Source organism: Oryza glaberrima, chromosome 8 (assembly GCF_000147395.1).
Source record: "Oryza glaberrima chromosome 8, OglaRS2, whole genome shotgun sequence".
NCBI classification, from domain to species: Eukaryota; Viridiplantae; Streptophyta; class Magnoliopsida; order Poales; family Poaceae; genus Oryza; species Oryza glaberrima.
In genome coordinates, this window is record NC_068333.1 from 13,215,185 (window position 1) to 13,338,200 (window position 123,016).

The following is a 123,016-nucleotide window of genomic DNA, read 5'->3' on the forward strand; positions in this document are numbered from 1 at the left end:
AAATCAACAAAAAGTTATTATCAACTTTTCGTTTGGATCACTCGAATAAATATAATATATACACCTAACATAATTAGAAATCCCTAAAATTTAGGAATTAAAAAACATTTTTAGGAGAGGGGAGATGTTAATTAATTGTATGCATGCTTGCCTGCCTTGTACTATGAAGCATTTACTATATATATTTTAAAATGGAGGGAATAATACATTTTAAGAAATTTAAACTAAAATGTTAGCCGCGTGTAAACAATACAATATAACTATTAGATATTACTCAGCTGTGTTCCAAAAGAAAAAAATTGACTGTTATGCCTACGTAAAGACATTTGGTGCTTTTGATTAGGGATTGATTAGGTAGTATAGCGTATCATTCTTGCTAAACATATGTATGTACGTACGTGGCTAGATAATATCTGTGTCACCTAAAACTAACCTCTACTCGCCGATTTTAAGAGGGGGAGGCCAGGCCTCCTCCCGCCTCTTGGCTTCTACCCCGTCCGAGTTGGAACATGTTGAATGTGGATAGAATTGATTGAGCGAGAGAGAATTGAACACAAATAGAGCGAATCGATCGATTTCTCATTGATCAACAGTACATTTATATAATGTAAAGCTATGTCAACCGCAGGGGACGCGATGTTTGGGAACATCGTGACGGTTGTCGAGAGGGACGCCAAAGGGAGAGAGAGGAGAGCGATCTCCTCTTCTCAACCGGTTAGATTAGGAACCGTTGTTCCTATTTCCTTGGGTGGATGAGATCACCCGTAGTTTCTTAACACTCCCCCTCGATCGAATCAACCTGTGATCATTGCTCATTTATTGTTCCAAATATATGTAAAGATAATCTTAGAAAATAATTATAGTTAAATACATCACGTAAAACTCTTCGAAAATCCAGTGGGAAAAATAAGGAGAGAACCGTGATATATTATTGACTATTTTTAGATCTCTATGAGTAAAGCTCATAGTATGATCCAAAATAGTATAATGTCTACAGTTATCATTTAGTAAAAACCCCAGTGGGGAAAAGCCAAATGATAAGACATATAATCTTATGTTGATATTACCTCGTTAAAAACTTTGGATGAGAAAACCTAAAGGGTAAAACTCATACAAAGGAAAAAGAGTATAATATGATGAAAAGAGGTTATTTTCCAGAGGAAGATACTCCCCCTAAATCCTGCAAATTTTTAATTCGTCTCATACCAATTCCTTCGACACATTTAAAGAATGTGGAGTATGGCAGAGATTTTGTGAATAAATCAGCAAGATTATCACATGACTTAGTTTGCAAGATATTTATCTCTCCATGTTGCTGAAGCTCATGAGGATAAAATAATTTGGGAGCAATATGCTTAGTGATGCTGCTCTTAATATAACCAGTTTCCATCTGAACAACACAAGCAGCATTATCTTCATAGATAATGGTAGGTGATTCTAATGAACCAATACCTCAAGATGTTAATATGTGGTTAACCATTCTGCGAAGCCATATACATTCATGTGATGCCTCATATAATGCAATTATTTCAGAATGATTTGTGGAAGTGGCTACCAGAGTCTGCTTAGAAGACTTCCATGAAATAGCAGTTCCACCTTGTAAAAATACGAATCCTGTTTGTGATTTGGCGTTGTGGGGATCAGATAGATAGCCAACATCAGTATACCCAATTAAAGTCGAATCTTGGTTCTTTTTAAAGAAAAGTCCAAGATCTCTTGTGCCATTAAGATATCGAAAGACATTCTTAACTCCAGTCCAATGGCATTTGGTAGGAGCAGCGCTGTATCTTGCTAATAGATTTACCAAGAAAGCAATATCCGGCCTCGTACTATTTGCAAGATACATGAGTGCGCCAATAGCACTAAGATATGGAAAATCAGGTCCAAACACATCCTCACCATCTTCCTTTGGTCTAAATGGATCTTTCTCCACCATAGGGGTTTTGGAAGGATATGACTTGTCCATATTAAATTTCTCCAAAATTTTCTAGGTATATGAATTTTGGTGCACAAGGATTCTAGAAGGTAAATGCTCAAGTTGTAGACCTAAGCAAAATTTGGTTTGACCCAAATCCTTCATCTCAAATTCCGTCTTTAAATGATGACGTGCTTAATTAATATCTTGTGTATTGCCAATGATGTTGAGATCATCGACATATACCGAGATAATACAAAATCCTAAGGGGGACTTTTTGATAAAGACGCACGGGGAATCATCATTTTTAGTGTATCCTTTTAGCGAAAGGAATTCACTTAATCGGTTGTACCACATCCTACCCTATTGTTTTAAGCCATAAAGTGACTTCTGCAACTTAACACAACACATGTTACGATTTACCTTTCGATTCGAGATGTCGATTCCGTCAGGAACCTTCATGTAAATATCAGAATCAAGTGACCCATAAAGGTATGCTGTCACTACGTCCATCAACTGCATAAATAGACGATTTTGTACTGCCAATGATATTAAATATCGGAAAGTTATACCACTCATAACTGGAGAGTAAGTTTCGTTGAAATCAATGCCAGGTTTTTGTGTAAAACCTTGTGCTACAAGCCTTGCTTTATATCTCACCACCTCGTTGTTTTCATTCCATTTCCGGACGAAAACCCATTTGTATCCCACAGGAAAGATACCACGAGGAGTAGGCATTACAGTCGAGAATACATCTCTTTTGTAAAGTGAGGCTAATTATGCGTCAATTGCGTCCTGCCATTTGTTCCAGTCAGAGCGCTTTTGGCACTCTTTTATAGACCTAGGTTCTGGATCAACTTGTAGGCAATCAACAATTTGTTCAGAAAAATTAATGTCGGCAATTGTAGCTCTTCTATCAAAAGATTCTCCAGTTTCAGAGTAGTTGATGGCAATTTCATCAACCCCTATAGACTCATCGTGATCTCCCGAAACAATGTGTCTATGGTCTTCCGAATTCCTAGTCTCAGCATTGTGCACCACCGAGCTAGGTTGCAGACCATCACGATCTGCTTGATATATAGTATCAATTTGGTGTGTACCAACTAAAGGTTGGTTTGCATTTACCGTCTTTCTTTGCTTATTAGCAATTGTTTCTCGCTGAGTGGCCATACTTCTTCCTCTCTTTTTAGTGAGTGGAAGTTGAGTGGTTTTATTTGGTACCTCCACTCTTTCTGGTGCATTCTGAGCGGGAATGAAAGATTTAGTCACACCTTTATAATTGGTAAATGCATCTGGCAGGTTATTTGCAAGTCTTTGCAAATGTATAATTTTCTGAACTTGAAGTTCAGTTTCAGTAGTACGTGGATCTAAGGCTGGAATACCCTGGGCATCCCAATCAATTTCCTGGCATTCTTTCTGGTACTTGAAGTCTCCCCCTAATGCCGGGAAATGTTCCTCATCAAAGATAGAGTCAATGAACTGGGTAGTAAATAGATCACCTGTTAAGGGTTCTAAATACTTTATGATCGACGGAGATTTGAATCCCACATAGATCCCCACTTCCCTGTGTGGGCCCATAGCGGTATGCTGTGGTGGTGAGATCGGTATGTATACAGCACAACCGAACGTACGCAAATGGGAAATACTTGGAGGATTTCCACGTACTAACTGCATTGGGGAAGTTTCATGATATGCAGTTGGTCGTATTTGGACAAGGTCAGCAGCGTGCAGAACTGCATGACCCCAACACGACGAAGGTAATTTGCAATTCATCAATAATGGTCAAGCAATAAGCTTAATTCTTTTGATCAACGATTCAGCCAAACCATTTTGTATGTGGACATATGGAACAGAGTGCTGAACCTGAATTCCCAATGCCATACAATAGTCATCGAAAGCATGAGATGTAAATTCGGCAGCATTGTCCATACAGATTGATTGAATCCTATGTTCAGGGTAATTTGCCTTTAGCCTTATAGTTTGAGACATTAATTTGGCAAAGGCGTGGTTTCGTGTCGATAGAAGACACACATGAGACCATCTAGTAGATGCGTCAATTAAAACCATAAAGTACCTGAACGGTCCAGATCTTGGCACAATAGGCCCATAGATATCTCTTTGAATGCGTTCAAGGAATTTAAGTGGTTCGGCTCTGATTTTGAGATAAGATGGTCTTAAAATCAGTTTCCCAGTAGCACATGCAGTGCATACGAAATCAAAGGATTTGGGAAATTTGTCAGTGATCAAATGATGACCAATAGAGTTGCCAATAATTTTTCTCATCATCTCGATACCGGGGTGCCCAAGTCGATCATGCCAAGTGTGGAATGCATCAACATTTTGAAAAATTACTTTGTACGCAACATGTGCAATGGGCTTAATGTATGTATAGTACAATCCCGATGTGAGAGATGGAATTTTCTCGCAAATGCGTTTGCCATATCCGTTTTGTTTGGTTAAGAGAAGAAATTCTTCTCGATTATGCATATGGGTTTCTATGTGAAACCCATTTTGACGGATATCTCTATAACTTAATAGGGTACGGGTTGAATCAGGATACAATAAAGCATCCTCGATTGTAATTTGTGTACCCATTAGGAATGTAATAGTTGCTCGTCATGAGCCAACTATCACAGTATCGCGCCGAGCGATAGTCAAAACTTTGCCTTCTCTCTTTTTGAGAGTTTGAAAGTATTTGATCTCCCTAAGTATAGAGTTTGTAGTACCACTGTCCACAAGACATAATTCCTCTCCAATCGGAGCGATATCCTTAGACATCTATAATGAAAGAAGAATTGCTTGATTAAGAATTCTTTATCCAATATATATACATACATAGAATAATTAAAACATCAAATACATAGTATGACGTTTACATATGTTAAAAGTACATACTCTAATGACTAGCAAGCCATACAACCTTACAATATAAGGGAGTTCGTACTTATCTACTTATTATAACCATATTGTTTGGCAAACTTATAGGATATCAATATACTATTTCAAGCACACTAAGATAAGAGCAGCTTCATCTCCAAGTGGGACACACCGAGATTATTGCAAATCTTCAAGTGGGTCCGTTGAGCAGTATTCGATGAACATATCGTCCATCACAGAGAGTGGAGCGACATCTTCTGGGAGAACATTGAGGTTGCTCTCTGGTTCAACAGGAGCCTGGTGAGAACTTGCAACCTCAGGGCGCTCTTCATTTGTAAGATTGAAGTGGGCTTCAAATCTTGGGTTCTCAGAAGATTTTTTGTCCTTGAGGGATTTTTGGTACAAGAGAACAAGATGTTTCGAGATGTGGCAGTCTTTAGCGACATGAGTGTTAGATCCACACCTGTTGCAATGCTTTTTGCCATTGCTACGAGGTTGTGGTGCCTTACCCTTCCCTTTTCCTTTCTTTCGACCCTTGAATTTGCGCCTGTTGTTGCATTTGCGCTTTCCAGTCAAATTCTTAGGATTATTCAAAGAATTTCCCTTGAATCCTTTCTTATTCTCAGCATTATTCTGTACATTGAAGTGCACCTCAGGCAGTGGAGCAGAGCCCGGGGGGCGCTGTTTTGCATTCTTTAAAGAAAGCTCATGGTGTCTTTCTGCCTGAGTCAATGTATGTATAAGCAGAGAATGTTTCTGGAAATTGTTAGCGTGATACTGTTGAGTCAGTATCCTGTCCTCCGGAAGCATAGTTGATAGAGTTTTCTCTATCTTCTCTGCCTCTGTTGGCTCTTATTCGCAAAACTTCAACCTGGAGCAAATGTTATGAACAGCATGGTTGTATTCTGCCACAGTTTTAAAGTCCTGTAGGCATAAATGTACCCACTCATAATTAGCCTCAGGCCAAATGAGTTCCTTTTGCTGATCATAACGCTCTTTAAGAGCTTTCCAAAGATTGAGAGGGCTCGTCTCTAACATGTATTCATGTTTGAGATCCTTGTGAATGTAGAGCCTCAGAAGGAAAAGGGCTGTATTTAACTTCCTGTTCTCAATTGGCGGGTCCCCATCATTGGGTTCCTCAATTGTATTTAAAATCCCCGAGAGGCAAAATTGATTTTGATATCAGAAGCCCAGATGGGATAGTTAGTCCCATCGAGGGCGAGTTCGTCGAACTCTTTTGTTGCCATGTCCCTACAATCATGGTTAACATTATCAATTTACAGAGGTAAATTAATAAAAACATGATATTAAGGTTGTAATCTCATTGCGAAATGTAAGACTTCATATTTTGTAATGTTTCGAAAAGATGCAGGTAATAGACCTGGCAATTTGAGTTAGAACTTGAAATTAGGTGGCACAATGTGGATAATCTCCAAGTGATTAAACAGTGGAGTAGATCTCTTAATAGTGGACAAGTAATACTTGCTGCCTAAAACATGGTCTCCAGGCAAATATATTCTGGTGAATATACCACAGCCAATGTTTTGGACTCCACTACCTTGTGCTCAACCAAATTTCAAATAATCTCATTTTTCAAAACATATTCTCGGAAAGTAAACACATGTGGGTAATCATCGTGAGATGTAGACCTCTGTGAGATGGGCGAGATGCTCGCTGCCTAGGTTATGACCAGTGCGGCCAATTTGTATGACTCCATCGGGTAATCATCTCAAAATGTAGACCACTTGATGATGGACGAGATACTCGCTGCCTAAGTTATGGTCACGATGACCAAAGTATAGGACTCCATCAACATGTGATTAATTTCCAAGTCAAATTGTGAAGTGGAACATGCATTAAATCCTCCTTTAATTATGTTGTACATAATTAAGTAATTAAGAGAATTTGCTAATTCAAAGTACAAAATTTATAATATTTTGTAAATTAATAAAGCGAGAAAGTAGAGCGTGTCTTGAAATAATATGCAAAAGACATGTTATTAAGACAACAAATAAATTTAGTGAAACAGGGTATTTAAATAAACACCTATGTTAATTAACACATAACATCAGTGGTCTATAGGACCATTACATAATAATGTGAAGAACTGATGAACTGTTTCCACTAAATTACATAAAACATAGGGACTAAAATGTTAATTGCTGCTGAAAATAAAATTAAAACTAAATTTAAATGGTAAATTGGGTGGTGGGCCGAAATCTAAAGAATTCGGCCCACCACCGTGTGGCACAGGCCGATAGGCTAGGGGGGCGGTGGGCCGGCCCATCCGGCCTGGCAATAAAGGGGCACGGGGTGGGGACCCTAACCGCCCCCACGATTTCGTCGCCGCCGCCCTGTTCGCCGCCGCCCCCCCCCCCCCCCCCCCCCCGCCGCTGACGTCGCCGTGTGGAATGCCGCCGACACCGTCCTGGGGCGCCACCGACATCGCCGAGGTGCGCTGCCGACGCCGAGTTCGCCGCCACTGCCTCCATTTCCACCGCCGCCACACGCCGCCACCATTCGCCGCCCACCGCCATCGCCATCCACCATTCGCCGCCCGCCGCCGTCGCCATCCACCACCACTGCCGCCACGGCCGCCCCTCCGTCTGCCGGCGGTTGTCTGGCCGGATTAGGCCGACGGCTCCCGATCCTCGTCGGAGTCGGCAGCCGGCTGAGCCCGGACGCCATTCCCCGGCACCCTGGTAGGGAGTGTACAGCTAGGAGAGCCATGGGGAACGGCGATGAAGGTGTGGCAGAGGCCGGGACTGCGAGCGGCGGCTTCACCGGCGTGACGACAAGACGAGGATGGATTGAAGAAGGGCGGCTCCCCCGTGCGCGTAGCCAGGGTACCGGTCCGGCCCGACCCCGGTGGCGCCGGAGTGGGGGAACGGCGTCGGTGTCGACTTGGTGTCGGTGGAGGTGGTGGAGGAGCGGTTGATGGTGGCGGCAGCGACTCCATCTCCGGGGGAAGATCGCATGGCTCGTCGAGCAGTGTCACCACTGCCGTCCATCCGTGGTAGGCGCAGTACTGCACCCCCTGAACAAGGATCCGGCGAGGTGCTTTAGCAACCGGAGGCGGAGGAGGAGGTGCGATAGGGACGGACGGGGGAACCACGACCGGAGTTGCAGTCACACGGTGGCAAGGGTAGTGGCGGCGGCCACCAACCCTAGCCCTGCCTCCGCAGGATCCCCGGCGTGTGCTCCTCATCGGTCGGCGAAGAAGATGGCGGAGCCCGCGTGCGCGCTGATGGCGAGGGAGGCCGAGAACGGCATCCATGATCCAATGAAAGGTAGGCATCATACCTTCTCTGATGATTCTTCTGTTCGCTTTTCTGTTAGATCAAAAGCGATGGTTTCCTTCTTTCACTTCGCGATCTCCTTCACGAGAGCGAAAGTGGTGATAACGTGTTGAATGTGGATAGAATTGATTGAGTGAGAGATTGAGCGAGAAAGAGAATTGAACACAAATAGAGCGAATCGATCGATTTCTCATTGATCAACAGTACATTTACACAATGTGAAGCGATGTCAACCGCAAGGGACACGATGTTTGGGAACATCGCGTCGGTTGTCGAGAGGGACGCCAAAGGGAGAGAGAGGAGCGATCTCCTCTTCTCTACCGGTTAGATTAGGAACCGTTGTTCCTATTTCCTTGGGTGGATGAGATCACCCGTAGTTTCTTAACAGAACACATATAGGTGTTCACTGGTTATGGATGCATTTAAATTCTGATGTTCACAAATATTATTCACATAATCAATATGACAATATATGTATTGTTTCTACGTCCACAAATAGTCACATAATCAATATGACAATATATGTATTGTTTCTACGTCCACAAATAGTATAGACATGCTTTTTCTTCGCTCAGAAGTGTTTCTCCCTATTTTTCTTACACGACTCTCCATTCGTTTGAGGAATGCACGCTTACGCAATGCACAAAGGCCCCGTGTCTAATATAGTACATCCTAAGGCTGTGTTTGCTACACAGGGTTCCCAACCCTTCTCCCTCATTTTCCACGCGCGCATGCTTTTCAAACTGCTAAACGGTGTGTTTTTTACAAAAAGTTTCTATACGGCTTAAAAAATCAAAATAATCTATCTTTGAAAAAAATTAACTAATACTTAATTAATCACACGTTAATAGACCGCTCCGTTTTCCGTGCGGAGGGTCCCATCCAGGATCTCCGAATGCAGCCTAAGGCTGTGTTTGGAACCTTGGGATGGGAACTCATTCCCTCCGCACGGAAAACTGAGCAATCCATTAGAGCGCGATTAATTAAGTATTAGTTATTTTTAAAAAAATGGATTAATATAATTTTTTAAAGCAACTTTTGTATAAAAAATTTTATAAAAAACACACCGTTTAGCAATTTGAAAAGCATGCACATGGAAAACGAGAGGAGAAAGTTGGGAATAGGCAGTGCCGAATACAGCCTAACCCATTAAGTCAGAACACATATATCCTCTCATTTCCTCCTAAAGAGCTCACATTAGGAAGATTCATTTCATCATGTGCAACGCAAAAAATTTAATTTCGTGAGGTTAGTATACACTATTCCACGCTATATGTTAGGGTCAAATTGCAACGTGATTTGGCTTTTATTTTGGTTCGACTTTTGTTACAGATTAGCATGGCCGGCTTTTTCTTTTGGTTTGACTTTTCTTTCATTAATGAGTTTTTGTTAGTTATCCTTGACTTTTGCATGATACACCAACAATATTAATTGATACATTGTTTATACTCTGTCCTCCGATACAATAGCCACAGAATTAATTCGTGGTGATATTCTAGTGATAGCCTAAGGATACTCGTGATAAATCAATTACATCGGTGATAGCTATGACACCCTGCCACCAAATGCTCCACTCCTACCATTGACACATCAACGAGATACTCCTATACATGATACTTTTTTTTATGCGACATAGGGTGTGTTTGGATGGAAGGATTTGGGTAGATAGGACATAGCGGCCCGGTTTTTGTGGGTGTTTGGTTGCTGGGCGAACACTGGATAGGACGGCCCGGAGGGGAATATTCCCCTCAGATGCCGGTTGGGGGATCCGGCCGAATCGGCCAGATGTGGCCGCATGACCGATGGGCGCGCGGGTCGAGCGGTCACGTCACCTCCATCCATGGAGAGAGAAGGGACCATATCCTATCCAACCTTAACCGTGAACCAAACGCACCCTTGTTGTCAGGCTTTACCCAACTGTATAGCTTTTATACCTAGATGATACCTTCAACATCAACAATATTCACTGCAATGATTATTTTTTTACATGAAGCTACAAGGATTTATGTTTATTGCAACGGAAAAAGATGCCGCATGTATCATCGAGAAATAATCATTGTGCTCAACTAGTTGATGCGTACAGCCCAATTAATTAAGTTAGTTGGCCAGACACGGCCTAGGTGTGGGTGGTGTATGGGCGAGACACACAATACATGCAGCATGCAGGAGGCTTGAACAGGTCCCTTGCACGAGCCCTTATATGGTAAGGAGCCGACAAGTCCAAGCATGTAGAAAAGTGGATACATGCGAATGGTATATCATTCTTTCGTTCGACTCTCGGCCAAAACCATGGTAGGAGTAGATCAAAACTGGAAAATTGATACAGCGCACCATCTTATTTATGCACTCTACCTAGCGACCATATTTACTCAAGTTTTATTCAATATAATGCCATACATTCAAATAATACGAGGTTGATAAAAGTATTATGGAGTTGCTTTGCTGCCACTTTAAACACAACCAATAAACTTATCAATCTGTTTGCCTTCTTGTCCAAAAATTGGCATTAATTATCAAAATTCTACTATTGAACAATTCCTTTTAAAGCCCATGACGTTTCCAAAATTATGACAACGAACCAAATGGGCATTGTAAACGGTAAAAGTTTCTCACTGGCATAATGTTTATAAAATTTACTACATTGGTAACCAACTATTCAAGCAAGCACATAGGCGACTCCTTTAGTCCACCAGCATCAGTGGCAAGTGTCAACCTTACTTTGTTTGTGTATCATGCTGTCAGCAATATAAAGGTTTTGTAGCTAATTAGCTAATAAATCAACTGGGTTGGGCCGTAGTAGTAGTAGGCTACCCTCTCAAATCATGTCTGTGTTTGGTCGTTCACTTTAGGTCCCTCAATTTGTCGCGCAGTTTGATTTTCGTCCTTGAACTGAAAAACCAAATACAACCTATCCCCCAACTTACAAACTAGTGCAAACGAGGTCTCTCGGCGGTATTGTCCCCGGTTTTGGTTGACGTGACGCCTACGTGGCTCATTTGACTAGGTCTTTGTCCCATGTAACATTGACGTGGCACCCATGAGGCAATTTGATTGGTTATAATAAAAACCATGGCCCCTCATGACAGTTACACCAAAAAATAATTAAAAATGGTGAGGCCCATGTGGACCCCACATGTCATCCTCACTCCTCCCTTCTTCTCTCTCCTAGGCGGTCTTCTTCCTCATCCTCACTCCTTTCATCTTCCCTCTCCCCTCTACCCTTCTCTTCATCATCTCTTCCCGACATGGACGAGAAAGGCGGGTGGGTGAGCGGCGAGGAGAACGGTGGAGCAGGCGAGCGATGCGAAGCATGACGGGTAGAACATGCAGGTGGAGTGGAGCGGCAGCTGGTGGGGCGAACCAACAGCGAGCGAGCTCGATCTCTACCCAGGCAACCTCCTGTCCTCTCCACGATTTTGGCTAGAGAGGCGACGGGCGAAGCAAGGATGAGGGCGGGAGGCGTCGAACACGGCAGTGGGGAGGCCATTCTGTGAGGAGGAGGACCATGTGGCCGGGTGGGTGGCACGGGGAGATCGAGTAAGGCACGGAGGGAGTCATCGGGGAGCGTGCAGCGGGCGTAGGAGGTGAGGAGGTGGTGGGTGATGAGCGCGTAGGAGGTGGCGATGGCCGGGAGTGCCCTGCCTTGAGGAGATACTCGTGGAGCTGCTACCCCTTGTGGAGCGTGTGTGTAGTAGAGCGCGCGACGAGGAGGTCAGCCAATGAGCACGCACAGGCCAGCAATGGCGACCTTGGCGGGGTGGGGAGACTGTGGCTGTCATGAGGGCGAAGTCTTTGTACTATGGGCCCAGCCAGACCCCTTCCCTGACACCATCTCTATCGCAGCGCCGTCTCACTGCCACGCTCATCATCAAGTGGTACTCAACTCTTACCCCTCTCTCTCTTCCTGCCCATCCTCCCGCACCACGGCTAGCCATAATCGATCGATGGTTTCCCTTGGCGTAGGCTGATGCATTGGCATCCAAACCTCGCAGTGACGCTGAACAGCTAGATCCTCGTAGTGGCGTGCGCGTGCATGGTATCCATGGGAGGATCCAAGGACGGGAGGCGAAAGGGAAGAAGGGAGGAGTGAGGATAAGGAAGAAAACTGCCCGGGGAGAGAGAGAAGGGACATGTGGGCTTACGTTTTATTTTTTTCCAGATCAAATTGTCAAGTAAACACCACGTCAATGCTACATAAGACGAAGACCTAGTCAAATGAGCTACGTATGTGCCACGTCAACCAAAACCGGGGACAATACTACCGAGGGAACTTGTTTGTACAGGTTTTGTAAGTTGAGGGATGGTTTGTATCTAGTGTTTCGGTTAAAGGACGAAAGCAGAATGGTTGACAAATTAGTTGGAGGATGATCTTCAGTGTTTGGTTGGCTGATAGGCAGGCTTTACACAGACAACTGTAGAAAAAGTCCAATTTACATCCCTTAATATAGGCCGAGTTTCATTTGCATCTCTCGACTGTAAAACCGGATAGATCGTCCTCCAACTATTAAAATTTAAAACCAATGTAAATATAGTCCTTCAGCAGTGCGGAGCACGGTTTTGTCGTATGTGGTGCTAATGTAGCGTTATAAAAAAAGAATTCGTGGGTCCCAGCAGTAAGTAAAACGTTGACATTTTTCTTACTCTCATGCCTCCTCCCTAATAAACTATCAGCGGCACATCACGTCATACCTGACTCCTAAACTGTTAGTGGCACATCACGTCGTATCTGACTCCAGGTCCGCATGTGCTTCCAGGACTTCGACGGCAAGAAGATCGGCACGCCATTGTCTACAGGATGGATTACTTCAACGAGTCGCCGGCTTGGTGCACGGTGTGCGACATCCCACCCGAGGCAGGGTGCGCTAAGGCATAAAAAGATGGTACTATAGGAAAAAAAATATTAGAACCGGCACCTATACCAAACCTATTTTTTTTTAAGTAGCGGTAGTCTTCGTCTGCTCGGTGGGATCGCTGTGAGCTCATGCCGCGCCAGCGCGTGCAACCTGAAAAGAAATCACACATACTTCATGATGAAGAATTTCAGGGAAAACGACGGGGACCTCTGCAGACCTTGATGAACAGAGATGCTGGAGCCTGGACATTTTTAGAGTTCTTATTCGCTGCTTCGATCTTAGGCGCACTAAACCATTCTGGATTTGTGAGTGCCTACTGCATGCTGATGCGTCGCAAGCGCCGACCGCGGTGGTGTGTGTGGCGGGCGGCCACGATCGTGGCGGCTCGACTGACGTTGGGGCTCGTAGATCCGGCGGAAGTACGCGGCGGCTCGCAGCGTCACCATGCACCCGCCGCCGTGGGCTGGCGCCCCTGCCGTCGCCGAGGCAGTCCACGGTGAGGTTCACGACCGAACGGTATTTTCGCATACCGCTGCTTAAATTAAGACGCCCGTATGAAAAAATCCGCATGCAAAAATAGCGGCTCACTTAAGCGTCCGCATAGAAAAATCAATTTTTACATACGGACGTATTAAGGAGCCGTATACGAAAATAAAATTTTAAAAATTTGAAACTAGTGTAGCTCACTCATATGAACTTCAAATTGGATGATTCTTTTTCCTAAATATTTCTAAAATCATGCCCTATCATGTTATTGTGTTCTCATTGCTATTATTTTGGGCACTTTTTGTTGACTTTGTGTTTATCAATTAAAAATTTGAATTTCAAAACTTTTTAATATTTTGAAGTAGTAAATGATTTCAGCTGAAAAAGTCATCAACAACAAAATTGTATAACTCATCAAGATCTATAACTTTTATTTTGGTCATTTTTTCATCTAACTAAGTGATAATAACATTTTCACAAAATTTAAATATATCTCTTATAGTTTATAAACTATATAAGAGATATATGTTCATTTTGTAAACAATCTTACAAATAACTTTGTCAGATGAAGAAATGACCAAAATAAAAGTTATAGATCTTGATGAGTTATACCACTTTGTTATTGATGATTTTTCAGTTGAAATCATTTAATATTTGAAAATATTGTTTGAAGTTGTCATAATTTGAAATTTAAATTCAAACGGTTCAAACAATGTCATATAGAAAAATGACCAATACAAAAGTTGTAGATCTTGATAAGTTATATAACTTTGTTGTTCACAACTTTTCCATTTTAAATCATTTACTATCCGAAAAATTATTTGAATTTCTTATATTATAAAATTTAAATTTTATATAGTTCAATTAAACTCGGATAGAGAAATGACCAAAAGAAAATTGGTAGATCTCAACGAGTTCTACAACTTTGTTTTTGACAACTTTTTCATATGAGTTCATTTAATATCATAAAATTTGATTCGAAATTCTCATATTTTTAAATTAATTTTTTAATGACTATTTTCGCATGCGGTCCACTTAAGGAGGCGCATGCAAAAATCTATTTTCACATGCGGCTCCTTAAATGGTCTGCATGCAAAAATACCACCCTAACTTTTTCATCTCCTTCCACTCTCTTTTCCCTCCCACCACTTCAATTTTTTTCTAACTCATCTCCCCCCTCTCTCTCCGCTCTCTTTTTTTACCCTTCCCCCTCTCTCTCTTTCTCTTTCTCTCCTCTCCTCTCCTCTCTTTCTTTTCTCCTCTACCACTCCCCTCTCCCTCTCCGAGAGTGCCGCCGGGCGGCGATGGCGTCGGCAGGCGGCGGATTTGGCGGCGCCGCCTTCGGGAGGGCCAGATCCGCTGCCCTAGGGAGCGGCTGCGGCTACGGCGATGACCGGCGCGCAGCGGGGGCGGCGGATCTGGTGAGTGGGCGCACGGCGTCGGCGACCTCTGGCCTTCCACGACGGCGGCAGGAGCGGTCGGCGGCGACGCAGGCGGTGGGCATCCTCCCACCTGGATCTGGCGGCGAGAGCGGTCGGTGACGTGGTCGGCGGCGGCGGGCCTCCCCCCGCCCGAATCCGGTGGCGGTGGGCCTCGGGCCACCCGGATCTGGAGGCGGGGGCGGGCGGCGGCGGAACCGGGGTTGGCGGCAGCGGGAGCGGCCGACGACGATGCGGGTGGCAATGGAACCGGGGCGGGCGACGACATGGTCGGCAGCGGCGGGCCTCGGGCCGTCCGGATCTGGAGGCAGGGGTGGGTGGTGGCGGAACCGGCGCGGCCGACCGGCCGGCTAGGGTTTCCCTTTTTTTTTGAATTTTATTTTTTTTTCGCGATTTTTTCTATTTGCATGCGGACGGTTTAAGCGTCCGCATGTTCCGATGTTCGCATGCGGTTGCCCTGGCCGCATGCAAAGATCGTCATCCTTACAGATGATTTCGCGCATATGGTCGGACAAACCGCATGCGAAAATTGTTTTCGCCCACATGCAAAGACCACTTCTGTAGTAGTGCGACGCACCCGAGCGCTGCCGTCCCTGCTCGAACCCGTGCGGCGTGACCAACTGACCACCACCAGTTGAACCTGTCGAGACGATGTTCACGCTGTACATTGCACGCACTCACCTGCGTCACCGCCAACAGCGGCGCGCCACCGGTACCGCGCCGCGCGTCGCCGGGGTGCCCCTCCACTTCTGTCACGGCGCTATCGCATGGTTGTTTGGAGTTTCTTGCTTGGAGCATGATGAAATTAAGAGGACTAGCATCTGCCAAGTATTTTTGTTGGAGCTTCTTGGCTCCAGACTCTAGTCCATCGTGTGAGATTAATTCTTGACCTCGGCCTCGTCAACCTCTCCAACAACAGCATTACAGCACGGCATCTCCATATGAAAAATGCTTCTTCAGCATGGGAGCTCGACGAGGCTGGCGAGAGCGGAGGCCGAGGAGGTGCACACCGTGCCGTCCCCAAGCCGCCGCCGTTGCTTCGCTGGGAAAAGAGGAGACAGAAGAGCGGGAGAGAAGAAGGCATGTCTCTTTTTTTTTTTTTTTTTTTTTTAGCGAGGGTATTTTTTACCGAGCCTTTACCTCCAACCGAATATATACAGCTTTTTAAATTAGTAACTTGCCATTTAAATAGCCCAATCTAAAATTGGCTCCTATAAAGAAGATGGCATGTTGGCTCCACTTTTTTTCCTCGGACTTACAAGCAGGTCCTCGAGTTTATGTGTACGAGTTGCCATGGGATGGTGCGATTCTTTTTACTTTTTATTTTCTGATCATAGTTTTACAGGTCAATAATCTTAACATCTTAAACTACTTCCTCCGTTTTATATTATAAGTTGTTTAACATTTTTCTTATTCAAACCTTTTTAAAGTGTAAAACAAACTTTGTGTCAAAATATATTTAATACTAAATTTAATAAAACTAATTTAGTGTTATAGATTTGGCTAATTTTTCTATAAACTAGGAAGGTAGCCCGCGCGAATGCGCGGGCTTGTATTGTACACTGCGTTTGAAAAATATATATAAACAGCAAAATAACCAACTGATACCTGCCATGTTTAAAAGTACTATTTTTTGAATAAGACACATCAGGCGAGTCCTCTGCTGTTCATCGGCATTTTGCTTTGATAATTTTTCCAAGATATTAGTTAGGTTCTAAAATATATAATATTTAATACATCCGTATAAATAATTATCTATGATCTTTTTATTATATAGAAAGAAGTTCGATTTAGTTTATTTGGAAAACATGTCTAGCAAATCAAATCAAGTGTAAATTAGAAGAAAGGCGTTTTGTCCCCTTTTTTTAATAGAATGTTTAGTTGCTTTTTTTTAACAAATTCTAAAGAACTATTATTGTTAACAAATATGTTTTATTTTTACCATCAAGTAGTTCTCCTTCTAGTTGGATTAAGTTGATGCAAATTGTTACATGCTTATATATAAACTAATAAAGACATGCCATATACCTCGCTTCCTTGTGATTTGTGTGATCTATACTATCTTTTTTCAAAAGAAAATACCTAGTTAACATGAATCTAAAATTTTAAATTTAATAGTAACAAATATAACTTTTCAATGAACTATATACTGCGAACCTTAGTGCGGTTTATATGTGTAATAATATGTGGAGAAACTCATAATGCTAAGATATAGGATAGATGTAAGGCCATTAATGTCTAAGCATTTTAAAATTATTACGAAAATGGAACATGCAATGGTTGGTCCAATTTTAGTGAAATGTAAGAACCAATTTTTTTAGAACTAATTAAGTTTTCTCTAAATAGTTCAATTTAGTCCCTATTGACATTTTCTTTTACTTGCTTTATTTTATATTTTATACCAGTTGGGTTTATGGATCTTTAAATAATGTGTTTAATTATAAATACAACAATATTTAGATTAGAAATCAGATGTGTAGATTGAATTTTATGCATGTTTTAATATTTTTATTATTATTTCTCGCTATATAAACAGGAAAGGGTAGAGTGGAGAGCTCAAGCCGAGAAGGGATGGGACGAGCAGTGTCGTGTTGTGCGTATGTGTGGGGGGAGGGTGAAGTGGAGGTGTGGTTTTTTCTATTTTATCTAAATGATTTAAGTGAAACCGATGATCTATTTTTTCTCACATTTTCTGTTATTTTTCCTAATTTTAAGAACGTAACACATGGCGGCTTAAGATTTTCATAAAAGTATATCTATTGGTTGAAAATAATAGACCTACCTATTTAAGTGAAAACTGATCGTCAGATGATTTTTCTTCCAATTTGTAAAGTTTTATTTTTATTTAAGGCGTAACACATGACGTCTTAAGTGCACTCAGAGCCTTAGAGGATGTACAATAATTTACAGTAATATAATACTTATTTTTATTTTATATTATGTTATGTTTTATAATACTTATTTTGATTTACGGTGTCTATGTTTAAATGACATATTTTCATTTTCATAGAGTGAAATACGTGTAACATAGATCTTAATTATTTATTTAATTATAAATAAGACAAAAGTTGAAATAAATTAACATTATGATTTAACTTAAGAATTATAATCATTTAGCTTTCTAATTATTGATCTTTTTTTACTTAGTTAAATATTAGGAGATAAAGGAATTAAATGAGAGAGGAGAGGAAGAGAGAGTTAAAGGGAAGAGATTATACGTGCATAAAATTGTAATAATTCTTTTTACTGGGTTGTAGTGTTTCAGTTGCTATAATTTTTTTAACTAAAAATTGAAAATGATTTATTGATTGATTAAAATCTATCCTTTTACTTGCCTATTTCAATATATTCGCAGTAGATTTTAAAAATACGAACACTACAATCTAATAATATTATTTTGACTTATTCTAATGTTAGAATGGGGGAGTAATTTTTTAAAACATTAAAATCTATATCATCATCTTTCTATAATTTTATATTATAGTTATACGATTGGCACACAAAAATCAGAAAATATAGCCCCAAAGTGACATATTTCTTCTCAAAGTTTAGATTACAGTGGATATAGGTCTTTAAATGTAAAATAATCTAAAAACATAAGTTGATCTAATATTTGCTTTCTAACTAACATATTTTGGAAACATTACTCATAGTATATTCATTTTATTTTTATGATTGTAGACCTAATTTAATTATTACGAAGTTATGTATGATGATAAAATCTATATTATTATTATTTTATATTTTTTATAATTGCTAGAATGGCACGCAAAAGTCAGAAAATATAAACCAAAATAATATTTTTTTTCAAAGCTAAATTATAGTGAAATATGGTCTTCAACTGTAAATTTAGTTATAGATAATCTAAAGATTTGCACGGATGAGAAATTAGTTGTATGATTTAAAGCTTAATTGTTTAACACAAAATTATTGCTTATCTAACTAAAAATCATGAACATGGGAGAAGGAATGGGTGAAAAAGTGGAGAAAATGAATTGAAAGAAGAGGGGGCATACATACGTACGTTCGTTTTTTCTAAAAAAAAAAGGTAACATATACATACTGGCTTGGCTTAGGTGGGCCTGGGTTTAGGAGATGATTTTTTTTCTTGAAAATTAATCTAATGGTTGTAAATAATGGGTCCACCAAATTTAATAAAATATGTTTTGTCTTTTAGAATTATTAAGAATTTCACTAATTTGTTAGAGCGTCACATGGTAACTTAGAATCCTTTATAGCATGTCATCTGGCGGATTAGGATCACTTTTAGGAAGTTTAATGGACTTTTAGTATATAATGGATACATATAATCTGATGTTCTAAAACATCGATCAGGTTCGTCAAATTAAATGAAAATCGACGGTGGTATTTACGTAAATTATAGAGTAATATGTTTTATTTTTAAATAAGGAAAACCCTTTTTTAAATATCACCAATTTTTTCTAATGGTACTAAGTAGGTATGTGTCTTTTTTCTTATTGATTTTATATTTATAGTAGTTCTGTACGTAGTTTTTCTGTGTTTTTTTTTCTTATTGATTATAGATTTACAGTAGTTCTGTGTGTAGTTTTTTTTTCTTCTAACTCGAATGGGAGGTAAGCTGCATTGTTTTCTTCAGTTATACGTAAGTTTCTCCCATAAACGCATAGCGAGTAAGGAATTAGTTTCTTTAAAATAAAATACATCTAATCTAATAGCCTAAAATATCGGGTCACCTATTTAAGTGAAAATCTAATCAAACGGTTTAAAATATCGGGTCCACCAATTTAAGTGAAAATCGACGGTGGTGGTTTGAGAGCGTTTATAGAAAGTTTAATGGATTTTTAGTATATAATAGATTTGACTAAGAAAAAGGTCAAAGGACTTCTAATATGAAAACGGTGGGAGTAACTTTTTACTGCTATATTACGAAACTTTGCGTTGTACCTGTACAGGTTGTTTCGAAAGCAAAAATTTCATCCTATAGGAAAAAAAAACAAAAAGGATCCCTTGAACGGGCCATGATACCAACATGGGCTTTTACCAGGCCAGGCTGAACCTGCTGCTGGTCCCCGTCTCTCAACGACGAACTGCAAACCAGAAAAGTCTTCTGCTTGAGCATTGATGGCGAGCACACGGCTGACGGCACAGGCAATGATGAAGCCCCCCTGTCGCGACGCGCCCGTCCGCGAGCGCGTGCCACCGAATCTCTCTAATCCGCCAAAAAACCCACCAAAAAAAAAAAAAACGTTCTCGACTCTCCTCTCCTCTCGTGTCGAGAGCAGCAACAGCAGCAGAAGAAGAGAAGAGCAAGAGGAGGAGGAGGAGGAGGAGATGTTCCCCGGCCTGATCCACCACCACCGCCTCCTCGACGCCGATGGCGGCGGCGGGGGGAGCAGCGCCGGCCTGGTGCTGACGGCCGACCCCAAGCCCCGCCTGCGGTGGACGGCCGACCTCCACGACCGCTTCGTCGACGCCGTCGCCCAGCTCGGCGGGCCCGACAGTGAGCTCCTCCCTCCTCCGCTTTCACACACCCTGTTTTGTGCTTGTGTTTCCTTTGGCTTGGCTTGGCTGTGCGCCGGATTGGCACACGATTCATGGCGATTTTGGTTGGGGTGGGGGGGGGCGGGGGGCGGGGATGGGTTTGACACTTAGTCGACCAGGCGAGGATGGATTTGGTTAGAGGTTGATCTGTTGTAGCTAGCAGCTCGATTCGAGCGGAAGAATGAATGCGGCGGGAATTCAACTTAGAGAATCCGAGCTTTTTTTTTTTCTCATGCTGCTTCTTTCACATGAATCGTTGAGTTGACCCCAAGTTTGCCGCCAAATTAATCGCTGAGAATGTGCGGCTCGCTTTTATGACCTTCTCTATGGCGCCATTTCTTCACGCTTCTGGTGCTACCATCTGGTATCATATATACTCTCATCTCATTGGTGTGGAAATGGGAATTTCTGTGCAACGAATTTGTTGGTTTGATTCTTGAAACGCGTAACTGTCAGTTCAGTCATTGGATAGATAGGGCGTGTGTTGATGTAAAGGTAACTGAATCTTTTGATGCAAGTAAGTTCAGTTCGGAGCAATTTGGCGATTTTATTCCCTGAAAAGGCACTTTACCTGTTGTGCTTTACGTTGTTAGGTAGCTTTATGTTGAGATTGCTCTCTTATGGATTGCTCACTTGTCTGATTATTTTTACAGTTTCACATCGAGTTTTTGTTTAAGGCTTGAGTTTGCTGTTCCCGATGCAGGATTCTTCTTGTAGTGGATCAACAGGAGTTGGTGCATTTTCTTGTTGCCTTTTTGTTATGCAAGTCTGCCTTGTTTCGTTTGAAAGTGGATTCCGGTTTGTTTCTGGTAGTGAACTTATTATTGAAGCTTTTGATAAGACAAATGTATTGATTCTGATCTTCATGCGGTTGATGAAGAAGTTTTAAGTTGTAGTTCCTGTTACTGTGTTAGTCCAAGTTTTCATATGCTAATTAAGCGAAGAAACTTAATGTGACATGGTAGTAATTGAATTTTTGGTGTAATCTTTGGTAGGTTTCAGAGAAAAAAGAATATAGGTCAGTTTCTTTTTGCAGTTTTCATGAGTTCAGATACATTATAGGAAGCTCAAACTTTCTTCAATATTCATGAATTTGAGCTGGGAATGTCCTATACTGTGTCTATGATTGTTAGCCTTGATAACCGATTCTTGCCTGTTAGCCTTGACTGTTGATTTCAGTGAATCTTTCTATGAGTATTGCAGTTGTTTGACTGATTGATTTTGTTGTAAGCATATGAATGCTTCTGTGGCCCTGCCTTTTAGTTAGCTTATGCATTCCCTTTTTCCCTTATGAGTTACTCCCTCTGTCCCAAATTACAAGGCCTATATTTTTTTTCACGGTCTTCAATAACATACTTTGACCATTATTTTATTCCATTCTATGTTCTCGACAAATATGAAATTAGCATCACATGAAAGTACTTCAAAATATGAATCTAGTGATATAACATGCATAATACTTAGTATATACTAGAAAAAATGCCCGTGCGTTGCAACGGGGTAAAAACGTTTTCTTTATCCTGTACATTTTACTCCCTTGGTTTTGGACCGAACGCTCATTCTTCTTTTTCAGCTCTAGTCCTAGCCCTGTCCAATCTGCTCGGTCTATCTCTCTTCGGCTTAGCCCACAAGTGTAATTGTAGACCCAGCTCAAAAAATCCTGTGTCCGTACCATAACGGAGCCGATCCTCCCATCAAATCCGGTCCGATCTTTCTCGATCTCCAAAATTTAATTAATCCGGTCGAGTTCGCATAGTCCAGTGTTTGTACAATGACGGAGCCGATTCTCTCCATCAAATTCGGTCGAATCTTTCTAGATCTCTAAAATTGTTGAGGGATTTTGATCCACTCGATCTCTTTTTCCCTTTTTAATCAAAATCCCCAAAATTGTTGAGGGAAAATGATGAGAGAGTAGTCGGGAATCTTCTTGATCTCCAAAATTTAATCCGGTTGAGCTCACATAGTCCCCGTGTGTGTATGATGACGGAGCCTATACTCTCCATCAAATCTGGTTAAATATTTCTTGATCTCCAAAAATTGCTGAGGGATTTTGATCCCCTTGATCTCCTTTTTCCCTTTTTTTTTATCGAAATCCCCAATATTGTTGAGAGAAAAATGATGAGAGATTAGCACGAAATCGGTTTCTGCAATCAATTAAACAAGAAAACACATGGGAAAGCAAATCAACGTGACGGCGGCGCGGGGTTCGGCGCACGAGAAAAACTGCAAAAAAAAAAGCGACAAAACAAAGAAAAACGGCAAAAAGAAAATAAAACAGAAAATACTAAAAAAAAGGGAAACGGATAGAAAAAGAAAGATGAAACGGAAAGAAGAAAAAAATGAACGGATGGTGAAAAGAAAATAAAACGGAAAAAACAAAAAAGAAAGGAAATGGAAACGGAAAAAAAAAAGAGGAAACGGAAACGGAAAAAAAAGAACGGACGACGAAAAGAAAATAAAACAGAAAAAAGTAAAAAAAAAAAAGAAACGGATGAAACTTTTACCGGAATCCTTATGTATTTTTTAATTAGGTATAGATATAGTTAGTATGATTATTAGTCAAAAGCTACCGAGTTTGATTTTCCTTAAAAAGGGGGCACCCTATAATTTGGGACGGAGGGAGTAGGTTGTAACATCTGAAATGTGCCTTCAAGCTGTGTGGTCTCCAAAATCAAATATTAATTATTTTTTACTTATTCATTATACATCTGTATTTTCACGTATCCTCTTTCCTGGACCTAAGCCCAATCCATGCAAGTCTAATTTGTTGGTTACTTAGTTTCTAACCTTCTATAATCATATTTTGATGTGCTACTTAATTTGTTCTATAGAGGCCAGTGGTTATTTCCTGTTTGCTGTTCAGTTATCTTTTATCCATCACAGCCTATTATCTTTTTCTTGATTGTCTCGGGTCTTCTTTTTGTTACGTTTTCAGTATCCTAATTTCCTTGTTCCCTTCTTTCTAACAACATTGGTAAGAGTTTTGAATGTATGTTCTAGTTTGGGGCCAATTGCAAATGAGGTTATGAGGATGCCTTGTGGTGTGCTGCAGGGGCAAATGTTCTTCTGTTCTTGGTAGAATACTTGTTGGTATCCTAGGTGCTTGAGGTCTTCTGTTTGTGGTCTGTTTGATGCTGTTCTTTCTGTTTGCAACCTCTCTTGCACACTAAACTGCTGGCATGCTGGCATGCGAGTAGTGAAATGCTCCTTTATGTGATGCTTACTGTTATAAATAGTGTAGCCTTGTAGCTTGACATTTGGCTAATGACATGTTACTTACTCATTCCTATACTGATTATAATATTAACCCTGCAGAAGCAACACCCAAAACTATCATGAGGACAATGGGTGTGAAGGGTCTCACCCTTTTTCACTTGAAAAGCCACCTTCAGGTACTTGTCATCCATTTGTCTCACATTATCAGAAATGCAGCATTGCTCTTAAGTTTGCTACTCATACCAGAAATACAGATTAGGAAAGCAATCTGGCAAAGAGATGGCAGAGCAATCAAAAGACGGTAAGTTACAGAAACATGTTGATATGAGAAGCTGAGGCAAGCGAGCACAACCTCACTGTTAATTTCATGCATGATCATCTGACCCAAAAAAAAAAAAAAGCGGCTAGGGTAAGCTACCAATTTACCAATATAACATTCCCATGGCATGTGTATATGGTCTGACTTAAAATATGAATTTTAAAGCAAGCAAATGAGGGATTAATATGGCTCACATACCTATAAGCTTCCGCAAATATTTGAGTCCAACTTTAACCATTTGTAGTTGTGGACTTGAACTTTCTACAAGCAGGCTTTTGGAGCTTTACTTCTGAGAGCCACCCATCTGTAAAGCTTTTAAGAAAATATAGTTAACTCCATCTTGGCCTACCTTCATTCAGGGCCGGTTCTGCTGATTTAAGGGCCCTAGGGCGTTTTATACTTGACGCTATGCTACTATTTTTTCTTTACTTGTAAACATACTTTATAAACCATTCATCCTCTAAAGTGACACAAATAAACATTACTAACATGACAAATCAAGTACTAACTAGTAAGACCTCACTTGCAATATGTTTTTATTCTCGATAAATAATGTTGATATTACAATCAGAAAACTGAAATAAAGAACAACAAAGAAAAAAACGAACACGCAAACTAGTTTTTGATGGAAAAAATGGAACTATTCATCATCCATGAGTATTTATAAGTTGAAAAACAATCGTCCTAAAAAATTGTTGAAAACAAAAGTAATTTTTAACTAAGACGTAAAAATCAACACTCATGAGAAAAAGCTCGTAAAGATAATAAGAAATCTGATATATAGACCATATTGGACTGGCCCCCTCGTAGCCTGGGCCCTAGGCGCTCGCACCTTCCGCCTATTTGAAGGTTACAATTTAAATGAACCGATTCTTTCGAGAGATTCGACCAAAATTTTTTGGCCAGTTGCAAAATACACCATGACCCACTGGTAAGATATTAAACAATAAAAAATATCTGAGAAGTTGACACACCTCTGATGTACTTAGGCATTTTCGAAGTATTTTTCTTTGAAAACTGCTGACATTAGTGGATAGACCAAGTATTTTTATTAAATACCTGTCTTGCATTACTTGCCCTCAAGTCATAAATTTTCTTGGTCACATCCAAATATAGCTAATACTGCATTTTCGTATGGGCTCATCAGTTCTATACTTCTATATACAACTTCATTTTCAATTGCAGAGTACATCATAATATGATCTAGTTACATCTATTGCTTTTTCCCACAATTTCAGCTTCTTATCTTTTGGGAGCTCAAAGTGGAACAAATCTATCTCCTACAGTTCCAACTCCAGATTTGAAAGAGTAAGCTTTGTCAGCTACATATGTAGCATGACTGTCCAAAATTCTGTCTCATTATGTCCACTTTTAGTCAGGATATTTATGTTGCATCATTGCATGTGACATGTGTGATTTGGACTGTACTGATATTACATAGTACAAATGTACAATAACTTCTTCGTAGGAGTCAAGAACTAAAAGAAGCACTCAGAGCACAGATGGAAGTGCAACGAAAATTGCATGAACAAGTGGAGGTAAGTAAAGTTTTCTCTAAAATGGCATCAGCATGTTGAAATAAGACAGTTCACCAAATGCTTCTTTTTGTTGCAAATAGTTCTGAGTTCTGACATTCCTAGGAGACTTGGTACTCATACGGAATGTAACATAGGCTACGACCTTGGGCACTCACTACTTCCCTCGTAAATATGAAATATTGGTCACTTAAAAATCGATTAATATGAAAACTATGATGCTTTACTTTTACAATAAATGGAGCTGTGTTTCCCTGCTGGTCTAAACAAATAGAATGATCCATCTTAGTGACTCTTCTGTGTGCAGTTTTCTATATGTTGGACATTACTCTAATAGTTCAGACTATGTATGTGTGGTAATTTCAAATTCAATCCAAGACTAGCAGTTTACACTTTTTTTAGTTAATGCCAATATGAAATTGGATAGTAATTCCTGTTCTTGGTAGGAGTTCAGACTCAGGCCCTTCGGGCTTTTGTAGTTGACAAAATGCAGACAAGAAGTACTTTATCCAAAGTCTGCCCTGCTTTATGTTCATTTCAAACTGCGGAGAATAGGTTTCAGTAGTTGACCATCGTGTTTTTGTTTGTCAGGTCCAGAGGCATGTACAGATCCGAATGGAAGCGTACCAGAACTACATCGACACGCTACTGGAGAAGGCATGCAACATAGTATCTGAGCAACTGAATGGCTTCAGCATATCTGACCATGATCTAACCTCTGCTGGTGTCATGTTGAGCTCTTCAGACACCTTGAGCCCCTCCATCTTCCACCAGCTCTCTGTCAGCTCGATCAGCTTGCACAGTCCCGGAGGCAAATCCTCCCCTTTTGCAGCTGATGCTGACCTGTTCTTTCAGAAGGCGCCTGAAAAACGCAAGTCATATTGAGATACAGATAGGTGAAGATCCATGACCTGCTTCCTTCTGGAAAAGCCAGGGGGAATTCTGATGATATCTTGCAGGACGCCCAGCAATTGTCCTGTTTCTAGTAGCTAGACTAGCACTGAACAAGGCTCTCTTACCTTGATCTATTTCAGTTAATCTAGACTGACCTTTGTTAATATCCTGTGGCTAGTAGTCGTAGACTGATCAAGAACCTTTATCGATGCGTAAGTATCTTGTAATTCAGAGTCCTAGCTCCCAAATTAACACACTTCGGTTATTTGTATGCTTTTAACCCCATATAATTGGGAATACTGAAAGTGCAACTCATATTACATGGATGTCTCACATGATTATCTTATCTATGCACATATTATTGGCTTAGTGGCAGCAAATCGACGTGGTAAGGTACCATATTCTCTTTTTACTGTAGCAAACTTGGGTTGATATATTGTGAATTTTATGCGAAATATTCGTATTAATGTTTTTTTCGTGAGAGTTGATTTTGGAGGTAAGAACTTAACTAGGACAATGCGTCTATTATTACAAGTTTACAACTAAGCATAAACTGTGTAAATTGGCACCTGGAAACTGGACCTCGGGAGAGGAAACTTTTTGGATTGGAATTTCTCTCAAGAACTAACGCTTTATACGCTGGTGGAGAAACTATCTTTGGTCGGTCCACCTAAATCCACAATAGTCTTGGTTTCATTAAAAACCAAGACTAAAAAGCATTTTTAGTCTCGATTTATAATTGTAAGACTATATCATCTTTAATCCCGGTTTGTGATATCAACCGGGACTAAAGATCATAAAGATGATCTTTAGTCTCGGTTCATGTCGTGTCAGAGGCTGTCAGTCCCTAGAGATCTTTAGTCCCGGTTGATGTTACCAACCGGACTAAAATCCTAACTTTAGCCCCGGTTGTTGTTCCCAGCCGGGGTAAAAATCAAATATACCGTCAATAATCCATTGTTGCTATCCTCAAAAATTTCTGTATCCTATTCCTCCTCTCTCTCTCACTTATCCTTATCCTCTTCTCAGACTTCTCTCTCAACACTTAGCCGGCGAGGAGCTCGGCCTCGGAGCACGGCGGCGGGGACCTGGGCGCGGGCGGCGGCCCGTGCCGGGAGGCGGTAGGGGCCGTCCGCAGCAGGCGGCGGCGGCGGCTGCCCGCGCAGGAGGAGGCGGCGGTGCCGCCCGCGGTAGGAGGCAGCGGTGGCGGCGGCCGGATTTTTCTTTTTTTTTTCTTTTTTTAATAACGTGTGATTCATTGGATCTGGATCTGGATGTGTTATTTGATCTGTGATGTATTTGTGATCTGTGATGTATATGTGATTGTGATTGTGATGTAATTTTTTTTAGAATTTGTGATGTTTTTTTCTGACAATTTGTGATGTGAATATTATGATTTGTGATGTTGCTATGTGATCTAGGGATGTAGGGAGCATCTCAATTTCGATTTGGAATTTCTGATTGATTTTGTGATTTTGGAGAGATTGGTGTGAAATCAATATTCAAAAGAATAATGAAAAAAAACTAGGACTAACCCTTTAGTCCCGGTTCCCGGTTAAAATACCTGGGACTAAAGATTCTTCTCCTTACTCCCGGTTGGTGTTACCAACCGAGACTAAAGATTCTTCTCTTTACTCCAAAGATTGATCTTTAGTCCCGGGTATTTTAACCGGGACTAAAGATAGTGATCTTTAGTCCCGGATTGTTACTCCCGGTTGGAAAACCGGGACTATAGGGGGTTCCCAACCGGGAGTAAAGAGCATTTCTCTACCAGTGATATTTGTGCTATTCCCTCCGTCCTGAAATATAACAACTTCTAGCCTCTAAACTTTGTTTAAAAATAACAACTTCTACATCAACATTCTCTTCTCAACTAATCACAATCTTCCACCATTCAATTTTCCCACCTACTTCCACTTCTCATCCAATCACAATCCTCTATTATTTAATTCTATCTGTTTTTTTAATAACTGTGTCTAACTCTAATAATGCTTATATTTTGAGATAGAGAGAGTACTATTTATCAACAACTGGGGGAGGTGGACATATCGAAGAGTGGAGACGAGGGTGTAATATGCCTATAACTTTAAGTCAAATTTTGAATTTTATAAACTTAATTTTAAAGTTTATTTTACAGTATTTGCTTTTAGGCCTGGTTTAGTTCCTAACTTTTTCTTCAAACTTCGAACTTTACCATCACATCAAAACTATCCTACACACATAAACTTCCAACTTTTTTCTTCAAACTTTCAATTTTAGTCAAACTTCCAATTTTGATACCGAACTAAACACACCCTTAATAAAATACTTTTAATGATTTAAGAACATGTACCTATAAATTATATTTTAATTTGTAATAGGCGGTTCGGATAAACATACGTATAAATGAAAAGATTGGGCATCTAAGCAAAAGTGGAATTTTCTTTTCCTAAAACTGGAAAAGGCTGGAGATCTCCCATGAATAAAGCTCGCCCGTGAAACTGGCAGAGAGAGTTCTTCGAAAGTCGCATTTTCAAGTGTGAAGTATCGAACATCTCCGATCTTCCTCACCTATGTTGTCACCATATTTTATGCCCTAACAGGCTAACACCCAATAAACGCATTCCACTGCTACCATGTGGCTGTAGAAAAGGAGAAAATACTTTGGTCACTCGCACCTTAGAGAGGATCAATTGGGAATATTCCTAAAATGCTCTTGCCAAAAAACCATTCAAATAAAAAAAAATACAATATTTTTTATTAGGTTATATGTTGACAACAATGACCAGCTCATCATGCATGAACTACAAAAATCGTGCTTCTTGTGGGATGATAAGAAGTCAAATATTATATTTTGGATAAAATCAAAGTCCCTTATAGCGAAGATTGACAAACCAACTGGCAAATTGATGGCAGAATATACATGACTTACTTCACTTAGGCTGTGTTCGGCACACCCTTTTCCTAATATTTTTCCCTCGTTTTCCGTGCGCACGTTTTTCAAACTGTTAAACAGTGTGTTTTTTTGCAAAAAGTTTCTATACGAAAATTGCTTTAAAAAAATCAAATTAATCCATTTTTGAAAAAAAAGCTAATACTTAATTAATCATGCGCTAATGGATCGCTCCGTTTTCCGTGTGGAGGGAATGAGTTCCCATCCTGTAGATGCGAACACAGCCTATGTGTTTTTCTCCGTCCTCTGTCCTTATTATGCATATTGGTTGTATCACGGTTTCATATGATGGATCCTTACAGATGTATATAGTCTTTACAATGTTTAATACTTTTGATACACATTATAATGTATAATGTCTACTATGGTAAATAAGGTGGACTCGCTATGAACAAAAATCATCCATACCAAGCATCAGTATTGTAAAAAAAATATATTTTACTTGCTTATTATCAGTTGTAAGGATACTACCTGGTAGTAGCCATTATCAGGTAACAAAATATATACAACCAGGTAAGAACAATTGATACACTTGCCGGTATATTATATATTATAGAAAAGGACAATGTCAAATTGTCAATGCTAAATCGAGTTGCCTTAATGTGCATGGGAGTCGTGGGCCACTCGTGTGTGCGAATACACCACTCCAAAACGCTCTGAGCTCACCAATTGGGAAGAAGCTTTAATATACCCAATGCTATAAATCTTTGGGACAATTCTTTATTTTCTTTTGAACTTTTGAAAATATCATATGGACATATGGTTCCTTGTTGCCATTGATGCCTCACTGAGATGTGATTCCTAGACCCACATGTCACTAAAAGGACGAAGGGGCACCCACATGTCACTAAAAGGACGACGAAGGGGTAAAATGGATAAATTTTCAGTGGCATATAATATATTTATCATAGAATCTTAAAGCAAAAGATTGCCATATTTGTCTTCCATCAACGCTTGTGCTTGCAAAAATTAAAGTCAGGGATTATTAGGTCCATGGTTTGGTGCTGATATGATTACTCCTATCTAGGTTGGGGTCATCATATAAACTAAATGAATACTCCGCCGCGTTGCTGCGAAAATTAAGTTATATAATATGTAAAAAAAATAAAAACAATTTGATACAATTATGAGTCTAAAAGTAATTGCGATTGCATGTTTTAAGAGAGAAGAAAGAAGAAACAATTTGGACCATAGATCTATCATCCAAAGGCTAAAAATAATTGGGGTGATGTGGTTTAATGAGAGAAGAGAGAAATAACATTAACTACACTTAGTAGGGATGAACTATACTTATATAGGATAAGCTAACTACAATCTTATCAACTCCAAATTTACTCAATTACTTGAAATGAGACAAAAAAAAAGTGTGGTTCTATACGCATGTGGACGTATTTCATGGAAAGGGCTAGGATAATGCAATTTAATTTGGGAGCTAGTATTATAGTAATTGCTTTTAATTGAATTAAGTTAGGTGTTTGGATGTTTTTATTGCCAACCATATCTAGTTTTTTTTTTTCAAAAGAGAAGATCTGAATTAGAGGGCTCTGTTTTTTTTTAAAAAAAAAAAGAGCCCAAAAGGACAGCAGACTAATTCAAGAGCCCTAAGAGGTGCTTTAAACCACTTTTAAGATGTTCAGTACGTGAAATTTCATTCCCAGACAGTGATTAAGATAATCCATGTTCATACTTGCCGAACCATATATAACAGAGTTATTATTGCCAAAAGCATATATCTAGCTAGAATAACAGTCAAACACTCAAAACAGTTAGAAGCGATATGCTTTTCTCTCTCGATCACGTCTTCCATCCTCACCTATTCAAAGGGAATTATCCCAACTAATTCAACCTTGCTTTTACCTTTTCAAGTGACCAGGACTCGGGGATTGATCTTCAAAGAAATCCTTCTTTTTTGTTGAAAAGATATCTGCGAAGAAATCTGATACAAGATCGCCTTTTTCTCTGTCAATACAATCAGCTAGCCAAGTTCACACGCCCATGATATCCCCAATGTACATTTTCACTGAATGAAAACCAAGGGCAAAATGACTATTAAAAAAGCAACGGCGAAACGGCAAAGGTTCATAAAAAAAATACAATGGCAAAGGTTCAACGGCAAATGTCTTAAGCATGTTTTTGGTTGGGGGATGTGGTGGGATGGGTTATGTCCATTCCTATTTTTTTTAATGGGTTGGACCCAGTTTCTGTTTGATTGGAGGGATGGAACGAACCTTGTTTTTTTGTTTGGTTTGAGGGATATGGTGGGTCGTAATGGTTCTATCATTTGTTTGGATAGAGGGATAAAGGTGAGTTGTTTAGGTGGAGATACCTCTTGGTGAGGTTTCCTCACATATGAAATTATTTGGACAAAATCTCCATAAAATCTAGGATAACATGCATAGGTACATTCCTGATGTTGCTCTGCTTAGCAAAAGAGGGTGAAAACAGCACACACGCCTTCCTCCATTCAAACCAACACAAAAGGAAGTTCAAGCCTTGACCATTACGTGCAATCATTACAGCAAACCAAGTTGAAAACAAGAAAATTGACCATTGGAGACATTCATCCATTCAAACCAACACAAAAGGAAGTTCAGGCCTTACCTATAATTAGGATACATCAATCCTTACATCAATGCATAGATAGGAAGTTCAAGCCACACATAATAAGGAGTTCAAGTCTTGCACATAATAGCAAATTTAAGTCTTATACATTGTAGCAAATTTTAGTCTTGCACATTGTCTTGACGGAAGAGACGGGAGTTCCGGGCGTGGGACTGGAAGGAGGAGGTGCAGCAGCTCAGCCACGAGTAGGCGCGACGGCGGATGGGAGAAAGGAGGATGGAGATGGGAAAAGGGGTCGGCGAGAGGAGGTATGGGAGGAAGCAGGCCCGTGGCACGACGCCGGCGCCGGCGCCCTCTTGCGCGCAAGTGGCTGCCGCTGCCCTCTCTCGATCTGGATATGTTTCGCTGTCACTGTGAAGGGGAAAAACACGATATAGTGAGAAAAGAGATAGGGTTACTCTCGCGTGCGTCTCATGTGATGCGCGAGGAGGTGAGATGGATCGGTCCACCACATTTCCCCTGAGCGAAACCAACCCGCATATAGGCAGAATATTCCTTTTTGGACCCAACCCAGCCTACACAGCCCTTCAACCAAACACCTGTAAAAATGGGACGGCTCCAGCCCAACCCACAAAAATCTTGCAACCAAACACATGCTAAGTGAATGGTTATATTACGGTATGCAATCTTAAGATGGATACTAAGTGTTGCATTATTAATTTTAGCACGAATGGATTATGGACTCATGAAAAACTCGTGGTTTCGATCCTATCTAGGTTGCACACGTAGTGGCGAAGGGAGGCTGTTGACAAATTTGATTTTCAATACAGTCTCAAGCATATAGATCACAAAAACTGACAATGATTTATGGAGTTGTTTGGGATGTTTCAAAAAATGTCTTGACATGCGGACAAAAATGTCAAAAGCATTAAATAATGAAGCAATGGAGCAAGTTCTTTTCTTTTCTTTTTTTGAGGGGGGGAGGGGGGGGGGGGTGGGGGGGGGATGCAAGGACATTAATGGTGCCTTTCCCAGTAACTAAAAACAAATGGTAAAATCGTAGTGTTCATTGTGCTATGATGAACAATTTGGCCAAGACAAATGGTAAAAGATGTTGCCAAATTTTATTTCAGCCCTGAACCCAAATCTTGCAACCTTGTAGTAATTGTTTCCGGGAGCAATTACAGTAATTGTTTTTAATTGATGAAGTCCAGAACACATAAGGCATAGTTCGATTGAGCATTTCGGCTGAGCTGATCAGTCGAGATTAATTAACATATATATTTTAATATGATTTTTAAGAAAGTTTTATATAAATAGTATTTGTAAAAAAATATAACAATAGCTTAGGAAGCATGCCCATGAGAAGCGGTTTCAACTAAGCTGATCAGTCGAGATTAATTAAGTATTAGATATTGTAAACTTTTAAAATATGTATTTTTATTTGATATTTAAAGAACATTTTATATAGAAAGTATTTATAAAAGTATAACATTTAACAATTATCAAGCATATGCCCATGGAAAATAACGGAGCAGTTAAGCCAATTAGCCAAATCGAACAGTATCTTACATGAAAAAAATGACATTGAAACTTATAAGTAAGATATGAAGTATGGACAGTAAGACATGACGCCCTGAACCCATATTGTCACTTTGTGTTCGGACAAATGATTTGGGCTGAGCTTATTTAGAGCAGGTACAATAGATGAATTTTGCTGGCGATACTGCATGCATGCATCCTAATATGCTGAGTTGGCAGAGAAATTTGGGGAGAGGGAGAGAGTGAGCAGGTGACTAATTAGTCGCCGACTCCACGCGTGTGCCGAGGCCAGAAAAGCAACAGCATGCGTTTTTCTACTGGACCATGCAGTTGTGGGGTCCACGTGATTAGTAATCTGTGGATGAGAAGATGACATGTGTAGACATGACACTATAAAAAAAGAAAAGAAAGGTTTTGGTATTGAGTAGAGGCTGCTTGTAGACTATTGTTGTACATGTTAGCTATTTGGTGAAAGAGTATTTTATTATACTTGTCAGGTTTTGGAGCTGATAACTTACTCCTCTATTAAACTTGCTCTTAGGTCATGCAAAATAAGACTAGTAGTTAGCGAGTCATTAATTAAGTGTTCGGTAGCTCTAATTCACGGGATTTAATAATAACAGGGTCAAAATCCATTAGACTATATTATGGGTGAATATAGTAGTACTACTCTACTCCCTCCGCCCAAAAAAAGGCAAACTACGGGTTTGCGTGCCAACGTTTGACCGTCCGTCTTATATGAAATTTTTTTATAATTAGTATTTTCATTGTTGTTAGATGATAAAACATGATGAATACTTTATGTGTGACTTATCTTTTTAATTTTTTTTATAATTTTTTTAAATAAGACGGACGGTCAAATATTGGACACGGAAACTAAGGTTTGTCTTTTTTTTGGACGGTGGGAGTACGTAGCACATTATTTCCATATTTTGTTCTTCTTGATATGCCATTTCCACGTACACCTATAATTTGTGTGTCAAGATTTTTGTACTTTCTCTCTCTAGGATGTTCGTACTGCTAAAAAGACTTCCGTTTTCTCTCTCTAGGCCACGGTCCCTCTAGTGGGCCCCACCTAACCTCCCCCCGTCGACCGTTCGGGCCCGGACCAATCGAGCGCAGCAGCAAAAGCGCAAGAAAAAAGAGAGAGGGAAGGATTACTCGAGAAGGAAAAAAAAAAAAAAAATCGCTTGGCTTCCCCCCCGTCTCCTTGCGCCTCCGCCCCCTCCTCCGGCGAGCCGAGCCGCCGTCCGCCGCCGCCGCATCGCGAGTCCTTCCCTCGTCGGGCAGTCGCCTGCCCCAGGTTAGCAGCCTCCGCCTCCTCCTCCTCCTGCTCCCCCCTCGCGTCGCCACTCCCGGTGGGGGCGATCCGCTCGTATCCGTGGGTTGATGTTTCCTGCGTTTCTTGGCACCCGATTTATTGGCTGCTTGGGTGCTACACCCCGTACCAATCCGAGCGCTATGAGCTCACGCGCACTGGGGGACTCCGGCCTCCGGCACCTGGTCGGTGCGTACTGGCAGCTGAGATTGTTGTTGCTATGTATGTGAGATGCTTGTGTACATGTGGGTACTACTTTGGTAGCCACCTACTTGTGCCCCAGTTTCAGTAAATGTGCTCGATTTTAGGGGTTTTAGTCATTTTGTTGCTTGTGTAGTATCGTCATCTTGTGGTCGGAGGATGAGTATCGGCGCTCTTTCTTTGCAAATTGGAGTAGATTTAGCCCTTGAATGATGTATGGTGGCATGAGTTATTTTTAATGGTTTTAGTTTCGCTAGACCTGCCTGAAATGTAGTCTTACTGTCCTTCGGGAGATATGAGCACATAACTTGGGTGTATGTACTATGTAGGACAGTTTTTTTGGTACCATGGCCTTTATCTACTTGTTGAAAGTATAGTTGGAAAATTTATCTGTTAAAATTTCATGTACTGTGTAGGTGAGATGGTCCTACTGCAGCAATCTGCCGTTAATATGATCTTTTTTTTTGTCCTCAGGATATCAATTCAGCCACACATTCCCTACATCGTTGCTAGTTACACATGTAGCACCTCTGGTTGAAAGCCAATACTACTACTGCTACCTAATCCAAAGCAAGGGTAATGTATACCATGTTGCGCTTGTATTCCCAAGGATATGGTTGTTTAATCTTTGCATATGTCTTCCACCATTATATCGTTGATTTTGTAATAATTCGTCTATCAACATCTCACTTGTGTTGCTGACACCTTCCACAACAATTTATCACTAGTTTTTGAACAAAAGGTCTTATGAATCCAAATTCCAAGTGATAGCCTCTCCTAGAACTCTTCCATTGTTACAGTGATTTTTAATTTAGACTGATGCAATGAATTACTTATCTAGTTTTCATTGGATGGAAAAGCTAAAATCTCAATTGTGCAGTCATGATAATTAAGTTGGTATCTGTCCTACTGGTAACTCTAAACTGTCGGTTTCAGTTTCAACTAATGAACTATCCTGTAGGGTTCAAAGCAATACAGGAAATCTGTTTTTTTTTTTTTTTTTTTTTTTTTTGCCTCTCAAGCATTAAGTTGGTTTTCAAGTGTTAGCAGGCAGATAATAATTTTAGTGCTATTTTGCATCCATAGACTTGTGTTAGAGTAAAGTGTTCTGAAAATGTCTGTATACCCTGTACACCTCCAGCTTCACAAAAGAGCAAGTTGTGAAATTCTAATGGTGTATTAAGTTTTTGTTTTCTTTAATTACGAGATGACATATCATCTTATTAAATGTTTTACTTCCTGGATAAATCAAGTGCTGTAAATTCAGGTGATGAGCAAATGCAATGTATCAGCCAAATCCTATTTCCAGCAGTGGTCAGACTCATGGCAATCCTACTGCTCATGAGCAAATGGAGTTAGGGAACAATGCTATTGTCCCTAGTAACGGAGGGAACAATAACCCTAATATGGCGGCAAGACAGCGGTTACGTTGGACAAATGAGTTGCATGACCGTTTCGTGGAGGCTGTTACTCAGCTTGGTGGGCCTGATAGTATGTCCTCCATGATTCAACTCGTTTTTCCCTTTTTGTTGCTCCTTTTATAGTTTTATATTTTATCTAGTACGTAGAGTTAGAGAAGTTGGTTCTAGTATTATACATTACATGTTTGCAACTGTGGTGACTGTTTTTGATTTATAATATGCATTTGCTGTACTAAATGAAAACTATAAGCTTGACAAATATGACAATAGCACGATGGTAATATTCAAGATCTGAACCAAAATGAATGGAATGTAATGGGTATTGATCTATCTTTCCTCAAGACCATAAAAGCACACACAAAAAAAACACTTGCATCTATTCCACCATTTGATTTATTCCTGATTACTTCATCTTCTTGATATTGATCATCTTCCTTTAGAATTAGCTCTGTGAAATATGAGTTTTCCAAGGAGACATTGAATGAGCATGTGATCTGGAAATGGTGATTTATTGGGCAATTGAAAGAATTCTTTGATTCATGGTTTGCATGTAGTTTGCATGCATCCATGGGAAACCCTGATTCTTAATATGATTTGTGTTAAAAATGCAAACAGAGTAGTACAAGATATGAACATGCTATTAATACTAAAATAAAATATATATTTGATATTCTCAACCTCCCTCTGCATATAGTAGTTTTATTGATTTTATTCCTTGTACACCACTTAATATTCACAGAATTCCTTTATATGCAACTCATGCCTTTCAAAGAACTTGTCAGCTCACAATGTTATGGAACCACTGTTTTTGAACTGCATAGTTTATTAAGTAGGTATGTCTACTTATAATGTAATTCCTCAATTGTGACAGGAGCCACTCCTAAGGGAGTTCTGAGAATTATGGGTGTGCCAGGACTGACAATATACCATGTGAAAAGTCACCTACAGGTAAAATTATTGCGAAATAAATGACCCTTTATCAGTTTGACCATCTATGGCATTTCTTCCTAACTTTTTGCCTGTTTGCTTTTATTTGTCTAGAAATACCGGCTTGCAAAGTACATTCCAGACCCTTCAGCTGATGGTAGGGGGCATTTGATTCTACTAATCCTTTTAGATATGTCCAAGGAAGAACATATTTATATTATTATTTCACTTTATCTAATCTATATCCCTTGTGTAGACAACAAGGATGAAGATAAAGATCCAGGGAATCTGCTTTCTGCACTTGAAGGTTCATCGTAAGTTCAAATAACTCTACTCCGTTGGTCTTTGTGTTTACTTTTGAGAAACATGGATCTCACTACTAGTAATCAAGGAAAGGAAAAGGCTCAAGTCCAATGGTTTTCTTATGTGTTGATTTGTTCTGTTTAGTAGGTTAAACATAATTTACAGTTAACATCATCATCAAAATGCCTGATGGCATGGGAGAAAAGAAATACATTGCTGCATTTTATATTATTAGTAATGAAAATAAAGGAAGTATCAAGCAACTTGTTTGTAATGATCCAAAGTTTATTGGGGGTAAATACCATTTATATAGAGGCCAGATGGCATGTGGGGAGATTTCTATATTCTTATTTTTGCTGAATTAAAATGAAAACTTCCATCTCTCTATATTCTTATTTTTGTTTAGAGATTATCTCTAACAAATTGGACTAGAGATAAGTGAAATCTAAACTAAGGTGGAGATACCATAGAAATTAAACTAAATACTCCCTCCGGTCATAAATATTTGATGTTCGGACAAGGTTAACTCAAACTTAAAACTTTGACCATCAATAATCTCTCAGATGCTTACTTTTAAAGGTAAAATAATGTATATGTAGAATTGCCTTGATAAGTACTAGGTACTATCATAATCTTGTGAACTTATAAGATTTTATAGATAGACTTGTTCTAATATAAAATTGAATATCAAAGATTAAAAGGTTTGACCGAAACTGTCATAACCATCAAATATTTATGACTAGAGGGAGTAGTAACTAAGTTATCAGGCAACTGTACTTACTGGAGATAATGTTGTTACTGTGAGCCTCCATTGTGCTGCAGCTGTTTCTGGAATTGCAGTAGTTCTGCAGTTATACCTACTAGAGTAGCTATCAAGCTTACCAGCATGTTCTTATCCTTCTATTTTTTGAATTTGCAATATATACTGTTTACATTGGCCTGATCATTGGCCTGATCTCATTACTTCTATAACCATGTGCCATTTGGTATAAGAAACTCATAGTTTTACACTTCCGTTGCAGTGGAATGCAGATATCTGAAGCCCTGAAGCTGCAGATGGAGGTCCAGAAGCGGCTACATGAACAATTAGAGGTAAGCTCCTGCTGCACTAATATGAAGCACACTTTATGATATGAAACTCACAATTATTGATGTTTCTAGTTGAGTGATGTGTAATGTACCATCAACTAGATTATGGTGTTAATGTTGAGACTTGAGAATAATCCAATAAATAAAATCAAATCGTGGTTAAATTGTAAAAGGGATGCTAAATTCAATGGTGTTTTCTGGTGTACAGAAGTCTCAGTATGATATGGCAGTGGATTATGATGATCTCATTTGGTGCAACTGCTTTTAGACAATTTGGCGTTTGGCAAACTATTTTTCTTTTATTCTATGCAGCAAACGAAAATACTATTGTGTTCCAAAAATGTGCCACAGTTGAAGGAGACATGAATGTTGGATAACAATTTGATTTGTAACGCAAACTTAACCATTATAAGTTTTCAATGAAAAAAAAGAATAGAACACCACAGCACAGCACAGCACAGCACAGCACAACAACTGCAAATGGAGCCTAATGTGCCAGAATAATCTTGTATTAGATAGAATTCACAACACCAGTTTGTTAGTTGAACTAAATATTGTAATAATTGTACAGAATTGTTTTCATTTTGGAGCTTTGCTTCAGCAATAACCTAGGAGAGATTATGAATCTTACAGTTGTACAGTAAACTTAGAGTAATACTACGTACACAGAGTCTTCCTAGTATACAGCAATTGTTCTACTGAAGAAACCATGTGCAACTTTCTTGTGTAATCTGAACTAACAAACATCTCTTGCAGGTGCAAAGGCAGCTACAGCTGCGAATTGAGGCGCAGGGGAAGTATCTCCAGAAGATCATCGAAGAGCAGCAGCGTGTCATTGGTGCAGGAGCTTCCAGAGCCACGTCAAGCGAACAATTGCCTGACTCTGAGAAAACTAACCCACCAACTCCAGTACCAATTTCTGAATCTCCAGTTCAGGGTGCACCCCATAGCAAGAACAGTCAAAGCCAAGTTGAGCCGACGAAGAGCCCTTCGCATGATGATGCTCTCCCGTGTGGTGAACCTTTAACACCTGACTCCAGCTGCCGGCCTGGTTCACCGACGCTCAGCCCAAAGCATGAGCGTGCAGCCAAGAGACAGAGGGGCAGTGATGCAGGCGATGTCACAGCATTCGCAGATGGAGAATTTGTACTTCCACCAGGCATCTTTGAGTCAAGCACAGGATCCGAGTTCCAAGAATGTTCGATGCCTTATTCAGGCCATTAGCCTATGGTGCTCTGATCATCAGTCCATCACCTTGACAAAGCTTACATGGTAAGATTTCATCTGTAGCCGTTGGTAGATTTTGGCCTTGTCAACACAAATACCTTTAGACAGAGAGTCTAGGTTTCAAAAGGAAATTGGGCACATGACATGCAGAGTAGCTGTAATTCTTGCACTGTTGTTAGATGTTAATGGGGACTAATGTAACTGATATTTAATTAAAAAATATTATTTTAGAATGACTTATGTTATGCTTCATGCCAATCTTCTTTGTTGTCTGTTCTTGCTGTAAATCTGGGGTGCACTGTCAATTTAGGAACCATCTGTTGTTAGAATGACTTGTGCTGTAATAGTAACGACCGACGAAATGGCCTACTTCAACTTTTAACCTTTTACTTAGTTTATAGTGTGAAATCCATGCTGTGTATCCTGTTGTTATTCCAAAAGCATATTATGTTCATGGGCAAAATTTGCTAAAGGACACTTAAAATTTATGTAATTTGCTGGTAGACATCGTAAAAACATGTTACGGCTAAAAGACACTCCAGAAAAATGGTAATTTGCTGGAGAACACTTTCAACTCAATCGGAGAGACAAATTTTTCAAAAAGACGATAATGATCCTAGGGTCAAAAGCTTTTTGAGCCAAGACTCTGTGAAAATGAAATATGATGTATGTTAGTGATGTACGTTGGGCTATGACAAATTTAGAGTTGCATAATTTCCAATTTTTTACTCTAACACCATATTTGAAGCATGTGGCCAGAGGGGCATTCTCGTCTTTTTTAGGAATCCATCTCTCCAATTAAGCCGAAAGTGTCCTCTAGCAAATCACCAGTTTTTTAAATGTCTTTCAGCCGTGACACGTTTTGTCGATGTCTATCAGCAAATTACACAAATTTTGGATGTCCTCTAGCAAAATTTGCCTATGTTCATGAATCTGAAAATTACATCTGATTAGACCACAGCTGAGGTAGCAGCTGACAGCCAGGCTGAGGGGTGAATTTTCTTCCTGTACCATCACTAACCATAAGATCTATTAAGCCAAACGTGGCTACGTTTAGTTTGTTGCCAAATATTAACAATATGTATAGAATTTTGGCAACATTATTAAAGTCAGTCCTACCTAAATTTTGGTATTACTACCAATTTGCCAAAATTTTGACATTGCTAAATTTCGGTAAGTTTTATTTTGACGCCAATCTGCACGAACCCTTAACCACGAATTTGAATAAAGGTATATTTAGATTTATAGTTAAAAGTTGCTATATTTTGAAATGGAATGAGTATTTCAAATGGGAGCATGAGATTTTTTTTTCTTAAAATTCCATTGAGAATTGAATTGCTTCCCCTGAAATCCCTGAATACAGAACATGTCCTTAATCTGGATTTATTTTAAAAGCAGTGAACGAAAGCTGCAAGCTTATGCACATCTTGATGCTCCTATTTTTGGCACGAAGAAATCCCTTCAACCGTGCCAGTACGTCAATCTTTGGACATGTACAGCTACAATTAGTTATTTTTGGATGGCTTTCCAGCTTAACAAAGGACTTAATCCACTGTCATGATTGACTAGCAAAAGCTTAATTAAGCCAATTACCCCCCAAGTGTCATTTCCCTGCACCTGTCTGTCTGTACAGTTGCCTAATTAACCAGATGATCCCTAGCTTTTGCCATCTGCGTAATTACTAATCCATCCACCATTGCATCTGCTTCTCCTTGCTGTCGTGACAATTAATGTCAGATCATTATGCGCCATTGTTGGAGACGGAAGCTGCCTCTTTAGCTTCTCGTTTGGTCGCCGCCGCCGCCGCCGCCGCCGCCGTCTCGACGTCGCTGCATGCATGCCGGTTTGATACTCTGATATGAAACCGAGCTGTTGCAGCAGCAGCGAGATCGAGTCGTCGTTGCCGCCGCCGCCGGATTGCGCCGCCGCCGCCGCCGACGGGAAGCGGAAGCTGCAATGCAGGCGAGCGTCGCGGTCTCGGAGGCGCTCGAGGCCGGGAAGCTGTCGGCGGCGCCGCGCGACGGGGCCGCCGACTTCGCCGTGGCGTGGCTCGCCGTCGTCGTGGTGTCGCTCGCCGTCGCGGCGACGTGCGTGGTCGTCTCCTTCGACGCGCACGCGCGGCAGCCGGGGCGGCTCCGGCGGATGCTCGACCTCGGCCCGTCGGTGCGCGGGGCCCGCCTGCTGCTCGCCATCTTCGCGGGCCTCCTGGCCGCCGCCGAGGTCATCCGCCTCCCGTTCTTCAGCCGGGCCGTCGTGTCCCCACCGCGCCACGTCGTGCCCTGCCTCGCCTACCCGCTCGTCGCCCACGGCGTCGCCGAGCCGTGCTTCCTCGCCACCGTGCTCCTGCTGCTGCGCGCGTCCACCGGCGGCGCGCGCCTGCCGGCGGCCGCGCTCGCCGTGCCGTTCGCGTGCCTGCCCTTCCTCAGTGCGCACGTCGCGGTGCTCGTCCTGCCGGCAGCCGTCGCGCCGTACCCGGGCCAGCTCGCGCACGCCGCGGACGTCGACGCGCGCTGCGCCTACCCGGCGTACGCCGCCGCGCTGCTCGTCGCGCTCGCCGCGCTCTACGCGCCGCTGCTCCTGTCCGCGTGCTGGACCGTCGCCGCCGTCGCCATCAACCGGCGGATGCGCGCGAGGGCGTACGCGCTCGCCGCGCTCGTCGTCGTGCCGCTCCCCGTGCAGGTGGTGGCGCTCGCGCTCTCCTCCGTGTGGGAGACGCCGCGGCGCACGTCGCCGGTGGCCGCCTTCCTCGGGTTCCTCGCCGTCGGGATAGCCGCGGCGGCCGCGCTGGCGATCCTCGTGCTGTTGCCGGTGTACGACGCGCTCTTCCTTGGCGACGACGAGCAGCTGCCGGTGGCGGTGGCGGCCGCCGGCAAGGAAGCGCGCGAGCTCGACAGATGACAAAAGGAGATTGTGCCTTGAAGTTAACATGTCTCAAGGCTAAGGGATTAGCTAGAAAAAAAACGACATGTTTTGCTTGTATTATTTTTGTTTTAGTTTTGTAATAGTGGATTCGGCGATACACAATTTGTAGTACACAATAGTAACATAGACCAATTTTACTTCTTTTTTTTTAGCAAAATGCTATATGCAAAATAACGCAGAAATTTAAGTAACTTGATAACCTCCTAATCTTAGTTGAAATGTCGAAAGCATTACATTATACTCTTCTCGTCACAAATACATGTTGTTTGCTTCTCTTTTGTTTTTGATTTTTGGAGTGACTTTGATTATAATTTTGCATTAGAATAAGATTATAAAAATATAATTATAAGTTTTATGAGATTATGAAAAATACTTTTCAAGAAAATTTTACGTGCACTATATGTTCCCAAAACTATGTATTCTAAAATTTATTTACAATCAAAATATTAAAAGTAAAAAATGGCAAACAACATAAATACTGCTATTAATCAAGATTTAAATCTCCAGCTATAGTTGCCGCTATAGCCGGAGATTGCTCCTAGATAAGGCAGTAGCTAAAATATCTACTTTTGCCGTTACACAATCTATGATGCTAATAGCTAGTCTTAGCGGGAGATAGCCACTAAATTGACCTTAATTTAGCGGCAGCTAAATCATGGTGGTGGGCTGAATTGGCTACGGGCTAAGGCCCATATAACTCTCATATTAATCTAAGTCCCTAACTCTCTCCATCTTTCCATCTCTCTCTCCCTCAGTCCCTATCCTCTCCTTGCTAGACGACGGTGGCCGTGACTTGCAGGCTGCAACATCGATGGTGATGGTTGCGGCTGCGCCCGTAGGCGGAAGCAGCGACGGCGATGGCTGCGATCGGAGGCAGCTAGCGGCTAAGCCCGGAAGCTGTGATGTTGGCGGATGCGGCTGGAGGCGGTGACAGCGGCTATGCCCGGAAGCTACGATAGTAGTAGCTCCATTCAAACTTTGGAGGCCCACTCCTCTTTTTCACCAAGCGTCACCGTTCCTCCTGATCTCCCCTAAGTGGCACCGGTACCATGTCTCATCCAGAGACAGGGAAGCTTTTTTTTTTCTTTGATTCTCTAATATTGATTATTGATGTTGTGCTTGAAATGAGAATATATTTTTCAAAACAATTAAATATCTGAGCTGTAGCTAGAGCCCACTATAGCTAATCATAGCTGATGAAAGCCCTAGCAGTTAAAGGGCTTTGCCAGAAATTTAAATCATTGATGAACCAAGTACTGTGCACATGTAGAGTAGGACAACACTGACAATAGTGTGGAACTTCACTAGCGGGAAAGCGAGTACTCTCCCTTGTAGATTCGGCTAGGGGATGGGTAACTAAGGATAGAGGGTTCACAATCTCGCAAGGAGTTGAGAACCGGCCATACAGGTTCAAGCCGCACGGGTGCGTAATATTATACTCCTACTCCTCTGTGTGTGGACTAAGGATAAAGGATGAAACTCGATTACAATGCAGGAAACATAAAGTCTAAGGGAATATGCTAGCTTGCGGGATTGTGAACCTTCTATGCTTTGGCTGTGATCCTTCTTTTATAGTAAGAGGACTCCACAACACTAATATATTGATGTGCGAGTGGGCCTTACTCTATTAAATTCGGTATGGTTGGTCTTTTTGAATCCCTTTGAATTAGACGGGGATGAATATTTTCCTCTGTTGGCTGATGAAGGAGGCCCACCGAAGTCAAAAGGTGGCCTTGCCTCCACTGTTCATGGGTTTGCCTTGGTGACACACGGTACAAGCCTCTCTATACTACCACGTTTTTGGCAGGATGTATATGCGACACGCGCCACATCATCATTAATGCAAGGGAGTGGCTCCCCTGGCCGTGTTAGCTTTTCCATGAATTGGTTGTGCTTTTTTCATAGAGAGCCCGAGGTAGGGGCCATGCCCGGGCCCTCGTCCGGGGCTCGAAGAGAGAGCTTGTGCTCCTACCTGCGACCCGAAGATGGCTGGCCTTGGTTTCTAGATGGCTACCACACCCGAGGGCGTCGGTTCCCGGGGCACCTGGCGTGTTCAGAGTATTCCTGGACACCTGGTTTTTCTCCTTGGCATCTTGAAGATGCATGTCTTGTTTGCCTCGTTGTATTCTACCGTATCCCGGTGACCCGGGGGAGATAGGGACCTTGGTTCTCATATCTCTGACAACAGATATACTCATTATGTCCGAAAATATATGGATATTTAGATTATTTAGTAAAAAGTAGTAAAGTTAGGTTAAAAGATTCTATTTTAGTTGTTTTAATTATTAATTTTTAAATTGTTTAGATTCTCTTTCAAAACATATAATTGGTTGTGGAATTGTGGACATAATGGGAATAATGAAAATCAGTACTACATTAACCCTTATACCATGTTACAAAATTTAAATATTAAAAATCCTGGCAAAATTTGCTACAGGACACTCAAAATTTGTGTAACTCGCTAATTGACATAGTAATAATGTGTCACGGCTGAAAGACACTCCAAAAAACTGGTAATTTGCTAGAGGATAGCTTTGGCTCTATTGGAATGAGAAATTCTTAAAAAAGATGAGAATGCTTGTATGATCAAAAGCTTATAAGTTGAGAATGGAGTGAAGATGTAATATGATGTATGCTAGTGATGTATTTGGGGGGATGGCAAATTTAGAGCTGCATAGTTTCTAATTTTTTTACTCTAACGCCATGTTCAAAGCATGTGATCCTAAGGGCATTCTAATATTTCGTAAGAATTTATCTCTCTAATTGAATCGAAAGTGTTGTCTAGCAAATAACCAGTTTTTTAGATGTCGTTCAACCGTGACATGCTTTTTCGATCTCTATTAGCAAATAACACAATTTTTGGATGTCCAAATTTGCCTATATTGTACCACCTCAATCTTTAACTATAGCAATATAGTAATATTGGCTTTCGTACTACTCCCTCCATCCCAATTTGATCATTATCTAAGATATTTTAAATCTTTTTAAAATGATCATCCTCTAACAAGTGTCTCTTTTTTATTTGTGCAAAGAGTTAATGTGTATTATTGAACGTGTTGCATGCAACCAACCAAAATTAATTTTTATTTGTGCAACTCCATGCAATATATATAGGCAAATTTTACTACAGGACACCCAAAATTTGTGTAATTTGCTGATAGACATCGACAAAACGTGTCACAGCTGAAAGACATTTAAAAAACCGGTGATTTGCTAGAGGACACTTTCGGCTTAATTGGAGAGATGGATTCCTAAAATAGACGAGAATGCCCCTCTGGCCACATGCTTAACATGATGTTAGAGTAAAAATCTGGAAATTATGCAACTCTAAATTTGACATAGCCCAAAGTACACCACTAGCATACATCATATTTCATTTTCACACTAGTCTTGGCTCAAAAAGCTTTTGACCCTAGGATCATTATCGTCTTTTTAAAAAATTTGTCTCTCCAATTGAGTTAAAAGTGTCCTCCAGCAAATTACCATTTTTCTAAAGTGTCTTTCAGCCGTAACACGTTTTTACGATGTCTACCAGCAAATTACACAAATTTTAATTGTCCTTTAGCAAATTTTGCCATATATAAAAGATGATGCAATCCACATCTCCATATGACACGAAGCGACGTAGCACACCTTGACCGACGAAGATTAATTTCAGAGTGATTAAGGTTTTAATGCCTTGTTCTCTCTGCGTACATTCTCTTATTAGGATAAACTTAAGATAGTGGGATTAGTTGCTATGATCCAATCAATCAAAGTTGCCGACTACATGCAAATGAAAGTTTCATCTCTCTCGGTTCCATAAATTATGGATTTGCTACACAACAGCCTGCTGATTTTTTTTGTTTTATCAGCTGAATTCCTGACCATCGGATCGATTCATGATTTGTGCAACTATTACCGGGCCCGCAGCTTGATTTGGGTTTGGACCCGTTTTGTTCCAGATCCGATTGCCAATCGCTACGCTTCAGCTCCGCTCGCCCAGTCCGATCCCCCACCTCCGCTCGTCTGTCTCCCGGCCTCCACCTTGCCACCTCCTCGCCGCCGGCGGATCCACCCTAAAAGCCTTTGCATTTGCCGGAGCGGAGGCCAGGGCTGCTGGATCCGACGACCCCGCCCGTCCCGCCTGCTGATTCGGCTGGCCGGAGGTAGAAGATCAACCAGATGGGAGGGAGCGAGCTGCCGCTGCGTGCCTTCTTTCTCTCCCTCTCCGCTCCGTCCCTTTACATATTTGGCTCGGAGTTGGCCGGATTTGTTGTCCCAAGCCTCCCCGCCGGCGAATCCAGCCGTCTAGAGCGGTAGAGCTGAGGGACACGAGCCGCCGTCCATCTCGAGGACGAGGACGGAGATGGAGCGAGGAGAGAGTGGTGGCATGAAGACGACGGACATTCTTTTCATGATTTCAAACGCATTTTCGCTTGAATCGTTTGTGTGCGCGTTCTCTTCCGGGGCGGTCAGGGAGGCGGCTTCCGTGGCGGTAGTCGAGGAGGGTTCTACGGCAGTTGGCCTGGTGGATCACAGCGCATTCAGTGAGTAGGTTCGGCGGCTTCCGTGGCGGCCAGTAAGGCATTCACAGCGGCTCTTGCTGCGGGGGCAAGGTGCGTATGACTCCTTTTTTTTTTTTTTTTTTTTTTTTTTTGCTAATGTTTGTATATGGTAGTGGGGGTGATGTTCTTGTCTAGTAGCATCTCGCAGATGTGAAACCTTCCGAGGAGATCATGTTTCTGGTGTTTCTTTGAAATTGGTCGAAGCATTTCTGGCCATGATGTAGGATTGAAACTATCTAACTCATACATGTTTGTTTTGTGCCTAAATTTTTGTTTTTTTTCCTCTGTTGTTTTTATGTTCAATGTTTTGTATATTCCCTGGTTATTTGCAAAAAAAGAAAAAAAGATCAGTCTAGCGAAGAAATGTACATGCTTATTTTCTATAGTTTTTTGGGATATACTCATGAGCTATGACTGACTATTTCGGTTTGACGATGATAGGGAAGCCAACTAGTCGAAGCAAACACTGATTTTGCTGGGGTGGTGCTCTGATCTAGCTCAACAAGTGAGCAACTTTTTACATTTCTGAAAATCTTGCGGCCATGTAGATCCATATTTGTGTCATTGGTTTCAATCTCGCTATCCATAACTAAAAGATTATATGGTTAAGGTAGATTTATGTTTTTCCGTGAATAGCACTAGTTTATCAATGTTTTTTTTTCTCTCAAGAACAACATGAAGCTGAGAAAGTTTTGTGGATGAAAAGGTGAAGAATTCAAATTCTCAACGTAGAAGAAGTTGGAGCATGGGGAGTTGGTGTTGGTGGCAGTGCAAGAATTGCACTTTGTTTTTTATTCTGTTCAGACCAGTGGTGATTGACTGTTCGTTTCTGGTATTTGGTGTGTGAATTTCAAAATGAGCTTGCTGCCTGAAGCATGTACCGACAAGGTGGAGAGGCAGCTACTAATATTAATATTTTTAAAATTTTTCAAAAGAAGTGGTTTTATCATATTTGTATTTTGTTTTTGTTATTTTTTATTTTTTTCAAAGTAAGTTGTTTTGTCATTTTTGTATTCTGTTTTTGTCAGTTTTTTAAATTTTGTTTTAGGTGTAGTGGCAAATTTTCTTTTAAATTTATTTTTTTTTTAAAAAATGTTGGTTTCTGTCTTTGTTTTGTGCAGAGATGGGGGTTGGTTGGTTTCTGTCTTTGTTTTGTTTTTGTTTTTGTCCGATTTTTATATTTTTGCTACATATTAATCAAGTTGATGCGCTATCTCCATGGTAATAACTATAAAATCATATTATTTAGGTCATACCCTATCTTCTACTACTTTTGTATTTGTTTTTGTCCGATTTTTACATTTTGCTACATATTAATTAGGTTGATGCGCTATCGATAGTACCTATAAAATCATATTCCCTCTGCCCCAGAATATAAGCATTTTTAAAGTTGGACACGGTTATTAATAAAGTACTCATATATTCATTAACATCAATATGAATGTGGAAAATGCTAGAATGACTTACATTGTGAAACGGAGGAAGTAGGTAAAATTAAATAGAGGAGGATTGTGATTGGATGAGAAGTGGAGATAGGTGGAAAATTGAATGATCGAGGATTGTGATTGGTTGAGAAGAGAATGTTGGTGTAGAAGTTGTTATATTATGGGAAAAATTCTAGAGGCTAGAAGTTGTTGTATTTTGGGATGGAGGGAGTATTATTTAGATCATATCCTATCTTCTGCTGGTTTTATATTTTGTCATATAGCCTGTCATAGCCTAATTCCACACCACTGAAAATTATTAGTCATTGAACAACAAGTTAAATGGTGGTAGCTGTGGCTAAGGAGTTCACGCATATCCTTAATTTTGTTAGTTTTTGTTTTTTTTACTAAGAAACAATTTTTGTGTCCCATTTGTAATTTTGGTATCAAATGTTTAGGTGTAATGAGTAGTTTTAATTTGCTTATGTTTTGTTTTGTCTGAAACAGTTTTGGCCAATGGCACAAATTACATAAGCACACATTTTATTCTTGTTTTGTCAGAACCTTCAAATTAGCAGTGCAAATATTTTAATCATGTTAAATAAGTGTAAATATTTCAATCATGCAAATGTTTCTTTTTAACACATGCTCAAGTTTATGTAAGTGGTTTCTTTTAGCTCTTTCCGGCTACGTTTCGCTATTAGTTTAGTTACTGTACTTTACTTTTACTTTTGTCAGCTACTAATTCCTGCAAAATCAACAGTCCATTTGCTTTTTTTTCTAGGGATGACATGCATGTCATGGTAACTGATTTTGTTCATTTGAACAAAACCATGGAGGAGCTTATCCAGGGCCAACGGGTATGAGAGTGCAAGTGAAGAATAGACCAAGGCTATACCACTGGCTGATTTTCTTGTTTGATGGGCCCTTGTTGTTAAAGTGGCAGAAACAGAACTTTTTTTCACAAGTGACTGGCTTCACGTTGTATTGGACTAATCATGCAAAAGTGGCATCGGATTAGTTTTGTTCTGTATGTGTTTTGCTGGGCTTTTGTTCAAGTAATAGAGATAGAACATTGTATTTGGGCTTTGATGAACAAACAAGACAAAAAAAACACTGCATGGCACGCGCATAGCACGGTGGAAGCACGCATGGGACGAGTGCACGAGATGGTTGCACGTGTTACATCCTAGGGTGCGGAATTCGGCTGAAATCCAGAAAAATTTCAGCCGACCCACACATAGACAGTCCCATAATTAAACTCTGTCTCTCGTCCAACCTCTTGTCCCCATGTAGTGGTGGTGTGTGTGAGTGACCCCGACGCAGCAACGACTAGCCGCGGAGGGAGGAGTCAAAGTCCACGGCTGGGCCCCGGCGTCCGCGCCTGTCCCTAGAAAAATACACAACACTACACATCCATCCCAGATTCCAGTCCGATCCAGTCAAAGCGAGCGAGCTAGCTACTCCAGCTGCTGGCCGGCCGTCGAGAGAGACCGGATCACTTTGCCGGATGAGCAGCGGTGGGATCGATCGTGGATTGTGCGCGCCTCCGTCCGTCCTGCCGACCGGCGCGGCGGCCGCGAGCTTAGATTTTGGCTGTGCTCCTGCTGGTAGGTACGTTTCCTGTACACTCGGATATGTATATGGATATATAGAGCTCTTAATTGGTTTTGATTGCTTCCGTTTCTTCTGTTATTTCTGGATCTCAAGTTTCTTCCCGGCCGATCGATCTCATATTATCAACCCACATCATCTACGGTTGGTTCTGACTTCAATATTTCGAGCCATGTTTGATTTTTTTTTTTTTTTTTTTTTGTTCTTCCTCTTCACCGCTCGATCGACCGGCCAGTTAATTTAGTCGAACATACAAATTATTAGTCAGAAGTTATAAAGCTAGTCCTTTCCATAATAAGCTCGCATGGATGAATTGTTGGGCAGATCTGCTTTACCAAGTTCTATTGTACCGAACCCGAACCCCTTAATTAGGAGGAGACAGTTCCACGTATAAGTGATGAACTAGCATAAATACCCGTGCGTAGCAACATATTCTAAATAAAATTTTATGGACATAAATTAAAACCCTAAACCATATATATCACAATTGGACTAATGGAAATATAATCATAAAAGTACGTATTACCCCCTGAACTATCATGGTCGACCGAATTACACCCCTGAACCACAAACCAGACATTCTTCACACTTAACAATTGAAACCAGACAAATAACCCCCGGCTCAATCCGCTGTGGTTTTGGTCCTACGTGGCAGCCCAGTCAGCAATTGTTTTTAAAAAAAATCGATGGACCCCACCTGTAAGTTTCTAACCCTCTCTACCTCTCTTTATTCCCCCCCTCTCTCTCTTCTCCCTGCCACACCTCCCTGACGTGGCCGCGCCGACGTAGTTGCCCGACGGGTAGCCACTGAAACAGGTGGCAAGTGCGCAGCCCATCGCCGTGGTGCGCCGCCACACCATCTGCGTATGGTGCCAGCCACCGCGGCGCTGCCACTGCATCGTACGCGCACACTCCCGTGACACCCGAGCTCGCTCCGCCTTCGCCACCGACCGCCCCTACCCGCACGAGCACCGTCGAGGGCGAGGCAGCAGAGGAGTAGATCGACGACGAGGGATGCCAACGGGCGGTGTCCTTTTCTTCCACTTCCTTCGCCTTCTCTCTCTTCTTTTTCTTTTTTTTTCTTTGGATTTGTGCATCCTTCGATGTGGAACGAGCCGGCGAAGAACGGGGGGGGGGGGGGGGGGGGGGGGCGAGCCAGGGGAGCGCAGGAGTGGGAGGTGGGCAGCGGTGGCGATGGCAGCAGCCACGGCGGTGACCACCTCCATGCCCTCATGCAGAAGGCGTCGACGACGGCGGCGAGCGAGAGCGCGCGCGTGGTGTGGGAGGCCTTGTGGAGGAAGATGAGGGGCAGCGCGATGTGGGGGTTTAGCTCGGACTCTAGGTCCGCATGCACAATGAGGTTGCGCTCGACAACACCAGCCGCCTCGCCGCCATTACGTCCGTGACCTAGAGCCAGCCGACCAACACCGCGGATTTGTACTGCTGTTGGTGACCGGTGAGGCGGTGATCTCTCGCGTTGGGTTTTTGCGGCCGACCATGCTCCACCGCCGCGCGTCCTCGCCGCCTCGCTCCATGTCTCACTGCCCTCGCCGCCGCCGCCATCGGAGCCGGCCGAGCGCTACCCCGGCGTGTAATACGTCGCTTCCTTGTTGGGCGACCCACCCACCGCCTGCAGCTGCCTCTGCCCCATCCAGCCGTTGTCCTCGGCTCCTCGCTCGCCGTTCGTAGCTGCCTCCACCCCCTCCTACCGCCGTCCTTCGTGCCCGTCGCCCTGTCTCCACGCTCGCCGGCCGCCGTCCTCTGCCCCCACCCGTCGGTGGCCTCGGTTCCTAGCCCGCCACCCGCAGCCGCCCCGCCCGCCTCAGCTTCTCTTCCGCCACCCGCAGCCGCCCCGCCCGCCTCAGCTTCTCTTCCGCCACCCGCGCTTGGCCGCTTCTGTTCACTGAGAGAGAGGCAGAGAAGGAGGAGAGAAAAATAGATGTGCTGACAGGTGGGCCCTACCATTTTTTAATTTGTTTTTGCTGACTGTATCACCACGTGTGTGCCACGTAGGCTAAAAACCGTTTCAAATCGAGTTAGGGTGGTAATTTATCTATTTTTAAGAGTTTAGGGTGTCAAATGTCCGGTATTTTAGTTTAGGGGGGAAATTGTACTACCGCAATAGTTTTTTTTTTGGGTGGAGGGGGGGGGGGGGCGGGGGGCTAATTCGTACTTTTTTCCTATACATAACAACATGAAACTACAAATAACTTTAGCTGGAATAATAATTCAATATCAAAAAAATTATATAACTAAATCTGTTTTTTTAGCTATAAATAATTCAATATAGAGAAAAATTATAAGTTACAAAATTTTTAATGGATCAAATAATGCTAAAACTAATACTGCAAATGGAAAAACAAACTGAAAATCCGATCCATTAATCTGAATAGGTACCCTTTTCATTGACATAAATTAGACTTTTCCTGTTCTGTTCATATTCCTATGGGTTCAATATTATGTGAGTTGTCCAAGAGCATGATTGGGCTAGACTAGGAAGGAACAGTGCCTTCGTCCATAGATGGTGGAGGTTGGCAACGAAAAAAAATCAGAACAACATGAATGCGGCTGACAACGATGTGGTACCGATAGAGATATGAATGGCAACGTACCGATAGAGATAGAAATGACAACGACGAGCTCTGATGGTGAACACGACCAGATGAGTGCATCAAAACACGTTCCTGGATGAGGGGGTTCCATTTTCCTTGAGCGCGTAGAAAGAACGATAGATGGAGAAAAAAATGATTAACACTATTTATCGTCTTCCCTAGCCGAAACAATAAACATAAGAGAAGGGAAGATGGGCACCTGTCCTCCGGCGACCGAACAACGGTGTGTAAGGTGGCCGGACGTATCCCATAACGTGCCTCGTCCATAGATGTTGGCGGTTGGCAATGAAGAAAAACAGAATATCATGAAAAACAATGACGTGGTCCTGATAGAGTGAGAAATGGCAACAGCGAGCTCTATTGGTGAACACAACCGATGAGTTCGTCAAAAGGTGTTCCCGGATGAGGGGATTCCGGTTTCCTTGAACGTGCAGGAAGAACAAAAGATGGAGAAAAATTACTAACGCTGTTCATCGCCTACCCTAGTTGAAACAAAACAACAGAAGAGGAGTGAAGTTGGGTGCCCATTCTCCCGCGACCAAATGGTAGTGAGTAAGGTGGCCGTATGTGTCTCACGATATGACACATCTATAGATGGTGGCCGTTGGCAACGAAGAAAACCAGATAGCGGGAACGCGACCTGCAACAACGTTGTCCTGCAAAACGGCAACAACGAGGTCTGGTAGTGAACACGGCCAAGTGAGAGCGTCAAAACATATTCCTAGACGTGGGGGGTTCCATTTTTATTGAACGCGCATGAGGGAGGGAGGGCAGGGGAAAGGGGCGCTAGGAGGAGGGGGTGATAGGGAGGAGGGGTGCCAGAGAGGAGAGGGGCTGCGGGGAAAGGGGGAGCGCGTGCAGCAGGGTAGGATTGGACGATGTTATGGGATCAGGAGAGAAAGATGGGGTTGCGACGGGAGGAAGGGAGGGAGGAAGGAGCGCGGCCGTGGGGGATGGGGAGGACAGACGAAATTGGGTCCAGAAGCTTTACGTATTTTTTTAGTTAGATATAGATATTAATTATTTTGATATGACACACCCTTCTCACAAAATTAATCTCAGGATTTTTCGGATTTCAAACATGTTTTTTTTGTGACACCAATCATTTTTATTATTAATATAGTAAATTCAATAAAACTACCTTTATATTTTAGTAAAGTTATGAAAGCAAATATATAAATTTAACTTGTTATATTACAAAACAATATTTTCAAGGCTAAACTTATCAGAAAATTACATATTTAGAACATCATCATCAATAGAAAAATAACAAAAGACATAACATGCAATAATATGCCTCAATGTCTTATACATAGTGAAGCTAGGTCACAACACATTAAATGCTAAAGTTTGCTATAAACTTGTGGCTCGGCTACAATGTTTTCAAAAGCGGTACACGGTTTCAATGTCTTATACATCGTGAAGCTAGCTAGGTTACAACACACTAAATGCTAAAGTTTGCCATGAGCTTATGGCTCACTTGTTATTGAAAAGCGGTACACACTTTCGTGTGGTCACCTCACCAGCTTGTAGCGCTTAAGCAGCATAATAGAATGCTTATGCGACTTAACCGGTATAAGGTTGGGCACCCGTTTCTTGTATACAACCTTGGTAGACTTTTTTGTTGGGTTCGCATCTTCTGCCATTAGGGAGTAAATAGTAGATGCAAACAGTAAAATGTCATGTGTGATACAGTGTTTTACTATAGCTACCGTAGAAATCACTGTAGAAACAGTGAAAAGTACCATCTAATCATTATATTAGAATGACCGTAGCAATTAATCTCGTGCATCCAAATTTAATCCAATGGCTATGAATAGTAATGGCATGGATCATTGTAGTTCTTGATCATTCCAGATGGAATGGCAGAGGATACGATCCCCTCAAGCATTGAGTGGCCATAGATGGTGGGGTCACAAGCACCACGTAGGCCTCTTATAAGACGAGTATCACACAACTAAAACTCTAATATGTATTGATTTAATTACAAAACTACAGATTAATTGAAAAAACTTGGTTTTATCACAAAATTATTGATTTTAAAGCCTCCCTTAAGACAAGAATATAATGTCAGTATGAATCATATTGTTTTACGATAAATTATACACTACATCTTAAGCTTTGCGATACTATGTTTTATACATTATAAATTTAACGTTAATAGCGTAGTTATGCCACACCACTTAAATATGTAAGTACTATCACACTTTTGTCAAACTAGGAAGGTAGCCCGCGCATTCGCGCGGACATGCATCTTAAGATGTGTTTGAGATACTTATAGTTATAAGAATGGAATATTTACCGTAGAAAACCATCACGCTTCGAAAACAATTTCTCTGTGCATTTTTTTGTCATCATTGCCTGTAATTTGATTAATCCCCATAAGAAGAAGGAAAACTTACTTTGTTTTAAAAAATATATCTAAAAAATTAAGTGTAAATTAAAAATAATGTACTTCTTGTTTTTAAATTGAATGTTAGCGGACATTTTTCTAAATTTTTTTAAAACTATCATCCCTAACAAATGTGTTCTATTTGTACCATCAAGTTAGACCTCCTTTTATTTGGTTTATATTGATGCAATTTGTTACATACTTACATATGAATCAATAAACATAGAGGAGATATACATATCCTAGGTCTTGCTTTCCTATGATATATGTATTCTATGGTGCTTTTTTTTTAAAAAAAACTAATCAACATGAATCTTGAAATTGAAATCTAATAGTAAGAAATATAAATTTTAAACCAACTATATACTGCTACCTTAGTGTAACTTATATATGCAATAATTTTTGGAGAAATTCATAACGCCTTGGCGTAGGATAGAGAAAAATTCATTAATATCGGAGCACTTAAATATATTTTTGCATGCATTATAATTTTTTGAAGTGTGGTGTATTATTAATGCACGCTTGAATAGCTATCCATAATATACTAAAAAGTGCATTAAATACTATCTAAAGTTGATTAGATTGTAATATAATATAGTTTAGAGCACTTACACAAAAGATCATTTGTCTTGCTCAAATTATTTGAACATACTAATTTCGCGAAAATTATGAAGGCACCCGATTTTTATGCAGTGGTTTAGACTATCTATATATGAGTTAGTTTTTTTACTTAATTTAGCTATGCATGTTTGCAAAACAATGTATGCAAGTGCAACACGTGTTGTTGAATTATTTCGTATTTTTAATTGTAATTCGGTTGACATGTAAAAGACCAATGGTGTGTGTTCCTCTAAATTTTTTATTCAATGGCTTGGACTATTTACATGTGAGCTATTTTTTTCTTAGTCATTGTATATCTAATTTGGTTTTGCGTGTTTGTAAAAATAATATATGATAGTGCAACCTGTGTTGTTGAATTGTTTCATCGTTTTTTATCATTTGGATGACATGCAAAAGTAGAAGGGTGTTTTCCATCAACAAAAATTAATGTTTCATACTTGGATTTATAATTTTTGTTTGCATAAAATTCGTAGAGTTTAGCCATGTATGTTTGTATACTGGCGTATAATGACGTAATATATGTTGACAACTTATTATAATATTTTGGTGCTATTTGGATTACACGCCAAGTGCATGGGTCAACTATGCCCAAATCTTATATTTCTTATATGGTATAATATAGGCACATGAACCTTATATTACTGGTTTGACTCCAACAATTGAATTAGAAATCAGACGTATAACTTATAATTGTAATTATTGATTGTTTCTTACAGTTTGATAGCTAAAAAAAATGAGGCCAAGAATGAAGAGCATAGGCTCCAGCCACAGAGGGAAAAGAAAGGTTGAGTAGTGCTTTGCGCAGATTGGGGTGACTCTCTTTTTCTAAATGATTTAGTTGATGACCAAATGTTTTTTTTTCTCAGATTACTATATTTGTTTTTTAATTTTTAAGGCGTGACATATCACAGGTTATGATTTTTCAATAAGTAGATTTAATGGCTGAAAAAAATTTAAGTGAAAACCGATGATAAGATGTTTTGTGCTTTCCTTTTAATTTCTAAGTTTTTTCTAATTTTCAAATGTGACATATGGTGACTTAATAGCGCTATGACACATAGTGACTCCATATTTTTCTAATTTATACTCCCTCCATTTACTTTTGATCGTCACATTTCAGAAAATCGATTTTACAGTTTTGATCATCCCATTTGTGTCGGTCTTCTTGGTTCCCATACGCGCGTCGATTAAGTTTTCTCGCGGAGTTAATTCGCCCTCAAGAGATCAATCGCTCCTTCCTTTTCTGCCATGCGAGGCAACAGATTCGATTTTCACCACGCGGCAACCGCCTCCTATTCGTTCCGCGGTCGCATGCATCCAGCTTTAATTGTGGGCCGAGGCATGCAGGCCCGTTGGCTAGCTGATAAGAGCCTGGGCTTATAGAGTTATAAGCATGTTTATTTTCCTTTGGTCTTAGTGTCAAGCCAAAATAAGATGATCAAAAGTAAACGGAGGGAGTATTATGTAGAATAATTTAGGATGACATAATAAATATTGTTAGTTTTTTTAGTGTTCTCATTGTTGTTTGATTGTTGGTCTATGTTCAAATTATGTATTTCCAATTTCATATAGCAAAATATGAGTAATGTAGATCCTGATTTTCTTATTTAGTTATAAATAAAACTAAACAAAAGAACATTTCAAACAAATTTAAAATGGGTGTTATTTGGTTGCCATGCAAAGAAGAAATATCTATTCAAATTATGTATTTAATTTTTTTATACAGCAAAATATGGGTAATATGGATATGAATTTATTTATAGATCTAATTATAAAAACAACAGTTCAAATACATTAAAAATTATATATAATATGATCATTTAGCTATCTAAGTATTCATTATTGTTCTTTTAAATTATAAGTCAAACATATATCATTTAATAATTTATAGAAGCATCAAATCATTAATCATCCTTTGTTTTTTAATAGATCTAATGGCCCATCATTTTAAGTTATATATAATTATTAATTTATCCAATGTACTAAAATAATGGATCACCGAGAGCTTATAGAATGTGACATTAAAAACATTTATAGAATATTTAATGGACTTTCAGTATACAATAGATATAAAGGGACAAAGGAAGAGCTAGCTAGACCGAAATCAATCTGTGAGTTTTTTTTCCATAATTAAAAATAATTTTAGTTTTTGTTATTTTGGGGATAAACAAAGCAAAGGAACGGAGGACAGCATACTTACGTTGTATGTTCTACGTGTGCATTCCACATAGAGATGGAGACGGAGGGATGTTTTCTTTAACGGAGATCTAACCATATAAAATAATGGGTCCACTGATTTAAATGAAAATCGATGGTCATATTTATTTATTTTATTACGGTGCCATGTGGCGGTATGGAAGTGTTTATAGGGTCCTATGTGGCAATACGAGAGTGTTTGTAGGAAGTTTAATGGACTTTTCGTATATAATAGATTATTGGCGGTTTTGTTAAATAACCTCTTCTTATTATTACTATATGTACCTTTCAACAGTATATATGATATAGCCAACTACATGCATGACAAAAAAAAGTTTAAATCTAGAAATATAATACGATATACATGTGTATGATTATTTTTTATTTTCTTGAAAAAGTTTAAAAAACAGAAAAAAAAATCCTAAAACCAACTATAACATTGATACCACAGAAAACACAGCAGTTGAAATTGTCAATTTAGTATTTTACGAGTATATTTTCACTTATTGTTTTTGGCAAAATTTACTAAATTACATATCATGGAAGAAAGAAGCAACCAAGAACACAATATATATATACATATATATATATATATATATGTATATATATAAACACATATACATATACATACATACATACAAAAATATGTACAAGAATGAATAAATTCATCAGCAGCTATTTACATAGGGTTGTCCAACTTTATTTATGTATGTGTATGACTCCTAAAAGAAATTAACATGTGCATAAGGGTCTGATACATCCTGATAAGGATGAGTACAAATTTTATTGAGTATACTATAATAAATGCATCTGTTGTCTAGAAATTTTTTTCATAACCTTTATTTGTAGCTCCTATATATTACACCTTTATTTATTCACACGAGCTTTGAGCAGTGAGCTTATATGCATATAGTCTTCAGCTAGCATCGGAGACAACTAGATGACCTCAATTTTATCGACGTGAATTCGTAGTGCCTGCAAAAATGAAAAATAATTTGCAAATAAGAAAGAAAAGTGTGCGCGTGCACACAAGAGCAAATGATGATTATGAGATAAAAAATGTTACCATTCGAAGTTCCATTATCGTGATTAGTTGAAGGGTTGAAAGGCAACTTGTTCTTTTTTGTGTTATCCCACGACTTCGGTGGTTCAACTGGCCTGACGAGAGCTCCATATGCTTCATTTTTTTAAGCAAAAACCGAATTAGTATTATTGCAAAGTAATACAAAACTAAAGCAAAATAACTCATACAAAGATGATTTGTAGAGACGTTCTTTCTAGTACTATATACTATAGATCCATTTTGAAAATACTTTGTAATCCGTAGAATGTCTCATAAGTGCAATCTAATGAATTTTCTCTAAAAACAACATTTTTTAATTTGCTCAATACCATAAAAAAAACACAGAATTGGACACAGTACGATTGTATTTGTCATTGACATATGGGTCCAGGCCCTACATGTCATCTTCACATACGATTTTATTTTGCAACTAGTGTATATATCTCTGCAGTGGTGTTTCCCAAATTTTCTTCTTTTTTACGTCTATAAATGAAGAGGCATTTCCATAATGCCATTCTTAATTATTATGTGCCTGATGTTACTTGTATCTTGTTTCTTAGCATAAATTAAGCACAAAATAAGTTTCTCTATGGAGTTGACGCCTACAGAAAATGTCTCTATATATGAGGCAAATTATAAAATGCTAAAAAGACGCATCTTCAAAAGAATTTAGCAAAATGTGCTAACTATCTCTAAGGTGAATCTAGGATAAAAGTATTCTAGGTGATTTTTAATGTCTCTAAAAGTCTCTATACAACAGAACAGCTGACTTTACATGCAATTATTAAATCGTAAATCGCCTCTAGAAAAGTATCGCTAAGTAAGGTTTCTGTTATAGTTGGGGTTCAAACCCTGGTGTGCACGGACATGATTAAATGACACTGAGGTTGTGTTTAGTTTCACGCTAAAATTGGATGTTTGAAGAAAAAAGTTGAAAATTTATATGTGTAGGAAAGTTTTGATGTGATGAAAAAGTTGGAAGTTTAAAGAAAAAGATGGGAACTAAACTCGGCCTGAGTTGATACTCTGGCTGGAAGTTATAGTCACATCATTCAAAACTTTTTATGCTAACCTTATCTATGGAAGTTATATGTATAATAATTTAGTTATGGGATGCTAGCCCTAGGGCCAAAAAGTTTCCAATAATCCCTCAGTTTAGACATTTGATATTATAATTATTTTGGTATGATAGTTATGTGTATTTAAAATACTTGAATATTAGGAGAAAAATGGAAACTAAGCCTTGTAATGTTGGGATCTGTTTCAACTGCTGTTATCCATCAGAAAGCTTATGTGTTTGGCCTTAAATGTGGCCATTGTCAACAGATTTTCAAAATGGAGAAATTATGCCTTATATTAGTGCAATTCTCGCTATGATCAGCTCGATAAAATTATCTCGTGAACTTTATTTATATATGTCGGCGGCCTTGTCTTTGTTGCTTGCACGGAATCATTTATATTTAATAATATTACTCGACTAACATGAAGAAACCCTCCATAAGCACTTGCGAAATATTTCCGGGCCACGAAAACAACACAAGCAAAAGAAACATGATTTATATACATTCAAACTTAACATTAATTGGTGTAAAAAAAAACTTAACATTAATTTGAAAAAAATTAAACTGAAGGGTGAATTAATTGCCGATGTTTTTATATGACCAGATAATTAATTAGATTGATCACTAAATCAAAGAACCAGGGGCAAATCCACGTAGAGGCCATGTGATGCACAGGACACATGATAAAACTTTGAAATACTATTAACGTTAGCTCATGCTAGGTATGTAAATACTGTATTATATCCGTAATACATAGTTATAGATACCCGGTAACTAACCAGGATCAGTTGTCGTTTGCTGGCCATTCTTCTGAGGTTGATACTCTTTGCGTGGTCTGTTGCCACCCATCTTAAGCTTAATCTCAGGACTAAGTCCTGCATGCATGAACAATATACACACACATATATATAGGCATGATTAGAGAGCAAATGCTTGCAAACACAACATATATATGCACATAAGTTTGGAAGATAATATACCCGATGCCATGTATTTTTTCTGATCGGCCATTTTGCAGTTAGGGATCTCAGTGGAGAAAACCTCAATCAATTAAATCGTTAATTGATAAGGTGTTCGTGTGAGTTTTCTGCTAGCTAGCTTTTTGGAGCTGTGTCATTTTGGGCTATGTATATGAGCGCCTTATATAGGCAAAGTATCCCAAAACCCTACGGTAATTCACGATCAATGTTCTTATGAAATACGCTGGAATAGTCATGGAAGATGGTGATGCTCTCTTGTGTCTGTCCCTTGTTTGAACCCATCTTACATAACTTACTATTAATATTTCAACCCCAGATGTATATATATTTAAGAAGACAGATAATCAAGTAGTGTTTGTGTCTGTCCCTTGTTTGAACCCATCTTACATAACTTGCTATTAATATTTCAACCCCAGATATATATTTAAGAAGACAGATAATCAAGTAGTGGTATTGCATACATATGTTTTTATATTGTAACCTATACATAAGTTGGTTTGTGTTAGCTTGTTAGCTCTTGAGGCATTCAGGGATTTGTTCAGGCATGGAAAGGCATTCAGGGATTTGTTCAGGCATGGAAAGGCATGCATCATGTATGCCTTTCCATACGCATATAGTGCAATGTATTTGAATATCAAGTAATTTTCAATAGGAATTATTTGTACAGCCATGGCTATGACAATGTAAATTACCGGCTAAACTATTTGATTGACTGGACTGGTTTCGCGTTCTTCATCTAACTACCCTTGAATTTTTTGTACAGGAGGTTAATTTACTGAGCGATCTCTCGACCATCCTGAAGAATATGAGGTATTTTCCTGCGTTATTCCTGTCTTCGATTCAGTTCAAGCCATACGTAGGCAGAGCTCGTCGATCGATCAACCGCCCTGGCTACAAATTTAACTAAAACTTGGACTCATTAATTCATTCAGACATGCTAATATATAGTATATATATATACACATGAAGACGAACAGATCGGCAGCAGGCATGTGCATGATTTGTTCCTGAATGCGCGTAGTTGTTGCAGAGTGCAAACAATGCAGAACTTCTAATCAGAGATTGCAATTTCGGAACGAATTTTTGAAATTTCGCTCCTTACCGGCAAGCATATATATCTCGCCCGGAAATTTCTTTTTTCTTTTTAATTTTTTGTGAATTTGATCAAAATTTCTTAAATTGATTCAAGATATGTTAAACTTCCAAGTAATATCTGTCAAAAAGTACCGAAATTAAATTTTGCTAGAAAACGAAATAGTAAAACCCTGCTTCCAACTTGATTTCAGTTGCAACTGCAGGTAAATAATCTCTGATGGTTACGTTCTTGGCAAATATCTTCATATGCTCGCTGCAGGTGCAGGCTATAAATCTAGATGGCCTCGTTGAAATTTCCAAGCTAGTGTAGTTAACTGTTGATGAGGTCGCCATTAATTTGCCTGGTCCAATATATGGCCGATTAATATAAGCTCGGTCGCCTACCGATCGAACCACTAATTTAACTCGATCGCTTGTCTTCAAGCATTGCCGTGAATTAAATTAAAGCGTGTGCCGATCTTCATATTGTTTCATCACTAATTTCTCGTCAATTTCTACGTCCTCGGACGTAACTCATGCACTGACCGGGTCAAAATTTCGAACTAGCTAGGTCGGTGCTTGTAATTTGACTCTTTAATTCCTTGCCAAGAAAGAAAAACTTGACTCCTTCATTGTAAATTAGACGGGAGTGCATGCAAGCGTGTAAGGCTGTGTGGCCATTACAGGATATATAACAGTACTCTCTCTCTCTCTCTCTCTCTCTCTCTCTCTCTCTCTTACATTATAAGATGTTTAAAAAAATTCTTTAGTCATTTTTAAAAATTTGATCAAATTTATAAAAAAGCATAGCCATATTTTTTCTAAAAAAACAAACGTACTATAAAATATTTATTCAATGTTAGACTTAATAAAACTAATTTAGTGTTGTAGATGTAAATTTTATTAAACTTAGACAAATTTGACTTAGAGAAAAGCTAAAATATTTTATAATATGAAACAGAGAGAGAGAATTAAGTATGGTTCTAAATAATGATACGTAAGGACCGTGGTAACTTTTTGATCTGAACCAATTGGCAAAAAAATATTAACATAAAAATATAGTTAGTCAATTCTATTCAATAATGTCACAATTATGGCATCTTTAGAACGGAGGAAGTTTGCAGGAATTTAACTAATTAATTATTGTTAAAGTCTTAAAAAAATTGCTGCATTCCAATGAACCGTAAGACTGAACGCACGTTGTAGTGTGTAAAATACTACGTCATAGACACACACGATTAATTAGTCCAATTACAAAGTACATGATTATTTACTATTTCATTATTTGTCCACAAATATAAGATTCATAGTTTGAAATTTGTGATTCACAAATATAATTTGTTTTCCATTTTAGTCTTATTTAATGAAGGTGTCAGAGATGGGACTAGGGGCCCATCCCCCCGTCCTCCTCGGGATACCATGGGCCCCACTGAGACCAAAAAGATCTACATTTTCAAGGTACTAAGAAGATTTTACATACAACCATCAACATCCTCACATTTATCATTAAATTCTCCATCATCGACATCTTCGAGAAGGTTGTCCAATTCAAGGTGTCGAAGATGTTATATTCATCATTACCTTCTCCATCATCGACATCTTTGATAAGGTTGTCCAATCCAACAAGGAACTCTACATTGGGCAACAGGGGTGGACACGTGTGCCCTGAGCACATGCTGGTCCCGAGCAAAGCTGCCACCTGAGAAGAAAACACAGATCGACCGACGATGGACCCCCTACCCCGAGCTCTCCTCAGAGGACTCTATCCAACATAAATGCTTTGTTTAGCCCGTGCTCAGTATTAATCACATTGAAGAGTGAGTTAGGGTACAACTCACCCTCACCACAAGAGTCGTAGCGCCGCATGGCGCACTTTGCACGCCCATGTCGACCGAAGAAAAGGGGGGAGGGGGGGGGGGGGGCTTAACGGCACACCCTCTGCAACTGGCTTGCAGGCCCACTTCGGCCCATCACAGAGGCTGACTGGTGGGTCTGTCAGACCTGGGAGAAGACTTTCTTGCACCTTGCCTCACTTGTCAGACGGTGGGTGAAACCATCACATCTGGGCGGTTTGCTTGGAGGGACATTGACAAGAGTTAGCAACATACCCAAAGTAGTAAGAGTGGACCCACCCCAACTCCATGCATGCAATTGTATTGTGGACTACCCTTCATGTATAATAGGAGGATCCATACCACCGTGAGAGGGGTTTGAGTTTTATAGTTCTCAACCACCTAGAAGTTAAGTGCGCACGATTCATTGCCTTTGGACTTAGTTTTCTCTGTATTCTTCATTGTAAAACATCTCATCAATCCATAGTACACATCAAAGGAGTAGGGTATTACGCATCAATGCGGCTCGAACCTGTATGCTCGACTGTGGTCATTGTTTTCTTCCACGATCAGTCCAGATCCCGAGCTCAAGTATAGCACCATGGCCAAACTTTTCTAGGGGGAGTGCCAAGCTTCCCCGCTCGAGGATTTCTATACTCCGACATAGGGGCGTGTGATACTAAGCTATTTGCCTTTGATCCTTACTCTCTTCAAAAGAAAATCCATAGGTGGTTTATATTTGTGGACGAAGGAACACTATTACATAAATTATTTTTTTCGATGAGCACCCCAATAGGTTGTAGATTGGCCATAAGTGGCCGCATTTGCAAACATTGACCCCTATTTTCGTATACGGCTCCTTAAAAAGACCCATGAAAAAAAAATCAATTTTTCCAAGCGGGCCTCTTAACTCACTCGCATTCAAAATCGCCCCTCTCATTTTTTATTCTCCCTTCCTTTCTCTCTCTCCACGCACTCTCCTCCCCATCTCTCTCTCTCTCTCTCTCTCCCACCGAAACTCCTCTCCCACTCCTTTCCTGGCCTCCTCTCCCCTCTCCTCCCTTCCGGTGGTGGCAACGGCACCTTCCTCGTCTTCTCTCCCACACCTCATCTCCCCTCTCCCCTCTCCCGATGATGGTGGAGGGCTCGGGTGGCGGGGGAGGGTGGAGGAAACACGCAAGGACGGAGGTGGCCGTCCCCCACACGAATCAGGCGCGGAAGCTTTCCCCACCCGGATCTTGGGGCGGCGCCCCCCCCCCCCCCCCCAAATGGCCGATCTGACGGTAACTGCCCTCCCCCGCGACAACGATGACCTCGACGGCGACGACGATGGCCTAGGTGGCGGATCTAGGGTTTTTGGGGATTTATTTTGCGATTTTTTATTTTCGTAGATGGCCAGTTTAAGCACCACCTACATGGAAAAATGATAATTTTCACAGGCTTTTGGTGAGACGGGCCAGAGACCCGCACATGAAAATCCATTTTGGTTGTTTGGAAAAATTGTTCCTATACTAGTGGGAATAGCTAGCAAATGCTCGAGTTTATTATACCTCCCCAAAGAATAAAATGCTAGGAAGTATAATTGGTCAAAATCATCCAGGTTGATTAAGGACAGCTCAAATCTTTTTGGACAATGGAGTAATTGACTAGATACCTTTTTTAATCAGAAAACATGATTAGACCAACTAATAATTGCACTTCGGACCATTTTCTGGTAACTAAATGCAAGAATTTATCTCATATGCAATTTTGTATGTGCTAAATGCATTATTTTAGATACTCATGAGTGATGGTCGCTCTTGGTTCTATGTACGTCTGCACAGACCCATTACAGAAGAAATGGATATATTCTGAAAATTGAAGAGAGTACACAATTATGTTTTCCTCCTCGGGCTGTCAAAAGAATTCAGCAATATGTGCTATATATGTACATTATTTTTCATTAACATGATGATTGTTATTGGAGATCTCAAAATAAGAATCCAACACTCCGAAGGTTCAATATATATCAACAATAATATGTGCTCTACATTATTTCTCATTAACTGGACTGATATGGAATGAACATATATTAACCAATGTATTATATACAGACCAAAATGAAATAAAAATAAAAAAATAAAATACTGTGGTGACCTTGACTACTAGTAAATTACATACTATATGCTCCGAAATGGATACACCAGTTACAGACAAATTAATGTAAATGCAGTAGACAATCCTGATATTCTACTTCATTGTGGCTTTGTGACCTTCTCTCTTGTATAAGCTCTTAATTAATTACCTGATGAAAAAAAAGCACATATGTTAATTGGTGCGTTTCTCACAAGCTGCAACGTAACGTAAATTTGTGTGAGCTGCAGGAGATGGACACCCGGTTAATTAGCTTACTTTTTTCCCTTGCCTCCACCCTGAACTTTATCGTTCTTCTTCGGAGCAGGTTTACTCGAAGCTTTCTTGGTCGGCGGCTGGTTAGATTTAGTTTCTGCATGGCGTACACAGCAAAAGAAATGTCTTACATCTCATATTGTATATATGCATCCATGCAATAATACCATCACCATATATATTGATAATTAACTTACTGCTTTAGCTAGAATTTACTCTCACCTCACGGTTTATATATACACGCATGCATGCATAAGTTGTCTATGCATGGAGTTTTCAAAAAACATTTTGCAGAGCACACTGTACAAAAAGACTCGAACGAGTACATATATTTTCAGATTTCGTAGACAGAATAGAAGTGCTGCGACAATTAATTTGTTCAGTCTGAGAAAAAATCGATCGGGTCTGTCCATAATATGAAAAAGAAGTAAATATTCTCAACGTTTCAATTTTTTTTGGCTTTCTCCTAAGTTAACCATTTCTAACGTTGACACTATTAGATTTAGATTTTAAGATTCATATGGTTTAAAAACATGCAAACTATATATTATGAAAATATTTCTCATCATAAATCTGAAAACATAAATCTTATGATGTTAAACCTGCAGATGAAATTTTAGAAACTAATTGTCAAAGTTAGATACAACAAGTAATTTGAAGTGGAGGATATAACACCGGAGATTTTTTTTTGGCCCAAAAGAAAAGCATAAAAGCAGAAAAAATAATTTGTATAAAATATATTATTTTGAAAGAAACCAGGCGATTAATTTTATTTTTTTTGAAAGAAACCAGGCGATAAGTTAATTGCCTGAATTTTTTCTCGAACGAGTTTTAAGCAGTAAGCACTAACCCGAATCTATCTTCAACACTTCACGTTCTTTGCCCCCACCTACAGAAGGCACGCGCTTACTACTTCCTGCATGAATAATACATACTATGGTTAATTAAACCAAATGCTGAAAGAAACTACTGAAGAACAAAATGAGTCTATGCGCATAAGCTTGGAAGCTCATGTGTATAGCTTCATATGTATACCCGTTGCCTGGGCGGGCATCTTGTTCCTCTTGCAGCTGGGATCTCCTTGAGAAAAAAATAAACTCAATCGATTGATTGAAAAATAAAGGAAAACTTTTTGCTAGAAGGATTGCCTTGGAGCTGTGACAGTTTTGTTTTCGTTTATGTATGTGCAATATATATAGGCGAGAGGCGAGTACGTATAACCTTAATCCTAAGCAATTACGATCAATGTGCATGGGAAAATACACTGGAATAGTCATGGAAGATGCAAATGCTTGTGTTCTTCTGTGTTTGCCATCTTTCTTAATTTTCATTAACATGTTTAGGAGAACTGGTATATGTTGCATTTTCTTGTGATCGGGAGTAGCCGCGTTGTTATTAATTAATGCCATTGTAAACAGATCGACGTGTGGTTTATTTTGTGTTAGATAGCACTCGGGACAATCAGGAATTTCATAGCAGCTGGCTTGGAGAGAAATTTACTGACGCAGAAATTTGAGTGTGGAAGAATGATATATGGAGTATTTCTCTAGAAGAACTATGTCTACAACCTGCCATGGAAATGACAACAAAATTTCCAGACTGACAAATTAAATTAAATGCCACAGAAATGATCACTTTTGCAGGTTTCGCGCGCGTTGTTCACCTAGCTAGCTAGCCTTAAGTCGGTTTTGCTCAACGATCTCTCGACTGCATGCGGGAGATGATGATGAGGCATTTTCCTGCGTTATTCCTCCTGATTTAATTCAAGGGCGCAGCTACCATTTTGAGCCGCGTTATGTTCAGCTCTTCGATCAACCTAAATAATTTTAATTATAAGTTGGACTGTCAATACAGATATGCAAGATTTGTTATCTGAATATTCATGCGAGCATGCATGCAGTTGCTTCAGATTTGGCACACAACTTCCTACGTGATTCCGAGCTCACTTTCTTAATTAATTCAATTCATGGAGATTGTTTTTGCATGTGCTGCATGTAATCTAGAATGCTGACCTTGCAAATAGAACAACGTCTACATAATTAAACTCCCTGCAGGATTTTACTGCATTTGCTGTCGCTGAAATTCCCCATCAAATCGGCGAGGTCGTCGCAATTAATTGATCCCTCTGGCAGAGAACGATCGACAAATTCTACCATCTGACTTCAGTTATAGCAACGTGGCAAATTAAAAAGCGTGTCAAATTGATCTATAAATTAAAACAACTGAACCGACAGCAATATTTACCATGCTAGCTACTCCCTCCGTCCTATGATATAAGGGATTTTGAGTTTTTACTTGTAACGTTTGACCACTCCTCTTATTTAAATTTTTTTGAAATTATTATTTATTTTATTTGTGACTTACTTTATTATCTACAGTACTTTGAGCACAACTTTTCGTGTTTTATATTTGCAAAAAAAATTTGAATAAGACGAGTGGTCAAACGTTGTAAGCAAAAACTTAAAATCTCTTATATTGTGGGACGGAGGGAGTAGTTTCCACCGATCAGGACACATCCAAGCTAAAATTGAAGAGATTAAAAGTCACCTAATTTTAGTCATATCGATATTACTGATTTATTAGAAGAGTGCGAAATATTCAAAATTAACTGAAGAGATAAAAAGATTAATTACTTTTGACATATATCAAGGTTTCTTGGAGTGATAGGCAGGATTATTCAAACTTAAAGCGCGACTTTGACTATTCCCCTTTAGTCAGTTATATGACGGTGACACGAGTCAACATATATATGCCCGTGTTTGATGCGATATTTGGAAAGTCAAATATGTGATGTGATGCTAATGCATTCGTTGTTTGACGCGTCTAATGGGAGCCAAGTGCTTCCCCAAGAAGCTTTCTCTCCGTAAACCTAACCCCTTTTAAAATAATCCTTAATTCTCCTAGACCTTCAATTTCAAACAGAAATCAACTAATTTTAAAGCACATAAATATGTGTGGGAAACAATGGCTATGACGATGCCCATGGTCAATGGATCAATACCTCTCTGAAATTCCCAGCCAATTGAAATGGATTAGCTCGCGTGTGTTGCTTGTACTTGCACATGCATGTGCCGGCAGGTATACCAATAGCTACGACGGTCGTTTCCAAGAAAATCATGTGAAAAGTGCATTGTTGTCTTCTACAATCTATGAGACATATTTTAGAGGCTGTCCAAATTCATAATTCTAATTCTAATTCTAAAGTAGCTTCAAAGACAGCACATCAGTGAACCAACTACAATTGCATATATTGCTGAAGATGTGAAATTGCTTAATGGTTTATGAATTATGGATTATTAATTACCGGCATGCTTCTTAATATCTACAACTGTATAGATTTTACAAAACAAAACTAATTTATCAGTATTTCTCAGAAAACTTTTCCAAATCAACTTATCATATTTCTAATATTTAAAGTATTTATTTGTGTTCTCGAATAATTGTTTTTGTCTATCATCCACCATCTAAAAAAAATCTCAAAATCTTGAATAAAAACATTGAGTTGTACTTGGTTAGAGTCTCAATTATTTTTTTATGATTTCACCATACAAAACTCAAAATTAACAAGTTGTCCTAAAATTCTAACATCTCAATTATAATATTTATATGATTTAACGATTCTAACTTTTGAATTAGTAAATATCAAGATGATTTTGGTTGTTTAAAATATGTTCTCCGGTGTCTCCCTGGGGATGCAAGGGTTAATGGTTAGTTTTCCTAATTAAATTTTTTGATTTTCGTACTCAGAAAGTGCCATCTTTCTGAGTGGCGTATATCAATTTTCGAAGGTAAGCAAAGCAATCTTCATTTTCCATGAATCTGCATGACATGACAAATGGATGCATGCCATTGGCTGGCTTAGTGTTTGAATATTCTGAAGATAAAGATAAAGATTAAGATTAAGTTTTTTACGCAAAACGATGTGGTATTAACGTATGATTGATTGAGTTTTAATTATTACAAACTTGAAAAATAGATTAATATAAAAGCAACGTTCATATAGAAAGTTTTCGCATGAAACGGACCGTTTAGCAGTTTGAAAAGCGTGCCACAAAAATCTTAATCTTCATTCAACTCTTGTTGGAGAAAAGAACGGGACATAATGTCACGTACAGCTTGGCATAAAATTTTCAGTTGCTGGCTTTGCATATGTGACATGGATACGCGTTGCGTTGACATTTTCCCCAATTAAACTCGCTCGGTCATAAAATGTAAAATTTCTATTATTATCATCATCTCAAAATTTAGTAACTTCGATGCTATAGCATTCAAAATTTTTTACTCCTCTTGTTTATTAACCATCACAATATTTTTTTCAATTAATTTATCTATTTTTTAATACATGTATCCAACTTTAAAAATGTTTATATTTTTATTTTGTACGGCGAGTACTCTTTTCGCGTGACACATCGAATAGCCTTCTGCGTGGGCTGCTCAGACGGTTGTAGCCAAAATTTAAATATTCAACCTTAAATTTAGAGCTGTTTTTGAGTTTTTTTCATCGAAGTTTATTTTATAGCCTTTGCTTTTAGATTTCTAAGATCACGGATATAAAAGTTTTATTCACAAATTACTTTCCATTTGCAAATATGTCGTTTCGATGGCTTCGAAAAATAGCTCAATTGCAAATCAATACAGTAATTATGCGGTTTTTCCGACCATGTTCCAACCAAACAGAGGTGATGGTAATTTAAGTTTCAATTGTGGACGGCTTCTGTATTGGTCTGTGATTGTACATAATTTAATTGGCGTGTTGAAACCTTCTGGAGGTCCTGTGCTTCCAGCAAAATTCCTACAGATTTCTCATTCCATACATGCTCAGAAAACACTGTAAACGAGCCAGCAGGTGCCTACTGACAGAACCTAACACTAATTTTATACTCCCTCCGCCCCCCCGCAAAAAAAAGGCAAACCCTGGATTTCCGTGTCCAACTTTGATTGTCCGTCTTATATAATTTTTTTTTATAATTCATATTTTTATTATTGTTAGATGATAAAACATGATTAATATTTTATGCATGACTTGTCTTTTTAATTTTTTTCATAATTTTTTCAAATAAAACGGACGGTCAAACGTTGGGCACAGAAACCAGGGTTTGTCTTTTTTTTTGGGACGGAGAGAGCTCTCCAGAAGGATATATTATGGTGAGTTTAATTTCAGAGTAAATATTTTGCTAAAACTATCATCGATGTATCACAAAATTTAGCATTAAGTTTTCCATGGAATTGTAGATTGAACGTGGAGTTTCACAGGACTTAGATTGAATAGCAAATTTATCACAACACTACATATTTACTATCAATTTAATCACAAAACCATAACGTTTATAGATGCAACATAGTAGTAGCGCTAGGGATTTAATATGTAAATATGTAGTTTTGTGATAACTTTAATATTAAATCTATAGTTTTATGATAGTTTGGCTAAAATATCTTTAGTTTTGTGAAGTTTACTCTTAATTTCAACTAATCCTTCTTCATGGGAAACTGCGCGAGATGAATTTAATTGATTGAACAACAATTTTTCACACATAGATACAATGACATGCCATCCATACATTCATTTTATTTGAGACCCTGTATACAATATGTATATTGACCGAACAATTAATGAATGAACATAATATGAACAAATCGAACACGCATCGACGCATAAAAATGTACATATATACTAATGAACTACATGCTGATGAACCGCCTGAAGACTCATGAACACTGACATTATTTTCTTCACGCTTACTATGCTATTTGTATATGGTAAGAATTTGCATATTTTGTTCTTCCACAAGCACTGCCAAATCAATTCTTCAGCCGTTGAGTGACGGGAACTTCTTCGTCCTAATGCTCTTGTCTAGGAAGAAAAGACACATATTGACAAGCAGAGACAGGGGATTAGCCAAACCAATTAATAACTATTTCACATGCATCTATATATAAGTCTAAATTAGTGAGGCTTAATTTTTCTTTTGCTCACTTGTGTAGGTGCTGTTCTCCGCTCCACCACCTCCCTGTTGGCCGTGATTGCTGCTCATGCTGCTAATGTAGTACTGATGATCTGAGTTTTGCTGCTCCGGCATCCTGCCAGTCGAACTACCCTTGGATGCAGATCCTGCACAAAATTAACAGCGTAAAAAAACATATGATATGAAGAATTGCAGGGTGTAATAATACAATGTACTGTTTATATCAGCTAATTACTAACTACCATTGTAATACGATGAAGCAGTTGATTGGGCGTTGTTTTCTTTGTAGGAGTTGCCGTAGTTTGTTGTTCCCTGCTGATTCGGCTTGGAGTTCGAATACCCTGCATGCATGGATTCATTGAGTTAGAGAGCTAGTTTATTCATACAAAATAGCTATATATATAAAGAGATTTGCTCCGGTTCAACAAAAAGTATTTTGAGGTACCGGTACCTCACAGTATCAAATCGTTTCCGATCGTTGGATCTAACCGTGCCCATCCCGCTCAGCTAGATCCAACGATCGGAAATGATATAGCATCGTGTGGTACCGGTACCTCGAGATACTTTTTCTTGACTGGAGCAAATTTCATATATAAAATACAGTACAATATTGTTAATTTGATCAAGAAGTTAATACTAGTCACCTTTTGAGTAGTAGTCCATTCTGATCGAGATTCTTGTAAATGCTTGATCGAAGGGGATTATTGTTGAGAGCAAGTACATCTGTTGAGTTTATATAGGATCGATCTCAACCTAAGACAATCAAAATCCTGGGAACATTCACTGACAATGCACCTTATTTACAGTCGTTTTGGCCTCCTTCTAGTTCTTGACAATATTATTGCTCTCCTGAAGCAACCTCCTGTTTCCAAGAATATGCATGCCATTAGCTGAGAGTACGTGTACGTACAAGTCACAAATTTTCAGTTTGCTGGGGAACGTTTACAATGGTCACATGGGTACGCCTAGCTAGTGTTTTGACATAGGAGTATATTTTTCATTTTTTTGTTCAATACCGTGTTGCGTTGTGGTGAACTCCTCGATCGATCTGTTAGCTGTTTAGACGGTTTCAGCCAGCAAATTAAAGAAACTTTCAACGCAAATCGCGATACAGCGCTGCAAGCTCTGAGCTAATTCTACAGTTTTTCCCGCCATGTTCCAGCCAAACGGGCGATGCTAAGTTAAGTTTAAATCATGCATGGACGGTTAGTTTCCGTGTTGATCGGTAGTTTCGATATAATTTATTCATAATGTTCAAGCCTTACTGAATACTCATGGACATTTCCCATGGAAGTCATCAGAATACTTCGTAACCATACCACATAGTAACCGAATTGGAAGCAAATTTAAGTAATCAATGAAGGGATACGAACTTGCATGTATTTTTTCCCTGTGGTTTCTACTGCCATTAGACCGGACAATGTCGGCAAGAAAAAAAAACAGAGAGGTTAGTGTAAAACGCAGGTAATTCTGCACGGTGACCAACTCTTTCTGTTTCATGTCAGCGATTTAATTTGACACAATTTCCTGGACATCAATTTCTCGTGGAATTTAGAAGTCAAAATACTTTGAATAAACACAACTACTATCCCCATTCCAAACTCCAAGTTAACTAAGCATATTAGCGGCAGACAAAAAGCATGCTAATGAAAAAAATGATATTTTATAGTAGTTGTATTTTACTAACTCAACATCACATAAATGATCAGCTACATAAATATTACACGTAAACTTCCATCGGGTTTCCGTTGTGAAATTGCTTCGTAGTAATAATATTAACTTCCACGCCTAGACCAAGATTAATTAACTCCCTGGCACATGTGTTGCAACAGCGCATCTAACGATGGAATACTCCATGGTCAGGTAATATTCTACTAAAAGAAAAACTAATACTCTCTCCGTTTTTCTATCTTTGACACAGTTCATTTTTTAACCTCTGTTTTTAACATTCGTCGTATTAAAAAATAATTACTGTGGTGTAATTTGTATCGCTACAAATAATTTAAGAATGACATATTTTATATATTTATAAAAATATTTTAATAAGACAAACGGTCCAAATGTATTTTTAAAATCAATGGCATAAAAAAATGGAGGGATGAAATCGGTTATGGTTGGGAATAAATCCCTCCTTCACGCAAAACGAAGCAGTACGTGTTTTATTAAGTAATACCTATTCTTTTTTTAAAAAAATGAATCAATATGATTTTTTAAAGTCAACTTTCGTATTTTTTTTTTTTGCAAAGAACACACTATTTAGCAATTTGAAAAGCGTAGGCATGTAAAATGAGAGAAGTGAGTCGGGAAAGTAAGTTTCTAACAAATGTACGTCTACCCAAAATGGATAGTGTCAGTCTTTTTTGCCTTAGTTCCGGAAACATAAATAAATCTAGCACAGAGCAAGTCTCATTAAAAGAGGTGTTGTCATCAATTATATTTTTTAATTACTAATTTCTGAATTAAATAAGTAAAATTATAAATTGAGATTCTAATATATATGGATACAGCTTCGTATTTATAATTCTAGTTTTTTAAAAGTTTAAAGAACTAAAGAGTCTAATTTACAATGGCATATTATCTTTAACATGAATTTGGTATATTCTTTTGGATAAATGAACTAATTATATGCCTTTGTTGTTTTTGCAAGCACATTGTAAGAGAAAGTTTAATAGTATAGCCCACTACTGGCTCCAATTCATTTATAGCCAATCTAATAGCCAATTCATACAATAATCGTTTACTATACTATTAATATATGGTCCCACATGTCATACACACACTGCGTCTTAGAGTCCGTGCTGCAGCTGGCTACAGATCTGTAGACCGCTCCTCTTCCCTCTCATCTTTTATCTCATTAAAATATGTTTATAGCTGGCTAATAGTTTGCTATTGTACATGCTCTAATGGGTTTGTTTGATGTTCCAATAAATATTCGTGACCATATTTGTTTCGTTTCGTATTTGCTCTGTATTTTTATTTGATGATATTTGATTTCCTTTTGGTATCCCTAGTTTCTGTTTCTGGTTCCGATTCCAAAGAAAAAAACTGAAAATATATATGGTAGCAGTAGTTTCTGTATGTTTTCGAGCCGTTTCTTTGATCCCTAGTCTCGGGGTATACACATATGAGCAAACAAATTTTATTGAACAAACAAATTTACATTCCTAAGTGTATATACATTGATCCACCTAATTTTGCTGACTTCCTGGAAATCTTGGTACGACGCGTAGCTCCTAGAAATTACACCATTATTTATTCACACGAGCTTATCAGACACGAACAAATTTAAATTCGTATATATACACGAGTTTTTTACAATAGGATTGAGTATGTGCAGCCTCTGCCATCGCATTCATGGATAACAACGAATTGTCAGTACTCCTTGTTGGTTTGCTGGCTACTCGCGCTCTCCTGCCAAAATGTAAAGTTAGTTCTGGATTGAAAAGCTCAACAAGGTCGCGAATAAATAATATAAAAGGATAGATATATATGATTATTTGCATATATATTAGGTTAATTACCTTTCACTTTTCCCTTGTGGCAGCCACCTGCCTGACCAATTGATGTTGTGTAAATGTAATGAGACATGCTCTGTGCTAGCCCTCCTGTGAAGCTCATTGCTGGGACTGGGTGAGAAGTGCCTGTAGCTACAACACCACGAAATTAAACCCAGCATCAGTCACCTACCTAGCTCATCTCTTTTGCTACTAGCTACCTTCATTAATTATTTTTTCCATTAGTAACGTTAATTTTGGATATATATATATATATATTTAATTACATATAGTTTTCAAGTATATATATGCATAGGTTTGATGAGCTATTAATTTTTACATTTTAAGATAGAAATAAAAATAACTCAAGCAGCAATTGAATTATTTCACACGGTATATATACTTATAGAAGAAGCAAATAATTAAAATCAACTGTTTGATCAACCAATTCAACAATGACAAGCTAGAGCTAACCTCTATCGTCCCCTCCCTGATTAGTGCCCGTGGTCGACACTCCAGAGGAGGAGCCACCTCCACCCAGGGTAGCCACAGGCTTTGAAGTTCCTGCAAGAATAATTATTGCATGAGTGAACAGTTAATTAGCTACAAAAGTAATACTGCCGTCGTAAAATATAGCAATTTTGTACTAGTGAACATATCTGCACATATATGCACAAAGGTTTGGAAGATCGTACCCGTAGCGGTGGCCATTCCTCCTACTTATGTAAGAATCTTATTCTTGGGAAAAACTTCGAAATGAAATTGTTGATCTGTACGTCGTGTGCGATAAATTATTTTGGCTTGCGTTTGTGCCGCTTATATAGATAATAAGTAGCCTTAGGATTACTGTCTGTAATTACGATCATTGTGATAGGAAAGTGCAGTGGAGTAGTCATGGAAGCTGCAAATTACTTTGACATTGAATTTTTGTTGCAGAAAAACAGACCTGAACGTAAGTTGTCCAATTTTACCGTTAGTTCTAAGGAACGACATGTAATCGTGTCTTAATATCCCTAGAGCCAAGAAGGAAATTCCTAGGCACGACGGGGGATATATTTCTCCCAGTCAATGTAGAATTGCAGAGTGTTGGATACTGCACATGCAAGTTAACTGATCAAGCTGGTTCGTTTCACTGTACAATCTATATGTCCTAAAATATAACAAATATTCCTACCATTCAACATTTATCATAATAAGTAATTTCTCAACCTATATTATCTTCTCAATTTAAGTTCTATACCTACTTAACCAATCGTAACATTCTCTCGTTTAGTTACACCAGCTGATTCTTTAATCTTCATGCATGCCACCTCAAAAGTTTTTATATTTTGGATGAGACATGGTAGTAATTAATGCAAGCCAAGAGTAGTACTACTACCTTTGTCATAATAATTATATTTCTATCAATCAAATTTATTAAAAAACATTATATTTGTAAAACTAATCCAATCCTATCTTACCGTAAAGTTGATGCGCACTAAATACTAAAACTCAACATGCAAGTGTGCTACATCATCACTTAATAGCAATTATTATCCAGAATATTTTAAATCACACACAAGTGTGCCACATTATCACCACTAGCAATTATTATTTCGAATATTTTAAATATAAACATGACATATCATTTATAATTTTATTGTATTTTTAGAACTCAATATGCAAGCTAGTAATGTCAAATTGTTATCTCCACATCATTTTCACATTATTTTAACATATACATCTATTGTTTCTATAATGTATAACTTGCATTTATCCGTATATCCCGCCGCAAAGCTTGGGGTATCAACTAGTTAATTAGATAGAGATATCCTACCTTATACCCTCCCATCTTTCTATCCCCATCTGCCTTTTTTCTAGTTCTACTAGAAAGGTCTCGCGCGCGGCGTAGCGCGGGTGTAATAGACGTGTCTAAAAGAGCCTAAGACGCATGTTATTGGAGCTTATTGAAAGTGTTATATTTAGCTGGCAATTTAGCCTGTGTGGGACAACAGAACAAGTAACTCATTTCAAGCTGTAATGAGCTTGATTGGTTCTATGTTTAAATTTGGGCTCTTATAGACGTACTGCTATGATTTAAGGATATACACCTCCTGTTAGATTCAGGCACTCAGTAAGTAAGCATGTTCTCATGCTTAGATTACATACAGTCTGTTGGAGGTGCATTATATCCTGACAGAGTGATGTGCCATGCTGGGATATATGGCATGGAAGAATCAATGCATGTAGTAACTATATCGCAAAACATCTCCGATCACAACAATTGCAGCTATAGCAAATAACACAAAGGGGCATTTTGTGCCATTTAGTGAAAGTAGCCTGGTTTCAGAAATGGCAAGCACCATTGACTGAATATGCACAATCCTTTGTAGGGATAATTTTTAGAAGCTCAATATTATGAATCGGCGATACGAATCATTTAGTGTTTGCCTATTAGACATGGTGAGCTAGCAATAGCTAGAACATCAGTTGGTTGATCCCCAGGCCAATACAGAAGAACATATCCTTGGTCTTATCTTCCCAGCACAAAACAAAGAGTGGCCGAAGCATGAGCATTGCTATACTTGAGACAGCTTCTTGCCATGGTAGGTGGGATAATATTACATGGGAGCCCCAAATCTAAAGTGAATGGGCAGTTAGTACTTGTTTAAACAAATTACCACACAAGTAGAACATAACTGTTTAAAATAATTACTTACATTTGAGCGACTCCAGTGGCAGTGTATCTCAGAATAGCTTGCACAATACTGAAGCTCTGGGATGACCACCTTCATCAGGAGATGAGCTACAGATGCATGTCATTTGGCCCATCTGAAAACATAATTATATTATATATCATATGCGGCTAACGAAGGTTTTGTATGTTACTGCATCCTAAGCACTCTGTAGTATGTCCAATTTTCAAAACCTAAAATATTGTGAATTGCATCTTTGAAGTAACATAAAAGTAATTATGTATAGCTTAGCACCTAAAAAGGTATAGGTTTGTCTTGCCATTCCAAAGATATGACTATAATATCTGAACATAAAATGTCTACTAATTCTCCATGATACAAAGGGCAAAAATAATTATCGTGTTTTTTTTTTTGCATTGATTCAATTCAAGAAGCGTCAAGATTGACCTGATAGTCCATATAACATTACTAATGCCACCATGCAAAAATTTAATAAGCACATCTCAGAAATAAATCAAATAAGAAAGTTCATAAGGATTACCTCTTGCTCAGAACTCCGGAGCAGAGATCAATGCAGTATGAATGTTCACTATTATCTTATCTTGTGTTTGTTTCTCAGTGGAACAATTGACAGCTTCATCCATTATGTTTTCCTGAGCTGAGGATAGTGCATTGGCCCTCTAGACAGGAATAGGTATTTTGCAAGAGGAAATTTGTTCCTTTAAACTGACCAACGATTTTTCACTTGTCTGAAGATCAAGAACAATTGAGAATAATCAGATACCATGGCTGTCCTGGACAAAACAACAATTTGGTAAAATCCTTTTCAGATATTTAAAACCGAACAATAGCTATTGCAATAGGATGTTTCATTTGTATAATTTTGAAATGGGTAATCTGGCACATAATACCAAACTGCAGTTCTCAATAGTTTAATGCCACCATATCACTTATATCGTTATGTATCATACACAGTGAAGAATATAGAGAATGCATGGCAATAATTTGTGTTGGTCCTGCATGAACTCGTGTATAATGAGGTGAAACTAATCTATACAGATAACACTTCAGCGAATAAAGTAGCACATCTAAATTTCCCATAAGTTTTTTTTACAACAAAACTGAAAGCCACTTACCTACAAAATTGTTGTGTACCCTTTGATGAATATCTCTTGCTTTGTACTTGTATCTTGGGTGACCTACCGATTATAAGTGTCTGGCAACTATCTCACAGGCTGAGACACATCATATATTAGAGAAATCATAATGAACTGTACATATCGCTGAAATTAAATAGAACATGACTCTAGATTCGTTAATGCGACCAAGTGAGGTGCCATGTCAGTTTTCGAAAATCATTGTCATCCAATAGCTGATATAAAAATATTGAATTGCAATATATACAGAGCAAGAAAAACAAGAAACCACAACTCTGTTAATAGAAAAGCTTGATACAATAAGTAAACTAATACGCAAACATTGGATTGAGGATCACATACCTTACAACATTTAGTTACAGAGTGGCAATATTTGACCATATAGACAGGATGAAAACCCTTACAAGTTGACAGCTCGAGTTATGGTTGAACTGCAATACAATAGAGTTCAGATTATGATAACTTCTATTCTACTTGGTAGATTTCCATGTTCTTTACCTTAATAGAGGGCTTAAGGAACCCTGTACAACTCCATAGTTATTTGCATTCCTTGATTTGGCCTCTAAAGACTGAAAAAGTTAGGTATATCCAAATTGAACAATTTTGTGAAAATAAAAACAAATAACTGAAATTAGGACAAAGCATGAACCTACCTCCTAAATATCAAGCCAATCATATCTGAATCTGAATGTACACCATACGATGAGGGATTGGAATAGGTAGCCTAAAAACGCATTAGCAGATTACTTAGGTATCCCAGTTTCCTCCTCCCTCACATTTTCCCCCTTGCTCCTTGATTCCTCCTGTTGCTGCTTGCTCAGCCTCCCAACTCAGCTCCATCTTGCAGGCTTGCAGCCACTGATGTAGTTGACCAGAGAAGAATGAAGGAAGGGGATAAAAGAAGGCAAAGAATGCAGCAGACTCACCAGAGAAATCCAGAGAAGATGAACGGAGCAGCCGAGGAGGGAGCTTGAACAAAAGAAAACCCCACTCCCGTGTACGGAGATGAGGCAATGGTCAGTGGCCAATCCGATCGCCACCGTACGGGGAGACGAACGCCGATGGATGCGGCTACACGGATTGTGCCGACGGAGGAGATCATGCATCCAACATCTGGGCACGGGATAGCAGATGGCAAGCCGTCGTGGGCAACGACCTACGATGGAAGATCTTGGAGGAGGCAAGGAGCATCGATGCCGCCTCTAGACGGAGAAATCAGGGAGGATCGCTCGATGGGGACGACGGGATGCGACGTGGGGAGATGAGCGACGACCGATTCCACGGGTAGGTAAGGACGGAGCCATCTAGATAGGAGACGAACGGTCAGATTGTGTCCACGCGTGGGGTTGAACGGCTCTGATTCAGTGGACTCGGCTGGAAATACCGAAATAATGAGGGGATTTCTGCAAAAATCGATGAGTGCATCGGCAGGGCCCGCAGTTAATCTAACGCTTATTATTATTTTTGTTTGTTATGACGTGTCGATGTCGCAGTGGGCGCTGGCTTCCCAAATCGCTAGGAGGGCAGCTAATCCAGCACCTTTAAGATATCTAATATGCATGTATGGTTATTTTGGTCGTTTACATGTACTGCAAATATATATATCTGATTTTTTTGGAAATACAATGACCAACCCCTATATAAAGGACATGGCCGGTTCAATTGTAACTAACCAATCTACAATCAATCAATCGAATCGTTTTTCATATTGCTTTTAGTTTTCTCTTAGTTTGTCCATCTTTGTCGATTTGCGCAGTAAATCATCCACCGCCGCTGCGAGAGTGCGACACCTCTTTGTAGGTTTGTCCTGAAAACCTTCCGTTTTGCCCACGAGACGGGTAGTTATCTAGAAATCGGCTTCGCTGGGCGGTTTGGTTATCAAAACCCATCTTGGTCTAGTTTTTGCTAGATTAAGGTGGTTGGCGACTCTAGGATCACCGCAAAGCGTAAGGTGTTGCGATCGTTGTTGTCAACTTGTCACAAAAAGTTACCAACACAATTTTTGGCGACTCCACTGGGGAGATCTACTCAACGTCAACTCAACTTCGACTTTGCCATGACGAAGTCGCCGTCATCCAAGACGGAGGTAGAGCCATCCAATGTGATACCTATCACATTGGATGATTTCGAAGGGGAAGACCGCAAGACCATGGAGGAGTACATCAAGGAGATCACACAGGAGGCACTGCTGAGGGCGTGCACTAGGACTCGTCAAGGCGTGATCATCAAGCCCGGGCCACGTCCTAAGTTTACTCCCGATGTGGTAAGTAATGAAGAGGTAACACAATCTATCCAACAACAAATTGCATCTACAATAGATTCATCCATGATTACTTTTAAAAATAAGTTAGATGCATCTATTGACAATCAATTTGAAGGATTTTTGAGAACTAGATTCGGCCCTCTCATGGCCGATTTTATGTTCAAAGATAAAGCCTCTACCAGTGCTAGTCAAGCCTCTATAGATCAAACAAATAGCAAAACCGATGGGGCTGCGCACACAGCCGGTCCGACCGGGCCTCATGGCCGGTCAGGCCGCGACTTCTCCGTCGGTCAGACCAGCTAGACGGCCAGTCCGACCGGGTATTACCCTGGCGAATCCCGGTCTGACCGCACCTTTGGACGTCCCGGTCAGACCGGCGCAATTATCCCGATTCAGGGGGTAGATCCAATGACAAATAATGCTTATTTGTATCATCTTAGAACATTTGATCCCCCTGTATCTACAGCCACTACTAATCCCCAAATTCCCCCACATGTTCCTAATGCTTATAATGATGTTGCTAGGGGGTATCCTCCTGATACTAGGCAAGGCCAATATAATCATATTGCGCCACAAACACAACCTATTAGGCCACTAAATCCACCACCAAATCAACATAGGCCTGATAATATGGAGGAAATAGTTAGTAGGATTATTAGAGATAAATTTGGGATTGAAGCTAGGAATCGAGCTAAGGTTTACCAAAAGCCGTATCCTGATTATTATGATAATGTGCCATATCCTCGTGGTTTTAGAGTTCCCGAATTTACCAAATTTAGTGGTGAGGATAGTAGGACCACATGGGAGCATGTAGGTCAATTTTCAGCGCAATGTGGTGAGGCTAATAATGATACCTTTAAATTACGCTTGTTTTCTTTATCTTTGTCCGGTACTGCTTTTACATGGTTCACTTCTTTACCGGCAAATTCTATTCATACTTGGGCTCAATTAGAACAAAGATTTCATGATTATTTTTATACTGGTGAAACTGAGCTTAGGTTATCTGATTTAACATCGGTTAAGCAAAAGTATAATGAATCTGTCATTGATTATGTTAAGAGATTTAGAGATGTTAGAAACCGATGTTATAGCTTGAATATAACTGATAGAGATTTGGCTGATCTTGCTTTTAATGGTTTAATTGCTCCTATTAAAGAAAGATTAGATGGCCAACAATTTCTTGATGTTAGTTAACTCATGCAAAAAGCTTTGGCTCAGGAAAGCCGGGTTAAGGATAATAAAAAATTTGCTAGACCATATGAGAAGAAGCCTAATGTTAATTTGATTTATTACCATGAAGCTAGTGATAGTGAGGGTGAGGGTGATCATGATATGTATGTTGCCGAGTGGTCATGGACTAACAAAAATAAACCTTTTGTTTGTTCTAATTTAATGTCGACTCCTCGTAAAGATCGGCAAAGTGAGGTTAAATATAGTTTTGATGTGGCCAAGTTTGATAAGATCTTTGATTATCTTTTGCAAGAAAAACAAATTAGATTACCTAAAGGCCATATCATACCATCTCAAGAAGAATTGAAACATCGAGCTTATTGTAAATGGCATGATTCTCACTCTCGTTCTACTAATGATTGCAATGTGTTTCGACGACAGGTTCAATCGGCCATAGATGAAGGACGATTGAAGTTCACCGATGGTTCCAAGATGAAGCTTGATCATGATCCTTTTCTGGTGAATACAATTAATTTCAATGATAAGAAGGTGTTGATTCAGACGGAGTAAGCCGAATCTACTAAGGGGAAAGGAGTGATCATTGGAAGAACCTATGCCAAAGATGATAGTGCCAAAGAAGCCGGAGGTTGGTGTGTGGAAGGAGAATAGGAGTGAGGCTTCAACATCTAAAGCTCCTAGGAAGACCAAGGTGACTTTGGATATGCTTTTGGAGAAGTATGAAAAGCAAGGTGGTGAGAGGGCACGCAACAAAGGAAAGAGACCAAGATCACCTCCTAGGGAGCGATTTGGTCACTCACCAAGACGGTCGCAATCACCTCCATATCATCATTCACAAGACATGCCATGGGGGCCTTACCCAATGCCACCGCCGGGTTATCCTTATCCTTACTACATGCCATGGGGATACCGCCAATGTTCAATCATATGCCTTCAATGCAATTCAACCAAGGGTGGGGAGGACCAAGGAGGTCAATTCATGAGCGTTTGTCTTCACCAAACAATAGCCAGTTTTATGGAAAAAATCGGGTTAATGAAGAAAAGAGGGAAAGAAAGCGTGTTAAGGTGGAGGCGAGGACTTCGGAGGTGATTACCATCGAAGTGGGGTCTCATGATGTGCCAATACCTTCTGGAGATTGAGTTGGGGAGTCCTCAAGCAACAAATCCGAAGCCGGGACCAGCTCATCGCAGTCGGCCGGTCTGACCAGGCCCTCTGGCCGGTCTGACCGCAGTTCTACAGATGGTCTGACCGGGCCATCAGGCCGGTCTGACCGCCGGCCTCACGTCGGTCAGACCGGGCCATTAGGCCGGTCTGACCACCGACTCCACGTCGGTCTGTTAACGACCAAATTTGGTAACCTCAGTATCGGAGATGGAGATTAGATCGAAGTGGAATCGAAGACAAAGATCGTTTCGGAAACAGAGCAAGAATCGGCTGGAGTCCAAATCGGCTACGATCAGATCGGCAGGGTTCGAGTCGGACAGGGTTAGCCAATACAGCCGATTCTGACAATATGACTCGGTTTACGTCATCAAGCAGAGTTAATGTGCTTAACGTGGATTGCCACACATGGATAGAGTCCTAAAAAGGCAATTGTATCTATTAATTAGGATATTTTATGTAATTTCTTTATAGATAAGTGTGGGCAAAAGTCTGCCGCAAAGACTTATGGTATCTTAGAGTTTGTTAGAAATAAGAGTCGTGTCCGATATGGACATGTTTTAATCTCGGGTATAAATAGACCCCGAACCCCATGTAATTAGATAACACACGTTCAAATACAATCTCGGCGCATCGCCACCCTTTTACTTTCGTTTTGTTTCGACGAGTTCTTACTTTCGGGTTGAGCTGTATCGGTTTCGATCTTCAACTAGAGGTATGACTTGTTATGGCGGCTTGCGTTCTCGGGATTAGTGCTTCCATCATTATGATACTCTAATCCTATCTATGTAAGTTGTCGAGTTATCGTATATCTTATATAATCTTTGACAATATTGCTATCTAACCTCCAATCAGCTAATATCTATTGCTAGAGAGCAGCTGATTAGGTCAAATATCGACGTTGGCTTGACTTATATAGGATATCTACCACTCTATGAAGCTTCCAATAGCTTGATTGTCTAGATATTATCTTTCTTTTCATACTTATGGCTGCATCAGTTAGGTTTGATCTCATAAGTCATGCTTAGAATTATAATCTCTAGCCAGCTCCTTGGTTGCCGATTAGAGTAGCATCGGGGTTTCAGCCGATCTTACCTGATTTAGCCTTATATTTCATGTGCTTAATTGATATGCTAAATCTGCCCTTTATGTTAAAATCTTATTGCTTTTAGATGTGTTAAGCTTTTTGTTTGATACATCTTAATCGCTTTAATATCTTAATGTAGAGTGGTATCGGAGTATTAGCCGATACATGCTAGATCTATCTTATCGGTTATGCTATGAACATATATAACCTCATTGTTAATATATATTTCGATCTAAGTGATTTATACTGTCTCGGCATGGCGACCGATCTATCTCAATCACTTGATTTAAGTATATATCGACATAAAGATTGTATATTGTTAATAACTACAGCCGATCGAATAGATTTAGTCTTTCTTTATTTATTTATGACTGCCGATCGATGTAAAGATGACATCGGCTCGAAGATAAATGGTACGTCATCGGCGGCTGGCCGATCGGCTATCATTTACAGACTAACTACTATTTCTTTGTCTTTATTTCTTGTTGATTGCAGGATCAAATCAACTGACACGCTCACGAACCTCAAAGGCAAGATTTTGGACCTGCACTGGAGTTAAGCAGATCTCCGCCTCGTGTTTTTACATCAACACGCTTTTGGCACACCCAGTGGGACCCGAGTTTTTAGCGACTTCATCCCGATGGCCAAAAAACCACCACCATCACTGGGAACAGGAGTCAAACCTCCCGTAAATAAAACGGGGGGCAAAAATCCATCAGCTGAAGTGGACCCAACCAATATTGTTCCAATCACATTGGATAGGTTGACAGCTGAGCAAAGGGATGAACTTGAACAGATGATGAGCAACGTGAAGAACAAGTTCATGGATTCTTTTCAGGAGACCTGCAGAGGAGCCATCGTACAAAAATACAAGCTGAAGGTGGTCGCAGCCGATGAGGTCGGCCCAAGTTCATCTCAGGGTGACAAAGGTACTGCAATTGGTTCAGGTGACAAGAGTGATATTCCTCAAGATGGTACAGTTGATGACCTTGGCGCAGACGACAATCAAGAACCGTTGCAGTTTAATAATTTTCAAGATAGGATCAACTATGCTATGCAACATGCCTTGATCAATCAATCAGGAGTATTAGTTAATACTTTAACCAACATGGTGAAAACTATTGTCGATGGTTCGATAGCCGAGCACCAAGCCTCAAGACCAGTTTATCTACCAGGTGTTTTTTTCCAAATTACAGACCTTTGGTTACAGCAAACCAGCAGAATGCCTCCAAAGCACTACCGGCTCAGCCGACGACTTCAGTTTCAGCTACTGCACAAGCTACGTCATCAGCCCCAAGGCAAATGGTTAACCCCAGATTGTTGACCAGAGAACAGCCACAACATGCTGGGCAAAATGTCAATCGACTAACTTAGTAGCAAGTTGCTGCAATGTTCTTGCCAAATCCGATAATAGTCGACCCAGCACAACCGCTGACAACTCAGCAAGCACAACCGAGACAGCAGACGGTTAAGCCGATTCAGTAGCAGAATTTACAGCATGCGTCGGCAAGGTTGAGAACTCCTGACAATCGGCCAATACAGCATCATGCGAACCAAGTTATTCTTGAACACTTGGTCCATCACGTACAGGCCGATCAGTTAGTTGTGCCTCAGGTTATCCCTGAGCATTTGGTACGAAATATTCAACCGAACTTCCAGAACTATCAAGGAGGAAATTTGAACTATCAATATCAGCCTCCATCACCTCATGTTCAGTATCAGCAGGAAGGATCGCCTCAACCTCAGTTTGCTCCTCAGTACAATCAGTTTGAGCCAATGCAGCAACAAATGCAAGGAGTACCTCAGCAAATGTCATGGGCTGATATGATCGCTGACGTAATGAGGGAATAGTTTGGGCTCAAACCAAAAGACACTGGAAATTTATATCGGCATCCTTATCCTGAGTGGTTTGAGAGGGTTCCATTGCCTAGCCGATACAAAGTACCCGATTTCTCAAAGTTCTCGGGGCAAGATAATATTTCGACTTATGAACATGTCAGCCGATTTTTAGCTCAATGTGGTGAAGCATCGGCTATTGATGCTTTGAGGGTTAGGCTGTTTCCTTTATCTTTGTCAGGATCAGCATTCACATGGTTTTCTTCCTTGCCATACAATTCTGTCAATAGTTGGGCTGATTTGGAGAAGCAGTTTCATAGCTATTTTTATAGTGGAATTCATGAGATGAAACTGTCCGACTTAACAGCAATTAAACAAAGGCATGATGAGTCTGTGCAAGATTATATTCAAAGATTCAGGGCGATGAGAAACAGATGTTACAGTTTATCTTTGACAGATTCTCAGTTAGCCGATTTGGCTTTTCAGGGGTTGATAGCGCCAATCAAAGAAAAGTTTTCGGCTCAAGATTTTGAGAGTTTATCACATCTTGCACAAAAGGTGACTCTACATGAGCAAAGGTTTGCTGAGGCAAGGAAGAATTTCAAGAAAATCAATCATGTATATCCTTACATGTATGATTCTGATGACGAGGATGATGATTCTGAAGTGGCAGCAGCCGAATGGGTCAAGAGCAAGAAAGTCATACCATGCCAATGGGTGAACAACTCTGGAAAAGAGGAAAGGTTTGATTTTGACATCACCAAGGCTGACAAGATTTTTAACCTATTGCTTCGAGAAAAGCAGATACAACTTTCCGCTGGTCATATAATTCCATCAGCTGAGGAATTAGGGAAAAGGAGATACTGCAAGTGGCATAATTCTGGTTCTCATTCTACTATAATGATTGCAAAGTCTTTAGGCAGCAAGTCCAGGCAGCCATTGAGGGAGGAAAGATCAAATTTGATGATTCAAAGAAGCCGATGAAAGTTGATGGCAACCCTTTCCCTGTTAATATGGTGCATACGTCTGGAAGGACAGCCGATGGGAGGAATAATAGAAAATTTCAGGTAAATTCGACTGGGATTATCAACAAATACTAGAGGAAGTATGACAAGCAACAGGATAAATATCATGGAGAAGATGGTGGTTTTGATCCTCATTGGGATTGTGAGTTTTTTAGATTTTGTTGGAATGAATGTATGAGGTTGCCATCTATCGAAGATTGCCCTGGATGCAGTAATGCAAGGAATTCGAGCCGATCCTATTCTGGAGGTAATCGGCACGTGACCGAGACCAGCACACATCATCTTTTTGCAAAACCGTCAGGTTGTAGATATGTAACGTGATAGGGAAGTACGTATTCCATTGATTAGATTTCATGATATTGTACCTAGCAGTTGAGGATATCTGACCTGTGCAAGATCTTGCTCATCTCTATCCCATTTTTGGATTGCTTGCTGTAGATATTTGATAGCGGCAGGGTAAAATTTTCTCCGTAGCATGACTGCTCCCAGCTCAAAATACTCAGTAGCACTTGCATCACCACTTCTCACTTGTTCCTAGTAAAGTTTTATGGTAAATTCCAGTCCAACCCACAGAGCACAGATGAAGATCAACATTTTTAAATGAGGCCACCATACAGGACATGGCAGTAACGTCCATTATGAAGCAAGCAGCATCAGGTATAAATTCATTTATACAAAGAAAAACTGATTTTCAGCAACTCTTATGAACAAGTAGCATCAGTTATAGGAGGATTTTCCCTCTTAATACCCATGTTAACTCTAAAACTCCTTATATTTTGGGACGGAGGTAGTAGCTTTCTTCCATTGTTCATTGTCTATAACAAACTGAACTTCTAAACTCAAAACTTTACGGTGATTCTGAAAGGTTTTGAATATGAAATTGACCTGTGGCAGTACAGTTCGAAATAGTGTTGGCAGCATATTTACCTGCAAATCTTTGGCAGAAAGATCAAGCTCTCTGCGGACAAGAACCTGACGGATGACGAAAAATGTACCAGCTCCAAGCAGACCAAGTAGTATGAGAAGATAAGACAACTGAATTCCAAGCTCGAATAGTTCCCCAACCTCATAAACCATGTTTAAATTTGTTCCTTCACTAGCCTGTGCTGTTTGTGCAAAACTTAACCATGCCATAGTGCAACATGGAAGTGCACCAAGTTGCAGCAGCAATTTGCTGCATCTCTTCGTGCCAAACGCTTCTGGTGAAAAGGCACATTGTACAGACATATATGAGCAGAACAACTTTGTTCCCAACTGGATGGTGAAGTTTGTCTTTCAAAAAACAAGAGGGAGAAGAAGCCCCAAGTTTCATTTATCATATCTGATAAACATGCTTACAGAGTAATTTTATTGAAGTGGACAGTAGCCTAGCCAATTTTGTTTTATATATGGAAGCTAGTAATTTTCATACACACCTCATAACATTTTATTTACCTAATAATTTTCATAACAACTCATAACATTTTATTTTAAGCAGATAATTTAACACCAAGAAGACTATACATAAGAGAGAATCATATATATTTTTAGTTGACTAAACAAACATCATTCTCCAACTTCTACCTTTTCTCTTTCTCGCACATAATTTAGCAAGTACACATTACCCATGAATATTTCTATATTAAAGTATCATCTAATGGTGTAGAGTTTGACGGGGGCTAATGGGCTCTCCTCATTAATGGACCCTTGTCTTCGTTCTGGTTCCACCTCTGTGGTGGGTTGTTGTGTGGTGGCTCAAGTTCATGTACTACTTGCTACTTTTTGACGTGTTTGATATCTTTTTCTTCTTATATTAATGCAATGATAAGCTTCGTACGTATTCGGCAAAAAACTTTTTGATATAGTTTTTTTTATGTTTTTAAAAAATATATAGCATGAAAAACTCATTCAGTTGTTGTATTTTTAATATTTTGTAAATACTATCTCTCTACTACTAAAGCACGTCCGCTCCTCTCCCCAACCACCGTCTCCCCCGACCTCTCTCGAAAAAGCTATAGAAAAAAGAACTAGTTAAGTCCAATTTCGAGCTATAGAAAACCAAATGGTGTTTAACGAAAGAACTAGTTAAGTCAATTTTGAGCTATAGAAAACCAAATGGTGGTTAATGAAAGAACTAGTTAAGTCCAATACTTTTATGCTCGATTCACACTACTAGCCGGTTAAATCCAATGCTTTTATGTCAAGTTTTAGATTTAATAAATTGTATATGTAATTGTTATGTGGGTTTATATGGGATGTTTGCATGTCAGGATTTAAGATATATTAATAATTGCTATGCTTGCATATGAATTTTAGGTGTTTAGTGGGCTGTAAGTATATGGAAGTTTGATAAATATAACTAACTTGAGTGCTCTAACCAATAGTTAATAACCTCTTTCAAAAAAAAATTAATAGCCTCCCCAAAATGAACTCAAGTGTTGTAATAAACTTGACTTCAAAGAGACTTCATTCCAAGATAAAAGTATTTTTTGGGAAGTTTGATTTATTATTCAATTAGTATAAACTTATTTTGGTATCCATTCCTACCTAAAAGAGAGGATTGGTTTATTAGCTCGAGAAGACATAAATCATCATATTACTGTATACTAGTAATCAAATATTTGAGCCAACAAAAGCCAGATATCTGGCTCATGGTAAAAGAAAAGTATACCCAGTATAGATCTTACTCACACAGATGGCTTTATAATCAACATTGCTTATTCGAAGGATCATTTACATATTTTCTTAACATCACCAATACATACAAATAGAAAGATCAGGATCGACATTGGCAAGATATACATACGTACAAATAGAATTTGTGCCACACATTTCAAAATAAAACAGATCAGTAAGATCCATGTTCTCGACATTTACCATTGAACCTCACCTCCTGAAACGAAGAAAACCAACAAGAAAAATCAGCACAATATATGTTGCACCTCCGTCATACTCTTGCCTCGATTTTGAAGGAATCAACGACTGTATGTAGCCTATCCTTGATTTTCTCCCATCTCCTTTCGTTTGCTCCAGTTGTCAGCGTGTAAAATTTGCCTGCAAAATCCAAATCCACAATGAAAATACAATAGATAACAGTGACTACCACAGCATTAAGCAATCCTTGTGGATGCAAGAGTAGAAACAATATAAGCCGATGGAAATATGTCAACAGCAGACAATACTTTTAGCAGAACATCTTGCTGAGAGAAAAAGATGTCTGGTAGGAGTCAATACCATTTGCAATGGCAATTGCACCAAGCGCATGTCTCGTGAAATTTGGAGCTTGAGCTGTGAACTCAAAAGTGTAGTAAGTTCGTCCATCAACATCATTCTGCGTAATGACACAGATCTTATGAGTTTAATAATAAAAGAGTAATAAGATATTTCCCTTTGCAAAAGGGAACATGGAGAATAGTCAACAAGTTATTATCTGATTCTTATAACCCAAAGAAAAGTACTTGATAGTCTGCGATCTATTATGAAGGTTTGACACTACAGTTGTGTTTATTTTTCTCTAGGTGATATGTACACAAGGTTTGTAGTGAAGAGTTGCTACATTTTAAAATATAGAATAAAAAGATCACTCCAGGAACAACAAAAAAGTCAACACACTGCAGCAAATGTGTATCATTTAGGAATAAGACCTAACCAGTTCGATCTTAGATTAAATCTGATATATATACAAACAAATAAAACAACCTGCAATTCTATGGGATGATAAAAATGGATTGATGCCCCAAAAGAAGTAGGCAGATGCAGTTTCGTTTCAACTGGAAATAACATAATATATATATATATACAACAGTATCCAACAAAAATACATTTCTGGCATCTCCATATTCCGTGTATTTGCATTTTTAGATAAATGAAGATATGATCACTTATACTCTACATTAGTACTACTTCACATGGCAATTCGATAAATGGCTGATAGCCTGTTGGCTCTACTTACCAGAAATGCACAAGTTTTACAATGCAAAATGAATGAGGTGGATTAGAAATTCTGAATTGCATTATGGCGTGACATCTTGCATGAATAAATGGATAAAAGAGGCACCTCTTTTGCTTCAATTAACTTTGTCTTTTGCGTAGGTGCGGCCAAAACCTTACGTATAAGAGCTTCAGCAACCTAAATACACATCATAGTGGATAAGATTTGGCACCTTTTCATCATACAACTGCAGAGACATGATTTTGACGAAAAGAAAATTAAGAAAACAAAACCTGATCTGGAGGACCAAGCTCACGGATGTCTTGCTTGCTGGTTGGAATTGTGTTGACGCTCACACTTTCCAAAGGCTCTATGACATCTTTGTACACCTTATCTTGCCCTTGAACAACCACTTCCTGGATAATTACAAATTCACAATGAAATGAACGAATCGTAATGCAACCTTGCATAATGTGACCCTTTAGCAATGACGGTTTATTACCTGCCATCCAAATGGGTAGAGGAAGGAGTATCCATCCTTCTTGTCGGTGACAGGCAAGAAACCCTTCTTAGCCTCTGCTGCGTCTATACCACATCAGAATGGCACTCAGGCACATGGTTTTCGACCAAACAAACCATTCACAAGTCTGAGTGCTACACAGTCAAGCATTATCACACCTGTACCATTCTACACTGATATTAATTTGGAAGAACAACTCACATGCTGCCGGATTAGGCCAAGAGAGAAACATGGCAGTGCCTGCAGCGAGCAACATCCTCCGCCTAGATCTCTCCTCCGCTTCTCTCTTGATGCTCTGCCTTAGCAATAAGGAAACAAATCTCAAATAAGATTGGGTTCGAAACTGAAACACGGTGAAAAAAAAATTACAATTGGATTTGAAAAGATAGGTGAATGAAATGATCAACTTCATGTTTGCGAAAACACACATACAAGTCGAAGAACATGCCTTCACGTGTTAAGTGCTCGGCGAGGGAAAACGCGCACGTGTTGGATTTGGCGGAGGCGCAGGGGAAGCGCGCGGCAGCGGCGAGAGGGAAAGCAGAGAAGGCAGGCGCCACCGGGGCAGAGGTGGAGTGGGTGGCCATCGTGGCCAGCGTTCACCGGAAATGGGAGCGAGAAGGATTTTAGAGGGATTTTTTTTGTCAGAATTAAACTCGGCTACCGGAGTTTTATCGGAATACGGAAATGGGTGGCCATCATGGCGGCGCGCGTTTGGAGCTTCGGATTTTGGATCAGGATCGGCTTTTGAGTTTTGATGAGAAAATCAATAAAAACGAAAAAATTCTCAAAGTGTTGGTTTGGAAGTGTAGAGGGATTTTATCGGAATTAGACTAATTTCTTGAAATTTTTTAAAGCTTCAAAGCAAACCTACTATTGCGAACTTTAGGACGACACTATTTTTTTTTCTTTTTCGTTATGAGGGCTTTAAACCCATTTTATATAATTTCCATACAAGGATGAGGAAAGACCAAATCCAAAATGCGCCGCCAAACTCACGCTGCAGTTATTATAGTCCCGTCCACCAAATATCACCAAACTATCACAACAATACATTATCGGTCTTTTAACTTAGGAAAACTTTATATACTCCCAAATTCTATAAGAAATAGTTAAGAGTAAATTCTTTAAACTAATTCATTAATAGTGATAATTTACATGGATTTAATAACCTAGCTTGTGCTGCTTTAATGGTGGTCTTTATATAATATTATTAGTAGTACAAGGGTTAGGTGGACTATAAGATATAGTAGTCATATTGTTGTGTGGACTATTTTCTTTTATTTATCATTTTGCATTAGTTATTTTGTCTAACTTTATTCTTTCTTTTACCAGGCTTTCTTCATATAAATTTAAATTAGTCCTTGCGCAATTAGCATAAAATTTTTCATGGAGACGTAATACTTTTCGTGTGAACGATGCACCCTAGAACTTAGCTCCCATCTAAGAGATTGCATCTGTATTAAAGAATATATCATTACCATTTTATAAACCAAGAGCATCTATACTGATTATCCATGAGACGCAAGAAAGTTCTGCAGAAATAGTAATTAAGCACTTGACTACAGAGTTAAAACACATCAAGCCTACCACAATGCCATAATCTTAGATCCATCACCAAAATAAAGGACACGACCAAATCTCTAGACTGACTACAGTTGTGATTCCAAAACTAACACACATAAAGTTGCTTAATATCTGCACACATTATGTCATTCCGTATTCAAACGTTAATTTAGCATTTGTCTTAAAAAAAATGGCCAGGGCCATTCACTAGAGATGCACGGCCAAGGCGATTCTAGGATTTTGAACATTTCCACCGACGAAAACCAACAAAAGTACACTGTCATGGGATCACAGCTCGGTAAGATAAATTTGATCACACGCCAACAAGCGGACACTCACATTCACATTTCATCGAACACGCCGACTACTGTAATACCCGCACAAGTGCAGTATCCATGAAAAATTCAAGAGAAGAAGAGTGCACATACGGATCCTTCTGCACCATCATCGCCGGCGGAGAGAGCGTGGGCGGGAACGAGGCCGTGGAAGGAGCGGCGACCAGCGGCTACCGAGCGGTCGCCGCCTCCCACCTCGGACAGCCGGCGCCGCTCGGCGAGGGCGAGAGCGCGCGTGCTGGAGGAGGAGGAGGCGGAGGCGGAGGAGACGCGGGGGAAGCGGGCAGCGGCGGCGAGGGGGAAGGCGGAGGAGGCCGGCGCGGGGAAGGAGGCGGAGGTGGAGGGGGCGGCCATCGTGGCCGCGGTTCACCGGAAATGGAGAGCGAGAGGGGTTTTGGATAAGGTCTCGGCTTTTGAGTTTCGACCAGAAAAAAATCGATAAAATGTTAAAGGAAATGCCAACTTTGGAATTTTAGAGGTATTTCATCGGAATTAAACCAATTTCGTAATATTTTTTCCATCATTTGATAAAATGCCAATACTCAATTCTCGAGGTGTGCGTCACTATAGAAAAATGATTTTGCTATATATTCGTCGATAAATTCTAAAATTTCACAGATGTAAATATAGTACTATCACAGTGTAATTACACTATAATTATATTGTAATTTGCATGTAACTATAATATAACTTACATGTCACTGCAATATAATTTTGAACTGTTTGATTTGCTTTAAAATTCTTGCAGAGAAATATTCACAACCCACGCACATGTGTGGAGATTCGGTACCATTATACCTCCGTTTTCACGAAAATAGCATGCCACGTAGAGATTTTTGAAAGTTACATACAATTAACACTATAGTTACATGCAACTTATAATATAATTACATCATGATTCTACTATCAATTTTTTTAAGTTAAAATTTAACGACAAACGTATAGCTAGTCCCAAAGAAAAATGCTACGTATTACTTAAATACTCCCAAATTCTATTAGAAATATTTCCTTCGATTCGTATTATAAACCACTTTGACTAATTTTCTAGTCAAATTTATTTAAGTTTGATCAAGTTTATACTACATCGGTCCCATTTTAAGTGCAGTTGTAAATTTCCGTGTCCAACATTTGACCAACCGTCTTATTTGAAAAAAATCATGAAAAAAATAAAAAAATAGTCACACATAAAGTACTACTCATGTTTTATTATCTAATAATAATAATAATAAAACTAATTATAACAAATTTTCGAATAAGATGGACACTCAAACGTTGGACATAAACAGTGTAAAACTACAATCTTTTTAGGACAGAGACAGAGGTAATAGAAAAATATAGTAACATTTTCAACATAAAATAAACATATTATTAAAATATATTTAATGGTAGATTTAAAGAAACTAATTTGATGTTGTATATTATTTTTTTTACAAACTTAGATAATCCTAGAAAATTTGACTAGTGGGTTCAGATTACTGCCTAAATGAATCTTTCCAAAATTTGGCATTTGGCATTGCTAAAATTTTAGCAAGTTAACAGTATTTCTAAGTTTTAGTATATGCAAATGGTATGGTTTAAAATGACATCAACTTGAACAGGTCTTAGGAAAAAAAATTGAAAGCAACTTATAATATAAAACAAATAGAGTCTTACTTAAGAAGTCATTAAGAGTAAATTCTTTAAACCGGTTTATCCATAGCGACATAATTTACATGAATATAATGAATAAGTCTTGCTTGTGTTGTTTTAATGGTAGTCCTTACATTTGCTTTTTTTGTTAGTAGTATGATAGATGCAGATCCTCTGCTGTCCGTAGCTATGGGGGTGGTTGGGAGAGAGGGACTAAATCCAAAAAATAAGTCCCTAGGGAGGGATTTATTTTTTTTTTTTGGAGAGAGGGACTAAACTCCCAAACACCCCCTATATTAGTCTGCAGTAGTCAGTAACCTTATGTATGGCACGTCAGATGGTGTACTGCAGTGTATTTTATTGTAGAAACTGATCTTGACCGTTGGACTTTCATCTAATGGTGTAGAGTTTGACGGGGGCTAATGGGCTATTCTCATTAATGGACCCTTGTCTTGGTTCTGGTTCCACCTCTGTGGTGGGTTGTTGTGTGGTGGCGCAAGTTCGTGTACTACTTGCTATTCTTTGACGTGTTTGACATCTTTTTCTTCTTATATTAATACAATGATAAGCTTCGTACGTATTCGGGAAAAAACTAGGATTCATAAGTATTTTTTTATAAAAAAAACTTTTTGATATAGTTTTTTTTATGGTTTTAAAAAATATATAGCATGAAAAACTCATTCAGTTGTTGTATTTTTAATATTTTGTAAATACTATCTCTCTACTACTAAAGCACGTCCGCTCCTCTCCCCAACCACCGTCTCCCCCGACCTCTCTCGAAAAAGCTATAGAAAACTAAATGGTGGTTAACCAAAGAACTAGTTAAGTCCAATTTCGAGCTATAGAAAACCAAATGGTGTTTAACGAAAGAACTAGTTAAGTCAATTTTGAGCTATAGAAAACCAAATGGTGGTTAATGAAAGAACTAGTTAAGTCCAATACTTTTATGCTCGATTCACACTACTAGCCAGTTAATTCCAATGCTTTTATGTCAAGTTTTAGATTTAATAAATTGTATATGTAATTGTTATGTGGGTTTATATGGGATGTTTGCATGTCAGGATTTAAGATATATTAATAATTGCTATGCTTGCATATGAATTTTAGGTGTTTAGTGGGCTGTAAGTATATGAAAGTTTGATAAATATAACTAACTTGAGTGCTCTAACCAATAGTTAATAACCTCTTCCAAAAAAAAAATTAATAGCCTCCCCAAAATGAACTCAAGTGTTGTAATAAACTTGACTTCAAAGAGACTTCATTCCAAGATAAAAGTATTTTTTAGGAAGTTTGATTTATTATTCAATTAGTATAAACTTATTTTGGTATCCATTCCTACCTAAAAGAGAGGATTGGTGTATTAGCTCGAGAAGACATAAATCATCTATACTAATATAAAAAATACGAGTTCATCCAGTAATCCTGCAATCCTTCGGATCCACTTTTGTTTCTGAGCCATTGATCTGCGAGATCCTACGAACGATATTCCTTTCACGATCCTCCCACGCGCGATCCTTCCCTCTTCCTCAGCGAAAAAAAAACCAGTCCTCCTCCTCTTCTCCGCGTCCCCACCACGTGCTCCACCTCCGGGGCCCCACTCTCTTCGTTGCGCCCCCACCACGCCCCGCGTCCGCGCCTCCCCTGCCTCCTCAACTCCTCGTCATCGTCGGTTCCCCTGTGTGCCTCCCTCGCCGCCGCCACCGCCAGGGGCGGTTCCCTACTCTGCCTCCCCCACCACGCCTCCCACATCGCGCCGCCCCCATAGCCGCGCCCCCACAACGCCTCCACCGTCGGCGCCCCCATTGCGATACCCCTGAGCTCTGCAACGCCGCCGACCGCCGCTCTTGCTCGCTCTCATCTACGACGCCGCCGTCACGCCCCTCTCTTCGCTGTGCTGCCTCCCTCCCCCGCGTCCCCATCCCCTCCTCGCCGCGCCACTTCCCCATCTGCCGCCCCGCCTGCTTGCCTCCCCGGCGTCCCCATCCCTTCCTCGCCACGTCGCTTCCCCATCCGCCGCCCCCGCTGCGCGCCTCACGCCGCAACCCCGCAGCGGAACCCAACAGCGAGCTAACCGCCGTCCCGGCAGGTCGCCGTCAATCGCCGTCGCCCCGCAGGTCGGCGTTGCACTGCAGAGGGATTTCCCCGCTGAACGGTCGCCGCAACAGGTCTACGCCACCTTCTTCCCACGCCGACTCCGTGTCTAATCCCTACCTCAGCACAGGTAGGCGGCTTTGCTTCTGCTACCATCTTCCTCTTTTGTTTTTCAATCAACAACCGTTTGATTTATTTCTGAATCAAATTTCCTCTTATGTTTTTCAATCAGCAACCGTTTCTTGATTTATTTCTGAATCAAATTTTCTTCATGTTAATCACTTCACATTCCTGTTAATCACTTCACTAATGAGAGTTAAAAATAAGATTCTGAGATTAACTCTGAGAACAGCTTAGGAAAGTTGATATTCACATTAATTTCAGAACATCATGTTCCTTGTGAATAAATAGTATGATCTTCAAGCACTTCAAGCAACTATTATGACTTGTTTGTTTTCTGCATTGTAGTTTCAACTTGTGGTTCCAGCTGAAGCAATTGGAGATTTATTAAATCTAAGGCTACATGCTAGGCTGCTATGAGGTAATCTGAGGAATTCAAATTTATATATTGCTATGTTCTGGAAAAATATCTGACAGTTTAGCACCTCAAGAGAGGACATTAATTTGTAATATATGACTCCTGCATTTCCTTTTACCTCAAGTTCAGGAGTACTCACATGAGTTCTCTCCCCATGCTAATGCTATTATGAAATTTGATAATACATTTCAAAAATCAAAATGCATCCAAGTTCAGGAGGATTCACATGAGTTCTGAATTTCTGTTGTAGTAACTGAATTTGTGTTCAACCCTTAAGAATTGTCAAACATGTTAGGATCAAGTATATATGTCAGCAATTAGGAAATGTAACACCTCATTTGTGTTCAACCCTTAAGAAATGTATGTGTCGATTTGTCGATCACTGTTTTTTTCTCATAATGTTGCTGTTATAAATAGTTCAGCATCACAGGGATTTTTTCTTTGAAGGAGGTTTTTCATATTCTGGTTTACTGCACATGCTATGAGAAAGCCCGATAAGTATAGCTATCCATATATTTCTTGACGAATTCAGCCAATGGTAATAACTCAGTCTTAACTGGATAAAACTATGTTGAGCATGACAACTATAGGGCTAACTGAAAACCTGAAATTTTCAGGGCATAATAGTATGTTGCATGCCGGTAACCCCAAAGTAGCAATGAAGAAACTCATACATTACATACTACAAATCCTAAATTCATGAATACAACAACTTTGGGTAACTTTGAGAATTTAATCAAGAATAGGTACCGTTAATGCTAACCTGTGTTTGTCAACAACAATTATATTTCTGAATATTTTTTAACCTTTGAATATACTTACAGGTTACGTAACCCTCTGCTACTCTGCTTTTTAGGATTTGTAAGGCTTGCTTTCCCCATTGCCCAGATCCTGATTTCACTATTGAAAAACCATGTTTTCCAGCCCTACACCTGCATTATCTAGGTAGAATGGAAAAAACGAAAAAAAATCCAGGCTGATCAAATTTGATTTTTCTATAACTTCTTTTTCTTGCTATCATTGTCCTGCTTAGTTGATGTCTATGTCTAATGGTACACTGCTTCCTAATACGCACCGTAGGGGCCACCAGCAAACCTCTGTTGATCCATCAGCAAGTTTTACATTAGTTGCATAGCTGTCAGTTTCTATCATGTGGCACTTATTTCTTTTCCTTTGTCATTTATGTGTAAACATATGCTGCCGATGTTGCTGACTCTCATAGTACACGGCAATATCAGGAGGTGATGAGAGTTCTTTCTTATGGATTTTCATTTGCCACCTGATCAAAAGCTGCCATTTTGTTTCCATACAAATGTGCATTTATTCAAAGTAACCTATATAGCAACTATTCAAGTATGTTGCTTGGTAGGTTGTGAACAGAGTTACTCGAAGCATAACAGGACAGAGGCATAAGAGGGAAAAGTCCTATCGTTTTGTCTCCATGTGTCTACATCGTTATCTTTGATTGCTGATTTTGGCAAATCATATTAGTCAAATTGTTGTTTCTATATATAATAGAAGCTTGAATTGAATGGATAGATATGTCAGTCTGCATATTATAAAGCTTTTGATTTTTCTGCTTATGCATCAGGATAGTAATCCTTTATCCTTTTTCCATCTCCTATTTCAGATGTAGATCAAATAGGCTATCCTATTAGATGGTTATTGAGCAAGCATGTTTATATCAAACAATCATTTTGTTTGTTGCTGGAACTATCATGTATTGTGTGTTACAAAATTATGCCACCAATATCTTTTGGCAGTATATAATAGGTTATAGATATGCCTACAGCCTCCACGCAAAAGGAATTTGATTCTTATACCGTATGATTCCTATAAATGGCTGCCCACCAGATGTTAAAATTCATCAATGAAAGATTCTTAATTGACCATGTGTTTGATAAATTATTGCAGCACATCGATAATTTATTGCATTATACAAAGTAACTTTGAGTTTTTAAGCATAATATGTAGATGGTTCGAGCATGATTTGATTTGTTGCTTACAAGTGATTTACCATTTTGTTTATCAAATATGAGCTATGACATGCTTTTGACTAAAAGTACAGTTTGAAAATTGTCAAACGTAATGTTTATGAAGTTAATGTTGGAATGGTCTTAAAATATGCATCGTCATCATGTATTGCAGTTGTCCATACACATCAGATTAGTCTATACACATTGGAATTCTTTAGTCTAAATATTAATTGCATGGATTCGCAATTTAACAATCTATCTGAACTGAATACTGCTTAGCCTATGTTATTTCCAAATTTGCTGAGCACATATTGGGGAATCCAGTTTGCATGTTCTAGATTTGCACATTTCTTGCTCTTGAGCCACTATCCCAAAGCTTACATGTATAAAAGTACACTACGTAAAAAACACAAAAAGTTGCAAACTTTATGAATCAAAAGTATATCTAATTTTGTGCCACTAACAGTTCTTTTTCGTCTTATGTTTGCAGGTTGCCATATAGGTATGCTAAAAAACCGTCAGGAAGTGTACAAGCTTACAAGCTGTAAATAAACGGAATGAAGAGCAATAGATCATCTGTTAGGTTGCCTTCGGTTTTGAACAAGCGCTATAAGGTGGTCGAAGAAATTCTATTATTTTATTTACCATTGATTGGCTATCTGTTGATGCTTTTATTATTCAACCAAACTGGTGGAGGAGCCAAGGTCACAGTAATCTTATTAAAGGTAGTACGTACTTATAGAACTTCCATTTTCATCGGTACATGTGAGCGTGAGCTTTAATAATGTATTCCATGATGAAATGTATTCCATAGCATTAGGATTGGATGCTACAGGGAGACAAATCTCGGCTGTGTCATGTATTCCATGATGCAAAGTTGATGTTGGCTATTGTCTCGGCGTTTCGAATAAAGAAGATTGTAAGAAGAGAATGTAATGGTGTAGCTTCTTTGGGCATGATGTACAAGAACTTTTAACTCAACTGATTTAAGCGAAGGATGTATTTCTTTTACTCCATTCAATGTATGTTGACGTGCCTTGCACGTGCACGCTAACTAGTCATATTACTGTATACTAGTAATCAAATATTTGAGCCAACAAAAGCCAGATATCTGGCTCATGGTAAAAGAAAAGTATACCCAGTATAGATCTTACTCACACAGATGGCTTTATAATCAACATTACTTATTCGAAGGATCATTTACGTATTTTCTTAACCTCACCAGTACATACAAATAGAAAGATCAGGATCGACATTGGCAAGATATACATACGTACAAATAGAATTTGTGCCACACATTTCAAAATAAAACCGATCAGTAAGATCCATGTTCTCGACATTTACCATTGAACCTCACCTCCTGAAACTAAGAAAACTAATAAGAAAAATCAGCACAATATATGTTGCACCTCCGTCATACTCTTGCCTCGATTTTGAAGGAATCAACGACTGTATGTAGCCTATCCTTGATTTTCTCCCATCTCCTTTCGTTTGCTCCAGTTGTCAGCGTGTAAAATTTGCCAACAAAATCCAAATCCACAATGAAAATACAATTAGGAAACCTATAAAGGTTGGCACCCTGGGCGGCTTCTGGGGCGTGCCACGTTGGATTTTACTGTGGCAGAGTTACTGTGCGTGCAGTGAAAATTTGCCAAAAAAAACACTCCAGTTTGTAACTCAATCGAGGTCCCGCGCGAAAAGTTCCTCTGAGGTGTAAATTAACGGATAGACCCTTACAGAAGTCCGATATTGCATTCGAAGGAGAGAAAATTCATGAATTAGGACTGGGATCTAAAACGTGGAAGCCGAGGGGTTTTTTCGCAAAACGACGCCCTAACTCACTCAGCCCTAGCCCTAGCCGCCGCCGCCGCTCACGCTCTCTCCTCCCTCTCGTCGTTTCATCTCCCTCTCCAGCTCCCGCCGCCGCCGCCTCCCCCTCCCCCTCGTGCCGCCACCTCCGCCTCGCGCGGCCGCCTCCGCCTCCGTGTCCACCTCCGCCGCCGCCGCCTCCTGCTCGTGTCGTCGCCATCGACAAGCTCTGGACCCTGCACAAGCGCCGCCGCGACACATGGCCGTAGGTGCCCACCTCCAGCTTCTCCCTCTTCCTCGAGAAGAAGGACCTGCAGCGCAAGGAGCCCGTCAAGTGGGTCAACATGGTGCTCGGCAAGCTCTGGAAGGTCTACCGCCCTAGCATCGAGAACTGGATCGTCGGCTTGCTCCAGCCCGTCATAGACAACCTCCACAAGCCCGATTACGTCAATCGCGTCAAGATCAGGCAGTTCAACCTCGGCGAGGAGCCCCTCTCCATTAGGAAAGTCGAGCGCCGGACCTCACGCCGGGCCAACGACCTGCAGTACGTCCTCACTCCATTCTCTCTTCTCTTTTTCATCCTCCTGTCTTCTTTCTTTTCCATGCCGAATTCAGTTGGGAGCTACCGTTGCAGCAAGAATCATGCAAATATTCTTCTTCACATTGCTTGTCTGGAGCGAAGAAGAAGATGGAGACGACGGCCTACAGGATTCGCCGCCAATTGTGCCGCTTCACCCGCAGGCAGAGGTGAGAAATCTGTGTTCTCCCAATTGTTGATCATGCAGATTTCAGGTGGGAAAGGCCTCTTTCTCTATGGATGGATTCATATAATTAGATGGCGCATATTGTTTCCATGTGTTTGATTTTTCATATCCTTCTTTTTCTTTTCTTTTTTTGTCAGCAGCGAAAGCAAACTAGGGGACTATGGACTTTGGAGGGTGAAGCTAAGTGAGACTTTATTCATCTGTATTAGGACGTGTTAAAGGACGTGGAACATAATCTGGATTAGTCAAATTATTGTTCCAAATGTTAAAAGGTAGGTGCCACTTAGAACATTGTGCCATTTCCTTTTCTGTTTGATTTGGTCATTCAATATTGGATCACGCCAGATCAATGTAGGCTCCAGCTTGCATGATCTCATACTGTAATATTTTTGCAGCGATACATCTACCTTTTTCTCAATAAAAATGTTACATTGACTGATCATGAAGGTCATAATTAGCTATAGCCAACATACAATCCATAGATTATTTGAAACACTAGAATGATGTTCCTTTGGAATCGTTTAGTTTTCACATACTAAGTAGTAAATATTTGTTTTTAACTTTCAACAGATCGTTGTTTTGTAGATGTGTTGAACCTTGCAAGAGTATTTGAAGGAAAATCTTAATCCTCATTCAGACTTTGCCATAGATTAAGCACATAGGCATGCTCCTTTTTTTTTCATGTACTGATATCAGATATGGACCTTAACCTAAGTGTGATATGACCCACATATATCTCTTTTATGTTCCCTGGCTTACCACTTTTAGTTTGTTACAAGTGTGATATGACCCACATATATCTCTTTTATGTTAAAAAAAATCATGGCTATCTTTTTATGGGGTATGCTCTCTGATCAGTATAGGCAGACCAACCGTTGAGGATGTATCTACCAATATCTATGAGAGCACATGAATATGAATTGTTTGGTGTTGCAATTCCCATATGTAAGGATGGCTGTTCTATTTGCTTGATATACTAGGAAGTTAATAAGTTCCGCTGATCAAACTTAATGGTATCTCTTCATTCAGACATATCCTAGCATGTTTTTCATTTGCAAAGTGGTACTGAACCATTCAGAAATTAGTCAAATCTAAGGGAAGATTACTACAATTGTAATTTTGTTCTTAAATATGAAATTTTACTATATGATAGTTGTGATTTGCTTTCTGAAAAAGAACTCCTAAAAATATGCTTCCCTGCATAAAAAAACAAGTTGAATTCTCATTACTTTCAGAAGTTTTTTGTTTTCAGTATATATATAAGTATCTTTGGTACAAACGGCAGTTCTGCTAACTTTCTGTTGTCTTGTTAATTTCAGGAGTTGTGGTTGGAGCAGCTTACAGCTTTTCTAAATGTATTCATCTATTAAGCTCAAATCGATTTCAGGGGACGTGCTACAGGTCCTGCTTTATTTTTGGTTCAATTAGGAATGGAAATGTATTACTGATGCAGGTTTGTTCTCTCCTTTGTTCAACACAATGCAAAGTGCTCCTTTTTTTTTTTCTTTTGTTCGACTGCAATACTAGATTGTATTATTACTGCATGTTTTTGGGTTTGGTTCTAATTATATATTTTTAATGTTTGGCAACACATATTCTGGCTTCTCAGTTCTGTGAGAATAATGGATTTTATTGCAGGTTGTGCCACAAGAGTTTTAATTGACTCACATGTGTAGTGGGGATAATTATTGGTTCAAATGTAGACACATGTATGACATTGCTCCTCAAGGAGTTTTTTTTAACTAGACAAGCAAAGCTTCCCCTATTTTCATTAAGAGAAATGAGCATTACATCAAAGTTCATCATGGGATTTCAACCTTAAACCAAGTTCTTTCTACTTTTCTACCTAACATAACAATCTGACCTCTTTCTCCAGCATGGCTATAGTTTCTCAGCAGTACCATACAGAAACTACTTTCATGTGAGCAAAAGGAGATGAAACACAAAGAAAAACAAGGAGAACAAAGAAATGCTCCTCAAGGAGATACACCATCGAAACATTGTAAGTTCCCATGTCATCCTTGAGTTTGTTTCCAGGCCCTAGCTATGTTGGTCGCGGAATTACGTTTATACAACAATAGACAGTTTCATGACTATCCCCCTAATCTTCCGTGTGAAATGGTATTTCTGTTGATGGATCACATGAACACTTGCTTTTTGTCTGAACGTCAAAATAGGTTGTATATGATCTTCCTTTCTGAACTATGTTTTCTTATTTTGAGCATCACCCGTGTTCTCTATTATGCCCTTAAGTAAGCTTCATCTTCCTTCCAATGTGCAGCCACCTTTTGTTGGGCCTCGAATGGGATAATAAAGAAATTGAGATATGGGTTTTGTTATTGTATAGCTCCATCACGTTAGGTAGAAGGGTCTTAAATTGTGAAAGAATTATTGCATCACTCTTCTTTGCAAGGTAAAATTCCCCCTACTCCTTTTAAGCTTAAGATGTATTATTGTTGCCTATTCAGATATGCACTCTCTGAGATTAATTTATGCTTGTATTGTTTTTCTCTAATGCTAAACATGATGTCGATAGACAATCAATAATGATACACATGATACGATTTTTATCTTTCTGGGCATACAAATGATTAATGTTAGGTCTTGTATATCTTGCAGCTTTCATATATATTTCTCCAAAACAAGTTTTCAATCTCATTTTTAAAATGTCGAGGTGCAGGCACTAGAGCATATTCAGGACACAATAAATTCAGCTTCAAAAGATTCAATTTAGGTCGAGGTTAACCTGTTCCAAGTTGGGAAAATTAAATGTGATGGTACTTCAGTTTCAGTTTAAAGCAGCACTAGAGGGAAATTCAGAATATGTTAAAAAAGGATAAGAAATCTTCAATGATAGTCATCTCATCCAGAAAATTGTAGAATAATGATAAAACTGATGTTCAAAGAACTCATGAAGTTCTCCAGAGAACATAGCTTAGATACTTTGTAACTGGCTACAATTTCAGAAAGTGCTGCCATAGCAACTGAATGAACAAAGAAAAGTTAATCCAAAGTTATCCAACAGAAGCTAAAATTAGCTAACCTAAGAAGTGCAAGCCACATTTAAGCTGATTTGAAATGTGAAGGATTCCTTACTGTTGGAAGCTTAAATTCAAGATTGATTTTGTTTTGATGAATTGTCCAAGATCAATGATTTAAGCGAATGTGAGTAGCAGTTAATTTTCTTCTTAATTTTATCTCTCTTGTATTTTCTTTTTATTGATTACAATGTTTAAAGTAATTTACTTAGGGTTGCTTTAATAAACTCGTGGTATGGAACAATTCCAAATTCCATGTCGAACTATTCAGTTATGAGCTTTTTCATTCCGTCTTTGCTATATTCCCACAGTACCTTTTGTTCTCTTAATGTCTTGGGAGAGTTTGTACATGAACATGAGTGACCAAGGGTCATGAAATGATCAATACTGATGATTTACCATCCTGTAAAACTGTGAATCGTATATTACAGTTATAGTTGATATACGGTTTGGAGGCTTCTTGTGTGCCTGAGATCATGCCAATTTTAAAAAGAACAGATGTAGAAGTTACTGTTTACTGTTAGAGCTGTGTTCAGTGAGAATTGGAAGTTATATGTACCATTTGACCCACAACCCAATAATTGCTTATATTGATCAAATGGCAGGGCACAATTTTTAGTGGCATCCGATTCCAGATCATGGGATCTATCTAATGTCTAGCTATACATTCGAGATATATAAATGTATGGTTGTGTGTCAAGCTATTCACGCTGCTATTTAGCATCTATGAGATCATAAAGTTTGTTTCTGCGTGTCTGCCTGTATCTTTCTTTAGTGTCCCATATGTATGTAGCATCGAAATAGCGCTTTGCTATTTTTAACACCAAGTAGTAATTGAATAAATCATTTTTCCATAAGTTAACGTGATGGATTGTTAGTATGTCGTTTGAACAAGATCAACGGAGTTCTGCGCATAACCTAATTAACCTAGCTTCTGGTAACTTGTGTTCTTTGGCTTAACTTGGTCCAGCTGCTTTCCTGATGAACATGACACAGACTGTTCAAAGTTCTTGCTGCAACCAGATTCAATGGACTAAACTATTCTCTTTTTGGTCAGCCCATCACGGATAATATGTACGTCGATCGCCAGATCAACTGTGCCTATGATATTTACTATAACGTGCCAAAAACCATTACTACTTCATAACTATCCCAGAATGGATTTTTCCCCATCATAGTGTCACTACAGTTTCCTGCTTAATTCCTTCGCTGGACGTTCAGGCGGCGCGCAAAGGCGCGCCCCAGGGTCTAGTAGATAACAGTGACTACCACAGCATTAAGCAATCCTTGTGGATGCAAGAGTAGAAACAATATAAGCCGATGGAAATATGTCAACAGCAGACAATACTTTTAGCATAACATCTTGCTGAGAGAAAAAGATGTCTGGTAGGAGTCAATACCATTTGCAATGGCAATTGCACCAAGCGCATGTCTCGTGAAATTTGGAGCTTGAGCTGTGAACTCAAAAGTGTAGTAAGTTCGTCCATCAACATCATTCTGCGTAATGACACAGATCTTATGAGTTTAATAATAAAAGAGTAATAAGATGTTTCCCTTTGCAAAAGGGAACATGGAGAATAGTCAACAAGTTATTATCTGATTCTTATAACCCAAAGAAAAGTAATTGATAGTCTGCGATCTATTATGAAGGTTTGACACTACAGTTGTGTTTATTTTTCTCTAGGTGATATGTACACAAGGTTTGTAGTGAAGAGTTGCTACATTTTAAAATATAGAATAAAAAGATCACTCCAGGAACAACAAAAAAGTCAACACACTGCAGCAAATGCGTATCATTTAGGAATAAGACCTAACCAGTTCGATCTTAGATTAAATCTGATATATATACAAACTAATAAAACAACCTGCAATTCTATGGGATGATAAAAATGGATTGATGCCCCAAAAGAAGTAGGCAGATGCAGTTTCGTTTCAACTGGAAATAACATAATATATATATACAACAGTATCCAACAAAAATACATTTCTGGCATCTCCATATTCCGTGTATTTGCATTTTTAGATAAATGAAGATATGATCACTTATACTCTACATTAGTACTACTTCACATGGCAATTCGATAAACGGCTGATAGCCTGTTGGCTCTACTTACCAGAAATGCACAAGTTTTACAATGCAAAATGAATGAGGTGGATTAGAAATTCTGAATTGCATTATGGCGTGACACCTTGCATGAATAAATGGATAAAAGAGGCACCTCTTTTGCTTCAATTAACTTTGTCTTTTGCGTAGGTGCAGCCAAAACCTTACGTATAAGAGCTTCAGCAACCTAAATACACATCATAGTGGATAAGATTTGGCATCTTTTCATCATACAACTGCAGAGACATGATTTTGACGAAAAGAAGATTAAGAAAACAAAACCTGATCTGGAGGACCAAGCTCACGGATGTCTTGCTTGCTGGTTGGAATTGTGTTGACGCTCACACTTTCCAAAGGCTCTATGACATCTTTGTACACCTTATCTTGCCCTTGAACAACCACTTCCTGGATAATTACAAATTCGCAATGAAATGAACGAATCGAAATGCAACCTTGCATCATGTGACCCTTTAGCAATGACGGTTTATTACCTGCCATCCAAATGGGTAGAGGAAGGAGTATCCATCCTTCTTGTCAGTGACAGGCAAGAAACCCTTCTTAGCCTCTGCTGCGTCTATACCACATCAGAATGGCACTCAGGCACATGGTTTTCAACCAAACAAACCATTCACAAGCCTGAGTGCTACTACACAGTCAAGCATCATCACACCTGTACCATTCTACACTGATATTAATATGGAAGAACAACTCACATGCTGCCGGATTAGGCCAAGAGAGAAACATGGCAGCGCCTGCAGCGAGCAACATCCTCCACCTAGATCTCTCCTCCGCTTCTCTCTTGATGCTCTGCCTTAGCAATAAGGAAACAAATCTCAAATAAGATTGGGTTCGAAACTGAAATACGGTGAAAAAAAATTACAATTGGATTTGAAAAGATAGGTGAATGAAATGATCAACTTCATGTTTGCGAAAACACACATACAAGTCGAAGAACATGCCTTCACGTGTTAAGTGCTCTGCGAGGGAAAACGCGCACGTGTTGGATGTGGCGGAGGCGCAGGGGAAGCGCGCGGCAGCGGCGAGAGGGAAAGCGGAGGAGGCAGGCGCCGCCGGGGCAGAGGTGGAGTGGGTGGCCATCGTGGCCAGCGTTCACCGGAAATGGGAGCGAGAAGGATTTTAGAGGGATTTTTTTTGTCAGAATTAAACTCGGCTACCGGAGTTTTATCGGAATACGGAAATGGGTGGCCATCATGGCGGCGCGCATTTTGGAGCTTCGGATTTTGGATGAGGATCGGCTTTTGAGTTTTGATGAGAAAATTAATAAAAATGAACAAATTCTCAAAGTGTTGGTTTGGAAGTGTAGAGGGATTTTATCGGAATTAGACTAATTTCTTGAAATTTTTTAAAGCTTCAAAGCAAACCTACTATTGCGAACTTTAGGACGACACTATTTTTTTTCTTTTTCGTTATGAGGGCTTTAAACCCATTTTATATAATTTCCATACAAGGATGCGGAAAGACCAAATCCAAAATGCGCCGCCAAACTCACGCTGCAGTTATTATAGTCCCATCCACCAAATATCACCAAACTATCACAACAATACATTATCGGTCTTTTAACTTAGGAATATTTTATATGCATGATTAGCCTGTTTGACTCTTATTAGACAACCTTCATGTACTACTGTAATGTAATCCCGCACAACGGCACAAGTGCAGTATCAATAAAAAATTCAAGAGAAGAAGAGTGCAGATACGGCTCCTTCTGCATCATCGCCGGCGGAGAGAACGTGGGCGGGAATGAGGCCGTGGAAGGAGCGGCGGCCAGCGGCTACCGAGCGGTCGCCGCCACCCACCTCGGACAGCCGGCGCCGCTCGGCGAGGGCGAGAGCGAGAGCGAGAGCACACGCGTGCTGGAGGAGGCGCGGGGAAGCACGCGGCGGCAGCGGCGGCGAGGGGGAAGGCGGAGGAGGCCCGCGCGGGGGTGGAGGTCGAGGGTGCGGCCATCGTGGCTGGGGTTCACCGGAAACGGGAGCGATAGGGGTTTGGATAAGGATATCTGTCGGTTTTCGAGTTTCGACGAGAAAATCGATAAAAAAAAAGTCCAATTCTCAAAGCGGGGGTTTGGAATTTTAGGGGGATTTCATCGGAATTAAACTAGTTTCGTGAGAATTTTTCCATCACAAGATGAAAGGCATATTCTCAATTCTCAGTGTGCGTCACTCTACAAAAGGCTATGTATCGTTATATACTCCCAAATTCTATAAGAAATAGTTAAGAGTAAATTCTTTAAACTAATTCATTAATTGTGATAATTTACATGGATTTAATAAGCCTAGCTTGTGCTGCTTTAATGGTGGTCTTTATATAATATTATTAGTAGTACAAGGGTTAGGTGGACTATAAGATAGTAGTCAAATTGTTGTGTGGACTATTTTCTTTTATTTATCATTTTGCATTAGTTATTTTGTCTAACTTTATTCTTTCTTTTACCAGGCTTTCTTCATATAAATTTAAATTAGTCCTTGCGCAATTAGCATAAAATTTTTCATGGAGACGTAATATTTCATATTTATAATTATTCTCGATGCTTTTTCATTTTTTAAGAGCTCTGACGCCACAACCTCGAGAGAAAGGAAGGCCCCACCACTAGGTGTCCTTACAGCCACGCGGTTTCCGGCAGCCCACTTGGGCGGTGCGAGGTGAAGGAGGGAGGGAGGCGGGGTCGTTGCCCATATGAACCAGCTAACATTAATATGTTAGCAACACGTGCAAATATTAGGATTTTCATGCATTAAAAAAAATGAACACAAAAAGGGACCACCTAAAACACGCGTAAATATTAAGATTTTTCATGCGGCAAAAATAAATAAACACAAAAGGGACAGCCTAAAGACCAGCTTATCACCTTGTAGTTAAGTAATTAATCTCCATACAAACCGCCCCAAACCCAAGAGATCCTTAGCCTACCATCCTCTAGATAGATAAACACACTACCAATTTCAAATTGTGCATAAACATTCGTAGGGTATATCCATCCCTCTGATCAACAACGGATCAAAAGATACAAGCTCTGTTTTTTCATGCAACGAAAACCCAACAAGCTTGCATCCATTCGACAGAGTTAGTGCACATATCCACATACCGAGGCGGCCTCACAGGTTCTCTAGTTCCTCTTTCTGTTTCACGAGTCATCACCTGGATCATGGTGATCTGAACATCATCGTACAGCTTTTTTCTAACCGTAGAAGAATAGCCTGCGCGGGGGTATCCACCACGAGCAAGACAGAACACAAGGCAGTGATCACAGCTGTGATCATCGTCATCATCCTGACCAACCGAAGCAAAGCAAATCATGCTCCTCTCCCTGACAATCTTGCTCCAAGCCCTCAAGAAGATAGGAGCATCAAGGTAGTATGAACCATCGTTCTCGCTGACGACCAATTCGAAAGCAAGAATGCCTCCATTGAACAGCGTGTATACGAAGCCATGGATGCATAGAGACCTAACAAATAATGCGCCGTAGCGATACCATTGGCATGCCTTCACAATGGTCCATTCCAAGCTGTCCATGTTGAGCAACAAGCAGTCAAATGTTGCAGCATCCGATACCATAAAACTGCGTCGATCGAGCACGACAAACCCGGAGATGATAATTTTCGCAGTCAGATCTGTGCATCTTGAAGTTGTCTCATAACGAGTCCATACCGAATTGTGGCGTTCTAGCACATACACAAACTGCAGGGTGTCAGCTAGACCAACAAACCGATTGCCAACTTGAAAAACCACTAAGAAACACACACCATTAGGTCGATCTGTTGTCCTGAAGGGATAACTTGACTTCAGGACCAGATCAATCACTTGCATCTCGCTCTCCGGTGACGATGGAATGCAATACAGCTCTGATCCCGTGTGAAATTCCTGACCAAAGTTGACCTGTGTCCTTCACCTGGGATGAGAATTTCGCATGCAAACTGCAGATTATCATTATCTTACATGCTCTCTTCAATTGTGCTTTTGGAACATTAGAAGACGGTTCCCTAAGGTGTCATTTGGAGGCCAATATCCTGGCCATGCACTAGACCATCCAGATGAGGCATAAAGTAGAATCCCCTCATTCTTCCTCTAACTGTTTCACCTTGTCTGTCAGGTGTACAATGCCCTGGGAGTCAGCTACAAACGGGATAACAAACTCGACAAGGCGATCCAGCAATTTGAGAAGGCAGCCAGGCTATGTGACAGCTTGGAACAACCTCGGGGACGCGTACGTACGAGCAAAAGAAAGATCTGAAGTCCGCGCTCAAGGCATTCGAGGAGGTGCTCCTCTTTGATCCGAACAACACGGTCGCCAGGCCACGCCGAGATGACCTGAAGCAGCGTGTGGGCATGTACAAGGGAGTCCCAGTGAAGTCAGAAAAACGATAGGTCCTGTGAGCATGTGGTAAGGGGGGTGCGCTCGCTCGCAGGTGCGTTAGTGTGGTGTGCATGTGTGCATAATGGTGCGCGCACTATGTAATTGGGGCGAAAATTTTAGAAAAAACGGTAGGCCAGGTCTCAAATTTGTGTAAAATCCTTGTCTCATCGATTTTGAACGGTAGCATCTGTAGAAAGCATGTGGAGATGATCCCTGCAACCTAGCTGTACGCTATACTTGTAGAATTTTTGGCCTGCCGGTGCCAGATGTAAATTCTCTCCTGGAGTTCATCATTCGATGGGATCACTCATGCTCCCTAATGGAAGTAAAGGAAAAATTACATAGCAAGGCCATCGGCACACTGCAGCAGCTGAAGAGGGAACGACAGTCGTAACCGGAAAGAACATTTTTTTTTTGTTTATAAATGTTGATTGTCCCTTGTTTTTATGGAAATCATTATTTGCTCATACAAAATTGAACAGACTTAATATAGAACAATAAAGATGAAATTACACCGTTGGTACCACAACTTATCACGATGCATGCAAGTTGGTCATTCATCTTGTAAACTAGACGGTATCTCGCGCATTGTCGCGAGAAGCAACTGTTTACACCCGAATTTGGCACCTAGGATTAAAATAGAAAGAATTACCAAAATTTGGAAGTTTGCCGGTTTCCTTCGAGTGGGCCGGTCTGACCGCCATGTGTTGGCCGGTCAGACCGCCGGTTGAGGGCCGGTCAGACCGGCGGTGTGTGGCCAGTCTGACCGGCAGGTCCGAGTCCGAGTATGTTTCGTCGGGTCTCGAAGTTTCCTTTGGTTTCCTTTGGTTTCTATCCCGAGTTGGACGTGGAGGAGGGCCTATAGAGGGGTAGTACAAAATAGTACTATCCCTCCCTCCCAAAAATAAGTTTTACTCTAGGATTTAAAATTTGCAAAATAATTATCAAATATATTTAGATAGTATATCCTTCCTCCAACTCCCAATCACACCTCATTTAATGAGGGGCCTGGACATCTAGATTGTTTTCTTTTTCCTGCTAATTTGTCCCAATGAATGCTGGAATTATAATTATTTTGGTATGGGAGTAATTATCATCAAGAAATATATATCTATAACATGCCACATAAATGACAATCGAACTAGTACTAAAAACATACAAAGAAGTAGGCACAATACGTGCTGGAACAGTTAAAACGATACTTATAGACTTTTTCCCACCCCTACGGAGTGGAAAAATATAAAACCAACAACTTTTGCTGATTATAAAAAAAAACTGATACCAATAATATAAATGTCATTTTTTAATAAAATGATACCCAAGTAGGGGTTAAAAGTGCGGGTACTTTAATACAACCGAACCGAGACGAGCGGAGGGGAGTGAGGAATCTTTTTCGGCTTATTTTGCTATATTTATGTCGCCAGATTTTTTTTAATGGATCTCAATCGATTTGTGGGCAATATGATTAGCTCTACTTGCTCCATTGCTCTTTGCTGGCCTTGTCGGTGGCTGCACCTCTCCGTCCCGTCCCCTTCCCACCAGTGCTCGGGATGGCCGGATCCAACACTGCCCCTCCCCACCGGCAGTCGGGAGGGGCTGGATCCTGTACTGCCCCACCTCACAGCGGCATGGCGGGAGGCCTCCCATGGCGAGGGAGTGGTGGGTGGCATCCTCACGGTGTGGGCTTGGCGGGAGGCCTCCATGGAGATGGAGTGATAGATGGCTTCCAACGGTGAGGGCGTGGCAGGAGGAATCCACGAAGGCGCAGAGGGCCACCTGCCCATGTGGCACAACGGGCGGCTTCCCCATGGCTGGCGCGGTGGGTGGCCTCTCTTCTTCACGACCGACGGCTTTAACGGCAGTGCAGTGGGCAGCCTTCCTCCGGCGGCGCGACGGGCGGCCTCACCATGGAGGGGCGCAGCGGGTGGCGGGCGGCCAAATCCGGCTAGGGTGCTCCACGAAAATTGCGTGGTGGGCGACCTCTCCTCCGCGGTGAGCGGCCTTGATGGTGACGCAATGGGTAGCCTTGATGGTGGCGCAATGGGCGGCCTCACCATGGCGGGGCGCAGGGGGTGGCGGGCGGCTAGATCCGGCTAGGTTGCTCGATGATGGTTGGCGCACTCGCGGGAGGATTCACCACGGCAAGCAACGATGTCTTTCTCTTCCTTGCTGATTCTTGATTTTCTAATTTTGGCCTCTCTGCGTTGTTGTTGGATGGATGGTGAGATTGTGAGAAATGTATTCTTGGATTCTTGGTACATGGATGTTAATGAATGTGTTCTTGGATTTGGATGATGGTGAGCTGCTCGATTCATCGGCTCGAATCAAGCCAATTCATCGAGCTGGATTTTCGCTGGCGGGGTTACGAGGGGTGAGGGGTTACGGACTGCCAGTGAAAATCGATTTTCACTGGCGGCCACGCTAAGAGGCCCGCCATAAAAAATAGCTCTATTTTCGCTGGTGGCGGCTCCAAGAGGCCCTCCATAAAAAAACGGGTTTTCGTTGGTGTCTGATTTTCACTGGCGGCAGGAAACAGCACCGAAATAAAATTTGACGCTATAAAAGCACCACCCCCACACCAGCGAAAACCCTGTTCTCTCCGCCTCATCCTTATCCTATCTCCTCCTAGGGCAGCTGCATGGGTTTGATTTTTGCTGGCGGTCGATTTAACACAGCCGCCAGCGAAAATGAATTATTGCTAGCGGTCGGTGTAAGGCAACCGCCAGCAAAATGGACCTTTGCTGGCGGCTGGCTTAAGATGATCGCCAGCGAAAATGAATTATCCCTGGCGGTCGATAACCGCCAGATCTTCGCTGGCCTTTGCTTTGTGGCGGCTACAAATTCCGCTAGCGAAAACCTAAAATGTCCGCCACAAATATGGTTTTCGTAGTAGTGGTACTTGTTGTGGGGTTCTCAACCGGCAACAATATGTGTTATCGGTGTCGGTTCTACAACTGGCACCGATGACCGAGGTCATTAGTGACGCCTGCGGAGATGCTGGTTGGGAAATCTGACATCTATGGCGGGTTCTCAACCGGCACAAATCCGATTTTCTGTAGTCGTGCAAGTAATTGGTTTCGTTGTTCATCAACTTGTACTTACTATGTTGGATACGTACCGCACCATTTTTTCTTTTTGCAGCAGATAAAAAAGTATTAAACAAACACGTAAATAAACTTTCAAATAGAAACCAATACAAATATCTGCGATTTTAATTTCCAGCCTTCCAAACGGGTTGTACCAAGATTTAAATCGTGGACATTTTAAATTAGGATAATTAAAGGTAATTCAAGCTGTGAATACAGGGAACACTAGAACAGGTTCGGTCATCTGTAAGGGGTCTAAAGCCTGATTGTTGGCGGCTGTTAAATGCTAATTCTATACCGCCAACATCTGCATAAAGTTTAGATAATAAAACATCCAACATGGTGATAAGTGCTTAATCTCACATATTCCACAAGTGTTGGTGTATATTTGTATGCAGGTGATAAACCCCGAGGTTGGGAAGAAATCTAGACTAAAGTGAGGAGAATTATGTATCCATACAAGGATGGGTTGTGAACTTCATCAAAATATCAGAAAATCTGCCCAAAATTCCGGGAAATGGATAGAGGAGAGTCCAGGGAGTCCACAGGCCGAAGGCCAGGCCAGGAGGGCCCAGCCCAGGTTCGGCCGAACCCCCCTGATCACCGTTGATCCTAGGGTTTGGTGTGGACGCTCCAGATGATGTCCTGATGGCGGTTGCGGGGCAGTTCGGACATTTCCCCTTCTCACAACCTTTACAACTGCCCTATAAAAGGAGTTTCACTCCTTCACTCTCACACACACTTCCAATCTTTGAGCTGAATTATAAGAGGCTCTATTGAACTATATTGTATAATAGAATAGTAAGTGAGTAGAGTAGAAGAAGTCGGAAGAATTCCAGAGTTGTCGGTAATCTTCTCTCATTTCTTTTATTCTGTTTATTACTCTGAATTCAATATAATATTCTTCCTGAGTAATTTAGATTTATCTTGTGGAGAATTATCTCTTGGTTAGTTCCTAAATAGCATACGGGATTATTGTTCACTATAATCAACAAAAATATAGTGATTGCTTTGATGAGTTATAAACACTAAAGTAGATATTAATTGCTTAGACGTGGTGTTTAGGTAATTGTTATCTAATAATTGCTGCGTATCCCATAATACGTTTGAGGTAGGTGTAGAGGTGGTGACAGCCCTCGAGATCACTTAAGTCCTTATCCGGGTACGTAGTAGAGCGACATCTGGGAACAGCGGGTTGGCAGTGCCCGAAGTATTGCGTTAGGATTAAAGTTAAGCTTCCCTTAGACATTGTTTCTCACTAGTAAATCCTCTCTATCCTGGCCTATCATGTACCTGGTGTCCTTGGATGAACCGGAGGAAGATCTGACCACACACGTTTCCTTGGATTCGATTGCCTTTGGAATACTCCGTAGGGGAAGCGCTACAGTGGTATATTCGTGCGCTTGCGGATTCTATCTGTGATCGTAAGAAATACCAACACTCATCTCTATCGGGTAGCGCCCCCGTCACTAAGCAAAGGTCACTAATGTGAGAAAATATCTTAATCGGGCATCCGGCCATCACGGATGACACACATCTCAATCGGGCCTAAATTATAGTCCGTCAATATAATCCAAAAAAAAAATGGATTCGATAGCCTTTGGAATACTCCGTAGGGGAAGTGCTACAGCGGTATATCCGCGCGCTTGCGGATTCTATCTGTGATCGTAAGAAATACCAACACTTATCTCTATCAGGTAGCGCCCCCGTCACTAAGCAAAGGTCACTAATGTGAGAAGCCACGCCCGCGGTCACCCATCCCGAAATTGCTCCACCCTTAGCACGCTTAACCTTAGAGTTTTTTGGGATCGACTTCCGGAGAAGAAGTTGTACATTCATTCACATACACAACCATCAACATATTTAACACAACCACATTCACATAATATCCATTTTGATCATATATTTCACACCCATTCACATATTTCACATATTTAGCTAGCAAAATCGAGTTAATTGGATCAAATATATATTTAGCAAGTATTAACATGATGAGGAGGCAAATCAGACTTCTAGGTAAAAAAATTTCAAATTGAATTTTATGATACTAAATGAGGTCATATGAAAAAACTGTCAAAAATAAAGTTGAAGAACTCATTGAGATCTACCGATTTTATTTCGGTCATTTCTCCATCCGGGTTTGATTGAACTGTATAAAATTTAAATTTTAAAATATAAGAAATTCAAATAATTTTTTGGATAGTAGATGATTTCAAATGGAAAAATTGTCAACAACAAAGTTTTACAATTATTTAGGTCAAGATTTACAATTTTTATTTAGGTCATTTCTCTATATAACATTTATTGAATAATTTGAATTTGAATTTGAAAATATGACAACTTCAAAGAACAATTTCAAATACTAAATGATTTCAACTGAAAAAGTCATCAACAACAAAGTTGTATAACTCATCAAGATTTATAACTTTTAATTTGGTCATTTCTTCATCCGACAAAGTGATAGTAACATTGTTTATAAAATTCACATATCTCTGATCTGGTTTTATAAACTATAACACAGATATATCAATTTTGTGAACAATATTTCTAACACTTTGCCGGATAAAGAAATGGCCAAAATAAAAGTTATAGATCTTGATGATTGTTGATGATTTTTTAGTTGAAATCATTTAGTATTTGAAAATGTTGTTTGAAGTTGTCATATTTTCAAATTCACATTCAAACTGTTAAAAAAAAGTTATATAGAAAAATGATCAAAATAAAAATTGTAAATATTGAAAGGTTATACAACTTTGTTGTTGACAATTTTTCCATTTGAAATCATTTACTACCCGAAAAATTATTTTGACTAATAAAATGAATTATTATACTGCAGTTAATTATTTTGCTATATGTCAACTCACAAATATAAACATTTCATATGAAAAATGGAAAAATACTAAGTCATTGTCAGGGTTACGGATTAGGGATACCCCTTACCCTTCGATATATGTCACATATCGATATGGCATACCTGTGCATACATGGACATTCTCTGTACGAGTTAAGGAAATCCTTCGCGGAATTGGCAGATGTAAAGAGATCTACTCGGACAAGACTAGGTTGTCACCGTACCGTGTGCGGTTTGATGTCTCCGAGTCCTGCTTGGAGACTACTTGACTTGCGGTATAAAAAGGACCCCCTGGGAGGACCTGCGGGGTCGAATCTCATAGCCAACACCACCACCACAGCCTACGAAGTCGGAGCCCGCGGAAGCCAGATCGCCGAGAGGTCTAGTTGAATTGACTCGATTACAATCTCGTCGGTTTCATCGAGTTCCATCATATAATTCCATACCACTGGATTAGGGCTATTACCTATCAAGGGGCCTGAACCAGTATAATCTTCGTCTTCTGTTTGCTTGATGTCGTACTACGTAGACCCTTGTACCAACGTACCCCAATACTCTCTATATCCGGTCTACGGGTATCACCCGTCGACAGTGGCACGCCAGGTAGGGGGACTTGGTGCTCAAGGATCTACTACTATGTCATCCAGCCTCGTCGACAACGGCGTCAACGCCAACCTCAACTACGGGCTTCCTGCCTCGACGACGCTTACGTGGACTCAAGTCGGCGAAATTGTCTTTCCGGTTTACACCACGATGCCGATCTCAGCTGGGCCGTCGAGGACCAGAAACGAGAACGCAGTGGCTGTAGCCCAAGACGACTCCACGTCGAAGGATCCTCCTGCCGAAGCGGAGAACGGAACATCGACGACATCCGAGCTCGAGAAGAATTTTAATGCGGCCAAACCTTGTCGTTCCGACAAGAAACACAGGCCGACGAGAATAACTTCCGAGGCGACAGGGTCCTGGTGCCCTATCCACAAAACCAGGAAACACACTTTGCAAGCCTGCTTGGTCTTCCTCAACGCCCGCACCGAGATCCGCGATTGCAAAGAGCGTGGAATTCAGCGTGTTTCTCCAACTCGTGGTGTCTATTGTCCTATTCACAAGACAAAGAATCACGACCTTTCAAGCTGTAAAGTTTTCCTCAGCGTCACCAAGATGTCATCTCCCAAGGTCCAGTAGCCAGGCAAGATCCTTAGAGATGAAGACAAAGAACGAGGAACGACGCTGACCCCAGATCGTTTCGTCGGTGTTATCGACATCGGTTCTTCCGAACCATCGGTCCTACATCTACTCGAAGACTACGACTCCTCGTCAACAAGTACGCCGCGTGAGGTATTGGCTATCGACGGCACAGGCACATCGGCACGCGCTAACACCGGGGCGGAAAATCAAACATCTACACCGGCTCAGCACATCAGGACCCTCAACGCGATACTGAGGGAAACCCCTTATGACCCCGTCCTACACGATGACCTCGCACAATGGACGGAACGGTTACGGGAGTCAGTGACCACCCTCAGTAACGCGTTTGAGGAGGCCGCTGCTGCAACCCACCCGGAACAGCAACCAACTGCTGATGTCAACGGCGAAAACCCCGAACAGCGGGAATCACCCCATCGGGCCAGCCCTCCACCTCGCGGCACTAGCGATCTCCGCGACTACCTAAACGGCCGCCGAGAAGCTCGTCGCACACGGAAAAATGAGAACCGTTCCCGGCATCACGTCTCTTCACGACAACACGACAATGAAGAACGAGGAGGCCGCTTGAACCAAGACCGAGACCGTGGTCACCGCCACAATCGTCACGTTCGCGACGATCGTGAGCGACGGATGCCGGACGATATCAGTCGAGGATGCCGCCATCATGACGAGGACGACAGAGAACGGCGCCGGGACAACAACGGAGGGCGATGACAAGACTCTCGAGAACCCGGCCGGCGTTCTCGTAATCCTACACCGGAACCAAGCGACCCGTCGTCGTCCTCATCCTCTTCCTCCTCCTCATCATTAGACAGACATCCACAAAGGACATACGATCACCGACAACCCACTGCCCCCAGTGCTGGGTGTAGCGCTTTCAGTCGTTCGTTGCGCGATGTCCGATGGCCTGAGAGGTTCCGACCGGGAGCAATAGAGAAGTACGATGGGAGCACTGACCTACCGGAGCGGATGACAACGCATTGGCGAATTACTTGCCAACTGCGTTAAAAGGCTCTGCGTGTTCATGGTTGATGCACCTTCCGCCCTACTCCATTTCTTCATGGGCAGACCTATGGCAGCAGTTCGTCGCCAATTTCCAGGGAACCTACAAGCGCCACGCGATCGAAGACGACTTACACGCATTGACACAGAACTCGGGTGAATCCTTGAGGGAATATGTTCGGCGCTTTAATGAGTGCAGAAATACAATCCCCGAAATCACCGATGCTTCTGTAATTCGCGCCTTCAAGTCTGGTGTCAGAGATCGCTACACTACCCAGGAGTTGGCAATGAGACACATCACAACTACTTGGAGACTATTCGAGATTGTTGAGCGATGCGCCCACGTTGACGATGCACTTTGACGCAAGAATGACAAGCCAAAGACCGGGGGCGAGAAGAAACCAACCACGGACACACTTGAGTCAAGCAAAAAGAAATATCGTAAGAACGCGAAAAGGAAAGCTCAAGCAGAAGTACTCGCAGCAGAATATGCTAACTCTCCCAAGCGCCCAGACCCACAAGGTAGTGACGCAAGGAAAGTATGGTGTCCCATACACAGGTCGAACATACATTCTTTGGAAGACTGCCTTGTTTTCAAAAAATCGCTCGAGAAGCACATGACATCGGAACAAGGCAAACGAGTACGCGTGGTCGAGAAGGATGCGGAGATGACTGCTCAGGAGTCGGACCCAGCGTATCCAGGTTCTGACCTCCACGTCTCACACATCTTCGGAGGCTCTACAGGCTACAGCGTACTCCTCCAAGCGAGAGTATAAGAAAGTGGAGCGAGAAGTCTGCTCGACGTGGCAGGGGGCTGCACCCAAGATGAAGTGGTCTGAACAGAAGATACAATTTTCGGAAGATGACCATCCCAAGACCGCCGTTATCCCAGGACGTTACCCGATCGTGGTCGAACCCACTATTCGGAACATCAAGGTCGCGCGGGTTCTTATCGACGGTGGCAGCTCAATCAACCTCCTCTTCGCCAGCACATTGGACGCCATGGGAGTACCACGAAGCGAGTTGACACCCACCGATCAACCCTTCCATGGAATCACTCCCCAGTCTTCGTACAAACCAATGGGCAAAATCACGCTGCCTGTGACTTTCGGCCAAGCAAACAACTTCCGAACAGAGCATATCACCTTTGATGTCGCTGAATTCGATACTTGCGAAGTTCATGGCCGCATGTCACTACGCGTATCAAGTGCTCAAGATGCCAGGGCCGAAGGGAACAATCACCATCCAAGGGAACGCGAAGCTGGTGGTACAATGTGACAAGCGGAGCCTCGACATGGTTGAGTAAACGCCAAGTCCACCCGCCACAACCGAGCCACCCAAGAAAATGAGCAAGACAAACAAGACGCCGAAACCGGACAGCGCAATCAAGATCGTTCCTCTCTCTAGTGCCAACCCTGACAAAACCGTCAAGATCGGGGCATCGCTAGACGAGAAATAGGAACTCGTGCTCATCACCTTCCTCCGCGACAATGCTGACATATTCGCTTGGCAGCCGTCCGACATGCCGGGAGTCCCCAGGGAGGTGATCGAGCACAAACTCATAGTGCGACCCGATGCCAAGCCAGTTAAGCAAAGACTGCGGAGATTTGCACCAGACCGAAGACAAGCCATACGAGAAGAGCTCGACAAACTTCTCAAAGCTGGCTTTATCAGAGAAGTGCTTCATCCAGAGTGGCTAGCCAACCCAGTCATGGTGCGGAAGGCCAACGGGAAATGGAGAATGTGTGTCGACTTCACCGACCTC

General features: G+C 40.2%; 8 protein-coding genes, 5 long non-coding RNA genes and 1 pseudogene across 16 annotated transcripts; 6 read left to right on the forward strand and 8 right to left on the reverse strand.

Annotated features, from left to right (window-relative positions):
• Positions 1-4,969: 4,969 nt before the first annotated feature.
• Positions 4,970-7,803, reverse strand: LOC127783052 (uncharacterized). Its single transcript, XM_052310329.1, has 4 exons — positions 7,643-7,803; positions 5,735-5,894; positions 5,571-5,663; positions 4,970-5,473 (listed from the first exon to the last, which is right to left on the reverse strand). Exons 1-4 carry the CDS (start codon positions 7,801-7,803, stop codon positions 4,970-4,972), a joined length of 918 nt encoding a protein of 305 aa, XP_052166289.1.
• A 12,280-nt stretch (positions 7,804-20,083) lies between these two features.
• On the forward strand, positions 20,084-26,676 carry LOC127781713 (protein PHR1-LIKE 2-like). The gene is made up of 6 exons (XM_052308725.1): positions 20,084-20,351; positions 23,708-23,784; positions 23,855-23,909; positions 25,166-25,235; positions 25,396-25,465; positions 26,054-26,676. The coding sequence occupies exons 1-6, from the start codon at positions 20,183-20,185 to the stop codon at positions 26,345-26,347; spliced, it is 735 nt and encodes a 244-aa protein (XP_052164685.1). The 5' UTR covers positions 20,084-20,182; the 3' UTR covers positions 26,348-26,676.
• Positions 26,677-34,537: 7,861 nt separating this feature from the next.
• LOC127781712 (myb family transcription factor PHL7-like) lies at positions 34,538-40,128 on the forward strand. 2 transcript variants are annotated; one of them, XM_052308724.1, is made up of 8 exons: positions 34,538-34,695; positions 35,386-35,487; positions 36,165-36,402; positions 37,204-37,280; positions 37,374-37,416; positions 37,516-37,573; positions 38,585-38,654; positions 39,408-40,128. In XM_052308724.1, the coding sequence occupies exons 3-8, from the start codon at positions 36,195-36,197 to the stop codon at positions 39,873-39,875; spliced, it is 924 nt and encodes a 307-aa protein (XP_052164684.1). In that variant the 5' UTR covers positions 34,538-34,695; positions 35,386-35,487; positions 36,165-36,194; the 3' UTR covers positions 39,876-40,128. The 2 variants fall into 2 exon arrangements, with proteins under 2 accessions (XP_052164684.1, XP_052164682.1); XM_052308722.1 differs by having other exon boundaries at positions 36,179-36,402.
• Positions 40,129-41,834: 1,706 nt separating this feature from the next.
• Positions 41,835-42,989, forward strand: LOC127783380 (uncharacterized). The gene has a single exon (XM_052310646.1). It carries the CDS (start codon positions 41,835-41,837, stop codon positions 42,774-42,776), a length of 942 nt encoding a protein of 313 aa, XP_052166606.1. The 3' UTR covers positions 42,777-42,989.
• Positions 42,990-46,758: 3,769 nt separating this feature from the next.
• LOC127783177 (uncharacterized) lies at positions 46,759-49,796 on the forward strand. The gene is made up of 2 exons (XR_008019251.1): positions 46,759-47,398; positions 47,789-49,796. It is a non-coding gene; the product is annotated as an uncharacterized LOC127783177 (long non-coding RNA).
• Positions 49,797-58,605: 8,809 nt separating this feature from the next.
• Positions 58,606-61,199, reverse strand: LOC127783179 (uncharacterized). The gene is made up of 3 exons (XR_008019253.1): positions 61,110-61,199; positions 59,273-59,383; positions 58,606-59,181 (listed from the first exon to the last, which is right to left on the reverse strand). It is a non-coding gene; the product is annotated as an uncharacterized LOC127783179 (long non-coding RNA).
• A 5,045-nt stretch (positions 61,200-66,244) lies between these two features.
• LOC127783178 (uncharacterized) lies at positions 66,245-67,758 on the reverse strand. Its single transcript, XR_008019252.1, has 4 exons — positions 67,640-67,758; positions 67,455-67,520; positions 66,608-66,701; positions 66,245-66,500 (listed from the first exon to the last, which is right to left on the reverse strand). It is a non-coding gene; the product is annotated as an uncharacterized LOC127783178 (long non-coding RNA).
• Positions 67,759-72,145: 4,387 nt separating this feature from the next.
• On the reverse strand, positions 72,146-73,290 carry LOC127783358 (uncharacterized). Its single transcript, XM_052310614.1, has 4 exons — positions 73,212-73,290; positions 72,810-72,908; positions 72,579-72,713; positions 72,146-72,455 (listed from the first exon to the last, which is right to left on the reverse strand). The coding sequence occupies exons 1-4, from the start codon at positions 73,288-73,290 to the stop codon at positions 72,412-72,414; spliced, it is 357 nt and encodes a 118-aa protein (XP_052166574.1). The 3' UTR covers positions 72,146-72,411.
• A 2,480-nt stretch (positions 73,291-75,770) lies between these two features.
• LOC127781237 (uncharacterized) lies at positions 75,771-76,833 on the reverse strand. The gene is made up of 4 exons (XM_052308167.1): positions 76,757-76,833; positions 76,536-76,625; positions 76,089-76,214; positions 75,771-75,978 (listed from the first exon to the last, which is right to left on the reverse strand). Exons 1-4 carry the CDS (start codon positions 76,770-76,772, stop codon positions 75,965-75,967), a joined length of 246 nt encoding a protein of 81 aa, XP_052164127.1. The 5' UTR covers positions 76,773-76,833; the 3' UTR covers positions 75,771-75,964.
• Positions 76,834-88,805: 11,972 nt separating this feature from the next.
• Positions 88,806-89,696, reverse strand: LOC127783054 (tetratricopeptide repeat domain-containing protein PYG7, chloroplastic-like). Its single transcript, XM_052310330.1, has 2 exons — positions 89,382-89,696; positions 88,806-88,988 (listed from the first exon to the last, which is right to left on the reverse strand). The coding sequence occupies exons 1-2, from the start codon at positions 89,679-89,681 to the stop codon at positions 88,806-88,808; spliced, it is 483 nt and encodes a 160-aa protein (XP_052166290.1). The 5' UTR covers positions 89,682-89,696.
• Positions 89,697-91,110: 1,414 nt separating this feature from the next.
• LOC127781488 (psbP-like protein 1, chloroplastic) lies at positions 91,111-95,192 on the reverse strand. Its single transcript, XM_052308450.1, has 7 exons — positions 94,879-95,192; positions 93,086-93,179; positions 92,867-92,949; positions 92,658-92,780; positions 92,491-92,562; positions 91,668-91,764; positions 91,111-91,487 (listed from the first exon to the last, which is right to left on the reverse strand). Exons 1-7 carry the CDS (start codon positions 95,137-95,139, stop codon positions 91,381-91,383), a joined length of 837 nt encoding a protein of 278 aa, XP_052164410.1. The 5' UTR covers positions 95,140-95,192; the 3' UTR covers positions 91,111-91,380.
• A 2,824-nt stretch (positions 95,193-98,016) lies between these two features.
• Positions 98,017-102,109, forward strand: LOC127781491 (uncharacterized). The gene is made up of 3 exons (XR_008019012.1): positions 98,017-98,635; positions 98,974-99,046; positions 101,510-102,109. It is a non-coding gene; the product is annotated as an uncharacterized LOC127781491 (long non-coding RNA).
• A 249-nt stretch (positions 102,110-102,358) lies between these two features.
• On the reverse strand, positions 102,359-110,702 carry LOC127781489 (psbP-like protein 1, chloroplastic; annotated as a pseudogene).
• Positions 102,890-107,229, forward strand: LOC127781490 (uncharacterized). Of its 3 annotated transcripts, XR_008019011.1 has the most exons (7): positions 102,890-103,372; positions 103,463-103,575; positions 103,733-103,864; positions 104,912-105,045; positions 105,469-105,594; positions 105,874-106,005; positions 106,273-107,229. It is a non-coding gene; the product is annotated as an uncharacterized LOC127781490 (long non-coding RNA). The 3 variants fall into 3 exon arrangements; XR_008019010.1 differs by having other exon boundaries at positions 103,730-103,864; positions 105,874-107,229; XR_008019009.1 differs by having other exon boundaries at positions 102,891-103,372; positions 105,874-107,229.
• Positions 110,703-123,016: the final 12,314 nt, after the last annotated feature.

What these genes read in the sequence shown, in the direction of transcription:
- LOC127781488 (XM_052308450.1), bottom strand. Translation starts at nt 95,139, where the DNA reads ATGGCCGCCCCCTCCACCTCCGCCTCCTTCCCCGCGCCGGCCTCCTCC. An exon ending in ATGATGGTGCAGAAGGATCC is followed by an intron (nt 93,180 to 94,878) that starts GTATGTGCACTC and finishes TTGCTAAGGCAG; the next exon opens with AGCATCAAGAGAGAAGCGGA. An exon ending in TTGGCCTAATCCGGCAGCAT is followed by an intron (nt 92,950 to 93,085) that starts GTGAGTTGTTCT and finishes GATGTGGTATAG; the next exon opens with ACGCAGCAGAGGCTAAGAAG.
- LOC127781237 (XM_052308167.1), bottom strand. An exon ending in TCAGGGAGGGGACGATAGAG is followed by an intron (nt 76,215 to 76,535) that starts GTTAGCTCTAGC and finishes GTGGTGTTGTAG; the next exon opens with CTACAGGCACTTCTCACCCA.
- LOC127783358 (XM_052310614.1), bottom strand. Translation starts at nt 73,290, where the DNA reads ATGTACTTGCTCTCAACAATAATCCCCTTCGATCAAGCATTTACAAGA. An exon ending in AATGGACTACTACTCAAAAG is followed by an intron (nt 72,909 to 73,211) that starts GTGACTAGTATT and finishes CCATGCATGCAG; the next exon opens with GGTATTCGAACTCCAAGCCG. An exon ending in TGCTTCATCGTATTACAATG is followed by an intron (nt 72,714 to 72,809) that starts GTAGTTAGTAAT and finishes AATTTTGTGCAG; the next exon opens with GATCTGCATCCAAGGGTAGT.
- LOC127781713 (XM_052308725.1), top strand. Translation starts at nt 20,183, where the DNA reads ATGTTCCCCGGCCTGATCCACCACCACCGCCTCCTCGACGCCGATGGC. An exon ending in GGCAGAGCAATCAAAAGACG is followed by an intron (nt 23,910 to 25,165) that starts GTAAGTTACAGA and finishes CCACAATTTCAG; the next exon opens with CTTCTTATCTTTTGGGAGCT. An exon ending in AATTGCATGAACAAGTGGAG is followed by an intron (nt 25,466 to 26,053) that starts GTAAGTAAAGTT and finishes TTTGTTTGTCAG; the next exon opens with GTCCAGAGGCATGTACAGAT.
- LOC127783052 (XM_052310329.1), bottom strand. Translation starts at nt 7,803, where the DNA reads ATGGACGGCAGTGGTGACACTGCTCGACGAGCCATGCGATCTTCCCCC. An exon ending in CTGAGGCTAATTATGAGTGG is followed by an intron (nt 5,664 to 5,734) that starts GTACATTTATGC and finishes CATTTGCTCCAG; the next exon opens with GTTGAAGTTTTGCGAATAAG. An exon ending in GACAGGATACTGACTCAACA is followed by an intron (nt 5,474 to 5,570) that starts GTATCACGCTAA and finishes AATGCAAAACAG; the next exon opens with CGCCCCCCGGGCTCTGCTCC.
- LOC127781712 (XM_052308724.1), top strand. Translation starts at nt 36,195, where the DNA reads ATGTATCAGCCAAATCCTATTTCCAGCAGTGGTCAGACTCATGGCAAT. An exon ending in TCTGCACTTGAAGGTTCATC is followed by an intron (nt 37,574 to 38,584) that starts GTAAGTTCAAAT and finishes CTTCCGTTGCAG; the next exon opens with TGGAATGCAGATATCTGAAG. An exon ending in GGCTACATGAACAATTAGAG is followed by an intron (nt 38,655 to 39,407) that starts GTAAGCTCCTGC and finishes CATCTCTTGCAG; the next exon opens with GTGCAAAGGCAGCTACAGCT.
- LOC127783054 (XM_052310330.1), bottom strand. Translation starts at nt 89,681, where the DNA reads ATGTCTGTACAATGTGCCTTTTCACCAGAAGCGTTTGGCACGAAGAGA. An exon ending in TTTCTGCCAAAGATTTGCAG is followed by an intron (nt 88,989 to 89,381) that starts GTAAATATGCTG and finishes AAACTTTACTAG; the next exon opens with GAACAAGTGAGAAGTGGTGA.
- LOC127783380 (XM_052310646.1), top strand. Translation starts at nt 41,835, where the DNA reads ATGCAGGCGAGCGTCGCGGTCTCGGAGGCGCTCGAGGCCGGGAAGCTG.